The sequence below is a fragment of the Pseudophryne corroboree genome, chromosome 1, assembly GCF_028390025.1.
Source record: "Pseudophryne corroboree isolate aPseCor3 chromosome 1, aPseCor3.hap2, whole genome shotgun sequence".
In the NCBI taxonomy this organism is placed as follows: Eukaryota; Metazoa; Chordata; class Amphibia; order Anura; family Myobatrachidae; genus Pseudophryne; species Pseudophryne corroboree.
The window spans coordinates 1,048,887,044-1,049,031,222 of record NC_086444.1 but is presented as its reverse complement, the minus strand read 5'-3'; the positions used below and the strand labels follow the sequence as shown (position 1 = coordinate 1,049,031,222).

General features: G+C 45.9%; 1 protein-coding gene, 1 long non-coding RNA gene and 2 pseudogenes across 3 annotated transcripts; 1 reads left to right on the top strand and 3 right to left on the bottom strand.

Moving 5' to 3' along the window:
• Nucleotides 1-32,706: 32,706 nt before the first annotated feature.
• LOC134987527 (uncharacterized) lies at nt 32,707-34,399 on the bottom strand. Its single transcript, XM_063950503.1, has 3 exons — nt 34,344-34,399; nt 34,056-34,268; nt 32,707-33,441 (listed from the first exon to the last, which is right to left on the bottom strand). The coding sequence occupies exon 3, from the start codon at nt 33,428-33,430 to the stop codon at nt 32,762-32,764; it is 669 nt and encodes a 222-aa protein (XP_063806573.1). The 5' UTR covers nt 33,431-33,441; nt 34,056-34,268; nt 34,344-34,399; the 3' UTR covers nt 32,707-32,761.
• Nucleotides 34,400-36,687: 2,288 nt separating this feature from the next.
• LOC134933528 (5S ribosomal RNA) lies at nt 36,688-36,806 on the bottom strand (annotated as a pseudogene).
• A 5,878-nt stretch (nt 36,807-42,684) lies between these two features.
• Nucleotides 42,685-139,293, bottom strand: LOC134987365 (uncharacterized). Of its 2 annotated transcripts, XR_010193076.1 has the most exons (6): nt 139,084-139,293; nt 132,291-132,369; nt 114,852-114,918; nt 114,668-114,742; nt 44,422-44,544; nt 42,685-43,175 (listed from the first exon to the last, which is right to left on the bottom strand). It is a non-coding gene; the product is annotated as an uncharacterized LOC134987365 (long non-coding RNA). The 2 variants fall into 2 exon arrangements; XR_010193124.1 differs by lacking the exon at nt 132,291-132,369.
• LOC134953711 (5S ribosomal RNA) lies at nt 121,213-121,330 on the top strand (annotated as a pseudogene).
• Nucleotides 139,294-144,179: the final 4,886 nt, after the last annotated feature.

Genomic DNA, 144,179 nt, shown 5'->3' with positions numbered 1-144,179 from the left:
TAAAAGAGATCAGTTGATGGTTAGAGAGGGGGAATGGGGAGTTGAAGTAATCAGAAATATCACAATGGTGAGAGAAGACAAGATCAAGTGAGTGCCTACTCATATGGCAGGGTGAGGAGGACCACTGGTAGAAACCAAGTAATGTTGTGAGGATTCTGTTGGAATATCAATTGGGATGTTGAAATCACCCAAGATAACGGTTGAAAGATCTGAAGAGAGGGAGTGAGGAAGCCAGGAATGCAAAGGTGGTGAGGAAATTGTTGGGAGTACCAGGTGGACAATAAATGACAGCTAATCAAAGGTGAACAGGTTGGAAGAGGCATATACTGTAGCGTGACCCTCAAATGAAGAGAATGTAAGGGACAGTTCAGAGGGTGTGATTTGGTAGGAGTAACTGGGGGATAAAATATTATTATTATTATTATTATTATTATTAGTAGTAGTAGTAGTAGTAGTAGTAGTAGTAGTAGTAGTAGTAGTAGCAGCATCAGCAATAGTAATACAGTAGTATTAGTATTATATTGTCAGTCTATTTGTAACTGAAAAATTATTCTGCAGTTAGAGACAGTGGGGAAAAAGAGAGCATACTACACATAAAACAGAGACATGCAAGATATAAGGTGCAAATGTGAAAACAAAGGGTACTCTCCATTAAAGATAAGGGGTTCCAATGTATAGACAGACAATGTCTAAGTCGACAGTCAATAGTCCCCATATGGTACACATGCATTAGGATGACACTGACAAAAGGTCGACATAGACAAAAGGTTGACCTAATAAAGATCAACACTGGAAAAGGTCAACATGGACAAAAGGTTAACAGGTTCAAATGGTTGACATGGCAATGGTTAACACGTTTTTTGGTGTTTTTTCATGTTTTTTTACTTTTTCCTTCCTTGACTATCCATGTCACAAATCATAAACTTTATTAACTTTGTGTTGAGTGAAGCAAGACACCATGCCCAAAGCACAGCAAGCAAAGCGAGTCAGCAAAGGGACGTGTTTCTACTATTACTGGTCCCAGATGGAAAACTATCCACACTAATATCAAAAATGCAATAAAAGGGTGTCGACCATATTTTGTGTAGACCAGTGCCATGTTGATCTTTTGATCCTGTAGACCCTTTGTCCATGTTGACCCTTTCCTGTGTCAACCTTTCATAGGTCGACATTTTGCCCATGTTGAACTTTTGTCAGTGTTGACCTAATCCATGTCAACCATATGGGGTCGATCTAATGACTGTCAAACAAGGCATTGTAGATCTCCTATACCACACCAATAGATAAGACTCTAGTGCAAAAAGGGCTGACCTAAGAGGAATGTGTATAGCTCTTTGTAGGGATTGGGACAGCTACCAGGTAGTAACATTGTAAGAATTATTGGTGGCAGAAGGGTAGGCACTAGTAAATAGTTGAGTTTTTAGTAGTGTTTAAGGTTTTGAAGGTTGAAGGGAGATGTGGTAGAGAATTTAATAGGTGGGTAGAATCTTGCAGCTAGCAGTGAGAGATGGTAATCAGGGAGGAGGCAGTCACAGGTGTCAATTATGACCTAATACTAAGGATTATTTATCATGATTTTTTTTATGGTATGTTCTACCACCTATATTCAGCACTACAGAACCTTTATTTAAAAAAAAAGATAATAATTTACTCTTTTTAGGTTTTGCTTCCCCAAACATCCTAACAATTGGTTTCCAGATAAAAGATTGCATACCTGTGTTATATGAATAATACAATATATTACACATTATGACTTTTAAGACTTTCCTAAATATTAATATGGATGATAACCATTTAATCAATGGGTACCTGATAATCAGACAAGAATAAATTACAGCATATAAAAGTCATGCAAAATATAAATTAAACATTATTTAAATTAAACTATTTGCATTCACATTAAGAAACACCCAAGTCTAGAATAATACAGTATCACAGCAGGAATTGAAGGTGGTTAGCTTCACTTGTGCGCTAATTTGTTCTGTGCATTACTAACATAAGTTTTCTATGGCTCTGTTGGATCTCACCACAGGGTATCAAACATTTCCATACACATTGACTTAAAAAGTCTCATTTGCTTGTATATTATGCATGGTGTCAATGTTTATATATTCCCTATATCTTATCCTTAACATATTTTTTGTTAAATAAAGTGAAAATGCAAAATTAGCATATATGTTTTAATATGCAAAAGCACACCTTTAACGAAACAATGTTTAAAACTGCTTTAATATATGTTTATTATGGCCGTTAATTAATATTATTGGGTAGCCCTTTAAATAGTAAAACAGTTCCTTAAGAAATAAAGTTAGATAAAGTAATATAATCAATGCAAACACTGCACAACAAATAAACCTTCTGGGCTTTATACCCACTGTTACCCTGAGCTGTGGGATTCCATCTGCTTTGTTACGTTTCTTTTGAGTTTGTTAACTATTAATTGCAGGTAGACATCTGGAAGTCTGATACAATTTGCCTGAGAATTGTTTGCAGCAAAGATATCACAAGCTTTTATTAATCACAGCGAGATGAACCTCTTAACTAACAATATAAGCTATAAAAAAAGTTAATTATTTTCCATTTTCTATAATTTTTCTATTCTATGTTCCCTGAGAGTCTAATATGAGTAAAATACACAAATTAGCATAATAAATGAACAAACAAACCATAGGAGACCATTTAAAGCACTTTTTAATGTGAATGCTCAATTTGCTTCATATATTATTATGTACATTAAAAAAAAATGCATATTCTGGTATTATCTCTCAACCTTTATTTACATTTATATAGATTGCATACTAATTAAGATACAGTACAGCTACTAGAGTTCCAAATAATGTTTGTATCGGCTAATGGAATGTCACCGTTAATGAGGGGTCAGTAACTGTGGGCGAACAATGTCTGTGCTAATTATATACCAAAGTGTGAAATATGAGCTTTCCATGTAACATTAGATAAGACGGGATGGGAGGAGGGGGCAGGGTAAGGGGGGGACGGGGGTACTATCTTATGTTGCAAAGAAAAAATTAAGAAATATAAAAATGCTCTTTATTTTTTATTTACACACAAACATGTTTCAGAAAAGTAACATAAAATGCATACTAGTTTACAAAGTGTTAATGTTTTTTTTTTTTTAAGTATTATTATTATTATCCTTTATTTATATGATGCCACAATGGATCCACAGCACCCATTACACAGTACATAATCAAATGAGCAAACAAGAAAACAGCACTAACAGTACAGGACAATATAGGACAGGTATAGAAAACCAGGGGTTATGAGCCATCAAAGGGAGTATGAAGTATAAGATACGTTAAGTAAGAAAAGGAAAGGCACATGAGGAAAGAAGTATAGCACTATGTTAAGCATAACATAGTTTAATGAAGTTTCAAGATTACTTACACCCAAGAAAGACTTTGGGGGGAATTAGATGGCCAGAGGCATTACATATAATTTAAGTTTTATATCAGCTTAGTTTAGACTGCCAAATCCACCTCACTTCTAATTTAACATTCATGCAAATGGCAAACATCTATTAACAGAATCTGCTGAGCCCTGCTAATTAAACCTTTTACTCTATTTTATGTTAACTAAATCCACCTAAAATTAGGTGTGTAGCTTTGTGTGAAAATAGGTTTAGATTCATTTTAAAATAATAACTTAATCCATTAGACTCATGAGTTAAACTTCCCTTAACTAGTTATTCTGTACTACAAGTGTTCTTGTCCTGGTGTGCAACACTGGTGTTAATTGTAACTGACTAGCATAATTTGTAAAACTATATTGATATAAAGCATTTAGTAATGTACAGAAATACAAAAAGTTAAGATCATAACTGGTAAACAAACTAAACAAACTATTGTACTACTGGTAATTAAGCACATTGGGCCTGATGTTGGGTTGGTTGTATATTTGACACAATTGTTAAAACCTGGTGGCTCATTAGTATTGAACCACAGCTTGCAAACACTGAGTCCTGGATGATTGCTTAGCAAACGTGATGCTCTTAGTAATAGGCCCTACACATTGGCCGACAATCCTCAAAGATATGAACGATCTCATTCATTATTGAACGAGATAACGTTCATATCTTTGAGTGTGGAGTCACCAGCGATGAACGATACGCGGCCCCGCGCTCGTTCATCGCTGGTGCCCTGTCGGCTGTGCATGCAGGCCTATATGGACGATCTCGTCCATATTTGCCTGCACTTCTATGGAGCCGGGTGACGGGGGAGTGAAGAAAGTTCACTCCCCCGTCACTGTCCCCCCGCCGCCGGGTCGCCCGTCAGCCATATCTGCTGTTGGGCAGCTCGGCGGCGGATCGTTACATGTGTAGGGCCCTTTAGTCTGCATCTGTACAGTTGTACACTAATGCTGATCCTACACTCCTTTGCAATCAGTTTCTAATTAGGTCATGATCTGTTAAACAGGCAATAAGGACATAGGGGGACATGTACTAAGCAGTGATAAAAGTGGAGAAGTGAGCCAGTGGGGATGTTGCCGATGGCAACCAATAAGCATTGAAGTAACATTTAGAATTTGCATACTTTCAAAATATACAGAGCAGCTGATTGGTTGCCATGGGCAACTTCTCCCCTTTTTTACTGCTTAGTACATGTTCCCCATAGCATCTTTGACACTGTTAGTGGCAGCTTAATAATACATCTTCCCTGTTCCAGGATTCACTAGTATTATTTTTCTCTCAGGTTTCTGACCTCTGATCATTTTAACTGATTGTTTACTGCCTGCCCTGACCTCATATCGGTTTGTCTTTGAATTTTGCCTATTCCTTTTGTACCTTGCTATTGGTTGTTCTTTACTAAGTACACTTTAATTGCATTCTCTCTGATGTTATTGGATACAGTCTTAGTGTATACAGTTTTCGCTATTCATTCTCTCCTGTGCCTCCTCCAATCTGCTGCTTTTCAAGACCTGTTGACCTTTTCACCACAAAGTACACTAACTGAAGAGGAAAAGGGGTGTGGTATGTTATGTGGACATGAGAATATCAACATGGTCATAATGTCAACATTGTCCATGTCGACATTCATCATGTAGACAGTTACGAAATGTCGATATGTTAGAATGTCAACATATCATCTTTGGTGGCTCAGCGTCTACTTACCTGCTCCTGCTAGCTGCAGCAGTCCTAGCACAGCTTCCGAGTCCTGCCATAGGACTGTCAGTTCCAGTTCAAACCTTTGATCAACCAGTTTTCCAGTAAGTATTATTCCCCTACACCTAACCCTTCCTCTAGTGCCTAACCTTAACCTTCCCCTCCTGCAGCCTAACCTTAACCTCCTCCTAGTGACTAATCCTAACTCTCCTGCCTGCAGCCTAATTCTAATGTCGACATTCTGAGAATGTTGAGATTTCACTAATTACCCTGGCCCAGGCTGCTAGAGGGGCCCAAGTCCGCTGCCCCCACCTCTCGAGTAAACTTATGCTTGAGGCCGGCACCATCTTCCCAATTACAGCAAGGTAGGAATCGGCTGCCCTCCCCCAGATCCCCACTTAACCCCCTGCATTGGAATGGTAACCCCTGTGGAGCACACACAAGCCTCTTTGATGCCCCACAATTATACATTTCTTACATTATATTATTTTCAGAAGGCATGAACATGCCCCCAGTCATTACCGGGCCCGGTAGGGCTCTCTACACCCCTGAACTTGCATTGTAGTTTTATTCAAATGAGAATGCTTTAAATGCATTTTAGTAAACAAAGATTAGCTCTTGAAATGACTAGACACCAGGTATGCCTAGCACATAAAACTATAATTCCTAAAATAATATCATGTTGTTCTTCCTGCTGTTGCTTATGTTGCTTAAATTTGTGTTTTCGTGATGGCTAAAAGCCACTAGAAGTTAAGGTACATTTCCCAGCATGATCACTGTTTTCTGCACATGTCCTCTTTACAAACTTGTTTATTTTGCAAAATTGTATAGTAATTAGGAATCTTTACGAAACCATAAAATTGTCAAAGAAACATTTTTAAAATAGTAACATTTAAAGACATACTCTGTCTGATAACACAGAATTTAAATAAATATACTGTAATACTTATCCGCTTTTTGTAACATTTCAAATGTTAAAAAGTATTAAAGTAAAACAAAACAAATACTGATAGAATTTAATGGCTAAACATAGTTTAAAGACGACGGAAATTACTGTGACTTACATCACATGACAGAAGATTGTATGTGAGAATTCTCAAGAATTGAGTTAATACACTTTAAAAATAGGAAAGTCAGATTATGTTCTATAATAGTGTATTGGAAACTATTTCTGCAGTACAAAACATCAATAGATACCCAATAAACATAACAAATTAAAAAGTAATAGATCGAGTAGAGTAATTTAACAAAAAAGGGCAATGATTAATTGAATATGAGTCTGGTTAAGTTGACGGCCGTGCACATTACATGCAATTCTAAATGTCTTTCAAACAGTGCTGTGAATGTTTGCCTATGTTTAGATACTGTAATTAGAAAGAAAAATGCATTAGAGAGCAAACAGAAATATAGATTTTGACATTCCAGCTCACGGTCACCTTATTATTGCTTGCCTCTGTCTGACATTTAGAAAAATATGTAATGTTGAATGGAGAATAATAATTACATGTCATATATAATAGAGATGAGCGGGTTCGGTTTCTCTGAATCCGAACCCGCCAGAACTTCATGTTTTTTTTCACGGGTCCGAGCGACTCGGATCTTCCCGCCTTGCTCGGTTAACCCGAGCGCGCCCGAACGTCATCATGACGCTGTCGGATTCTCGCGAGGCTCGGATTCTATCGCGAGACTCGGATTCTATATAAGGAGCCGCGCGTCGCCGCCATTTTCACACGTGCATTGAGATTGATAGGGAGAGGACGTGGCTGGCGTCCTCTCCATTTAGATTATAAGAGACTGAGAGAGATTTACTGGAGCTGACTAGGAGGAGTACTGTTACTGTAGAAGTGTAGAGACTGAGTGGAGAGAGTTTACTAGTGAGGACAGTGCAGTTTACTTTATAATCCGTTCTCTGCCTGAAAAAAGCGATACACAGCACACAGTGACTCAGTCACATACCATATCTGTGTGCACTGCTCAGGCTCAGGCCAGTGTGCTGCATCATCTATTATCTATCTATATATAATATTATATATATCTGTCTGACTGCTCAGCTCACACAGCTTATAATTGTGGGGGAGACTGGGGAGCACTACTGCAGTGCCAGTTATAGGTTATAGCAGGAGCCAGGAGTACATAATATATTATATAGTGAGTGACCACCAGACACATAGTGCAGTTTATTTAATATATCCGTTCTCTGCCTGAAAAAAGCGATACACACAGTGACTCAGTCAGTCACATACCATATCTGTGTGCACTGCTCAGGCTCAGGCCAGTGTGCTGCATCATCTATATTATATATCTGTCTGACTGCTCAGCTCACACAGCTTATAATTGTGGGGGAGACTGGGGAGCACTACTGCAGTGCCAGTTATAGGTTATAGCAGGAGCCAGGAGTACATAATATTATATTAAAATTAAACAGTGCACACTTTTGCTGCAGGAGTGCCACTGCCAGTGTGACTAGTGACCAGTGACCTGACCACCAGTATATATAATATTAGTAGTATACTATCTCTTTATCAACCAGTCTATATTAGCAGCAGACACAGTACAGTGCGGTAGTTCACGGCTGTGGCTACCTCTGTGTCGGCACTCGGCAGCCCGTCCATAATTGTATATACCACCTAACCGTGGTTTTTTTTTCTTTCTTTATAGTCATACTAGTTACGAGTATACTATCTCTTTATCAACCAGTCTATATTAGCAGCAGACACAGTACAGTGCGGTAGTTCACGGCTGTGGCTACCTCTGTGTCGGCACTCGGCAGCCCGTCCATAATTGTATATACCACCTAACCGTGGTTTTTTTTTCTTTCTTTATACATACATACTAGTTACGAGTATACTATCTCTTTATCAACCAGTCTATATATTAGCAGCAGACACAGTACAGTGCGGTAGTTCACGGCTGTGGCTACCTCTGTGTCGGCACTCGGCAGCCCGTCCATAATTGTATATACCACCTAACCGTGGTTTTTTTTTCTTTCTTTATAGTCATACTAGTTACGAGTATACTATCTCTTTATCAACCAGTCTATATTAGCAGCAGACACAGTACAGTGCGGTAGTTCACGGCTGTGGCTACCTCTGTGTCGGCACTCGGCAGCCCGTCCATAATTGTATATACCACCTAACCGTGGTTTTTTTTTCTTTCTTTATACATACATACTAGTTACGAGTATACTATCTCTTTATCAACCAGTCTATATTAGCAGCAGACACAGTACAGTGCGGTAGTTCACGGCTGTGGCTACCTCTGTGTCGGCACTCGGCAGCCCGTCCATAATTGTATATACCACCTAACCGTGTTTTTTTTTTCTTTCTTTATACATACATACTAGTTACGAGTATACTATCTCTTTATCAACCAGTCTATATATTAGCAGCAGACACAGTACAGTGCGGTAGTTCACGGCTGTGGCTACCTCTGTGTCGGCACTCGGCAGCCCGTCCATAATTGTATATACCACCTAACCGTGGTTTTTTTTTCTTTCTTTATACATACATACTAGTTACGAGTATACTATCTCTTTATCAACCAGTCTATACTAGCAGCAGACACAGTACAGTGCGGTAGTTCACGGCTGTGGCTACCTCTGTGTCGGCACTCGGCAGCCCGTCCATAATTGTTTATACCACCTAACCGTGTTTTTTTTTTTCTTTCTTTATACATACATACTAGTTACGAGTATACTATCTCTTTATCAACCAGTCTATATTAGCAGCAGACACAGTACAGTGCGGTAGTTCACGGCTGTGGCTACCTCTGTGTCGGCACTCGGCAGCCCGTCCATAATTGTATATACCACCTAACCGTGGTTTTTTTTTCTTTCTTTATACATACATACTAGTTACGAGTATACTATCTCTTTATCAACCAGTCTATATATTAGCAGCAGACACAGTACAGTGCGGTAGTTCACGGCTGTGGCTACCTCTGTGTCGGCACTCGGCAGCCCGTCCATAATTGTATATACCACCTAACCGTGGGTTTTTTTTCTTTCTTTATAGTCATACTAGTTACGAGTATACTATCTCTTTATCAACCAGTCTATATTAGCAGCAGACACAGTACAGTGCGGTAGTTCACGGCTGTGGCTACCTCTGTGTCGGCACTCGGCAGCCCGTCCATAATTGTATATACCACCTAACCGTGTTTTTTTTTTCTTTCTTTATACATACATACTAGTTACGAGTATACTATCTCTTTATCAACCAGTCTATATTAGCAGCAGACACAGTACAGTGCGGTAGTTCACGGCTGTGGCTACCTCTGTGTCGGCACTCGGCAGCCCGTCCATAATTGTATATACCACCTAACCGTGGTTTTTTTTTCTTTCTTTATACATACATACTAGTTACGAGTATACTATCTCTTTATCAACCAGTCTATATATTAGCAGCAGACACAGTACAGTGCGGTAGTTCACGGCTGTGGCTACCTCTGTGTCGGCACTCGGCAGCCCGTCCATAATTGTATATACCACCTAACCGTGGTTTTTTTTTCTTTCTTTATACATACATACTAGTTACGAGTATACTATCTCTTTATCAACCAGTCTATATATTAGCAGCAGACACAGTACAGTGCGGTAGTTCACGGCTGTGGCTACCTCTGTGTCGGCACTCGGCAGCCCGTCCATAATTGTATATACCACCTAACCGTGGTTTTTTTTTCTTTCTTTATACATACATACTAGTTACGAGTATACTATCTCTTTATCAACCAGTCTATATTAGCAGCAGACACAGTACAGTGCGGTAGTTCACGGCTGTGGCTACCTCTGTGTCGGCACTCGGCAGCCCGTCCATAATTGTATATACCACCTAACCGTGGTTTTTTTTTCTTTCTTTATACATACATACTAGTTACGAGTATACTATCTCTTTATCAACCAGTCTATATATTAGCAGCAGACACAGTACAGTGCGGTAGTTCACGGCTGTGGCTACCTCTGTGTCGGCACTCGGCAGCCCATCCATAATTGTATACTAGTATCCAATCCATCCATCTCCATTGTTTACCTGAGGTGCCTTTTAGTTGTGCCTATTAAAATATGGAGAACAAAAATGTTGAGGTTCCAAAATTAGGGAAAGATCAAGATCCACTTCCACCTCGTGCTGAAGCTGCTGCCACTAGTCATGGCCGAGACGATGAAATGCCAGCAACGTCGTCTGCCAAGGCCGATGCCCAATGTCATAGTACAGAGCATGTCAAATCCAAAACACCAAATATCAGTAAAAAAAGGACTCCAAAACCTAAAATAAAATTGTCGGAGGAGAAGCGTAAACTTGCCAATATGCCATTTACCACACGGAGTGGCAAGGAACGGCTGAGGCCCTGGCCTATGTTCATGGCTAGTGGTTCAGCTTCACATGAGGATGGAAGCACTCAGCCTCTCGCTAGAAAAATGAAAAGACTCAAGCTGGCAAAAGCAGCACAGCAAAGAACTGTGCATTCTTCGAAATCCCAAATCCACAAGGAGAGTCCAATTGTGTCGGTTGCGATGCCTGACCTTCCCAACACTGGACGTGAAGAGCATGCGCCTTCCACCATTTGCACGCCCCCTGCAAGTGCTGGAAGGAGCACCCGCAGTCCAGTTCCTGATAGTCAGATTGAAGATGTCAGTGTTGAAGTACACCAGGATGAGGAGGATATGGGTGTTGCTGGCGCTGGGGAGGAAATTGACCAGGAGGATTCTGATGGTGAGGTGGTTTGTTTAAGTCAGGCACCCGGGGAGACACCTGTTGTCCGTGGGAGGAATATGGCCGTTGACATGCCAGGTGAAAATACCAATAAAATCAGCTCTTCGGTGTGGAGGTATTTCACCAGAAATGCGGACAACAGGTGTCAAGCCGTGTGTTCCCTTTGTCAAGCTGTAATAAGTAGGGGTAAGGACGTTAACCACCTCGGAACATCCTCCCTTATACGTCACCTGCAGCGCATTCATAATAAGTCAGTGACAAGTTCAAAAACTTTGGGTGACAGCGGAAGCAGTCCACTGACCAGTAAATCCCTTCCTCTTGTAACCAAGCTCACGCAAACCACCCCACCAACTCCCTCAGTGTCAATTTCCTCCTTCCCCAGGAATGCCAATAGTCCTGCAGGCCATGTCACTGGCAATTCTGACGAGTCCTCTCCTGCCTGGGATTCCTCCGATGCATCCTTGCGTGTAACGCCTACTGCTGCTGGCGCTGCTGTTGTTGCAGCTGGGAGTCGATGGTCATCCCAGAGGGGAAGTCGTAAGCCCACTTGTACTACTTCCAGTAAGCAATTGACTGTTCAACAGTCCTTTGCGAGGAAGATGAAATATCACAGCAGTCATCCTACTGCAAAGCGGATAACTGAGGCCTTGACAACTATGTTGGTGTTAGACGTGCGTCCGGTATCCGCCGTTAGTTCACAGGGAACTAGACAATTTATTGAGGCAGTGTGCCCCAGTTACCAAATACCATCTAGGTTCCACTTCTCTAGGCAGGCGATACCGAGAATGTACACGGACGTCAGAAAAAGACTCACCAGTGTCCTAAAAAATGCAGTTGTACCCAATGTCCACTTAACCACGGACATGTGGACAAGTGGAGCAGGGCAGGGTCAGGACTATATGACTGTGACAGCCCACTGGGTAGATGTATGGACTCCCGCCGCAAGAACAGCAGCGGCGGCACCAGTAGCAGCATCTCGCAAACGCCAACTCTTTCCTAGGCAGGCTACGCTTTGTATCACCGCTTTCCAGAATACGCACACAGCTGAAAACCTCTTACGGCAACTGAGGAAGATCATCGCGGAATGGCTTACCCCAATTGGACTCTCCTGTGGATTTGTGGCATCGGACAACGCCAGCAATATTGTGTGTGCATTAAATATGGGCAAATTCCAGCACGTCCCATGTTTTGCACATACCTTGAATTTGGTGGTGCAGAATTTTTTAAAAAACGACAGAGGCGTGCAAGAGATGCTGTCGGTGGCCAGAAAAATTGCGGGACACTTTCGGCGTACAGGCACCACGTACAGAAGACTGGAGCACCACCAAAAACTACTGAACCTGCCCTGCCATCATCTGAAGCAAGAAGTGGTAACGAGGTGGAATTCAACCCTCTATATGCTTCAGAGGTTGGAGGAGCAGCAAAAGGCCATTCAAGCCTATACAAGAGTGCTGGGCATTGGTTATCTCAGAAATGGCCATGCAGATGGTGCTGTGAAGGTGGTGAGCATTTATAAAGAGGTCTGCATAGGGAATCTTCAAATATACTGTAGGTCATGTTACATACACTCCATTATCTAACAGGCATATCTCCCAAATCTAACAGGCATATCCAATTGGCCGCAAGGTTTTGACAGTAAAAACTTATGTGAATCATGCAAACATTTTTGGATTACCGTGGGTATGCGCACTCCCAATACCCAATTACAAAAATTGGTTGCAGGTTTTTTGCGGCTAGAATCCCCTGCGTGGTGGGTTGCTGAGGACTGGGGAGTTATCTGTTCTAGCTGCTCCGGTCTCTGCTGTTCCCGGCTGCTGCTTCTCCTCACTCCACACAGAGTGGCAGCGACTGGCTGAGTCATGGACTTCCGCCTAGACTGAGGTAAGTGACTGCACAGCACACTGAGGTCACACACACTCAACGCACACTTGATGGGTTCACAGGGTCACACACACGTCCGGGGGTCATACACATGACAGGGGGCTCACACACAACTGACAGGGGGTCACACACGCACACACACTGACAGGGGGTGACAGAGGTCTCACACACAGAATTTACTCACACACTCTGCAGGCGTCGGAGGGAAGACTTCAGCATGCCGGAGAAGTGGAAGAAGAGAACTTCTAATTAAATAATTAGTCATTAAGCGTGGTGCCACAGGGGTCCTAAAGCAAGTCTCAATAATATTTCCTTAAAATGAGGATTTAGGGAAACATCAGACCTTCTCTGGAGGTGCTAAAAAAAATTTCAAAACATTGCACCCAAATGAATACCAAAAATCTTGCACCTGCAAGAAAAAACCCACATAACTGAATATACCTGTGGCTCTCTCTGCACATTTTGAAGAACATGATCTTCCCCACCTGCAGCACAATATGGTTTTATCAAGGTGCACAGTAAAGCAGGGTACACACCTAGTGATGTATCGCTCTGATCCGCCAAATCAGATGGCTTATCACCAGTGGGACATGAAGGGCCCACAGGGGGAGTACAGTGGTAAGGGCCTTTGCTTAAAGGCTTGGCTAACCATTACTGAGTGGATAGTCTGGCCCCTTTGTTAAATATATTTAGAACATATTGCTAGTACATCATGATAATGCACCAGATTAATAACAGCAATGCACTGTAGAAAATACACCAGTGCAGTATAATGTAACATATGTATAATGTATAATTCAAGTGCACAATCTGGAACCTGATCCCTAGAGGTAGGGAATGTTTTTATTAAAATTGCAACAAATGTTACATATTTACAATGTAACAATAAATAAGTAGAAGTAGGAGTGTGCCCCTATGTACTAGGGCCCAATGGCAGTTCCCCTGTACCCCGTGGGCCAGTCGGACCATGCATATCACTCAGAATGAAGCACATTAGGCCGTGTATGCACGGTCGTGCAGCGGCTAGCAATATCGCTAGCGTCCTTGTTTATGCTAATGAAGGATGCAACAGTGTCGTTCCGTCCTTCATTAACATCACTGCAGTGTATACGTGCAAACTTGGCTGACAGCCATTCGTTCCGATTTCGGAAAAAGGATGCCCATTGTCCCAGTGTGTATCCAACTTTACTGGCTCTTTTTTGCTTTGCTCCAAATACAGAATGAGGCTCCTTATATTAACTTACGGTAAAAATGTGAACAAAATAAAATAAATAAAAAAGGAGAAAAAGTCAAATCGTTTTTCTACCCTCTTCCTAATACAATAAAACCACAGTGGATTTTTTACTAATTGTTATTTAAAGGTTATACATAGTTTGAAGTAGTCCAATAATAAGAATTTACTTACCGATAATTCTATTTCTCGTAGTCCGTAGTGGATGCTGGGACTCCGTCAGGACCATGGGGAATAGCGGCTCCGCAGGAGACAGGGTACAAAAGTAAAAGCTTTAGGATCAGGTGGTGTGCACTGGCTCCTCCCCCTATGACCCTCCTCCAAGCCTCAGTTAGGATACTGTGCCCGGACGAGCGTACACAATAAGGAAGGATTTTGAATCCCGGGTAAGACTCATACCAGCCACACCAATCACACTGTACAACCTGTGATCTGAACCCAGTTAACAGCATGATAACAGCGGAGCCTCTGAAAAGATGGCTCACAACAATAATAACCCGATTTTTGTAACAATAACTATGTACAAGTATTGCAGACAATCCGCACTTGGGATGGGCGCCCAGCATCCACTACGGACTACGAGAAATAGAATTATCGGTAAGTAAATTCTTATTTTCTCTGACGTCCTAGTGGATGCTGGGACTCCGTCAGGACCATGGGGATTATACCAAAGCTCCCAAACGGGCGGGAGAGTGCGGATGACTCTGCAGCACCGAATGAGAGAACTCCAGGTCCTCCTCAGCCAGGGTATCAAATTTTTAGAATTTTGCAAACGTGTTTGCTCCTGACCAAGTAGCAGCTCGGCAAAGTTGTAAAGCCGAGACCCCTCGGGCAGCCGCCCAAGATGAGCCCACCTTCCTTGTGAAATGGGCATTTACATATTTTGGCTGTGGCAGGCCTGCCACAGAATGTGCAAGCTGAATTGTACTACACATCCAACTAGCAATCGTCTGCTTAGAAGCAAGAGCACCCAGTTTGTTGGGTGCATACAGGATAACAGCAAGTCAGTTTTCCTGACTCCAGCCGTCCTGGAAACCTATATTTTCAGGGCCCTGACAACATCTAGCAACTTGGAGTCCTCCAAGTCCCTAATAGCCGCAGGTACCACAATAAACTGGTTCAGGTGAAATGCTGACACCACCTTAGGGAGAAACTGGGGACGAGTCCGCAGCTCTGCCCTGTCCGAATGGACAATCAGATATGGGCTTTTGTGAGACAAAGCCACCAATTCTGACACTCGCCTGGCCGAGGCCAGGGCCAACCGCATGGTCACTTTTCATGTGAGATATTTCAAATCCACAGATTTGAGCGGTTTAAAATGTGATTTGAGGAATCCCAGATTACGTTGAGATCCCACAGTGCCACTGGAGGCACAAAAGGGGGTTGTATATGCAGTACTCCCTTGACAAACTTCTGGACTTCAGGAAGTGAAGCCAATTCTTTCTGGAAGAAAATTGACAGGGCCGAAATTTGAACCTTAAGGACCCCAATTTGAGGCCCATAGACACTCCTGTTTGCAGGAAATGCAGGAATCGACCGAGTTGAAATTTCTTCGTGGGGCCTTCCTGGCCTCACACCACGCAACATATTTTCGCCACATGTGGTGATAATGTTGTGCGGTCACCTCCTTCCTGGCTTTGACTAGGGTAGGAATGACCTCTTCCGGAATGCCTTTTTCCCTTAGGATCCGGCGTTCCACCGCCATGCCGTCAAACGCAGCCGCGGTAAGTCTTGGAACAGACATGGTACTTGCTGAAGCAAGTCCCTTCTTAGCGGCAGAGGCCATGAGTCCTCTGTGAGCATTTCTTGAAGTTCCGGGTACCAAGTCCTTCTTGGGCAATCCGGAGCCACGAGTATAGTTCTTACTCCTCTACGTCTTATAATTCTCAGTACCTTGGGTATGAGAAGCAGAGGAGGGAACACATACACCGACTGGTACACCCACTGTGTTACCAGAACGTCCACAGCTATTGCCTGAGGGTCTCTTGACCTGGCGCAATACCTGTCCAGTTTTTTGTTCAGGCGGGGCGCCATCATGTCCACCTTTGGTCTTTCCCAACGGTTCACAATCATGTGGAAGACTTCCCGATGAAGTCCCCACTCTCCCGGGTGGAGGTCGTGCCTGCTGAGGAAGTCTGCTTCCCAGTTGTCCACTCCCGGAATGAACACTGCTGACAGTGCTATCCCATGATTTTCCGCCCAGCGAAGAATCTTTGCAGTTTCTGCCATTTCCCTCCTGCTTCTTGTGCCGCCCTGTCTGTTTACGTGGGCGACTGCCGTGATGTTGTCCCACTGGATCAATACCGGCTGACCTTGAAGCAGAGGTCTTGCTAAGCTTAGAGCATTGTTTTATGTGGAGAGAAGTCTCCAGACTTGATCACACTCCCTGGAAATTTTTTTCCTGTGTGACTGCTCCCCAGCCTCTCCGGCTGGCATCCGTGGTCACCAGGACCCAGTCCTGAATGCCGAATCTGCGGCCCTTTAGTAGTTGAGCACTTTGCAGCCACCGCAGAAGAAACACCCTTGTCCTTGGAGACAGGGTTATCCGCTGATGCATCTGAAGATGCGATCCGGACCATTTTTCCAGCAGATCCCACTGAAAAGTTCTTGCGTGAAATCTGCCGAATGGAATCGCTTCGTAAGAAGCCACCATTTTTCCCAGGACCCTTGTGCAATGATGCACTGACACTTTTCCTGGTTTTAGGAGGTTCCTGACTAGCTCGGATAACTCCCTTGCTTTCTTCTCCGGGAGAAACACCCTTTTCTGGACTGTGTCCAGAATCATCCCTAGGAACAGCAAATTGTCGTCGGAAACAGCTGCGGTTTTGGAATATTTAGAATCCACCCATGCTGTCGTAGAACTACTTGAGATAGTGCTACTCCGACCTCCAACTGTTCTCTGGACCTTGCCCTTATCAGGATATCGTCCATTTTCTTTGAAGAAGAATCATCATTTCGGCCATTACCTTGGTAAAGACCCGGGGTGCCGTGGACAATCCAACCGGCATCGTCTGAAACTGATAGTGACAGTTCTGTACCACGAACCTGAGGTACCCTTGGTGAGAAGGGCAAATTGGGACATGGAGGAAGCATCCCTGATGTCCCGGGACACCATATAGTCCCCTTCTTCCTGGTTCGCTATCACTGCTCTGAGTGACTCCATCTTGATTTGAACCTTTGTATGTAAATGTTCAAATATTTCAGATTTAGAATAGGTCTCACCGAGCCGTCTGGCTTCAGTACCACAATATAGTGTGGAATAATACCCCTTTCCTTGTTGTAGGAGGAGTACTTTGATTATCACCTGCTGGGAATACAGCTTGTGAATTGTTTCCAATACTGCCTCCCTGTCGGAGGGAGACGTTGGTAAAGCAGACTTCAGGAACCTGCGAGGGGGAGACGTCTCGAATTTCCAATCTGTACCCCTGGGATACTACTTGTAGGATCCAGGGGTCCTGTACGGCCCCAGCGTCATGCTGAGGACTTGGCAGAAGCGGTGGAGGGCTTCTGTTCTTGGGAATGGGCTGCCTGCTGCAGTCTTCTTCCCTTTCCTCTATCCCTGGGCAGATATGACTGGCCTTTTGCCCGCTTGCCCTTATGGGGACGAAAGGACTGAGGCTGAAAAGACGGTGTCTTTTTCTGCTTAGATGTGACTTAGGGTAAAAAAGGTGGATTTTCCAGCTGTTGCCGTGGCCACCAGGTCCGATGGACCGACCCCAAATAACTCCTCCCCTTTATACGGCAATTGCCGTTTGGAATCTGCTAGAGATGAGCGCCGGAAATTTTTCGGGTTTTGTGTTTTGGTTTTGGGTTCGGTTCCGCGGCCGTGTTTTGGGTTCGACCGCGTTTTGGCAAAACCTCACCGAATTTTTTTTGTCGGATTCGGGTGTGTTTTGGATTCGGGTGTTTTTTTAAAAAAACCCTAAAAAACAGCTTAAATCATAGAATTTGGGGGTAATTTTGATCCCAAAGTATTATTAACCTCAAAAAACATAATTTACACTCATTTTCAGCCTATTCTGAACACATCACACCTCACAATATTATTTTTAGTCCTAAAATTTGCACCGAGGTCGCTGTGTGAGTAAGATAAGCGACCCTAGTGGCCGACACAAACACCGGGCCCATCTAGGAGTGGCACTGCAGTGTCACGCAGGATGGCCCTTCCAAAAAACCCTCCCCAAACAGCACATGACGCAAAGAAAAAAAGAGGCGCAATGAGGTAGCTGACTGTGTGAGTAAGATTAGCGACCCTAGTGGCCGACACAAACACCGGGCACATCTAGGAGTGGCACTGCAGTGTCACGCAGGATGTCCCTTCCAAAAAACCCTCCCCAAACAGCACATGACGCAAAGAAAAAAAGAGGCGCAATGAGGTAGCTGTGTGAGTAAGATTAGCGACCCTAGTGGCCGACACAAACACCGGGCCCATCTAGGAGTGGCACTGCAGTGTCACGCAGGATGTCCCTTCCAAAAAACCCTCCCCAATCAGCACATGATGCAAAGAAAAAGAAAAGAAAAAAGAGGTGCAAGATGGAATTATCCTTGGGCCCTCCCACCCACCCTTATGTTGTATAAACAAAACAGGACATGCACACTTTAACCAACCCATCATTTCAGTGACAGGGTCTGCCACACGACTGTGACTGATATGACGGGTTGGTTTGGACCCCCCCCAAAAAAGAAGCAATTAATCTCTCCTTGCACAAACTGGCTCTACAGAGGCAAGATGTCCACCTCATCTTCACCCTCCGATATATCACCGTGTACATCCCCCTCCTCACAGATTATCAATTCGTCCCCACTGGAATCCACCATCTCAGCTCCCTGTGTACTTTGTGGAGGCAATTGCTGCTGGTCAATGTCTCCGCGGAGGAATTGATTATAATTCATTTTAATGAACATCATCTTCTCCACATTTTCTGGATGTAACCTCGTACGCCGATTGCTGACAAGGTGAGCGGCGGCACTAAACACTCTTTCGGAGTACACACTTGTGGGAGGGCAACTTAGGTAGAATAAAGCCAGTTTGTGCAAGGGCCTCCAAATTGCCTCTTTTTCCTGCCAGTATAAGTACGGACTGTGTGACGTGCCTACTTGGATGCGGTCACTCATATAATCCTCCACCATTCTATCAATGTTGAGAGAATCATATGCAGTGACAGTAGACGACATGTCCGTAATCGTTGTCAGGTCCTTCAGTCCGGACCAGATGTCAGCATCAGCAGTCGCTCCAGACTGCCCTGCATCACCGCCAGCGGGTGGGCTCGGAATTCTGAGCCTTTTCCTCGCACCCCCAGTTGCGGGAGAATGTGAAGGAGGAGATGTTGACAGGTCGCGTTCCGCTTGACTTGACAATTTTGTCACCAGCAGGTCTTTCAACCCCAGCAGACCTGTGTCTGCCGGAAAGAGAGATCCAAGGTAGGCTTTAAATCTAGGATCGAGCACGGTGGCCAAAATGTAGTGCTCTGATTTCAACAGATTGACCACCCGTGAATCCTTGTTAAGCGAATTAAGGGCTGCATCCACAAGTCCCACATGCCTAGCGGAATCGCTCCGTGTTAGCTCCTTCTTCAATGCCTCCAGCTTCTTCTGCAAAAGCCTGATGAGGGGAATGACCTGACTCAGGCTGGCAGTGTCTGAACTGACTTCACGTGTGGCAAGTTCAAAGGGCATCAGAACCTTGCACAACGTTGAAATCATTCTCCACTGCACTTGAGACAGGTGCATTCCATCTCCTATATCGTGCTCAATTGTATAGGCTTGAATGGCCTTTTGCTGCTCCTCCAACCTCTGAAGCATATAGAGGGTTGAATTCCACCTCGTTACCACTTCTTGCTTCAGATGATGGCAGGGCAGGTTCAGTAGTTTTTGGTGGTGCTCCAGTTTTCTGTACGTGGTGCCTGTACGCCGAAAGTGTCCCGCAATTTTTCTGGCCACCGACAGCATCTCTTGCACGCCCCTGTCGTTTTTTAAAAAATTCTGCACCACCAAATTCAAGGTATGTGCAAAACATGGGACGTGCTGGAATTTGCCCATATTTAATGCACACACAATATTGCTGGCGTTGTCCGATGCCACAAATCCACAGGAGAGTCCAATTGGGGTAAGCCATTCCGCGATGATCTTCCTCAGTTGCCGTAAGAGGTTTTCAGCTGTGTGCGTATTCTGGAAAGCGGTGATACAAAGCGTAGCCTGCCTAGGAAAGAGTTGGCGTTTGCGAGATGCTGCTACTGGTGCCGCCGCTGCTGTTCTTGCGGCGGGAGTCCATACATCTACCCAGTGGGCTGTCACAGTCATATAGTCCTGACCCTGCCCTGCTCCACTTGTCCACATGTCCGTGGTTAAGTGGACATTGGGTACAACTGCATTTTTTAGGACACTGGTGAGTCTTTTTCTGACGTCCGTGTACATTCTCGGTATCGCCTGCCTAGAGAAGTGGAACCTAGATGGTATTTGGTAACGGGGGCACACTGCCTCAATAAATTGTCTAGTTCCCTGTGAACTAACGGCGGATACCGGACGCACGTCTAACACCAACATAGTTGTCAAGGACTCAGTTATCCGCTTTGCAGTAGGATGACTGCTGTGATATTTCATCTTCCTCGCAAAGGACTGTTGAACAGTCAATTGCTTACTGGAAGTAGTACAAGTGGGCTTACGACTTCCCCTCTGGGATGACCATCGACTCCCAGCGGCAACAACAGCAGCGCCAGCAGCAGTAGGCGTTACACGCAAGGATGCATCGGAGGAATCCCAGGCAGGAGAGGACTCGTCAGACTTGCCAGTGACATGGCCTGCAGGACTATTGGCATTCCTGGGGAAGGAGGAAATTGACACTGAGGGAGTTGGTGGGGTGGTTTGCGTGAGCTTGGTTACAAGAGGAAGGGATTTACTGGTCAGTGGACTGCTTCCGCTGTCACCCAAAGTTTTTGAACTTGTCACTGACTTATTATGAATGCGCTGCAGGTGACGTATAAGGGAGGATGTTCCGAGGTGGTTAACGTCCTTACCCCTACTTATTACAGCTTGACAAAGGGAACACACGGCTTGACACCTGTTGTCCGCATTTCTGGTGAAATACCTCCACACCGAAGAGCTGATTTTTTTGGTATTTTCACCTGGCATGTCAACGGCCATATTCCTCCCACGGACAACAGGTGTCTCCCCGGGTGCCTGACTTAAACAAACCACCTCACCATCAGAATCCTCCTGGTCAATTTCCTCCCCAGCGCCAGCAACACCCATATCCTCCTCATCCTGGTGTACTTCAACACTGACATCTTCAATCTGACTATCAGGAACTGGACTGCGGGTGCTCCTTCCAGCACTTGCAGGGGGCATGCAAATAGTGGAAGGCGCATGCTCTTCACGTCCAGTGTTGGGAAGGTCAGGCATCGCAAACGACACAATTGGACTCTCCTTGTGGATTTGGGATTTCAAAGAACGCACAGTTCTTTGCGGTGCTTTTGCCAGCTTGAGTCTTTTCAGTTTTCTAGCGAGAGGCTGAGTGCTTCCATCCTCATGTGAAGCTGAACCACTAGCCATGAACATAGGCCAGGGCCTCAGCCGTTCCTTGCCACTCCGTGTGGTAAATGGCATATTGGCAAGTTTACGCTTCTCCTCCGACAATTTTATTTTAGGTTTTGGAGTCCTTTTTTTTCTGATATTTGGTGTTTTGGATTTGACATGCTCTGTACTATGACATTGGGCATCGGCCTTGGCAGACGACGTTGCTGGCATTTCATCGTCTCGGCCATGACTAGTGGCAGCAGCTTCAGCACGAGGTGGAAGTGGATCTTGATCTTTCCCTAATTTTGGAACCTCAACTTTTTTGTTCTCCATATTTTATAGGCAGAACTAAAAGGCACCTCAGGTAAACAATGGAGATGGATGGATTGGATACTAGTATACAATTATGGACGGACTGCCACGGTTAGGTGGTATAAAAAAACCACGGTTAGGTGGTATATATTATAATAATAATACAATTATGGATGGACGGACTGCCTGCCGACTGCCGACACAGAGGTAGCCACAGCCGTGAACTACCGCACTGTACACTGGTTGATAAAGAGATAGTAGTATACTCGTAACAACTAGTATGACACTATGACGACGGTATAAAGAATGAAAAAAAAACCACGGTTAGGTGGTATATATTATAATAATAATACAATTATGGATGGACGGACTGCCTGCCGACTGCCGACACAGAGGTAGCCACAGCCGTGAACTACCGCACTGTACACTGGTTGATAAAGAGATAGTAGTATACTCGTAACAACTAGTATGACACTATGACGACGGTATAAAGAATGAAAAAAAAACCACGGTTAGGTGGTATATATTATAATAATAATACAATTATGGATGGACGGACTGCCTGCCGACTGCCGACACAGAGGTAGCCACAGCCGTGAACTACCGCACTGTACACTGGTTGATAAAGAGATAGTAGTATACTCGTAACAACTAGTATGACACTATGACGACGGTATAAAGAATGAAAAAAAAACCACGGTTAGGTGGTATATATTATAATAATAATACAATTATGGATGGACGGACTGCCTGCCGACTGCCGACACAGAGGTAGCCACAGCCGTGAACTACCGCACTGTACACTGGTTGATAAAGAGATAGTAGTATACTCGTAACAACTAGTATGACACTATGACGGTATAAAGAATGAAAAAAAAACCACGGTTAGGTGGTATATATTATAATAATAATACAATTATGGATGGACGGACTGCCTGCCGACTGCCGACACAGAGGTAGCCACAGCCGTGAACTACCGCACTGTACACTGGTTGATAAAGAGATAGTAGTATACTCGTAACAATTAGGATGACACTATGACGGTATAAAGAATGAAAAAAAAACCACGGTTAGGTGGTAGGTATATAATAATAAATAATACAATTCTGGTCGGACGGACTGCCTGCCGTGTGCCGACACAGAGGTAGCCACAGCCGTGAACTACCGCACTGTACACTGGTTGATAAAGAGATAGTAGTATACTCGTAACAATTAGGATGACACTATGACGGTATAAAGAATGAAAAAAAAACCACGGTTAGGTGGTAGGTATATAATAATAAATAATACAATTCTGGTCGGACGGACTGCCTGCCGTGTGCCGACACAGAGGTAGCCACAGCCGTGAACTACCGCACTGTACACTGGTTGATAAAGAGATAGTAGTATACTCGTAACAATTAGGATGACACTATGACGGTATAAAGAATGAAAAAAAAACCACGGTTAGGTGGTAGGTATATAATAATAAATAATACAATTCTGGTCGGACGGACTGCCTGCCGTGTGCCGACACAGAGGTAGCCACAGCCGTGAACTACCGCACTGTACACTGGCTGATAAAGAGATAGTAGTATACTCGTAACAATTAGGATGACACTATGACGGTATAAAGAATGAAAAAAAAACCACGGTTAGGTGGTAGGTATATAATAATAAATAATACAATTCTGGTCGGACGGACTGCCTGCCGTGTGCCGACACAGAGGTAGCCACAGCCGTGAACTACCGCACTGTACACTGGTTGATAAAGAGATAGTAGTATACTCGTAACAATTAGGATGACACTATGACGGTATAAAGAATGAAAAAAAAACCACGGTTAGGTGGTAGGTATATAATAATAAATAATACAATTCTGGTCGGACGGACTGCCTGCCGTGTGCCGACACAGAGGTAGCCACAGCCGTGAACTACCGCACTGTACTGTGTCTGCTGCTAATATAGACTGGTTGATATTTAAAGAGATATTAGTAGTATACAACAATACTATACTGGTGGTCAGGCACTGGTCACCACTCCTGCAGCAAAAGTGTGCACTGTTAATTAATATAATTGTACTCCTGGCTCCTGCTAACAACCTGCAGTGCTCCCCAGTCTCCCCCACAATTAATTATAAGCTTTTAATTTATACATTGATGACTGTGCAGCACACTGGGCTGAGCTGAGTGCACACAGACTGAGTCACACTGTGTGACTGACTGTGCTGTGTATCGTTTTTTTTTTCAGGCAGAGAACGGATATAGCAGAGAGAAGTGAACGGATATATTATATTAAATAAAAGTTAACTAGCAACTGCACTGGTCACTGACTGTGGTAAACTAACTCTGTCTGCGACTCTGCACAATCTCTCTCTATCTAATCTATCTATCTCTATTCTAATGGAGAGGACGCCAGACACGTCCTCTCCCTATCAATCTCAATGCACGAGTGAAAATGGCGGCGACGCGCGGCTCCTTATATAGAATCCGAGTCTCGCGATAGAATCCGAGCCTCGCGAGAATCCGACAGCGTCATGATGACGTTCGGGCGCGCTCGGGTTAACCGAGCAAGGCGGGAAGATCCGAGTCGCTCGGACCCGTGGAAAAAAAAGTGAAGTTCGTGCGGGTTCGGATTCAAAGAAACCGAACCCGCTCATCTCTAGAATCTGCATCACCTGACCACTGTCGTGTCCATAAACATCTTCTGGCAGATATGGACATCGCACTTACTCTTGATGCCAGAGTGCAAATATCTCTCTGTGCTCTATAGTCAATAAAATACTGTCCCTGTCAAGGGTATCAATATTTTCAGTCAGGGAATCCGACCAAGCCACCCCAGCGCTGCACATCCAGGCTGAGGCGATAGCTGGTCGCAGTATAACACCAGTATGTGTGTATATACTTTTTAGGATATTTTCCAGCCTCCTATCAGCTGGTTCCTTGAGGGCGGCCGTATCTGGAGACGGTAACGCCACTTGTTTTGATAAGCGTGTGAGCGCCTTATCCACCCTAAGGGGTGTTTCCCAACGCGCCCTAACTTCTGGCGGGAAAGGGTATACCGCCAATAATTTTCTATCGGGGGAAACCCACGCATCATCACACACTTCATTTAATTTATCTGATTCAGGAAAAACTACATGTAGTTTTTTCACACCCACATAATACCCTTTTTTGTGGTACTTGTAGTATCAGAAATATGTAACACCTCCTTCATTGCCCTTAACATGTAACGTGTGGCCCTAAAGGAAAATACGTTTGTTTCTTCACCGTCGACACTGGAGTCAGTGTCCGTGTCTGCGTCTATGTCGACCGACTGAGGTAAATGGGCGTTTTAAAGCCCCTGACGGTGTTTGAGACGCCTGGACAGGTACTAATTTGTTTGCCGGCCGTCTCATGTCGTCAACCGACCTTGAAGCGTGTTGACAGTATCCCGTAATTCCTTAAATAAGCCATCCATTCCGGTGTCGACTCCCTAGAGAGTGACATCACCATTACAGGCAATTGCTCCGCCTCCTCACCAACATCGTCCTCATACATGTCGACACACACGTACCGACACACAGCACACACACAGGGAATGCTCTGATAGAGGACAGGACCCCACTAGCCCTTTGGGGAGACAGAGGGAGAGTTTGCCAGCACACACCAAAACGCTATAATTATACAGGGACAACCTTTATATAAGTGTTTTCCCTTTTAGCATCTTAATATATAATCATATCGCCAAATAAGTGCCCCCCCTCTCTGTTTTAACCCTGTTTCTGTAGTGCAGTGCAGGGGAGAGCCTGGGAGCCTTCCCACCAGCAGTTCTGTGAGGGAAAATGGCGCTGTGTGCTGAGGAGATAGGCCCCGCCCCCTATTCCGGCGGGCTCTTCTCCCGGTTTTTCTGAGACCTGGCAGGGGTGAAATACATCCATATAGCCTCAGGGACTATATGTGATGTATTCTTTTTAGCCAGAAAGGTAATCTCATTGCTGCCCAGGGCGCCCCCCCCAGCGCCCTGCACCCTCAGTGACCGCTGGTGTGAAGTGTGCCTGAGCGCAATGGCGCACAGCTGCAGTGCTGTGCGCTACCTCATGAAGACTGAAAAGCCTTCAGCCGCCGGTTTCTGGACCTCTTCTTACTTCGGCATCTGCAAGGGGGTCGGCGGCGCGGCTCCGGTGACCCATCCATGCTGTACCTGTGATCGTCCCTCTGGAGCTAGTGTCCAGTAGCCTAAGAAGCAAATCCATCCTGCACGCAGGTGAGTTCACTCCTTCTCCCCTAGGTCCCTCGTTGCAGTGAGCCTGTTGCCAGCAGGACTCACTGAAAATAAGAAACCTATCAAAACTTTTACTCTAAGCAGCTCTTTATGAGAGCCACCTAGATTGCACCCTGCTCGGACGGGCACAAAAACCTAACTGAGGCTTGGAGGAGGGTCATAGGGGGAGGAGCCAGTGCACACCACCTGATCCTAAAGCTTTTACTTTTGTGCCCTGTCTCCTGCGGAGCCGCTATTCCCCATGGTCCTGACGGAGTCCCAGCATCCACTAGGACGTCAGAGAAATATTGTTTAAGACCAACACAATATATTTGTTACATGTGGTCATTACTGGTATCAGAAATTCCAACAATGGACACAAGCAAGGGTGTAGCTTGAATTCTACACACATCTGTGTGAAATCTAAAAGACACATTTTTATTATATTTTATATTTTACATTTTTAATATTTGATAATTTCCAACATAAGACATCTTTAATTCTTAAAATTATGCATGTGTCATGACATCACACTGCACAGAGGAGGTGGTGCAATGTGCGGACCGTACATTACACCACCTCCTCTGTGCAGTGCAGCAGTCATGCAACCTATTCTGATAATGCACAGCCCCTGACCATACGTTGCTGCCGCTCCTCCCGCCTAAGACTGGTGCATCTCATATGTTGTTTGGGACATGCCCCATAACCCCACCCCACCCTCGATTTGGCACCTATGCATGTCATGACATGGAATGCACAACAAACTGAATAGGATAAAGATGAGCTCTAGAGCCAGCACGTAGCAGCTGTCTAGTCACTGACAGCCTGCAGGGAGTATTCAGCTAACCCAGCACATGGACATTTTTGGTGGAGCTTGCAGCCCACTGAAATTCAGAAATGCTTTCTTGGCACCATGATTCAACCTTGTCAGTGCTTAGTGATAAATCCGCTACTGCTCACAAGCGAAGAACTGGGGGTAGTGCATTCACACAGATATGCCCAATTGAGAATACTTTCAGATGTTCACATGGGACTTCTGACCACAGAAAGCAGACAAAATTGCAACCGTATTACGTGAGACAAAGAATCAGAGCCTAGGAGGGAGTTCTATTTAAGATGGAATGTTGCCTATAGCAACCAATCAGATTCCAGGTGTTATCTTCTAGAAGGTGCTATATAAATGAGAAGTAGAATCTGATTGGTTGCTATGGGCAACATCCCGTCCTGAATAGAACTCCCATTTTAGTAAATTTACCCCACAGGGGTATATTTAATTGAAGTCGATAGCTGCAGTCTGTCGAAAAGATGGCAGTTTTCGACTTTTTTAGGTCGGAAGGGGTTCCAACCTATTCAATATAACCCCAAATTGTTTGACAAGTCGAGAAATTCGACTTGTGGAAAAGCACATGGATCAGCGGAATAGCTGCCGATCCGCATGTATCTGTCGAAAACCGGGCCAAATCCGACTTTAAAAACAGATTGAGATGAGGGAGCCGAGAGGAGGAGAGGGGAGAGACCAGCGGGGAGACGGGGGAGAGCCACGGGCAGACGAGGGAGAGCAGCGCTACAGCGCAGCCGGAGGATGTGTCACAGCTGCCGCTCACAGCAGCGTTCACCCGGCTCCAGCAAGCGACACCTGCTGGAGCCGGGTGGACGCTGCTGTGATCGGCAGCTGTGACACATCCTCCGGCTACGCTGCTATAGCCGCTGCTGTAGCGCGGCTCTCCCCCGTCTGCCCGCAGCTTTCCCTTGTCTCAGCTCTCGCATCTCAATTCCACTTTTTTTAAAGTTGAATTGAGATGGCATTGAATAGCCCTTGTCGGATCCATTCCGACAAATGAATGTTGGAATGGATCCGACTTCAATTTTCAATTAAATATACCGCTAAGTATCTTACCTATTCCAATTCCACGAGCTACAGATCTACCTATACTCATCCTTGCTAGAAGGTTCATTTGACAGGGGAAGAGGACTCAGTTTGGCTACTCAGTGTGAATGGAACCATAGGAGCCCCACTTTTCTTGCAAAGCCACCTCTTGCAACAGATTTCTTTATTGACTATTCCATTATTATCAAAGTTTGTGAGCATCCCTTAAATGTGAACTGTGTAATTGGTCTGGCAGCTTTTCTGGATTTTCAGAGACATTTTATATGTTAGTAAACTTAATCTAAAGAACATACCCATGTACCTTAATAGTATTAAAGAATAAGTTCAAAGTAAATCTTTAAATGTTACTCATACCCCTTTACTTAATTGTGAATCCCCTTAGGGATCCACTCCTCTGCACTGTTGACATGGGCATCCATAAAGAAAAACATAATTGTGTACTTAAATATTGATTATGAAGAAATAGGCGCCAATAAATCAATAATTATTATTATTAATGTGTGTTTCTCAAATTTATTTGTGACATAACAAATCACCTACACCTACCAGGTACTTTTAATTACTTTTATATTAATTCTTGTCCCTGATCAGCCAGTGAAAAGATTGTGAGATGTCCTTGACCAAGGTGGTCATTCCGAGTTGTTCGCTCGCTGTTATTTTTAGCAGAATTGCTAATAGGCTAAAATCCGTCAGTTCTGCGCATGCGTATGCACTGCAGGGCGCACGCGCTTAGCAATTTTACACAAAACTATGCTATTTTACTCACGGGCAAACAAAGCTTTTCAATCGTTCTGTTGATCGGAGAATGATTGACAGGAAGTGGGTGTTTCTGGGTGGTAACTGAGTGTTTTCCGGGAGTGTGCTAAAAAAACGCAGGCGTGCCAGCAGAAAACGCAGGAGTGGCTGGAGAAACGGGGGAGTGGCTGGCCGGACGCTGGGCGTGTTTGTGACGTCAAACCAGGAACGAAACGGACTGAGGTGATCTCTAGGAGTAGGTCTGGAGCTACTCAGAAATTGCAAGGAAATACTTAATAGCAGAATTGCTAATCTTTCGTTAGCAATTATGCTATGCTAAGATACACTCCCAGAGGGCGGCGGCTTTGTGTTTGCATTTCTGCTAAAAGTAGCTAGCGAGCGAACAACTCGGAATGACCACCCAAATTCTATGAATTGTGTTTCATAAAATAAAAATAAGAAAGAGGGGAAAAATTGTCATAGGGATTAAGAGAAACAAAGGGAGGAGATAGAAAGAGAATGGCAAGAGAGAAATGGAATAAGAGTGGGAGAGAGAAGGAGAAAAAAGGAGGTGAGTATAGTGTTGAAGACAGAGAGGAAAGAGTGAATAAAAATACCTTGCAGCGTCTGGGACAACAGATGGTATAAAGTAGTCATTAAAGTTAGTGCTGAACCATGGCATGTGGTCCCATTTCTCTATGACTGTTCCCTGCTATATGAACTACATAGCTCACCTCACACCATGTATCAGCTCTTCTGTAGACTAGAATAAACCAACCCTGATTCCCATTAAAATTGCTACATTGCATTCTTACATTGATAATCATTGGCCTCAGAGAATTCCAATGACCTTTCATGACCAAGAAGTCTCCTGTTGGAGCAACTAACTGTCATTCGGAGCATACTGTATGTTGTATTTATCAAACCCTTTGTTTATCCAGCTTTACTAACCTATCTTTTTTTCAATACTCCCTTCAACGGGCACCAAATCCCTGGATTTCTGACGACCTGATATTTATAGAAAAATGTTGTGATTCTGCACCGGCCTATGTAAATTCAGATACAGTATTAGAAGAGACCAAAAAGTGGACAATTTATATTGCTAAATCACTTAGCTTAATTAAGTCCATTTGGCGGTGCACCCTGAGTCAGAAAATGTATATGCACAGAGAAAAAAAAAGTAGACTCTTGTTTGGGCGCACTCTTTGTATTATTAATCAGAAAAATATATATATATATATATATATATATATATATATAAACAGAAGTCCAACAAAGTGGAGGTGCACTCTTCCAGTTCAATGATTTCTCACACGTTCATCTTTCACAATAGCTTTATTGCAGTCAAATCAAGGCTTATTTAATCGACGTTTCGATCCTCACTTTGGGATCTTTATCAAGATAAGCTTCCAGTTTATAAGAGTATCAGATATTGATTATCGGACTAATCAATATGACAAGTTCAAACAATGCTGGGTCTGTAGGGTTAACAAGGCCATGCTCAGGCAGAGTTTACTTAAGTTCATTAAAGTTCACTTCTCATGGGGCGACTGAGACAACCACTGTAATCAAAGCGAAGTTCAGGTCCTCACCACCTCTACAGCCACACTGTGTGTGGCTGTAGAGGTGGTGAGGACCTGAACTTCGCTTTGATTACAGTGGTTGTCTCAGTCGCCCCATGAGAAGTGAACTTTACTTAACTTAAGTCGCCCCATGAGAAGTGAACTTTAATGAACTTAAGTAAACTCTGCCTGAGCATGGCCTTGTTAACCCTACAGACCCAGCATTGTTTGAACTTGTCATATTGATTAGTCCGATAATCAATATCTGATACTCTTATAAACTGGAAGCTTATCTTGATAAAGATCCCAAAGTGAGGATCGAAACGTCGATTAAATAAGCCTTGATTTGACTGCAATAAAGCTATTGTGAAAGATGAACGTGTGAGAAATCATTGAACTGGAAGAGTGCACCTCCACTTTGTTGGACTTCTGTTTAAATAACGTGGGTCTACCATTTGCATGGAGATTTCCACTAGGCGCACCCCACTGTTGTTATAACATTCTGATGTGAGTGCAGGAATAGACTTGCTATATATATATATATATATATATATATATCACAGTGAGTTTAAGACTTAGGGGTAAATTTACTAAGCTCCCGATTTTGACCGAGATGCCGTTTTTTCATCAAAGTGTCATCTCGGTAATTTACTAAACTCAAATCACGGCAGTGATGTGGGCATTCGTAATATTTTGGAAGTTCAAGGTAAAAATCACGAATGAATACACCATCGGTCAAAATACGCCTGTTTAGATATGAATCTCGGTCATTTACTAACCATTCGTAATTGTAATATCTGCCGTGAAAATGCATTTGCGGCCGTGAAAAAATACAATTCGTAAAAAAGTCCTAAAAAAAAACGCGGCTGCTTTTGAAAAGCGTGTTTACATGTGTACTCAATTATCCATTACTCACACCTGAATGTTTGGCCCTATAAAAGTGTTCCAGGCACATTTTGAAATTCTCTCACTCTGAAATGGCGGCTGTGGTGTGTGCCAATGAATTTATGTTTGCTGTGGGATACCTTAGACTGCTCCATGAGGCTTCCAGAAATCAGGCCCAGGTAAGTGAACATGGTCAGCAGGTTGTCCAGGTGCCGCGGAGGCTGCGCCAGCCTCGTTTTTTTAGAGGTCGTTTAAACTTAAACGCATTGTCCGATGATAGGGTCATACAGATGTTCCGCCTAAATAGAACCAACATTTTCCGCCTGTATGACCTTGTCAAACTGGGCCTAGACCCTGAGACAGCACGCTCTCGCTCTGTCTCAGGCCTACACAAACTCCTGGCTGTGTTACACTTTATGGCTACTGGGAGCTTCCAGGCTGTGGCAGGCGACGTGATTGGTATCTCACAGCCCACCTTTTCAAGATATTTGAATCAGGTGAGTCAAAAAATACATAGCCGGTTATGTCTAAGTGTTGCTTCTGTAAGTACAAACCACACAGTATTGTATAGAATACCTAACATGACACTCACCTTAGCTTGTTTAATGTCCACTCAGGTTTTGGATGTCTTGGATCCACATATTAATGCCTCAATCTGCTTCCCTACCCAGGAGTCGGAGTGGCGTGCTGTCAGGGTAGCTTTCTATGAGCTTGCTGGCATGCCCAATGTGCTGGGGGCCATAGATTGCACACACGTTCAGCTGAGATCACCTAGGGGCCGCCAATACATATATACGAATAGACATCTGGCCCAATCAACTAATGTCCAGGTGGTCTGTGATGCAAACTTTAAAATTATGAGTGTTGTTGCAGGTTACCCTGGTGGCTGCCATGACTCCTTCATCCTCAGTCAGTCATCGCTCTTCGATAAATTTGAGGACGGACAAATGCCTGATGGCTGGCTGTTGGGTATGTTTAAAATGTTTTGTGTGTATGTCTTTTAACCACAAACTCGAGTTTTGACTAGGGGAATGAATAATCTAACACATGTACTAATGTTGACTATATCTGTTTTTCAGGTGATGGGGGTTACGGCTGCTACTCTTGGCTCCTTACTCCATTGTCCCAACCTGATTCTCCTGCTGAACACAGTTACAATCATGCACATAAGGCTACGCGGAATGTGATAGAAAGATGTTTTGGTGTGCTGAAGTCACGGTTTCGGTGTCTGGATAAATCTGCAGGCCTTTTGTTGTATAGTCCCTCAAAGGTGACTAGAATTGTGTTCTGCTGCTGTTTTCTCCATAATCTGTGTTTAAGTCAACATCTGGCACATGATGAGGGAGAAAGCAGTCAGCAAGCAGAGGAGTTAGAAACATCTGGTGACAGTGTGAGTACATATGTAGGGAGGCAGGTACGGCAAGAAGTGATCCAGCGGTATTTTTCTGGTAAGTTTTTGTAGGATGTAATTATCCTTGACTAAACACTTTGCAATACAATCAATTGTGTGTTTTGTTACTTACTGTTTGTTGTTTATAGTGGTGTGTACATTGTACTTAGTTTATGTTATCAATACATTTTCAGACATTACCCATGAAAAACATACATACATACATAGCAGCTTCTACAATGTTTGAGACGGACACAGGAAGTTGTGTGTTTGACAAAACTAAATTTTTATTGCGTTACTCAAATTTTTCAAAAGTCTTATTTTTTCCGCTTGTGTGTGCTGGGTGCTGTGCTTTGTGCTGGCTCACTGGCACGTGCTCGGGAGGAACGCCGAACAGGGGAGGTTACTGGCGTTTGGATAGGGGTCGTGGTTCCAGAGCTGGAGGTCACTTGTTGAGCTGCCATCAATGTTATGTTGTTGCTCAAATTATTTATGCTTGCATTCAGTTGTGTGTTGGTTGCAGTGTGGCTGGCTACAATCCGGGATAAAGACTCATTCACAACCTGGTTGTGCTGTATTAGTTGTACGAGTGTTTGTTGGTGGCGCTGTTGCTCATCAATGATGCGCGTTAAATGAGCCAGCATTTGGTTGTTGTCTGCCCGTATTTGCTCCATCGATGTTGCGATTCGGCCTACTTGAACAATCAGTCTGCCCGAGTTGCGACTAATGCGCGGTAGATGATGGGGTAGACTGGCAAGGTGTTGGGTATGTGCGGTCAGGCTGGCATTGCTTTGGGCCTGTTGGCTTGTCCAACTGGACCAAAAGTCATCTGGTATTTGTGGCTGGGGTGGAGCTTGTGCCAGTTGTGGACTCATGGAGGCTTGGGGGATATCCTGCAGCTGTATTGGCTGGCTCGGGTCAACAGGTGTTAGTTGCAGTGTGAAGGTTGCCTGTTGGTCTTGTCCCTGCTGGTCCACGTCGGCCATCAAGCTTGGCTCTGTATGGGGTGGCCAACATGCAATGTTTACTTTTCTAAAAATATATTTGCTAGTTCTAAACATTACTACATTCATAATACTCCATTTCTCAAGTTTTTAGAGTTGTTTTTCTTAACTTATAATTTGTTTGTTCTCAAAAAACATATATACCATCACAGACGTGCACATAGACAGACTTGCGGAATCCTCACCTAACTACCTCCCCTCCACAGCATTACAGTGTTATGTCACCTCCCCTGTCCACGATATAGACTGCTTACCTGGATAGTCCAGAGGAGCGGAGCAAGTAAGCAGTCTACATACCGGACAGGGGAGGTGTGTGAACACTATAATGTTGTGGAGGGTGTTTTGAAAAAAGTCATTTTTTTTTTTTTAATTATTATGTGCACGTGTGTGGTCAAAATATTTACAAATGTATGTTCTTTTTTAAAAATGATGTTGGCGATATCAACCACTAAGACATTGAAAAATTAAGCATTTGCACCTTTAACAATTGAAGACGTAACATCACATTGCTTGTTATGGCAAACATGTAATCTCAACTCCAACTCACAACATAGTAACTGTACTGTGTAGATTATTTGCTATGTGTTTAGTTTCTGTTTTGACTCACCAGATAACTGAGGTGATCGGGGCTCATCACTCTGTGGACTCGCCAATAGTGCCAGTGGTGGCTGGGGTGACACTGCAGAAATGCGCCGCCTGGGTGGGGAAGATGGAGCCGCAGATTCCGTGCCAAGACGCCGTGTCTTACTTGGCCTCCTGGGTAAGTGCCCGGAGCCCTGTGATGGGCGCCTTAGAGGAGGTAGGCTTACAGAAGCAGAACCTATGAGAATATATAAACATTAATATTTTGTACTTCTATGTGTTTGCAGAATATGTGACTACAGTGAATTCTTACCTGCAATCCCAGCATCATCCTGAGTTGTCTGAGGCCTGTCTGGCCGGCTGGTCTGTCGGACTGTTGAAAAAGTGGCGAAAACATTATTACCATACTTTGTGTAAAAATTCTAACTGCAAAGCCTTAGTGTACTGTAACCATCTATTAGGTATTGTAAATTAAACTAATTTCTGCTTAAGATCTTCGTGCTTCCTTAATTTGTGGTGTATATCAAAATGTACATGGTGTTGCACCAAATAAATCTGTTACATTTGAGAATTATGTGTCAGATATTGCATAGATTGAATACTTGCAAATTGAACCAAAATGTTTATTTGAATTTGTAGAAACCTTTAAAAAAAAAAAAAAAAAAAATGCTATTAGATACAACACCGATGTCCAAGCAATATCTCATAATAATTATTGCAAATACACATACCAGCAGGCATTGCACCTGTTTTTGCCAATACAAAATAAAAAGCTACAGCCAAGGCAAGATGGAAAATGCAGTTTCTAAACACAAACACACCTTAAGGGTGCATAGGCCTGCAATACATGACCAACAATTTTTGCATCCTTTAACCTTTAAAAAAAACAACATTATCATTTTGAGGACATTTTACAATATTTAACAAATATCCAACTCACCATCCTGCGTGGGTCGGTCCGAATCCCGGACATGAGTTGCAGACACCACTTCTGCAGGAATCAGTGCCCGCACAGGCTCCTCCCACTCCCGATAGGTTGCCCGGAAAGGGGGGCCACCTCCGGTTTTGCGGGCTGATTTTGCCTCTTTGGCCATCTTGGCCTTGACACGCCGCTTTATGTCATAGAACCTCTTGCGACACGTGTCCTCAGTCCGCCTCACCACACCCTCACTATTGACGGCAACTATTACTTGCCCCCACAGGACAGACTTCCTGCGGGAGGACACCTTGCCAGCATCCTGACCAAACAATTGGCGATGGTGCTTCATCAGCTCACGCACCAACGCCATGTTTTCAGCATAGCTGAACTTAATATTCCTGCCAGTCTTGGTAGTGGTGCGTGGCTGCGGAGCCACAACACCATCACTATCACTGGAGAATGCAGCAACAGGCACCCCCTCCTCCTCCTCCTCCTCACTAACCTCCTCCCTCTCACTAACCCCCTCCACCTCACTAACAGCCTCCACCTCACTAACAGCCTCCACCTCACTACCAGCCTCCACCTCACTAACCTCCGCCACCACACTGACCTCTGAGTCTGACATGAGGACAAACGACACAAAACACAGAAAAATCAATACAAAAAACACACTCCTCCACTACTACTACTACTACACACCACACAGCCAACACACACGCTCACTCACTCACAAACAATGACAAAAGACTATAAAAAAAAAACAAGGACAAAAAAGTTGACAAACTGTGAAAAAACAATACTACAAATATGACAAGACTACTTACACACACAGTACAGCACTCAACAATCACAAAACTCCTCTCCAAATCCACCAAAAACACCACCAAACTCACCAACTCCAAATACACCTTCCTCTCTCCTCTCCACTAACTAAACCCACGAGGTGCGGTGTGTTTGGGGCGGTTTTATAGTAATATGCACAGACACTCCTCCTTCACGAATACAACCAATCACGGACGCGTGACAAAAACGAAACTTAGGACTAAAAACGCGGCCGCAATATCAAAATCACTGCCGTAACAGACATGTGACGCAGTCGTAAAAAAAACCCACAAACACGGCCGCAAAACAACAAAATCGGCCGCATTCTACAGCTGAAAACCACGAATGACATCGACATCGGAACAAAAGAAAAACCCGAATACGACAGCTTAGTAAATTAGTCGTAATCAATTCAAAAAGTTGCAGTTTTACACTTTCGATGTCATTCGTGATTGAACTTTGACCTGAAACGGGAAAATACGAATCTTAGTAAATTTACCCCTTAGCTTTTATTATTTCCTCTCATAAAATAAACTTGACATCCAACATGCTGCAAAACTTTAAAAACAAAATATGTTCTGTTCCATCAACAAATAGGATGATTTGAGGTGGAAAAATAGATAGAGATAATTCTACTACCGTCTGCCTTGGATCAGTACAAAACAAGTTTGTATTTATGGAACCTAAATGAGCCAATTATTGCGAGGGATGACCCACTCACTGGTCTCACAGTGCTATTAATGCTAGTTTGTATTTAAATATGGTACAGCTATATCACATATGTGCATATCAGTTGCTATGTACTGGTATATATAACGTATGCAGAAAGGAAGAAAAGTTTCCTTAGTTGGGAAAGGAAATAGTCAAAGTGGTGATCCTGCTGTTAGTGTTCTTGTCAGGAAAACATGTCATTGCCTTCCTACTCCACTGGGTATTCCCTGGGGGTCTCCCATCCAGGTACTGACCCAGCCCAGCACCGTTTGGCTTCCAAGATCAGATGAGATTGGGCATATGCGTTGGGGTATGGTAGTAGGAAAATATGGGCAATAGCCAGAACTCTTGTTTTGCTTATTAGTTTATGTACTCTGTAGTTGGGCGCTGCGGATCCCTTGTGGCATCATATAAATAAAGGATAATGATAATAATAATGCAAAAAAGTTATGTTGTAGAGCTGCAGGGATATTGTAGAACAGTTGTTCTCAAATTTGTCTTTTGACCTCAGCAAGAGAGTTTGTTCATATGGAATGTGGGGGTGATTCAGACCTGATCGCTAGCTGGCTATTTTTTGCACTGCAGCGATTAGGTAGTCGCTGCCTACAGGGGAGGGGGTAATCGTTGTGCAGTAATACGAACGCTTGTGCAGAGAACTGCACAAACTCTCTGCACAGCTCAGGACTTACTCAGCTGCTGCAATGATCCTGGACAGAGCTAACGTCAGGAACCCTCCCTGGAAACGTCCGGGCACGCCTGCGTTTTCCTGGACACTCCCTGAAAACGGTGAGTTGGCACTCACGAACGCCTTCTTCCTGTCAATCTTCTTGCGATTGCCGCTGCGATCGCTTTTTTTGGTAGAATCCGTCGTTGTCCAGCGACCCCCATCGCCGGCCAGCGACACACCTGCACATTGCGGCCGCACGCATGCGCTGTTCAGACCCGATCGCACGGCTGCAAAAAAAAGGCAGCGTGCGATCGGGTCTGAATGTCCCCCTGTGTCAGGGAAGTACTGTTGGAATAATTAGTGGAACAACAATGTGATTCTTTCACCTGCAGGGGTTAAAGTGGGTCGGAACGGGGCGGAACTGCGTTCCGGCACTTGTAATTGGAGGCGGAACGCAGTTCCGCCGCCGTCCCGCCCACCAACAGTACTAACAGCAGCACTCGTACTGTGTACTGTCTGTCACTGTTCTGCCGCGCGCACGCCCCCCCTCCCCCCGCAAAGTGTACTAAGTGAGCTGCACTGCACTCACAGTCAATCAGGGGCAGGGCTGCTGCTTATGGTCACCATGGATGCGATTCACTGTCCTGGCTGGCGCCCGTCCCCCATCACCGTCTTACTGGCTGACAAAGTTCCCGACTCCGCCCCCTTCTCTCTCTGCTTACTGTTGCTGCGGGCGCTGATAGTAGCCGAAAGGACATAGGATAGTCTCATAAGCAGAGAGAGAAGGGGTCGGAGACGAGCACTTCTGCAGCCAGTAATGCGGGGAGAGGGGACAAAGTAAAACAGGGGCCGGAGTTGGGCACTGTGGCAGCCAGTAACACGGGGAGAGGGGGCGGAGTAATACAAGTGGCGGAGTTGGGCACTTCGGCGCTTCACTACCACGGGGCTGGGGTTGCGGGCGCCAGGGTGATGAGGTGAATCGTGTTCGTGCATGGTGAGCAGCACTGAGTGACTGTGACTGCTCATCTCACTGTCTCAGCCTGAGACAGCAAATGAGCTGTATATAGTGTCTGTGTCATTTTAACTTTGCGCAAGCTAAGGCTGGCTTCTTCTGGGTGGGCTACCATTGATGCTACATTCAAGTGGCCTAAGAGACCTTTTACGCCAGGGGGTGGAGCCACGACACAAGGTTGAGGAGCTAGGCCAGCGGGATAGGTCCTCTACTATCCACGCCACCAACTATTACCTTTAGTAATCAGGTGGCGAGCGAAGCGAGCCTGTGTGGGTACTTTTCAGGGTACCCTGTTCGCCCGTAGCTCCTCCACCTGGTGACTTGTCTCCTCCCCTAGTGACGTCAGAATGTCCCTTCTCCCACTCCGATTTAGAACAAACCTTACCATTATGGCTGTGCTGTGGGTCTGCCCGCTCATGTCACTAGACGTGGGGAGAGGGGGTGGGCGGTACTAAAGATTAACCCGCCCCACCTCTAGTCCCTTTCTGGTGGCGGGAAAGAGACGTGATGTCATCACGTCACCTCCTCCTCACGTATCCTTGTCTCCTGATGTGAGGAGAGAGAAAAGCCACACCACCCTTACTGAGAGTGCCCATGCAGACGCTGAATGAAGGGCGAGAGACTGGTAAAAGTTAAAACCAGGGGTTAAAGCGAGCCGAAATGGGGCGGAACTGCGTTCCGTCAGTTCCACTTGGAGATGGAATGCAGTTCCACCTCCTCCGACTCACCTCACCCGATGTTAGCCCGGCGCTGCAGGAAGATGCCGAGCACCCACTGAGAGTGTTTTACAAGCGGGCGCCCAGCTCCCTCTCCACAGCAGAAGCCAGAGGCAGGAGCTCACTACTGAGTTCCGGCTTCCGGCTCTGTCAGTGTGCGCTATGCGAGAGATGTCATGACGTCTCTCCCATAGCGCTGAAGAGCGGACACCCAGAGGACTGCAGTGGTCGGACGCGGGAGCGGGGCACGGTGAGTATGGTGTGGGGTTGTTTTTTTTGTTCATATGTGTAGCGGCGCGTCTACTGGGGCTAACTACTGGGGGCAAACTACGGGGGGAATTACTACAGGGGCATTACTACTGGGGGCAAAACTATAGGGGCATTACTACAAGGGAGCAAACTACAAGGGGGAAAGCTACTGGGTGGCATTACTACAAGGGGGCTAAACTACAAGGGGGCTAAATTATTGGGGGATTACTACTTGGGGGCATTACCAGTGGGGGCTAAACTACAAGGGGGCATAATTACAGGGGCTAAACTACAAGGGGGCAAACTACTGGGGGCATTACTAATGGGGGCTAAACTACAGGGGCTAAACTACTGGTGGCATAACTGCAGGGGGCATTACCACTGGGGGCTAAACTACATGGGGCAAACTACATGAGGGCTAAACTACGGGGGGTATTACCACTGGGAGGCTAAACTAAAGGGGGGTAAACTACTGGGGTCATAACTGCAGGGGCATTACCACTGGGGGATAATAAAGCCAGCCTAGTCCCAGATCTGCTGCAGCAGCACTCAGCCTCCTTTGCCGTCCTCAGACCTCTGCACGCCCACAGCCTCCTCCTTTGCAGTATCTCCGAGTCCCACAGCCTCCTTCACCCCACGCCTACCACAGCCTTCTCATCCAACGCAGACCACTGCCGCTACTAAACAGGTAATCTTACCCTGCTGCTTTTCTCTCTCCCTAGTCCCTACTGTATGTCCTCGCCCTCTCTCTGTCACTCTCCCTGTCCCTGCTGTCACTTTCCATGTCCCTGCTGTCACTCTCCCTGTCCCTCTGTCACTCTATAATGTGAATTTCGGCTCATACTGTGTGCTATAATGTGAATTTCAGCTCATACCATGTGCTATAATGTGAGTTTCGGCTCATACCGTGTGCTATAATGTGAATTTCGGCTCATTCTGTGTGCTATAATGTGAATTTCGGCACATTCTGTGTGCTATAATGTGAATTTCGGCTCATACCGTGTGGTATAATGTGAATTTCGGCTCATACCGTGTGGTATAATGTGAATTTCAGCTCATACCGTGTGCTATAATGTGAATTTCGGCTCATACTGTTGGGTATAATGTGATTTTCGGCTCATTCTGTGTGCTATAATGTGAATTTCGGTTCATACCGTGTGCTATAATGTGAATTTCGGCTCATACCGTGTGCTATAATGTGAATTTCGGTTCACTCCAAGTGCTATAATGTAAATTTCGGCTCATACTGTGTGCTATAATGTGAATTTAGGCTCATACCGTGTGGTATAATGTGAATTTCGGCTCATACCGTGTGCTATAATGTGAATTTTTGCTCATACTGTTGGGTATAATGTGAATTTCGTCTCATACCGTGTGGTATAATGTGAATTTCGGCTCATACCGTGTGCTATAATGTGAATTTCGGCTCATACTGTTGGGTATAATGTAATTTTCGGCTCATTCTGTGTGCTATAATGTGACTTTCGGCTCATACCGTGTGGTATAATGTGAATTTCGGCTCATACCGTGTGCTATAATGTGAATTTCGGCTCATACCGTGTGCTATAATGTGAATTTCGGCTCATATCGTGTGCTATAATGTGAATTTCGGCTCATTCTGTGTGCTATAATGTGAATTTCGGCTCATTATGTGTGCTATAATGTGAATTTCGGCTCATACCGTGTGGTATAATGTGAATTTCGGCTCATACCGTGTGCTATAATGTGAATTTCGGCTCATACTGTTGGGTATAATGTGATTTTCGGCTCATTCTGTGTGCTATAATGTGAATTTCGGTTCGTACCGTGTGCTATAATGTGAATTTCGGCTCATACCATGTGCTATAATGTGAATTTCGGCTCATACTGTGTGCTATAATGTGAATTTAGGCTCATACCGTGTGGTATAATGTGAATTTCGGCTCATACCGTGTGCTATAATGTGAATTTTTGCTCATACTGTGTGCTATAATGTGAATTTCGGCTCATACCGTGTGGTATAATGTGAATTTCAACTCATACCGTGTGCTATAATGTGAATTTTTGCTCATACTGTTGGGTATAATGTGAATTTCGGCTCATACCGTGTGGTATAATGTGAATTTCGGCTCATACTGTGTGCTATAATGTGAATTTCGGCTCATACTGTTGGGTATAATGTGATTTTCGGCTCATTCTGTGTGCTATAATGTGACTTTCGGCTCATACCGTGTGGTATAATGTGAATTTCGGCTCATACCGTGTGCTATAATGTGAATTTCGGTTCACTCCGTGTGCTATAATGTGAATTTCGGTTCACTCCGTGTGCTATAATGTGAATTTAGGCTCATACTGTTTGGTATAATATGGAACAGGCACCAGTAAGGGGTCCTACTATTGTGGTGCATAATGTGTTTAAGGCGTATATGACGTGGTAAACTACACGGAAGGACACGCCCCCTTCTGAGTGGCCACGCCCCCTTTTCCAGAGCGAGCGCGCCTTCAGCGCGCACATAATTGCAGCCTTCACTTGTCCATACTTGCACTTCAAAATTTCCACCTCAACCACTGGGTGCTACTACTGTGGACATTATTACTATTGTATGACCACCTTACTATTGTGTGACCACTACCTTTATTGCATGGGCGCCGTGGGTGGGGGTGGGGGGGTGAGTTCCACCACCTCTCTATGACCACTTTAAGCACTGTTCACCTGTATTGTTGCACTGTGGTTGCCGCCTAAATACACGTGTGAGAACTCTCTACTTTAGCTTTTTAAATGTTAGCGAAGTCTGTAACAGTTTGGATAATAATGAATTAATCTCCTAATGGAGGTTAGAAAAGACCCACACACACTAAAATGTGCTTCTAGAGGAATCTTATGTGGCTTATATGTGACCATGGTCCAAGATGCCTCCAAAATACCTGTAGGTATTCACTATGTTATTTGTTTCTGGACCATACAGAAACTGATATATACCTTAATATTGCCTGGTGAAAGCAGTGAAATAATACAATTCTAGAGCATATTTCTATGAAGTAAAAAAACAGCAGGTGCCAACTATACTTATGTTTAATGGTCAGTAACCAATGTTTATGGCTGGCATTAGTATTTAGGTAAGCACTCACAGTACAGTGAAGCTAAGTGTTAAATCAGAGGAGCTGATCTCAGTCACCCCCTAGGTACACCAGGAACAACCAAGGTAATCAAAAAGTAAACAAAATGTAACAATGTAAATACCAAGAGAGAAAAACATTATCAATATTAAATGTCTGAAAGCAGATCAGATAGATGATACATGATCTAAATTGCATCCTCCTGAATAAATGCATTAAGGAGAGCACAAATTAAGCAGAGTAAGCCAAGCATGAACTAAGACGCTCTGGTGTCTAAAGGGAAATGAATATATAAATGCAAGTCACTGGAAATCATGGCTTGTAAGGGGATACAGCAATAATAATCTTGGATGACAACCAAACTTTTGTAAGTTTATAATTTTGAGCATTTTGAGAATATGTAATATATAATATCATATGCTGCAAAACACATAGACCAGGAAGTTGCAGATTGCACGAGAAATAAATTAATTCCCCTGCCTTAGGAGGACATATGCCGTTGCATAACAGTCTTTGTGCATTTTGTTTTACTTGATTTTATTTTACCAGCCTATCATAAATAACTAGCGGGAAGTGTCAGCTATATTACACACTCATATATATTCTACATTCTTTTTCTACTTAGCTTGTAAGAAAGACTTCTTGGGTTGTCACTCTCTTTTCTACCTTCACAGTAATATTTTTAATTATTGCAAGTGTTGTTTTATTAATTCAAGATGGCTTGTTCCTTAAAATGACATGCTGTACCAGGTACTTCCTAAAATCAACAATGACCCTAGGACAGACCATGGAAACTGTGGGAGGCAAGGCTTCTCTCTGCAAGTCCTTTGAGGATAATGTCTACTGTGCCAGACAAATTATTCAACCCCAGCCCATCAGTAAGTACAAAGTGCTACAGTAAGTGCTTCTCAGATCCAGGCTAGCATGCCAAACTACTGTAACAGATAGGTAATCTAATAAAGGAAGGAGAACCAGACAGTTAGGTACTTTGTAATTATATGAAGTACAGTATGAGGATGTTTAGGTGATTCTCATTTGGGTTGAGTATGGGATATCTGCAGGCAGGATCCTGGCAGTTAGAATACAGAGACCGGCATCCCGACTGCCTAATATCCTGATAGGGGCGCTCAACTAAACTAACTGTAACCCTCTCCCCATAGCCTAAGCCTAACCCTAACCATCCCCTCCTGCAGCCCAACCCTATCCGCCACCGCCCCCCCCCCCCCCCTACCCCACACACACACACACACACACATCCATGACATAGCCTAACCCTTACCCTCCCCAGCATACTTACGTTCGGGATTCCAGCTGTTGGGAATCTGGCATCGCCATTCTGACATATGTCAGGATTCCAGCGCTAGTATTCTGACCGCTGTCCATTAGGATGCCAAGTACATCCCTCTCATTCATCAGAACAAGTAGTAAATACTTATAAATAATAGCCTCTGAGTTCCGGAGGTGTGAAAGTTTGTGCAAGTCTGCCCATTTTTTTTAAAGCAGCAATCATTTACAAAGCAAAACCAACCTGGTTTTGACTTGCAAATGATTGCTTCTGTAAAAAATTCCTGCTCTTCCGGAACTCAGAGGCTATTATATTTAGCCACTGATATTGCTGGTAGTATTTTATTGAATGCATATGTGTTATGCAAGCAATAAATAAATGAAATTATTTCTACAGTATGTTATATACACATACTGTTTAGTATAGACCAGTGGTTCCCAAACTGGGTGCCTCTGGGGACAGGACCGGTCCTAGACCTTGTGGCACCCATGGCGAAAGTTTCCGCTGGCACCCTCCCCCCCCCCACACACAAATAAAACAGGGTGAGCGTACGACTGCGGTGCACGGCAAAGAATAGGGGCGTGGCCACAGTTATGCCCCCTGTAGCTGTGCCCTCAGTAGTAGTGACCCCAGCAGCTGTGCCCCCAGTGCTGTGCCCTCAGTAGCTGTGCCCCCTGTAGCTGTGCCCCCAGTGCAGTGCCCCCTGTAGCTGTGCCCCCTGTAGCTGTGCCCCCAGTGATTAGAGGGTAGGGGTTTAAGTACCCTAACCCTCCTTCTTGGTGACTAGGGTTAAATTTCAGGGGGTAGTAACTATGGCTAACCACCCCTTAGTGCCTAACCCTAACTACCCCCGATGGCAAACCCAACCCCTACCCCTAGCGGGCCCTAACCCTAATACCCACCCTGATATTTACCGGGCGGGATGTCGGCTGTCGGTGTCCCTACGTTGGTATCCTGATTGGTGTCGGGATTCCAGCATCAGTTACACGACGGCTGGCCTCCCGACTGTCGAGATCTCAAACGCATCCTAACAGAACCTAAGGATTACAGATAAACACAAATTACTTAATTTATTTATCTATTTATGAATTTCTCAATAAGAAACCTTTGGCCTATGGGTGTCCTGAAAAAAATCCTAATTCGCTGGGGTGCCCTGATTCAAAAAAGTTCGTGAACCACTGGTCTAGACAATATAATAACTTTGCTTTTACAGGATACATATATATATATATATATATATATATATATATATATCTAGTGAAGAAAAGGGCGCCTATTTTGTGTTTTTTTTAAAAATTGATATAAAGTGAATTAGGGTGATAATGTATGGACATCACTTATCTGATATATATATTTTCTTCGGTCTCATGACCAATGCACATATGTGAAAAGAAGATAAAACAGAAATAACATAGCGCGTACAGTTTTTTTTTTTTTAAACATTTTTTGTCTGTACAGTTTTTAAGACAAATTTCACCATAAAAATAAAATTAAAAGTAGTTGTATCTAAAAAACCTCCTAAGGATAAGCAAATCCTCAATGATAAAAATCCACCAACAGGGATTATTGGGGTTTTTCACAAATTTTAATACAACATAAAACATAGAAGGTATATAATAGTAAAAATGCAAGCGTACAGAATATAACAAGGTTCGAGCTTATCAATCTATAGTATAGTACCCACTCTAACAATCACCCCATCTCCAGACCATATCTAACCCCCCACCCTTCCCCAGCCCGGCCTGGCCTCCGGAACATACCCTACCTCCAGCCCCAGGGATAAACACTACACACCCTACTTTCCTGACCACAGAGACATACACTACCACTTCTATCCCCAGACCCCAGAGACATAAACTAGCCACCCTATCCCTTGGCCCAAGGGACATACACCCTCTACCCTACCCTCGACCCCTTAGAAATACAGTCACCCTCTCCCCCCTTTCCCACACACACACACTACCACCCCACCCAGGTACGTATCTATGCATTGGACAGGGTGGCACAAACCAGGGGCGCTTGCCGAGGAGGGCTGCCTGGTGGTGCCATCCTGGATGGAACCCTCACTCATCAGCAGCTGCTGTCACACGTGTGGGTGGCTGCGGAGGCAGGGGCTGAAATCTGGAGATGTCTGGTGGGGCCATGCAGCAGCATCAGCGCAAGCCTCTATGGCCACAGCGCATGGTCCCGCCCCCTACCCTTCCTCACTGGCGGCTCCGTTCTCCTCACAAGGTGGGGTGTGGCTGTGCTCGCAGCCTCACACCCAAGGCAGTGGGTGCCGCTGGTCCCAATAATGTTCCTCCGTGGGGCCATGTGGCTGTGAGCCTGTGCTGCCCGCAAACTCAGCCAAACTTACAGCCCTTCACAGGAAAGAAAAAATAAGAATTTACTTACCGATAATTCTATTTCTCGTAGTCCGTAGTGGATGCTGGGAACTCCGTAAGGACCATGGGGAATAGCGGCTCCGCAGGAGACTGGGCACAAAAGTAAAAGCTTTAGGACTACCTGGTGTGCACTGGCTCCTCCCCCTATGACCCTCCTCCAAGCCTCAGTTAGGATACTGTGCCCGGACGAGCGTACACAATAAGGAAGGATATTGAATCCCGGGTAAGACTCATACCAGCCACACCAATCACACCGTACAACCTGTGATCTGAACCCAGTTAACAGCATGATAACAGAGGAGCCTCTGAAAAGATGGCTCACAACAATAATAACCCGATTTAGTTAACAATAACTATGTACACGTATTGCAGACAATCCGCACTTGGGATGGGCGCCCAGCATCCACTACGGACTACGAGAAATAGAATTATCGGTAAGTAAATTCTTATTTTCTCTGACGTCCTAGTGGATGCTGGGAACTCCGTAAGGACCATGGGGATTATACCAAAGCTCCCAAACGGGCGGGAGAGTGCGGATGACTCTGCAGCACCGAATGAGAGAACTCCAGGTCCTCCTCAGCCAGGGTATCAAATTTGTAGAATTTAGCAAACGTGTTTGCCCCTGACCAAGTAGCTGCTCGGCAAAGTTGTAAAGCCGAGACCCCTCGGGCAGCCGCCCAAGATGAGCCCACTTTCCTTGTGGAATGGGCTTTTACAGATTTAGGCTGTGGCAGGCCTGCCACAGAATGTGCAAGCTGAATTGTACTACAAATCCAACGAGCAATAGTCTGCTTAGAAGCAGGAGCACCCAGCTTGTTGGGTGCATACAGGATAAACAGCGAGTCAGATTTTCTGACTCCAGCCGTCCTAGTAGCCGCAGGCACCACAATAGGCTGGTTCAAGTGAAATGCTGAAACCACCTTAGGGAGAAATTGAGGACGAGTCCTCAATTCTGCCCTGTCCGCATGAAAAATTAGGTAAGGGCTTTTATAGGATAAAGCCGCCAATTCTGAGACACGCCTGGCTGAAGCCAGGGCTAACAGCAGAACCACTTTCCATGTGAGATATTTTAAATCCACTGTGGCAAGTGGTTCGAACCAATGTGATTTTAGGAATCCCAAAACCACATTGAGATTCCAGGGTGCCACTGGAGGCACAAAGGGAGGCTGTATATGCAGTACCCCCTTTACAAAAGTCTGGACTTCAGGAACTGAAGCCAATTCTTTCTGGAAGAAAATCGACAAGGCCGAAATTTTGAACCTTAATGGATCCTAATTTTAGGCCCATGGACAGTCCTGTTTGCAGGAAATGCAGGAAACGACCCAGTTGAAATTCCTCTGTCGGGGCCTTCCTGGCCTCGCACCACGCAACATATTTCCTCCAAATACGGTGATAATGTTGTGCAGTTACATCCTTCCTGGCTTTGATCAGGGTAGGGATGACTTCATCTGGAATGCCTTTCTCCTTCAGGATCCGGCGTTCAACCGCCATGCCGTCAAACGCAGCCGCGGTAAGTCTTGGAACAGACAGGGTCCTTGCTGAAGCAGGTCCCTTCTTAGAGGTAGAGGCCACGGATCCTCCGTGAGCATCTCCTGAAGTTCCGGGTACCAAGTCCTTCTTGGCCAATCCGGAGCCACGAGTATAGTTCTTACTCCTCTCCGTCTTATAATCCTCAGTACCTTGGGTATGAGAGGCAGAGGAGGGAACACATACACTGACTGGTACACCCACGGTGTTACCAGAGCGTCCACCGCTATTGCCTGAGGGTCCCTTGACCTGGCGCAATACCTGTTTAGTTTTTTGTTGAGGCGGGACGCCATCATGTCCACCTTTGGTTTTTCCCAACGGTTTACAATCAATTGGAAGACTTCTGGATGAAGTCCCCACTCTCCCGGGTGGAGATCGTGTCTGCTGAGAAAATCTGCTTCCCAGTTGTCCACTCCGGGAATGAACACTGCTGACAGTGCTATCACATGATTTTCCGCCCAGCGAAGAATCCTTGCAGCTTCTGCCATCGCTCTCCTGCTTCTTGTGCCGCCCTGTCTGTTTACGTGGGCGACTGCCGTGATGTTGTCCGACTGGATCAATACCGGCTGACCCTGAAGCAGAGGCCTTGCTTGACTTAGGGCATTGTAAATGGCCCTTAGTTCCAGGATATTTATGTGAAATGACGTTTCCATGCTTGACCACAAGCCCTGGAAATTTCTTCCCTGTGTGACTGCTCCCCAGCCTCTCAGGCTGGCATCCGTGGTCACCAGGACCCAGTCCTGAATGCCGAATCTGCGGCCCTCTAGAAGATGAGCACTCTGCAACCACCACAGGAGAGACACCCTTGTCCTTGGAGACAGGGTTATCCGCTGATGCATCTGAAGATGCGATCCGGACCATTTGTCCAGCAGATCCCACTGAAAGGTTCTTGCGTGGAATCTGCCGAATGGAATCGCTTCGTAAGAAGCCACCATTTTTCCCAGGACCCTTGTGCATTGATGCACTGACACTTGACCTGGTTTTAGGAGGTTCCTGACTAGCTCGGATAACTCCCTGGCTTTCTCCTCCGGGAGAAACACCTTTTTCTGGACTGTGTCCAGAATCATCCCTAGGAACAGCAGACGTGTCGTCGGAATCAGCTGCGATTTTGGAATATTTAGAATCCACCCGTGCTGTCGTAACACTACTTGAGATAGTGCTACTCCGACCTCTAACTGTTCCCTGGACCTTGCCCTTATCAGGAGATCGTCCAAGTAAGGGATAATTAAGACGCCTTTTCTTCGAAGAAGAATCATCATTTCGGCCATTACCTTGGTAAAGACCCGGGGTTCCGTGGACAATCCAAACGGCAGCATCTGAAATTGATAATGACAGTTCTGTACCACAAACCTGAGGTACCCTTGGTGAGAAGGGCAAATTGGGACATGGAGGTAAGCATCCTTGATGTCCAGAGACACCATATAGTCCCCTTCTTCCAGGTTCGCTATCACTGCTCTGAGTGACTCCATCTTGAATTTGAACCTTTGTATGTAAGTGTTCAAGGATTTCAGATTTAAAATAGGTCTCACCGAGCCGTCTGGCTTCGGCACCACAAACAGCGTGGAATAATACCCCTTTCCCTGTTGCAGGAGGGGTACCTTGATTATCACCTGCTGGGAATACAGCTTGTGAATGGCTTCCAATACCGCCTCCCTGTCGGAGGGAGACGTTGGTAAAGCAGACTTCAGGAACCGGCGAGGGGGAGACGTCTCGAATTCCAATTTGTACCCCTGAGATACTACCTGCAGGATCCAGGGGTCCACTTGCGAGTGAGCCCACTGCGCTCTGAAATTCTTGAGACGGCCCCCCACCGTGCCTGAGTCCGCTTGTAAGGCCCCAGGGTCATGCTGAGGACTTGGCAGAAGCGGGGGAGGGCTTCTGTTCCTGGGAAGAGGCTGCCTGATGCAGTCTTTTTCCCCTTCCTCTGCCCCGGGGCATCCATATGCCGTTTGGAATCCGCATCACCTGACCACTGTCGAGTCCATAACCCTCTTCTGGCAGAAATGGACAGCGCACTTACTCTTGATGCCAGAGTGCAAATATCCCTCTGTGCATATATAGAAATGCATCCTTTAAATGCTCTATAGTCAATAATATACTGTCCCTATCCAGGGTATCAATATTTTCAGTCAGGGAATCCGACCAAGCCACCCCAGCACTGCACATCCAGGCTGAGGCGATTGCTGGTCGCAGTATAACACCAGTATGTGTGTATATACTTTTTTGGATATTTTCCAGCTTCCTATCAGCTGGTTCCTTGAGGGCGGCCGTATCAGGAGACGGTAACGCCACTTGTTTTGATAAGCGTGTGAGCGCTTTATCTACCCTAGGGGGTGTTTCCCAACGCGCCCTAACCTCTGGCGGGAAAGGGTATAATGCCAATAATTTTTTAGAAATTATCAGTTTTTTATCGGGGGAAACCCACGCTTCATCACACACCTCATTTAATTCATCTGATTCAGGAAAAACTACGGGTAGTTTTTTCACACCCCACATAATACCCTTTTTTGTGGTACTTGTAGTATCAGAAATGTTCAAAACCTCCTTCATTGCCGTGATCATGTAACGTGTGGCCCTACTGGAAGTCACGTTTGTCTCCTCACTGTCGACACTGGAGTCAGTGTCCGTGTCTGGGTCTGTGTCGACCATCTGAGGTAACGGGCGCTTTAGAGCCCCTGACGGTGTTTGAGACGCCTGGACAGGCACTAGCTGATTTGCCGGCTGTCTCATGTCGTCAACAGTCTTTTGTAAAGTGCTGACGCTATCACGTAATTCCTTCCATAAGACCATCCAGTCAGGTGTCGACTCCCTAGGGGGTGACATCACTATTACAGGCAATTGCTCCGCCTCCACACCATTTTCCACCTCATACATGTCGACACAAACGTACCGACACACAGCACACACACAGGGAATGCTCTGATAGAGGACAGGACCCCACTAGCCCTTTGGGGAGACAGAGGGAGAGTTTGCCAGCACACACCAGAGCGCTATATATAATGTATAGGGACAACCTTATATAAGTGTTTCTCCCTTATATAGCTGCTGTATAGATTCTTATGCCAATTTAGTGCCCCCCCTCTCTTGTTTTACCCTGTTTCTGTAGTGCAGGACTGCAGGGGAGAGTCAGGGAGACGTCCTTCCAGCGGAGCTGTGAGGGAAAATGGCGCTTGTGTGCTGAGGAGATAGGCTCCGCCCCCTTCTCGGCGGCCTTTCTCCCGCTTTTTTAAGGAAAACTGGCAGGGGTTAAATGCATCCATATAGCCCAGGAGCTATATGTGATGCATTTTTCGCCATCCAAGGTGTTTTTATTGCGTCTCAGGGCGCCCCCCCCAGCGCCCTGCACCCTCAGTGACCGGAGTGTGAAGTGTGCTGAGAGCAATGGCGCACAGCTGCGGTGCTGTGCGCTACCTTGTTGAAGACAGGACGTCTTCTGCCGCCGGTTTTCCGGACCTCTTCTGTCTTCTGGCTCTGTAAGGGGGCCGGCGGCGCGGCTCTGGGACCCATCCATGGCTGGGCCTGTGATCGGTCCCTCTGGAGCTAATGTCCAGTAGCCTAAGAAGCCCAATCCACTCTGCACGCAGGTGAGTTCGCTTCTTCTCCCCTTAGTCCCTCGATGCAGTGAGCCTGTTGCCATCAGGACTCACTGAAAATAAAAAACCTAACTTAAACTTTTTCACTAAGCAGCTCAGGAGAGCCACCTAGTGTGCACCCTTCTCGTTCGGGCACAAAAATCTAACTGAGGCTTGGAGGAGGGTCATAGGGGGAGGAGCCAGTGCACACCAGGTAGTCCTAAAGCTTTTACTTTTGTGCACAGTCTCCTGCGGAGCCGCTATTCCCCATGGTCCTTACGGAGTTCCCAGCATCCACTAGGACGTCAGAGAAAAGCCAGGTACCATGGAGGGCACTGTGTTTTGAGGGTAATATAGGGGTGCTATGTGTACTGGAGGGGAATATGGGGGTGCTGAAAGTACTGGGGATGATATAGGGGTGCGCTGTGTTTGGAGGGGCAATATGAGGGTACTGAATGTATTGGGGATAATATGGGGGTGCTGTATATACTAGGAGAAATATGGGTGTGCTGTGTGTATTGGGGATAATATGGGGGTGCTGTATATATGTACTAGGGATTATATAGGGGTGCTATGTGGGGTTGGGTATGAAATTCCAGCTGTCAGGAGGCCGACAGCGGCATCCCGACAGTTGAAATTCCGTCAGGGGTTGGCAACCCTCCCCTAACTCTAATACTTCCTTTTAGGTGCCTAACCGTAACCATCCCCCCCCCCCCCTTCAGCCTTACCATAACCCCCCCGGGGGCACCTAAACCCCCCCCCCCCGCTCCCTAACCATAATAGTCTCCACTCTGCAGCCTAATCCTTATCCCCACCTTCCCCATTGGTGTCTACCCCTAACCTCCCCTCAATGCACCCTAAACCTAACACTCTCCCTCCCACACCCTAAACCCCTAGACCTAAGTCCCCCGTGGTAACCTAAACCTAACACCCTTTCCCCGGTGTAGTACATATCTAAATTGCAGTGTGAAAATAAAGCAGACAGTATATACCCTGCACAGAAACCAAATAACCCACCTAAATCTAACTCTCTCTGCACATGTTATATATGCCCTCCCGCCCATCCTGCAGTGCACATGGTTTTGCCCAATTGCTAACAAATTTTCTGCTGCGATCATCTCTGAATTACCCCCTATGTGCACTGCAGGTGTGGCAGATACAGTATAACATTTGCAGAGAGAGTTAGATTTGGGTGGGTTATTTTGTTTCTGTGCAGGGTGAATACTGGCTGCTTTATTTTTACACTGCAATTTAGATTTCAGTTTGAACACACCCCACGCAAATCTAACTCTCTCTGCACATGTTATATCTGCCCCCCTGCAGTGCGCATGGTTTTGCCCAACTGCTAACAAATTTGCTGCTGCGATCAACTCTGAATTAGGCCCTCTGTACGATCAGGATCCTAAACTGTCGGGATTCTGACATCAGCGTCCCATTTCAGGATTCTGGCGTTGGTCTTCCATTGTGTGTTGGGATTCCAGCTCCGGTATGTCATGTGCCGGGATATTAACCACATCCCACTGTGTACTGGGTGGGAATAAATACCATGGTGGGCACTAGGTGCACTGAGAGGTAATATAATGGAAAGCACTATGTATACTTAAATGTATTATGGGGGTGATGTGTATACTGAAGGGTATTATGGAGGGTGCAGTGCATACTAAGGGGTACTATGGGGGCCTTATGTACACTGTAGGAGGGCAATGTGTATAATTAGGAGATGAGGCTATAAGAGGGCAAAATGAAAGGGTTTCAGTGAGTTTTTTATACCCTTCTTAGACCAAATGAAGTGGGTAGCACCCGGGAGCCTGTGACGGGTGCTTCCCAGCGGCGACCTGCCTTAGGCCCCTCGCCACCGCAGTTTTAAACCCGGCATGTTGCCGGGTTGGTGACATCATCAGTGACGCGGAGGGGGCAGCGCTTGGAGATCACATGACAGAGTGAACGGGAAACGGGTTGCATCGACCCGGCTTCCCATTTGCAAAGCACAGCAAGCCGGGTTGAACCCGTGTTCAACCCTGCAAGCTACCCGAGTTGGAATAACGGGTCACTCGACCCAGATTATTCCAACTGGGCCCTTTTACGCAGCACAGCAACACGGGTTATGCACGCTCATGTGCAATAACCCGTGTTCAAAGCTGGCGGTGTGAAAGGGGAAGCTGTTTAATAATTCGTTATGGGGGAGAAGTGGTATCAGCCCACTTTATATGCACTGATAATACTCACCTCCTCGTGTATTACTGCAGTGGTGTGTGCTGAATGACAAGCTGCTATCTGTAAAAGATAGCACGCCAATGTGTAGGGCAATATAAGAATGGTCAGTGGCACTGATCATTCAGACACCTGCAGCCATCAATTTCGACAGCTGCAGGTGTCATTGCCCCTTTGACAGCCACTGTAGCGGTTACTGCGGCTACCAGCTCTGGAATGCATACGTGAGATCTCGCGATAGTATCGAGTACTATCTCCCAATAGTAAGACACAGCGAATCAGCACTAGACTGATGCGCTGTGGAGGCTGACAGGGATTGCTGGAGTGAGGAGTTTTCACTCCCCCACTCTGGCAAACAAGATGTTCTTACATCTTGTCGCTACTGCTTCCTGCTTAGCCTCGGTAAAGAGGCAAAGCAGGAAGACAAATACCAGCATGATCCGGGCCAGTGTCATACATCTCCCCCAAAGAGGGGCTAGACTGACCACGTGTGAGGGGGAGGTGTGAGTGAGAGTTATACTGTAAGTACACAGTGTAAATATGGGAGGAGGGGGCGCCGATCCCATACTTTACCAGGGGAGCTCAGACCCCTAGATACACCTCTGACCCCACCCACCCCTTTAAAACCTGGACTATAATGGCAGAGTTTAGAAAATCTTGCTGTAAGATATAGCTTCTCAAACACGGTCCTCAGGTCCTCAAATAATTCATGTTTTTCAGGTCTCCTCAAAAAAATCACAAGTGAAATAATTAGCTCCACCTGTGGATCTTTTAAAATGTGTCAGTGAGTAATGAATGCACCTGTGCACCTGCTAGGTTACCTGGAAAACATGAACTCGGAGGTGCTGAGTTTGGGACTAATTGTTGTAGAAAATACAAAGATTTTTAATCAGAAAGTGACTCTCGCAAAACAAAACAGTTTCTAGATCAAAAACATTTAAAGGCTTTCTTTTTTATTCCAACTAATAAGACCTGCTGTATTGAATGCTCGTAAAATATACCAATAAGAGGGTTAACAAGAATGACCTTCTCCTTATCACGGCTGGAATAGTCACAACATCTAAAATTGAAATCTAAATTATATTCTTTCCTTCATTACAAGCAGAGACTTTGAAATTACAATAATTAAGTATCTTACAGTTAAATGCTAGGATAACCACCATTAGCAGCTATATGACGTTGACTATATATAGCAGCAATCTATTTTCAATTATCGGTTTAAAACGTGATGATGACATTAGTTAACAGGATTATTTTTAGCTTTTAATAAAGTTTTATTTTTAAGAAAGAATAAAAGCTATTATTCAGTAAATGTGAATTGACTGAAAGACAAACAGTATAAAAGTTCACACAGCACTTTAAAGTGTGGCCTACACAAAATTTCTAACGTCACAGACATTCAAAAATGTGCCTCCTACCACATAGACTGACATAAAAAAAAAACTATTTTGCGTGTGCTCCCTGTGAGGGGGCGTGGCCTCGCTAAAATGGGCATGGCCCCACAAAAATAGGCGTGGCCTTACAGGAAGACTACCTTACACCCCAGTTTTTGACCCTGCAACAACAGACCTCGGTCGCCACGGAAAAAAAAACAGTCCACCATTTTAAGCCCCACACAGTAATGTGCCTTGCACCATATTATGCCAAAAACCACAATGCCCGTGATACATTATGCACTACAGTAAGGCTTCTAATTACTTTTCAAAAGGGTAGTTTTGCAATTGCGCCTTAACTAACAATGGGGGTAATTCAGAGTTGATCGCAGCAGCAAATTTGTTAGCAGTTGGGCAAAACCATGTGCACTACAGGGGGGGAGGGGTTGATATAACATTTGCAGAGAGAGTTAGATTTGGGTGGGGTGTGTTCAAACTCAAATCTAAATTGCAGTGTAAAAATAAACCAACCAGACTTTACCCCGCACAGAAACAAAATAACCCTACCATATCTAACTCTCTCTGCACATGTTGTATCTGCCCCACCTGCAGTGCACATGGTTTTGCCTAACTGCTAACAAATTTACTGCTGCGATCAACTCTGAATTACCTCCCATACGGTGCTCTGAAGCTGGTGCACTTAAATGCTGTTAATAATTGTGACACAAAAAGTTGTTTTTGGTGAACGTTAGGTGTTCTAATCAGTAAAATGTCTCTTATTTGTGTTCAAACAACAACACATGCATCAATATAAATGAAACATTGGAGCTGAAGAATGAAGAAATAATGAAGAAAATAATATTAACATAAAATGAGAAATGAAGAAATGTGATAAACTGTTGGGTGATGGACTATAGGTTCATACACTTGTGTCACGGAGCGTGGCATCCCACCTCACTGGTGACACTGTAAGTTAAATTAAAAAAGTCCGTTTACAGCAAATATCCAAATGGGTTAACTTTGCAAAGCTCAATTGTTAATACAGGAAAAAAAGACAGACTCCCTGACGAAGGCCTCAATGGGCCAGATAACGTGTAGGAGATATACAAAGACTTAGGGTGCCCATACACTTGTGCGATGCGACGCAACATCGCGGGGCATCGCACCGGCAGTTCAGGTGCGATGAAATCGCACCTGAACTACAAAAGTGATTACCATGCAATCATGCGAGAGATATTAAGTGCAGCACATATCTTGAGAGGCGACATTTGAGCGGTGTGCCCGTGCATCGTGTCTCGAGATGAGCGCCGGAAATTTTTCGGGTTTTGTGTTTTGGTTTTGGGTTCGGTTCCGCGGCCGTGTTTTGGGTTCGACCGCGTTTTGGCAAAACCTCACCGAATTTTTTTTGTCGGATTCGGGTGTGTTTTGGATTCGGGTGTTTTTTTCAAAAAACACTAAAAAACAGCTTAAATCATAGAATTTGGGGGTCATTTTGATCCCAAAGTATTATTAACCTCAAAAACCATAATTTACACTCATTTTCAGTCTATTCTGAATACCTCACACCTCACAATATTATTTTTAGTCCTAAAATTTGCACCTAGGTCGCTGGATGACTAAGCTAAGCGACCCTAGTGGCCGACACAAACACCGGGCCCATCTAGGAGTGTCACTGCAGTGTCACGCAGGATGTCCCTTCCAAAAAACCCTCCCCAAACAGCACATGACGCAAAGAAAAAAAGAGGCGCAATGAGGTAGCTGTGTGAGTAAGATAAGCGACCCTAGTGGCCGACACAAACACCGGGCCCATCTAGGAGTGTCACTGCAGTGTCACGCAGGATGTCCCTTCCAAAAAACCCTCCCCAAACAGCACATGACGCAAAGAAAAAAAGAGGCGCAATGAGGTAGCTGTGTGAGTAAGATAAGCGACCCTAGTGGCCGACACAAACACCGGGCCCATCTAGGAGTGTCACTGCAGTGTCACGCAGGATGTCCCTTCCAAAAAAACCTCCCCAAACAGCACATGACGCAAAGAAAAAAAGAGGCGCAATGAGGTAGCTGTGTGAGTAAGATAAGCGACCCTAGTGGCCGACACAAACACCGGGCACATCTAGGAGTGTCACTGCAGTGTCACGCAGGATGTCCCTTCCAAAAAACCCTCCCCAAACAGCACATGACGCAAAGAAAAAAAGAGGCGCAATGAGGTAGCTGTGTGAGTAAGATAAGCGACCCTAGTGGCCGACACAAACACCGGGCCCATCTAGGAGTGTCACTGCAGTGTCACGCAGGATGTCCCTTCCAAAAAACCCTCCCCAAACAGCACATGACGCAAAGAAAAAAAGAGGCGCAATGAGGTAGCTGTGTGAGTAAGATAAGCGACCCTAGTGGCCGACACAAACACCGGGCCCATCTAGGAGTGTCACTGCAGTGTCACGCAGGATGTCCCTTCCAAAAAACCCTCCCCAAACAGCACATGATGCAAAGAAAAAAAGAGGCGCAATGAGGTAGCTGTGTGAGTAAGATAAGCGACCCTAGTGGCCGACACAAACACCGGGCCCATCTAGGAGTGTCACTGCAGTGTCACGCAGGATGTCCCTTCCAAAAAACCCTCCCCAAACAGCACATGACGCAAAGAAAAAAAGAGGCGCAATGAGGTAGCTGTGTGAGTAAGATAAGCGACCCTAGTGGCCGACACAAACACCGGGCCCATCTAGGAGTGTCACTGCAGTGTCACGCAGGATGTCCCTTCCAAAAAAACCTCCCCAAACAGCACATGACGCAAAGAAAAAAAGAGGCGCAATGAGGTAGCTGTGTGAGTAAGATAAGCGACCTTAGCGGCCGACACAAACACCGGGCCCATCTAGGAGTGGCACTGCAGTGTCACGAAGGATGTCCCTTCCAAAAAACCCTCCCCAAACAGCACATGATGCAAAGAAAAATTAAAGAAAAAAGAGGTGCAAGATGGAATTGTCCTTGGGCCCTCCCACCCACCCTTATGTTGTATAAACAGGACATGCACACTTTAACCAACCCATCATTTCAGTGACAGGGTCTGCCACACGACTGTGACTGAAATGACGGGTTGGTTTGGACCCCCACCAAAAAAGAAGCAATTAATCTCTCCTTGCACAAACTGGCTCTACAGAGGCAAGATGTCCACCTCATCATCATCCTCCGATATATCACCGTGTACATCCCCCTCCTCACAGATTATCAATTCGTCCCCACTGGAATCCACCATCTCAGCTCCCTGTGTACTTTGTGGAGGCAATTGCTGCTGGTCAATGTCTCCACGGAGGAATTGATTATAATTCATTTTAATGAACATCATCTTCTCCACATTTTCTGGATGTAACCTCGTACGCCGATTGCTGACAAGGTGAGCGGCGGCACTAAACACTCTTTCGGAGTACACACTTGTGGGAGGGCAACTTAGGTAGAATAAAGCCAGTTTGTGCAAGGGCCTCCAAATTGCCTCTTTTTCCTGCCAGTATAAGTACGGACTGTGTGACGTGCCTACTTGGATGCGGTCACTCATATAATCCTCCACCATTCTTTCAATGGTGAGAGAATCATATGCAGTGACAGTAGACGACATGTCCGTAATCGTTGTCAGGTCCTTCAGTCCGGACCAGATGTCAGCATCAGCAGTCGCTCCAGACTGCCCTGCATCACCGCCAGCGGGTGGGCTCGGAATTCTGAGCCTTTTCCTCGCACCCCCAGTTGCGGGAGAATGTGAAGGAGGAGATGTTGACAGGTCGCGTTCCGCTTGACTTGACAATTTTCTCACCAGCAGGTCTTTCAACCCCAGCAGACTTGTGTCTGCCGGAAAGAGAGATCCAAGGTAGGCTTTAAATCTAGGATCGAGCACGGTGGCCAAAATGTAGTGCTCTGATTTCAACAGATTGACCACCCGTGAATCCTTGTTAAGCGAATTAAGGGCTCCATCCACAAGTCCCACATGCCTAGCGGAATCGCTCCGTGTTAGCTCCTCCTTCAATGTCTCCAGCTTCTTCTGCAAAAGCCTGATTGAGGGGAATGACCTGACTCAGGCTGGCAGTGTCTGAACTGACTTCACGTGTGGCAAGTTCAAAGGGCATCAGAACCTTGCATCACGTTGAAATCATTCTCCACTGCGCTTGAGACAGGTGCATTTCACCTCCTATATCGTGCTCAATTGTATAGGCTTGAATGGCCTTTTGCTGCTCCTCCAACCTCTGAAGCATATAGAGGGTTGAATTCCACCTCGTTACCACTTCTTGCTTCAGATGATGGCAGGGCAGGTTCAGTAGTTTTTGGCGGTGCTCCAGTCTTCTGTACGTGGTGCCTGTACGCCGAAAGTGTCCCGCAATTCTTCTGGCCACCGACAGCATCTCTTGCACGCCCCTGTCGTTTTTTTAAAAATTCTGCACCACCAAATTCAAGGTATGTGCAAAACATGGGACGTGCTGGAATTTGCCCATATTTAATGCACACATAATATTGCTGGCGTTGTCCGATGCCACAAATCCTCAGGAGAGTCCAATTGGGGTAAGCCATTCCGCGATGATCTTCCTCAGTTGCCGTAAGAGGTTTTCAGCTGTGTGCGTATTCTGGAAAGCGGTGATACAAAGCGTAGCCTGCCTAGGAAAGAGTTGGCGTTTGCGAGATGCTGCTACTGGTGCCGCCGCTGCTGTTCTTGCGGCGGGAGTCCATACATCTACCCAGTGAGCTGTCACAGTCATATAGTCCTGACCCTGCCCTGCTCCACTTGTCCACATGTCCGTGGTTAAGTGGACATTGGGTACAACTGCATTTTTTAGGACACTGGTGAGTCTTTTTCTGACGTCCGTGTAAATTCTCGGTATCGCCTGCCTAGAGAAGTGGAACCTAGATGGTATTTGGTAACGGGGGCACACTGCCTCAATAAATTGTCTAGTTCCCTGTGAACTAACGGCGGATACCGGACGCACGTCTAACACCAACATAGTTGTCAAGGCCTCAGTTATCCGCTTTGCAGCAGGATGACTGCTGTGATATTTCATCTTCCTCGCAAAGGACTGTTGGACAGTCAATTGCTTACTGGAAGTAGTACAAGTGGGCTTACGACTTCCCCTCTGGGATGACCATCGACTCCCAGCAGCAACAACAGCAGCGCCAGCAGCAGTAGGCGTTACACGCAAGGATGCATCGGAGGAATCCCAGGCAGGAGAGGAATCGTCAGAATTGCCAGTGACATGGCCTGCAGGACTATTGGCATTCCTGGGGAAGTAGGAAATTGACACTGAGGGAGTTGGTGGGGTGGTTTGCGTGAGCTTGGTTACAAGAGGAAGGGATTTACTGGTCAGTGGACTGCTTCCGCTGTCGCCCAAAGTTTTTGAACTTGTCACTGACTTATTATGAATGCGCTGCAGGTGACGTATAAGGGAGGATGTTCCGAGGTGGTTAACGTCCTTACCCCTACTTATTACAGCTTGACAAAGGCAACACACGGCTTGACACCTGTTGTCCGCTTTTCTGTTGAAATACTTCCACACTGAAGAGCTGATTTTTTTGGTATTTTCACCAGGCATGTCAACGGCCATATTCCTCCCACGGACAACAGGTGTCTCCCCGGGTGCCTGACTTAAACAAACCACCTCACCATCAGAATCCTCCTGGTCAATTTCCTCCCCAGCGCCAGCAACACCCATATCCTCCTCATCCTGGTGTACTTCAACACTGACATCTTCAATCTGACTATCAGGAACTGGACTGCGGGTGCTCCTTCCAGCACTTGCAGGGGGCGTGCAAATGGTGGAAGGCGCATGCTCTTCACGTCCAGTGTTGGGAAGGTCAGGCATCGCAACCGACACAATTGGACTCTCCTTGTGGATTTGGGATTTCGAAGAACGCACAGTTCTTTGCGGTGCTTTTGCCAGCTTGAGTCTTTTCAGTTTTCTAGCGAGAGGCTGAGTGCTTCCATCCTCATGTGAAGCTGAACCACTAGCCATGAACATAGGCCAGGGCCTCAGCCGTTCCTTGCCACTCCGTGTGGTAAATGGCATATTGGCAAGTTTACGCTTCTCCTCCGACAATTTTATTTTAGGTTTTGGAGTCCTTTTTTTACTGATATTTGGTGTTTTGGATTTGACATGCTCTGTACTATGACATTGGGCATCGGCCTTGGCAGACGACGTTGCTGGCATTTCATCGTCTCGGCCATGACTAGTGGCAGCAGCTTCAGCACGAGGTGGAAGTGGATCTTGATCTTTCCCTAATTTTGGAACCTCAACATTTTTGTTCTCCATATTTTAATAGGCACAACTAAAAGGCACCTCAGGTAAACAATGGAGATGGATGGATACTAGTATACTTATGGATGGACTGCCGAGTGCCGACACAGAGGTAGCTACAGCCGTGGACTAACGTACTGTGTCTGCTGCTAATATAGACTGGATGATTGATAATGAGATGAAATCAATATATATATGTATGTATATATAATATCACTAGTACTGCAGCCGGACAGGTAGATAATATATTTATTAGGTAATGATGACTGATGACGGACCTGCTGGACACTGTCAGCTCAGCAGCACCGCAGACTGCTACAGTAAGCTACTATACTATAGTAGTATGTACAAAGATGAAAGAAAAAAAAAACCACGGGTAGGTGGTATACAATTATGGATGGACTGCCGAGTGCCGACACAGAGGTAGCTACAGCCGTGGACTAACGTACTGTGTCTGCTGCTAATATAGACTGGATGATTGATAATGAGATGAAATCAATATATATATGTATGTATATATAATATCACTAGTACTGCAGCCGGACAGGTAGATAATATATTTATTAGGTAATGATGACTGATGACGGACCTGCTGGACACTGTCAGCTCAGCAGCACCGCAGACTGCTACAGTAAGCTACTATACTATAGTAGTATGTACAAAGAAGAAAGAGAAAAAAAAACCACGGGTAGGTGGTATACAATTATGGATGGACTGCCGAGTGCCGACACAGAGGTAGCTACAGCCGTGGACTAACGTACTGTGTCTGCTGCTAATATAGACTGGATGATTGATAATTAGATGAAATCAATATATATATGTATGTATATATAATATCACTAGTACTGCAGCCGGACAGGTAGATAATATATTTATTAGGTAATGATGACTGATGACGGACCTGCTGGACACTGTCAGCTCAGCAGCACCGCAGACTGCTACAGTAAGCTACTATACTATAGTAGTATGTACAAAGAAGAAAGAAAAAAAAAACCACGGGTAGGTGGTATACAATTATGGATGGACTGCTGAGTGCCGACACAGAGGTAGCTACAGCCGTGGACTAACGTACTGTGTCTGCTGCTAATATAGACTGGATGATTGATAATGAGATGAAATCAATATATATATGTATGTATATATAATATCACTAGTACTGCAGCCGGACAGGTAGATAATATATTTATTAGGTAATGATGACTGATGACGGACCTGCTGGACACTGTCAGCTCAGCAGCACCGCAGACTGCTACAGTAAGCTACTATACTATAGTAGTATGTACAAAGAAGAAAGAAAAAAAAAAAACCACGGGTAGGTGGTATACAATTATGGATGGACTGCTGAGTGCCGACACAGAGGTAGCTACAGCCGTGGACTAACGTACTGTGTCTGCTGCTAATATAGACTGGATGATTGATAATGAGATGAAATCAATATATATATGTATGTATATATAATATCACTAGTACTGCAGCCGGACAGGTAGATAATATATTTATTAGGTAATGATGACTGATGACGGACCTGCTGGACACTGTCAGCTCAGCAGCACCGCAGACTGCTACAGTAAGCTACTATACTCTATAGTAGTATGTACAAAGAAGAAAGAAAAAAAAAAACCACGGGTAGGTGGTATACAATTATGGATGGACTGCTGAGTGCCGACACAGAGGTAGCTACAGCCGTGGACTAACGTACTGTGTCTGCTGCTAATATAGACTGGATGATTGATAATGAGATGAAATCAATATATATATGTATGTATATATAATATCACTAGTACTGCAGCCGGACAGGTAGATAATATATTTATTAGGTAATGATGACTGATGACGGACCTGCTGGACACTGTCAGCTCAGCAGCACCGCAGACTGCTACAGTAAGCTACTATACTATAGTAGTATGTACAAAGAAGAACGGAAAAAAAAAACCACGGGTAGGTGGTATACAATTATGGATGGACTGCTGAGTGCCGACACAGAGGTAGCTACAGCCGTGGACTAACGTACTGTGTCTGCTGCTAATATAGACTGGATGATTGATAATGAGATGAAATCAATATATATATGTATGTATATATAATATCACTAGTACTGCAGCCGGACAGGTAGATAATATATTTATTAGGTAATGATGACTGATGACGGACCTGCTGGACACTGTCAGCTCAGCAGCACCGCAGACTGCTACAGTAAGCTACTATACTCTATAGTAGTATGTACAAAGAAGAAAGAAAAAAAAAAACCACGGGTAGGTGGTATACAATTATGGATGGACTGCCGAGTGCCGACACAGAGGTAGCTACAGCCGTGGACTAACGTACTGTGTCTGCTGCTAATATAGAGTCTAGACTGGATGATAAATTATTGATAATGAGATGAAATCAATATAATATTACTAGTACTGCAGCCGGACAGGTACTATATATATTTATTATGTAATGACTGATGACGGACCTGCTGGACACTGTCAGGTCAGCACAGCACCGCAGACTGCTACAGTAAGCTACTATAGTAGTATGTATAAAGAAGAATAAAAAATAAAAAAACCACGGGTAGGTGGTATACAATATTATATATATATATATTATATACAATTATATATATATATATATATATATATATATATATTAAACTGGTGGTGATTGATTATTAAACTGGTGGTCACTTCAGGACAGGTCACGTTGCAACTTGCAACTAGTACTCCGAGGCCTAAGCAGACAATCACAAAATATATTATTATACTGGTGGTCAGTGTGGTCACAACAATGGCAGTGTGGCACTGACTCTGGCAGCAAAAGTGTGCACTGTACGTTATATGTACTCCTGAGTCCTGCTCTCAGACTCTAACTGCTCCCCACTGTCAGTGTCTCCCCCACAAGTCAGATAATACACTTACAGTCACACTATCTAATCTATAAATATCACTTCAGCAAGTAGTATAGTAGTATACAGTAGTACTCCTCCTAATAATGCTCCCCGAAAATACTGTGTCTCTCTCTTCTCTAAACGGAGAGGACGCCAGCCACGTCCTCTCCCTATGACTCTCAATGCACGTGTGAAAATGGCGGCGACGCGCGGCTCCTTATATAGAATCCGAGTCTCGCGATAGAATCCGAGCCTCGCGAGAATCCGACAGCGTGATGATGACGTTCGGGCGCGCTCGGGTTAGCCGAGCAAGGCGGGAAGATCCGAGCCTGCTCGGACCCGTGTAAAAAACCTGAAGTTCGGGCGGGTTCGGATTCAGAGGAACCGAACCCGCTCATCTCTAGTCTCAAGGTACCTAAAATGTGCATACAATCCTTCAATTTCTCTCACAGATGAGGTCGAAATCGAAGATTAGCACCGATTATCTCACAAGTTTATGGGCACCATTATACAGACCTCTTTAATCTACAATTTATTGCCATTCAGCAAAGCTCCTTTAATATCCTTTTTGAAAATACATGGACAAACAGTGTACAGTGGCCACCAGGCTAACTGCCGCACATAAGAGGCATTTTACTTATTAGAACATGTAAAGTTCACCAAAAACAACTTTTTGTGTCACAATAAACAGCATTTAATTGCACAAGCTTCCGAGCACTATATTATCATTGTTAGTTAAGGTGAAATTGCAAAACTCCACTTTTGATACTTATATTTTTGAGGTCCTCCGTTTAGCCTCTACTGCAATTTGCTGCCAAATATACAAATATCTAGATAAGTGAATGCAGGATTATTTGATTATTTTAATTACTTTGAAATAACCTGCTGGTAGCCAGGGGTTTCATGCTCATTGCCAGGGGTTTCACGTGCTGGGTGTCATGCTCGTTGCCAGGGGTTTTATGCACTGGGTGTCATGCTCATTGCCAGGGGTTTCATGCGCTGGGTGATATGCTCGTTGCCAGGGGTTAATGCTTTGGGATCCATGCTCTTTGCCAAGGATAATGCTCATTGCCAAGGGGGTGTATAAAGTATATTCGCTGGTGGGCCCTAGCACGCCAGCACTGATATCCCACTCCACCTCCTCCCTCTTCCCTAGTACTCTGCTCGGGGGGGGTGGAGTTTCGCAGATTGACAAGGATGCATCGTGATGTCACGATACAACCACATCATTCCATGAAACTTTGCCTCCCGAGCTGAGTACTAGGGAAGAGGGAGGAGCGGAAGCAGAACGGAGACACAAAGTGCCATGGCGACTCGCCCGCTGCAATAAACAGCAATGAGTACAATACAGCTGAGATATCAAAATAAGAGCTCGTAATGAAGTGGTTGGAAAATAGAAATACAATTTTATACTTTTGCTATATGGTCAATTATGTGGGCAGTTGGTCATCCTCATACTGTCACAATTATGAGCCTATGCATATGTAGAGGCCTGGTGCTATAGTCCCATCCTCCCCAATATTAATATGGTCCTGAGTCTCTCACTTCACTACTGTAAATATGAAATACAGATGTAGCCAAGCTCATCCAGCATACGGTATGGCCGCACGGGCACACACGCTGCTCCTAGGCAGGCATGTGCCTTAGTAAGCCTAGCTGAGTTCTAGTACGCCGCCCATCAGGGGTGGTTTTAGGGGCAGCTGCCCCACCAGCACCATCTGCGCCTGCCCGCTGCCATCTTCTGCCCACAAAAGGTCCCAAGGGGTTGTGCTTATTGGCTGGCAGTCTGCGATTGGTGATTGGTGTGCAATTGGCACCAGATTCAAAAAGCGCCACCATCTTTTGAGTGGCAGCCAGTCTGCGTGCCAAGATTGGCTGGCAGCAGATGCCAACTTTAAACTGCACTACGGTTGGGACTCAATTCTTCAAGCTCCGCCTCTGTCCAACTGCCAGTGCAGACAGAAGTGTGGGGAATGACAGTAGCAGGGGGTGAGATGGGGGTGAGAGGTGCAGGGGGTGAGATGGGGGAGTGAGAGGAGCAGGGGGTGAGAGGTGCAGGCGGTGAGACGGGGGAGTAAAAAGCACATGTTAGTAGCAATAATCTGCAAATTGCACATACACAACCAAGATGAAATCCTTACTGCACACACGTTAACCAATGTGTGTGATGGTGAACACAGTTGCGTACTGCATCACTATTACTTGAGACGGCTTCTGCGACCATGGGCAGTTCAGGGTGGAGACAGGGAGGTGAACTAACAGTGTCGGATTTACACCTCATGGGGCTCTAGGCAAGATAACGGTTTGGGGCCCTCATTCCTCAAATAGGTATATATGCAGCTTCCACCCCCATGCTGTCCTCAGCTCTCCATAAACATATAAGAGAAAATGTAATGAACCACAATTTGTTAAGAAATTTTTTTTTTGCAATTTTTAACATGAGATTAAAAGTGGCATTTTTTTGTCCTGTCTCAGTGGTTAATTTACTAAAATGGGAGTTCTATTTAAGATGGGATGTTGCCAGTAGCATCCAATCAGATTCCAGGTATTATCTTCTAGAAGGTGCAAGATAAATGAGAAGTAGAATCTGATTGGTTGCCATGGGCAACATCCCATCTTTAATAGAACTCCCATCTTGGTAAATTTACCCCTAAGTGAGTAACTGGGCATTAGGGGCCTGATTCATATTAGTTCACCAATGCATACAAAGCTGCAATTTTTAGGCCTACAGACTTGCTAAGCATCCCAAGTTAAGCAGCCGCTCAGGGACGTCCACCGGAGTGATCGCAAAGTCCACAGCAACTGTGTACACATGTGCAGAATCTACGCAGAAACAAGGAACATCGCCCGCCCCGTGTGAGTCTATGGTCATGCAGACTGGCCGCAGCAGTAGCAATGCTGGTGCTATGTTTCAACATAAACTAAACACTGTGCTTACTATCTTCTTGCTTATTTTGTCTCCCTACATATTTTGTTGACTGAATAAACCAACCCCGCATTTTAAGTCTCCCGTAATGACCTAAACAGTTCTCCCTCAGGGCTACAGTATATATGTCATAAGTAAAAATGCAGTAAAACCTCCTGAAAACTGCAGTTTTCGGATGTTTATGGCAATATATATGGATCGCCACATGTATTAAAAAAAGTCCATAGAAAATATCTGCTGCAAATCAGCGGCACAGCAGGCACAAATGTGTAGCTCTCTGGGGCTTGTGGTATCAATAGGTAATAACATCTACAGATGACGTTGACTATAGAAGCCTAACGACACCTTTACCGGTTAACATCAGTCACAGTTAAATGCCCTATCCTGCCTCCAGCATCCTGGAGTAACGAGGTGTCCAGATGTTCTTACATAGAGACAAAGAATTTGACAGCAGATAAGAACCACATGGCCCATCTAATCTGCCCTAAACACATGTACATACACAGGGGCGGATTGGCCATAGGGATCACCAAGAAGATTCCTGGTAGGCCGCTGTGTCTGCGGAGCCTGTTTTGTGTGTTGTCAGCCCACTGCCATAGCTACAAGGTATGTTATGGGTTATATTCAATTAAAGTCGAAAGCTGCCGTCTGTCGAAAAGACGTCAGTTTTCGACTTTTTAAGGTCAAACCTTGATTCGACCTATTCAATATATCACAAAATTTTTCGACAAGGCAATGAATTCGACTTGACGAAAAGCACGTGGATCGGCAGAATAGCTGCCGATCCACGTGCTTGTGTTGAAATGTCGGTTTTGGCCCCCTTTTCGACCATCTCAGTCCGACATAAAAAAATGTTGGACTGAGATGAGGGATTAGAGCAGGAGGGGGGTGGGGGGGGGAGCCGCAGGGAGACGGGGGACAGCCGCGGGCATATAGAGGAGATCAGCACTACAGTAGCGCTGCAGCAGGATGTCACACAGCCGCGCCACTCACGGCAGCTTCCACCCGGCTCCAGCAAGTGTGGTCACGCTTGCTGGAGCCAGGTGGACACTGGCGTGAGGTCGGGCGGCTGTGTGACATCCTGCTGCAGCGCTACTGTTAGCGCTGATCTCCTCCATCTGCCGGCTGCTGTCCCCGCTGGTCTCCCCACGGCTCCCCCCCCCCTCCTCCTCCTCCTCTGGGTCACTCTCAATTCGACTTGAAAAAGTCGTTTAGAGATGAAATTTGAATAGGGGTTGTCGGATCCATTCCGACAAATGCATGTCGGAATGGATCCGATGCTAATTGAATATAAACCTATACCTCTTGTGCTGCCCATGTCGGGCCCCTTCTACAAACTTTTACAGGGCCACTTTTAGTTCCCAATCTGCCCCTAGTCTGCAGCAAAAGACACAAGGAAGGCCGCATTTGCATTCCATCAGGCTCTATAAGGAGGGATCCTGTCCCCTTAACAGACCACACACCCTCATTAGGGCTGCTTCCATAAATTTCCTGGGCTGGATTTCCATCCCAATACGCCACTGTACATATACACACAATAATTTTTTTTTTGGCGTCAGCCAATTAACCTAATAGAATATCTTATGGATTGTGGGAAGAAACCCACGCAAGCATGGAGAGAGTAATAATACAAACCCTACAGAGTTATGGTGGGAATAGAACCCATGACCTCAGTGCTGTGAAGCAGTAATGCTAACCATTACACCATCTGTTCTGAAAGCATATGTAGAGGGGGGGAAGCTTTGCAAACTGTCACCCTCTGCAGCATGGTCCCATCTCTACAGCATGGAAACAATACAGAATGAACCTACAGATATTTCAATATACATTGCAGTTATTAGACAAATACTCCATTTACTAGAAATCTCAGCAATTGAACATCATAAATACCAGTGTCCCATAGCAACTCACTGCAACAAACACACAGTGTAAAAATAAGATTTTACTCACCGATAAATCTATTTCTCGTAGTCCGTAGTGGATGCTGGGAACTCCGTAAGGACCATGGGGAATAGACGGGCTCCGCAGGAGACTGGGCACTCTAAAAGAAAGATTAGGTACTATCTGGTGTGCACTGGCTCCTCCCACTATGACCTTCCTCCAGACCTCAGTTAGGATACTGTGCCCGGAAGAGCTGACACAATAAGGAAGGATTTTGAATCCCGGGTAAGACTCATACCAGCCACACCAATCACACCGTATAACTCGTGATACTATACCCAGTTAACAGTATGAAATATAACTGAGCCTCTCAACAGATGGCTCAACAATAACCCTTAGTTAGGCAATAACTACATACAAGTATTGCAGACAATCCGCACTTGGGATGGGCGCCCAGCATCCACTACGGACTACGAGAAATAGATTTACCGGTGAGTAAAATCTTATTTTCTCTGACGTCCTAGTGGATGCTGGGAACTCCGTAAGGACCATGGGGATTATACCAAAGCTCCCAAACGGGCGGGAGAGTGCGGATGACTCTGCAGCACCGAATGAGAGAACTCAAGGTCCTCCTCAGCCAGGGTATCAAATTTGTAGAATTTAGCAAACATGTTTGCCCCTGACCAAGTTGCAGCTCGGCAAAGTTGTAAAGCCGAGACCCCTCGGGCAGCCGCCCAAGATGAGCCCACTTTCCTCGTGGAATGGGCTTTTACTGATTTAGGATACGGCAATCCAGCCGCAGAATGCTCCAGCTGAATTGTGCTACAAATTCAGCGAGCAATAGTCTGCTTAGAAGCAGGAGCACCTATTTTGTTGGGTGCCTACAGGATAAAAAGCGAGTCAGTTTTCCTGACTCCAGCCGTCCTGGAAATATAAATTTTTAAGGCCCTGACTACGTCTAGTAACTTGGAATCTTCCAAGTCCCTAGTAGCCGCAGGCACTACAATAGGTTGGTTCAAGTGAAAAGCTGATACCACCTTAGGGAGAAACTGGGAACGAGTCCTCAATTCTGCCCTATCCATATGGAAAATCAGATAAGGGCTTTTACATGACAAAGCCGCCAATTCTGACACACGCCTGGCCGAAGCCAAGGCCAATAACATGACCACTTTCCACGTGAGATATTTCAAATCCACAGTTTTAAGTGGCTCAAACCAATGTGATTTTAAGAAACTCAACACCACGTTGAGATCCCAAGGTGCCACAGGAGGCACAAAAGGGGGCTGAATATGTAGCACTCCCTTTACAAATGTCTGAACTCCAGGCAGTGAAGCCAGTTCTTTCTGGAAGAAAATCGACAGAGCCGAAATCTGGACCTTAATGGAACCCAAGTTTAGGCCCATATTCACTCCTGACTGTAGGAATTGCAGAAAACGGCCCAGCTGAAATTCCTCTGTTGGGGCCTTCCTGGCCTCACACCACGCAACATATTTTCGCCAAATACGGTGATAATGGTTTGCGGTTACTTCTTTCCTGGCTTTTATCAGCGTAGGAATGACTTCCTCCGGAATGCCCTTTTCCTTTAGGATCCGGAATTCAACCGCCATGCCGTCAAACGCAGCCGCGGTAAGTCTTGGAACAGACAGGGCCCCTGCTGTAGCAGATCCTGTCTGAGCGGTAGAGGCCATGGGTCCTCTGATATCATTTCTTGAAGTTCTGGGTACCAAGCTCTTCTTGGCCCATCCGGAACCACGAGTATCGTTCTTACTCCTCGTTTTCTTATTATTCTCAGTACCTTTGGTATGAGAGGCAGAGGAGGGAATACATAAACCGACTGGTACACCCACGGTGTCACTAGAGCATCCACAGCTATTGCCTGAGGGTCCCTTGACCTGGCGCAATATCTAGTTTTTTGTTTAGGCGGGACGCCATCATGTCCACCTGTGGCCTTTCCCAACGGTTTACCAACAGTTGGAAGACTTCTGGGTGTATGTCGTGTCTGCTGAGGAAGTCTGCTTCCCAGTTGTCCACTCCCGGAATGAACACTGCTGACAGTGCTAAGACGTGATTTTCCGCCCATCGGAGAATCCTTGTGGCTTCTGCCATCGCCATCCTGCTTCTTGTGCCGCCCTGTCGGTTTACATGGGCGACTGCCGTGATGTTGTCTGATTGGATCAGTACCGGCTGGTTTTGAAGCAGAGGCCTTGCCAGACTTAGGGCATTGTAAATGGCCCTCAGTTCCAGAATATTTATGTGTAGGGACGACTCCTGACTTGACCAAAATCCTTGGAAATTTCTTCCCTGTGTGACTGCCCCCCAGCCTCGAAGGCTGGCATCCGTGGTTACCAGGACCCAGTCCTGTATGCCGAATCTGCGGCCCTCTTGAAGATGAGCACTCTGCAGCCACCACAGTAGAGATACCCTGGTCCTTGGAGACAGGGTTATCAGCCGATGCATCTGAAGATGCGATCCAGACCACTTGTCCAAGAGGTCCCACTGAAAGGTTCTTGCATGGAACCTGCCGAATGCAATTTTGCTTCGTAAGAAGCTACCATTTTTCCCAGGACTCGTGTGCAGTGATGCACCGATACCTGTTTTGGTTTCAGGAGGTCTCTGACTAGAGATGACAGCTCCTTGGCTTTCTCCTGCGGGAGAAACAATTTTTTCTGTTCTGTGTCCAGAACCATCCCCAGGAACAGTAGGCGTGTGGTAGGAACCAGCTGTGACTTTGGAATGTATAGAATCCATCCATGCTGTTGTAGCACTTCCCGAGATAGTGCTACTCCGACCAACAACTGCTCCTTGGACCTCGCCTTTATAAGGAGATCGTCCAAGTACGGGATAATTAAAACTCCCTTTTTTCGAAGGAGTATCATCATTTCTGCCATTACCTTGGTAAAGACCCTCGGTGCCGTGGACAGTCCAAACGGCAGTGTTTGGAATTGGTAATGGCAATCCTGTACCACAAATCTGAGGTACTCCTGGTGAGGATGGTAAATGGGGACATGTAGGTAAGCATCCTTGTAATCCCCCTCCTCCAGTCTTGCAATAACCGCCCTGAGCGATTCCATCTTGAACTTGAATTTTTTTATGTATGTGTTCAAGGATTTCAAATTTAAAATGGGTCTCACCGAACCGTCCGGTTTCGGTACCACAAACAGTGTGGAATAGTAACCCCGTCCTTGTTGAAGTAGGGGCACCTTGACTATCACCTGCTGGGAATACAGCTTGTGAATTGCCTCTAGCACAGCCTCCCTGCCTGAGGGAGTTGTCGGCAAGGCAGATTTGAGGAAACGGCGGGGGGAGACGCCTCGAATTCCAGCTTGTACCCCTGAGATACTACTTGAAGGATCCAGGGATCCACCTGTGAGCGAGCCCACTGATCGCTGAAATTTTTGAGGCGGCCCCCCACCGTACCTGGCTACGCCTGTGGAGACCCCGCGTCATGCGGTGGACTCAGATGAAGCGGGGGAAGAATTTTGATTCTGGGAACTGGCTGACTGGTGCAGCTTTTTCCCTCTTCCCTCGTCTCTGTGCAGAAAGGAAGCGCCTTTGACCCGCTTGCTTTTCTGAAGCCGAAAGGACTGTACCTGATAATACAGTGCTTTCTTAGGCTGTGAGGAAACCTGAGGTAAAAATTTTTTTTTTTCCGCAGCTGTTGCTGTGGATACGAGGTCCCAGAGACCATCCCCAAACAATTCCTCACCCTTATAAGGCTCTATGTGCCTTTTAAAGTCAGCATCACCTGTCCAGTGTCGGGTCTCTAATACCCTCCTGACAGAATGGACATTGCATTAATTCTGGATGCCAGCCGGCAAAATATCCCTCTGTGCATCCCTCATATATAAGACGATGTCTTTAATATGCTCTTATGTTCGCAAAATAGTATCCCTGTTTGACAGGGTCACAGACCACGCTGCAGCAGCACTATCTGCAGGTCTCAGTCTAGTACCTGAGTGTGTAAATACAGACTTCAGGATAGCCTCCTGCTTTTTATCAGCAGGTACCTTCAAAGTGGCCCTATCCTAAGACGGCAGTGCCACCTTTTTTGACAAACGTGTGAGCGCCTTATCCACCCTAGGGGATATCTCCCAGCGTAACTTATCCTCTGGCGGGAAAGGGTACGCCATCAGTAACTTTTTAGAAATTTCCAGTTTCTTATCGGGGGAACCCACGCTTTTTCACACTTCATTCACTCATTTGATGGGGGAACAAAACACTGCCTGCTTTTTCTCCCCAAACATAAAACCCTTTTTTAGTGGTACTTGGGTTAATGTCAGAAATGTGTAACACATTTTTTATTGCCGGGATCATGTAACGGATGTTCCTAGTGGATTGTGTATATGTCTCAACCTCGTCGACACTGGAGTCAGACTCCGTGTCGACATCTGTGTCTGCCATCTGAGGGAGCGGGCGTTTTTGAGCCCCTGATGGCCTTTGAGACGCCTGGGCAGGCGCGGGCTGAGAAGCCGGCTGTCCCACAGCTGTTACGTCATCCAGCCTTTTTGTAAGGAGTTGACACTGTCGGTTTATACCTTCCACCTATCCATCCACTCTGGTGTCGGCCCCACAGGGGGCGACATCACATTTATCGGTATCTGCTCTGCCACCACATAAGCCTCCTCATCAAATGTGTCGACACAGTCGTACCGACACACCGCACACACACAGGGAATGCTCTGACTGAGGACAGGACCCCACACAGCCCTTTGGGGAGACAGAGAGAGAGAGTATGCCAGCACACACCAGAGCGCTATATAATTTAGGGATTAACACTATATTGAGTGAATTTTTCCCAATAGCTGCTTGTATATACAATATTGCGCCTAAATTTAGTGCCCCCCCTCTCTTTTTAACCCTTTGAGCCTGCAAACTACAGGGGAGAGCCTGGGGAGCTGTCTTCCAGCTGTACTGTGAAGAGAAAATGGCGCCAGTGTGCTGAGGGAGATAGCTCCGCCCCTTTTTCGCTGACTTTTCTCCCGCTTTTTTATGGATTCTGGCAGGGGTATTTATCACATATATAGCCTCTGGGGCTATATATTGTGATATATTTGCCAGCCAAGGTGTTTTTATTGCTGCTCAGGGCGCCCCCCCCCAGCGCCCTGCACCCTCAGTGACCGGAGTGTGAAGTGTGTATGAGGAGCAATGGCGCACAGCTGCAGTACTGTGCGCTACGTTGGTGAAGACTGATGTCTTCTGCCGCCGATTTTCCGGACCTCTTCTTGCTTCTGGCTCTGTAAGGGGGACGGCGGCGCGGCTCCGGGAACGAACACCAAGGCCAGTTCCATGCGGTCGATCCCTCTGGAGCTAATGGTGTCCAGTAGCCTAAGAAGCCCAAGCTAGCTGCAAGCAGGTAGGTTCGCTTCTTCTCCCCTTAGTCCCTCGATGCAGTGAGCCTGTTGCCAGCAGGTCTCACTGTAAAATAAAAAACCTAAAATAAACTTTCTTTCTAGGAGCTCAGGAGAGCCCCTAGTGTGCATCCAGCTCGGCCGGGCACAGAAATCTAACTGAGGTCTGGAGGAGGGTCATAGTGGGAGGAGCCAGTGCACACCAGATAGTACCTAGTCTTTCTTTTAGAGTGCCCAGTCTCCTGCGGAGCCCGTCTATTCTCCATGGTCCTTACGGAGTTCCCAGCATCCACTAGGACGTCAGAGAAATAGGAAATTCTCACAGAGGCCCTCATTCCGAGTTGTTCGCTCGCTAGCTGCTTTTAGCAGCATTGCACACGCTAAGCCGCCGCCCTCTGGGAGTGTATCTTAGCATAACAGAATTGCGAACGAAAGATTAGCACAATTGCGAATAGAAATTTCTTAGCAGTTTCTGAGTAGCTCCAGACTTACTCAGTCATTGCGATCAGTTCAGTCAGTTTCATTCCTGGTTTGACGTCACAAACACACCCAGAGTTTGCCCAGACACTCCCCCGTTTCTTCAGACACTCCCGCGTTTTTCCCAGAAACTGCAGCGTTTTTTCACACACGCCCAGAAAACTGCCAGTTTCCGCCCAGAAACACCCACTTCCTGTCAATCACACTACAATCACCAGAACAATGAAAATTCCTTGTTATGCCGTGAGTAAAATACCTAACTTTTGTGTAAAATAACTAAGCGCATGCGCTCTGCGAATCTTGCGCATGCGCATTAAACGACTAATTGCAATATAGCGAAAATCGGCAACGAGCGAACAACTCGGAATGACCACCAGAGTTTGCGATCCTGGCTGCCGGAATACCGATACAGGAATCCTGACACAGCTCAGAATGCTGACGCCGGCCTCCCATCATCTATCTGTCTCCCCTCTCTAATAACACCCTGCACTAACACAGTTGTACAAGCAAACAGCAGGCACCTGGCTGATGTAATGTCCGTACTCCCCTGTACTAGTAGACTTATGCAATAATTGTCTTAACCACCATCTCTTTGATCTGCTCCCAGATTAACCTTTCTGGTTGAGGTACTGTAGGTCTTCACCTGACTACAATGGGGGGGAGGTCAGGGGGGGCGCGATCAAGGAAGGAAGATAGAGGGGGCTGTGAAGGAGGAGGGGGTGCCGCGATGGGCGGTGGTGTTGGGAATCCATGGAGTGTCGCTATGAAGGATGGAAGATTGGGGGTGCATGAAGAGGGAGGGGGTGATGCAATGGGCGGTGGTTCTGGGGATCCATGGAATGCCACAATGGAGAAGGGAAGATCGGGGGATGCCAGCCATGAAGGGGTAGGAGGGAGCCGTGATGGGAGTGGTGTTGGGGATCCTGGAGGAACTGTGCACTAGCGTGACAGTGTGACAGTAGCATTATACCATACTTGCAGCAGGCAGGAGGTCAATGAGGGGCCTGGAAGTGGGCGGAGCCTCAGTCGGACTGTCGCTGGGCAGCTGTAACAGGAAAAAAAAATTCCTGTCTACAGGATGGATGCAGGGACGATTTTTGGGGATCTGGCCCTAGGCGGGTGCCTAGGTTGCTTTATGGTAAATCCGGCCCTGAAAGTCATTGCACATTTCAGCATGTAGCTGCAATCACTTTTGCAGCACCACAGCCATTTCGTAAGAAAGCCACAAAGGAGACTCTATGTCAGCAGAGGCAGATAAATGTAGCACATCTACGATCATTTACTCTGATATGCGGGGGGACGCCCAGCACGGGGCTAGTCCGCCCCACATGTCAGGCCCTACCCCCGCACAAGTACAAAAGCATCACACAGTGGCGATGCTTTTGTTCTTGACAAGTAGATCTCCACCTGTGTAGCTCCTGCGCACTGGCAGGAGTTACTTGTCACATTCTGGGTCGCAGCGGCTGCGTGTGACATCACGCAGCCACCATGGCCCGCCCCCCGCATGGTCCGGGCATACCTGCATTGCCTGGGCCCCCAAAACGGCGGCCAAACGACCAATCAGGCAGAGGCGATCGCTGGGCTGAGATGCCGAAAATGCACAGCAGTGATCTGATCTGAATTAGGCCCTATAAGTAACTCTCCCCTTCCCCAGTGGCACACGCAGGGGGGGTTTCAAGCACCCAGAAACCCCCCCACCTCCACCAAATTTTTTTTTTTTTTTTTTTCTGCTGCATTGTGCGAGCCGAGTATTATTAATGGCTGTCTAGTGTCCTCTGCAGCCTACTGTCTTCCTGGTGGCACTTGTAAGTGCTTAATAAAAGTTTACTTTATTTTAATTATAGTACATATATATCCATGTGCATATATATACACATGTATATATACATACATATAAACACACACATATGATATTTATACATGTGTATATATACGTGTACTGTATGCATGTATATATATACATGCATGTTTAACATGCTATGTGTATATATGTGTATATATATATATATGTGTGTGTGTGTAGATATGTATATGTGTGTGTGTGTGTGTGTGTGTATATATATATATATATATATATATATATATATACACACACACACACACACACACACTAGTTTTACAGACCCAGCATATACTGGGTCACCTTAGTCCCCACCCCCGTGCTTGGCTCCACCCAGTTCTAGAAACCCCCCCATGCAAATCCTGCTTTTGCCACTGTTCCCCTTTACATTGGACGACCCTTACTGTTGGTAAACTGTCTTTATCTCTGAACAGTGGTTTACAGTGCATGTTGCTGCACTGCCCATTCCCCGGAGCTGATTCGGATATCATCGGCCATGCACAGATCATTATGCCAAGCAGCATTATTACAGAAACTCTCATATTGGTCCACGTGTGACCAGAATGCACAGCAATGACCATCAGGATGAAACATATATTGTGTGTTTCTTTTCCTGTGGAGGCCAGTATGTTTTAGTTTTTCTTGTGCAATGTTTTTCATCTGTGCATGCATCTGAATTGCACAGCTCATGCGCCCTGATGGTGTTTGTACTGAGTCAGACACACAGATGAAGTAGTGTATTAGACATATGATGAGCATTACTAGGCAGTACAGATGGAACGTAGTATGGGCATGTTGTGACATGGTCATGTGGCATATGGAGAATTACCATTGCTTTTTACCCTCACTCCTAATCCTTCCATTTCTTACAGTCCAAATCAATATCTGTACCCATTTTATCTACGCTTTTGATTCACTTCAAAGTGAATTTACACCCATTGAGCTTCCACTGGTTTTCTCACCTGCATTTCTGCAATTCTTCTGCTCCGATTCCCTTACAGCTTCCACTCCTAGTTCCAGTTTCCCTCCACCTATTTACCTACTCCTCACTATGTCAAGGTTTTCTTCTACTCCCCACGCCACTCAATGTCTACCTAATCATGTATCTTGCCCCCTGTTCACACCTTTATCCTTCCCCCCTAATCTCCTACACATCCTCCTTTCTCCCCTCCTCTGTCTCCCCTCCACCACTCTGTTTCCTAACCCCTCCTTTTCTGTTACCCCACTTTCATTCACCTCTGCCCCATGGTCCTACTACACCACCACTCAGACCTGCTCCCTCCCTCCTCTCCCTGTCATCTCCCCACGCCCCCATCCACATCACACTGAACTCCTTCCCTGCCCACCTCTTGAAGTTTCCTTTCCTAGCTCAGGCACCCACACCATCACTACTCTAGTCTCTTATTATCCCTGCCCTCAAAGTTATTCTCACATCAACGCTACAGCATCCCTGATAATCTCATTCACATCTCTCCCACAAACACATACTCCCTTATCCTGTGCCCTCTGGAATGCCAGCTCTATTTGTAACAAACTGATCCCAACTCATGACCATTTCATCTCCAACTCACAGCATCTACTAGCTACTGTATTACTGAAACCTGGATTACTCCGTCTGATACTACTGCTCCTGCTGCTCTCTCTGCTAGGGCATCACATTCACACCCTCCCCCTCCCCACCCTGACCTGGGGGTCACCATGGAGGTGGTGTTGGGGTTATTTTACCTTCTAGTTACTCCTACCAACTCATACCCCCGGAATCGTCCCTTATATTATTTACATTTGAAGTCCTTGCTATACACTTCTTCCAACCTGTCCATTTTAGAGTAGCTGTTTACCACCACCCCTGGCATTGCCTTCAAATTCCTCGACAACTTTGCTTCCTGGCTTCCTCACTTCCTCTCTTCTGACGTTCCCAACATTATCCTAGGCGATTTGAACATCCAATTCGATATCCCCACAAAATCCCCTGCCTTTAAACTCCTTAACCTCACATCTTCACTTGGTCTCTCCCAGTGGGCCTCCTCATCCTCCCATGTGAACATCCAATTCGATATCCCCACAAAAACCCCTGCCTCTAAACTCCTTAACCTCACATCTTCACTTGGTCACTCCCAGTGGACCTCCTGATCCTCCCATGTGAATGGGAGCTCACTGGATCTGGTCTTCACTCACCATTGTGATATTTCTGATTTCTCCAACTCTCCATTTCACCTCTCTGACCACCACCTGATCTCCTTTAACTTATCTCTCTCTGCTTCCCCATTTCTACCTCCTAAGGCTATCATCACTAAGCGTAATAGTGAGGCTATTGACACCACATTTGTATCCTCCCTGTTTGACTCACTTATCTCTCCTCTTCTCTCTCTCATGCCCTGAACAAGCCACTTCCCTATACAATGCATCCCTTACTTCTGCTCTTGACTTTGTTGCTCCACCAACCACTATTCACCCTCGCAATTTACACCTCAACCCTGGCACACCAAATGCACCAGATATCTGCAAAAATGCTCACATACTGCTGAGCGACACTGGAGGAAATCACACTCTAAGGCAGCCTTTCTTCACTTCAAACTTATGTTCTCGTGCTTCAATGCTGCTCTTTCCCTCGCTAAACAGTCATACTTCAAGAACCTCATCTTCTCACAGTCTTCAAACCCCCGGCGCCTCTTTGCCACTCTCAACTCACTCCTCTGCCCACCTCCACCTCGTCTCCCCTCCTCACTCTCTTTTCTTGACTTTGCCACTACTTCACATGTAAAATGAACTCCATACGTCAGGACATAAAATCACACCAGACCATCAGCAACCAGCCTCCTCCTATCCCTTACCAACCCTCCCCATCCCTCTCACCAGCTCTGACATCTTTCACCCATATACAGTATCTGGTGAGGAAGTCATGGCCCTCATCTGTCCCCCCCCCCCCCTTACCACTTGACCCTATCCCCTCTCGCCTCCTCCACTACCCATCTCCTTCTGGCTGTTCCCATCTTTCCTACCTTCTCAATCTCCCCCTCTCATCAGGAACTGTCCCCTCTGCCTTCAAGCATGTACTCATCTCTCCTATTCTTAAAAAACCTACCCTTGATCCAAACACTTTCTCCAACTACTGGACCCATCTCTCTCCTCCCTTTTACCTCCAAACTCCTTGAGCATATTGTCTACAACCACCCTACTTTCTTTCTTTTCTCATACTCACTGCTTGACTCATTCCAGTCTGGCTTCCATCCTCTCCACTCCACTGAAACTGACCTCACAAAAGCCTGCAATGGCCTCCATGCTGCCAAATCTAATGGCCACTACTCTCTACTTCCAATATAATCTCTATGCTGATGATACTCAAATCTACCTTTCCTCCCCGGACCTCTCCCTCACTCTCCTCACTCGTATCCCCAACTGTCTGCCTGCTATCGCTTCTTGGATGTCCCAGCGCTTTCTTAAAATTAACATGTCTAATATACTGAGCTGATCATCTTCCCACCCTCCCACACAACCTAATCTCCCACAATTGCATTATCTATTTACAGCACAACTATCTCCTCTAGCCCCCAAATGTGCTGTCTTGAAGTAGTCCTTACCCCCGTCATCTCCTTCAAACCACACATTCAGCACCTCTCACATACCTGACGTTTTCATCTCAAAAATATTTCCAGGATCAGACCTTTTCTGAGCCAGGATGCTACTAAGACCCTTATCCACTCACTGGTCATCTCCAGACTGGACTACTGTAATTTCCTCCTGACTGGCATCCCTGACAAATACCTCTCTCCACTCCAGTCTATCCTCAATGCTGCTGCCCGGCTCATCTTCCTCACCAAATGCACTACATCTACCTCCCTTCTCTTACAAGACCTTCACTGGCTCCCCTTCCCTTTCAGAATCCATTTCAAGCTTCTCACGCTCACTTACTAAGCCCTCACCCACTCCTCTCCCATTTACATTTGTGACCTTATCTCCCTTTACACTCCCACCTGTCCTCTTCACTCTGCTAATGCACGCCGCCTATCTTGCCTACTGATTACCTCCTCCCACTCCATTTTCTTTCAGTGTTCTGTAAATGTGTGTTTGTATAATATATATCTATTTTGTCCTGCCACTTTCCTATGAGGCATGTGCCTTATGTCCCTATTGGAAAAATCAGGGGCGGGGTGCCAATTCTCTTTCTGGCACAGGGCTACAAAAAGTCTAGCTATGGCTTTGTCTGGCACTGTTGGGGCATATGTGTATCTGGCACTGTGGGAGCATATGTGTATCTGCCACTGCACTATTGGAGGCATATGTGTATCTGGCACTATTGGGGGCATATGATTATCTGGCACTGCACTATTGGGGTCATATGTGTATCTGCCACTATTGGGGGCATATGTGTATCTGGCACTGCACTATTGGGGTCATACTAAGGGCAACAGACCTTAGTATCAAAAGGGTTAGGGAAAGCATCAGGAAAAGGAAGCCAGTGTGGTTCACAAAAGAAGTATCAACTAGTGTGAAAGCAAAAAAAGATGGCTTTTAGGAAATACAAACAGACTCAAATTAATAATGACAAAGAGGTGTATCTTGACAGACAGAAGGATGCTAAGAAAGTGATCAGACGTGCAAAGGCAGAAGCTGAGGAGAAAATGGCTCAGTCAGTAGATAAAGGGGGCAAAACTTTTTTTAAGTATATAAATGAAAGGAGAAAATCAAATGGAGGAATAATAAGACTTAAGAGAGAGAGTGAGAATTTGGTGGAGGGAGACAAGGCAATAGCAGATCACATAAATAATTATTTTTGCTCAGTATTTACTACAGAAGGAGAAGGGAAGGGGCCACAGTTAAGTTGCAAGGACATTCATAAAAAATAAGGTATATGAAAGTACATTTACAGAGGAGAAGGTCCTAACTGAACTTTCAAAACTAAAAGTGGATAAATCAATGGGGCCAGATGGGATACACCCAAGGATACTAAAATAGCTAAAAGATGTGCTGGTGGCACCATTAACAGAATTATTTAACCAGTCACTAAATACAGGTGCCATTCCAGAGGACTGGAAAAGAGCAAATGTAGTTCCACTGTACAAAAGTGGAAGCAAGGAAGAAGCAAGTAACTACAGACCAGTAAGCCTTACATCAGTAGTAGGGAAAGTAATTGAAAATAAGAATTTACTCACCGGTAATTCTATTTCTCGTAGTCCGTAGTGGATGCTGGGTACTCCGTAAGGACCATGGGGTATAGACGGGCTCCGCAGGAGACTGGGCACTCTTAAAAGAAAGATTAGGTACTATATCTGGTGTGCACTGGCTCCTCCCTCTATGCCCCTCCTCCAGACCTCAGTTAGGGAAACTGTGCCCGGAAGAGCTGACATTACTAGGAAAGGATTTGGAATCCAGGGTAAGACTCATACCAGCCACACCAATCACACTGTACAACTCGTGATAACTATACCCAGTTAACAGTATGAACAATAACTGAGCCTCTCTCAACAGATGGCTCATACAATAACCCTTTAGTTAAGCAATAACTATATACATGTATTGCAGAGAGTCCGCACTTGGGACGGGCTCCCAGCATCCACTACGGACTAAGAGAAATAGAATTACCGGTGAGTAAATTCTTATTTTCTCTGACGTCCTAGTGGATGCTGGGTACTCCGTAAGGACCATGGGGATTATACCAAAGCTCCCAAACGGGCGGGAGAGTGCGGATGACTCTGCAGCACCGAATGAGCAAACTCAAGGTCCTCCTCAGCCAGGGTATCAAACTTGTAGAATTTTGCAAAAGTGTTTGAACCCGACCAAGTAGCAGCTCGGCAAAGTTGTAAAGCCGAGACCCCTCGGGCAGCCGCCCAAGAAGAGCCCACCTTCCTCGTGGAATGGGCTTTTACTGATTTAGGATGCGGCAGTCCAGCAGCAGAATGTGCAAGCTGAATGGTGCTACAGATCCAGCGAGCAATAGTCTGCTTTGAAGCAGGAGCACCCAGCTTGTTGGGTGCATGCAGGATAAATAGCGAGTTAGTTTTTCTGACTCTAGTCGTCCTGGAAACAAAGTTTCAGGGCCCGGACTACGTCCAGCAACTTGGAATCCTCCAAGTCCCTAGTAGCCGCAGGCACCACAATAGGTTGGTTCAAATGAAACGATGATACCACCTTAGGGAGAAATTGGGGACGAGTCCTCCATTCTGCCCTTTCCATATGGAAGATCAGACATGACAAAGCCGCCAATTCTGACACACGCCTAGTCCAAGCTAAGGCCAAAAGCATGACCACTTTCCACGTGAGATATTTTAGCTCCACGGTCTTAAGTGGCTCAAACCAGTGGGATTTTAGGAATCCAACACACGTTAAGATACCAAGGAGCCACTGGAGGCACAAAAGGGGCTGAATATGCAGCACCCCTGTAACAACGTCTGAACTTCAGGCAGTGAAGCCAGTTCTTTTTGAGAGAAAAAGGGATAGGGCCGAAATCTTGGCCTTTATGGATCCTAATTTTAGGCCCATAGTCACTCCTGACTGTAGGAAGTGCAGGAATCGACCCCCCTGGAATTCCTCTGTAGGGCCTTCCCGGCCACACACCAAGCAACCTATTTTCGCCATATACAGTGAAAAACTCTTGCTGTCACGTCTTTCCTAGCCTTTATCAGCGTAGGAATAACTGCATCCGGAATGCCCTTTTCCGCTAGGATCCGGCGTTCAACCGCCATGCCGTCCAACGCAGCCGCAGTAAGTCTTGGATCAGACAGGGTCCCTGTTGCAACATGTCCTGACTGAGAGGCAGAGGCCATGGGTCCTCTGAGAGCATTTCTTGCAGTTCCGGGTACCGAGTCCTTCTTGGCCAATCCGGAGCAAAGAATATTGTTCACACTCCTCCGTTTATTACAATTCTCAGCCCTTGGGTCTGAGAGGAAGAGGAGGGAATATATAGACCGACTGGAACACCCATGGTGTTACTAGTGCGACCACAGCTATCGCCTGAGAGTCCCTTGACCCAGCGTAAAACCTTTTTTATCTTTTTATTGAGGTGGGACGCCATGTAGTCCACATGAGGCAGTTTCCATCAATTTGCAAAACTGCGTGAAGACTTCCTGATGAAGTCACCACTTTCCCGGGTGGAGGTCGTGTCCACTCCCGGAATGAACACTGCTGACAGTGCGCTTACTTGATTCTTCGCCCAGCGAAGAATTCTGGTGGCTTCTACCCTCGCCACCCTGCTCCTTGTGCCGCCCTGGCGGTTTACATGAGCCCCTGCGGTCTGACTGGATCAGAACCGGTTGGTCGCGAAGCAGGAACTCCGCTTGACTTAGGGCGTTGTATATGGCCCTTAGTTCCAGGATATTGATGTGAAGGTAAGTCTGTTGGCTTGACCACAAACCTTGGAATTTTCTTCCCTGTGTAACTGCCCCCCACCCTCGAAGGCTTGCATCCGTGGTCACCAGGACCCAGTCCTGAATGCCGAATCTGCGGCCCTCGAGAAGGTGAGCACTCCGCAGCCACCACAAGAGAGACACCCTGGCCCAGGGGGATAGGGTGATTAACCGATGCATCTGAAGATGTGATCCGGACCACTTGTCCAGTAAGTTCCATTGTCCTTGCATGGAACCAGCCGAAGGGGATGGCCTCGTATGATGCCATCATCCTTCCCAGGACTCGAGTGCAGTGATGCACTGACACCTGTTTTGGTTTTCAATGGATTCCTGGCCAGTGTCATGAGCTCCTGAGCTCTCTCTATCGGGAGATAAACCCTCTTCTGGTCTGTGTCTAGGATCATGCCTAGGCTAGGCAGATGAGCTGTAGGAACCAACTGCGACTTTGGAATATATAGAATCCAGTCGTGTTGCCGTTTCACTTCCAGAGAAGGTGATACGCTGTCCAGCAACTGCTCTCTTGATCTCGCTTTTATGAGGAGATCATCCAAGTATGTGATAATAGTGACACCTTGCTTCCGCAGGAGCACCATCATATCCGCCATTACCTTGGTGAAATTGGTAATGACAATCCCGTACCGCAATTCTGAGGTACGCCTGATGAGGTGGATAAATGGGGACACGAAGGTATGCATCCCTTATGTCCCGATTCATTTCAGGCATGCAATGACCGCTCTTAGCGATTCCATCTTGAACCTGAACCTTTTCAGGTATATGTTCAGGGATTTTAATTCAATATGGGTCTAACCGAACCGTCTGGTTTTCGGGATTATAACATGGTCAAATAATAACACCCTCTTGTTGAAGGAGGGGACCCTTGACCACCGCCTGTTGAAGATACAATTTACGAATTGCAGTTAACACTGGCTCCCTTTCTTGGGGGGAAGCCCGCCGGGTCCTCGGTGAGGGGGCATCTTCTCACAGTCCAGCCTGTATCCCTGCGATACAATTTCTATTGCCCAGGGATCTAACAGGGAGTGAACCCACTTGTGGCTGAATTTACGAAGGCGTGTCCCCACCGGGCCTAGCTCCGCCTGTGGAGCCCCAGCGACATGCGGTGGATTTTTGTAGAGGCCGGGGAGGACTTCTGTTCCTGGGGACTAGCTGTGTTGTACAGCTTCTTTCCTCTGCCCCCGGCTCTGACAAGAAAGGACGCTCCTCAGACTTTCTTGTTTCTTTATTAGAAAAGCTGCATTTAATAATGTCGTGCTTTCCTAGGCTGTGCAGGAATATAAGGCAAAATATCAGAATTACCAGCTATAACTGTGGAGACCAGGCCCGAGAACCTTTCTCCACACAATCCTCAGCCTTCCATATGCCTCTTAAGTCGGCATTATCTGTCCAATGTATATTCTACAGGACACGTCAAGCAGAAATCGACATAGCTTTTGTCTCTAGGACCCAGTATACTCATGTCCCTTTGGACATGCTTTATAATTATATATCTATCACTTAAGACAGCATCTTAAAATATTTATATGCATACTAGGGTCTCAATCTCTGCTGATAAGGTACCTGTCCACGCTGCCACAGCGCTATAAACCCATGCCGACACAATCGCCGGTCTGAGTAGTATACTAGAATGTGCACGCTATCTGCAGGATCCCTGAGAATAGCTAGTGCAAACAGGACACCCAAGGGGAAGATTCTCAACACATCCTGGCCCTAGTGGGGAAAGGATATAGCCTGAGAATTCTCTTGTGGGAAGCTGCCGTCTCTTGTCTGGAGATTCCCGCTCTTTTTCCTCATGAGAGGAGGGAAATTTATTTTGTTATTTTGGATAGTGAACATAGAGAGACTCTGAAGGACTCTGTGACATATGGACAGACCAGGGTAGATTTCCTTTCTGTTCCCTAACCTTTTGTGCAATAATTTTACCTCAGCACTTACACATATCCAAACAGGTGTCGGCGTTGTTGACGGAGACACCCTCCCACACACTTATCCGCTCTATCACCTCCTTAGAGGAGCCTTTTACCTCAGACATGTTGACACACGCGTACCGACACACCACACACACAGGGGATGCTCTATTTGAAGACAATTCCCCCACCAGGCCCTTTGGAGAGACAGAGAGAGAGTATGCCAGCACACACCACAGCGCTATATAATACAGGGATGTACACTATACTGAGTGATTTTTCCCCTATAGCAGCTTATATACACAGTTTTGCGCCTAAATTTATGTGCCCCCCCTCTCTTTTTTACCCTTTGTGTACCAGGATACTGCAGGGGAGAGCCTGGGGAGCTTCCTTCAGCTGAGCTGTGAAAAGAAAATGGCGGCGGTGTGCTGAGGAAGAAGGCCCGGCCCCCTCAGCGGCGGGCTTCTGTCCTTTTATGTACTTTAATGGCGGGGGTTAATGCACATATACAGTTTATCAGACTGTATTATGTGCTTTTCGCCAAGTAAGGTAATCTAATTGCTGCCCAGGGTGCCCCCCCCCCCCCCCCAGCGCCCTGCACCCATCAGTGACAAGAGTGTGTGGTGTGCTAAGGGAGCAATGGCGCACAGCTGCAGTGCTGTGCGCTACCTTAATGAAGACCGGAGTCTTCAGCCGCCGATTTTCAACTTCTCTTCGTTCTTCTGGCTCTGCAAGGGGGACGGCGGCGCGGCTCCGGGACCGGACGACCGAGGACTGGGCCTGTGTTCGATCCCTCTGGAGCTAATGGTGTCCAGTAGCCTTAGAAGCCCAAGCTAGCTGCAAGCAGGTAGGTTCGCTTCTCTCCCCTCAGTCCCACGTAGCAGTGAGTCTGTTGCCAGCAGATCTCACTGAAAATAAAAAACCTAACAAATACTTTCTTTTCTAGGAAGCTCAGGAGAGCCCCTAGGGTGCATCCAGCTCTGGCCGGGCACAGATACTAACTGAGGTCTGGAGGAGGGGCATAGAGGGAGGAGCCAGTGCACACCAGATATAGTACCTAATCTTTCTTTTAAGAGTGCCCAGTCTCCTGCGGAGCCCGTCTATACCCCATGGTCCTTACGGAGTACCCAGCATCCACTAGGACGTCAGAGAAAAACTATTACAAGAAAGAGTTGTGGAATATCTTAAATCAAACAACTTACAGGATCCAAAACAGCATGGATTTACTGGTGGGAGATCATGCTAAACAAATCTTATTGACTTTTTTGACTTTGTGATGAAAATAATAGATCATGGGTAAGCTGTAGATGTAGCATATCTAGACTTTAGTAAGGCATTTGACACTGTCCCACATCGCAGACTGCTAAATAAACTTGAAAGCGTGGGGGTGGATTATAAAATAGTTAAATGGATAAGAACCTTGTTGCAGGATAGGAAACAAACAGTTGTAGTAAATGGAGTGCAATCTATGGAGGTAAATGTTACCAGTGGAGTACCCCAGGGATCTGTACACGGACCAGTTCTTTTTAATATCTTTGTTGGTGACATTGCAAATGGTATTGAAGGGAAAGTATGCCTTTTTGCAGATGATACAAAGATATGCAACAGGGTAGACACACCAGGAGGGATAAAACAAATGATTGATAGCCTAGCTAGGCTTGAAAAATGGTCAAGAACGTGGCAGGTACAGTTTAATGCTAAAAAATTCAAACTCATGCACTTGGGTCTCAAAAACCCAAAGGCTAAATATAGTATCAAGGGTACTATAATGGAAACTACTAAGGAGGAAAGGGATTTAGGAGTCACTATTTCAAGTGACTTAAAGGCAGGAAAGCAATGCAACAAAGCAATGAGAAAAGCAAGTCAGATGCTTGGTTGCATAGGGAGAGGAATCAGTAGCAGGAAAAGCGAAGTAATAATGCCACTGTATAGGTCATTGGTTCGGCCTCATCTGGAATACTGTGTCCAGTTCTGGAGATCATATCTCCAGAAGGATATAAATACATTAGAGAGTGTACAAAGAAGGGCATCTAAAATGGTGCATGGCCTACATGGCCAAAGACTAAAAGATCTTAACACGTATAGTATGGAGGAGAGAAGGGAAATAGGGGACATGATAGAAACTTTCAAATATACCAAAGGTTTTAACAAAGTTCAGGAGGGAAACATTCTTCAAAGGAAGAGAAGTATTAGAAGTCGAGGACATACACTGAAACTGGAGGGAGGCAGGTTCAGGGTAAATTTAAGGAAAAATAATTTCACAGAAAGGGTAGTGGATAAGTGGAATAGCCTCCCATCAGAGGTGGTAGAGGCTAAGACTGTAGAGCAATTTAAACATGCTTGGGATAGGCATATGAATATCCTTAAAAAGAATTAAGGTTCAAAAAGAGTTGAGAGCACCTAAAGGATAAAAAAAAAGGGGTGGGCAGACTAGATGGGTCAAGTGGTTCTTATCTGCCATCAAATTCTATGTTTCTATGTTTCTATATGTGTATCTGGCCCCCCATATGTGTATCACTTCCCCATTTTCATTGGTCAGGCCACATGTGGCATGTGGTCACACCTATTTTGTGACAGTCACGCCGAGTACTACTAAGACATTTGTTATTCTTGCACCATTGGTCAGACACCAAAAATACTTTTGGACTACATGAAAGAAAAATTAAATCAAGGAACAGATATGCCATGGAGAAACAAAGTTTACTTTTCCCTAACAGTCTGTCTCTCAAATGTTTAGAAGAAATAGTAACATAACTCCAGAAATAATAAATCATAAAAGCAGTATTTATGTTCTGGGGCAGTATGTTAATGTAATAAGGAGTCAATACATATTTTGACATTTACCTTATGTTGTAGGTGGAGCCATTTTGTTGTCAGGTGGTCAAAGTGGTATGAAATGGGATAGGCTACTTATGTGTTTGCATGCAAAGGACATGACTACAGCATTTCTGTAGAAACCTAATAATTAGCCACTTTTCTCCCCTTTCAATCACACTGGCAATTCTATGCATGTTGTCGAAGTCAGAAAAATGTCTCCATGCACGATGCCATATTTGCACCGCACACTGGTCCGTGCTGCGCATGCGTACGCTCTCCCGTGGAAGCGCATACCCGCAATAGCGTGCACTCGCACGCGCAGTATGCGCATTTACGGTAGAGTTTATGTGATCGTAGCGTGCGACTCATTCGTTACAAAAGTTCACAATTAATGTCGTTTATAGATCATGTTCCCCTCAATAGTTTCTGTAAGTTTGGTTTAGATAGAATGTCCCTGAGCGGAGGAATCCCTCTTTGTATTGTACGAAGGGTCTAACAGGAGTCATACAGCAGTATTTGGTACCCATCGGAAGAGTATTTAATTAGCAATATTCCGGTGTTGGTTTGGAGCGTATTAATCGCTCGTGCGAATAGTTATGAACATAAGAAATTTATGTCCATTTCTATTATTTACCCATACTCAGGTATGCGGCGGGAAACCCAGTTTCCCACCCACCTGAGCCGTTTAAACTCAGCACAGCCCACCTGTATGAATCAACCTATGACCTTTGGTTACAGTACAGGGCCGAATTCCTGTGTCCAATAAACTGAAGGATTGTAGGACCAGGAGATTGCATTGTGTGTGGGGCATAAATAGGCAGGCCGACCACATCCAGCTCTCACTCTCTCATCAACGGTTATCTGCTGATAATCGGGAGCTGGATATCGAGGCGCAGGCGATCATACCCTTTGTGCGTAAGTTCTCTCCGTAATCATTGTCTTTCTGTGAGCCAATTCCTCTCTCTCCCTCTGTGTCTATTTCTCTCTCTCTATTTTCGCTTTTCTCTCGTAACTCCCCTAGACTAAACTTTATAGTATTGTATTGTATTGTGTTAGGCCAGGATAGTATTGTAGTTTATCCCTTAGTTAGGTGTTTGGTTAGGAAGTCTTTGTTATATTGTAGTGTATCATTTGTACTGTGTTACTCTTTTACAAGTATACTAGATATAATACAGATAATAGGCTTCGGAACCCTAAACCAGTATCAGTGTATTTACTATAGTGTTAAGTGTTCACTTGAGCGTCGGTGACGCTCAAACAGCTTTGTAGATAGTCAGGTTACACAAGGTTGCATTTACACCCTGTACTCACATTAAGGTATTCTGTGTGTTTCATCGGTATAAGGTTTAATATCAAGGTATAGTGTTGTGAGCGTCTGCACCGCTGGTGACCTCCTCGTGGTCTCTAGCGTATGCTACGTTACAGCGAATCTTTCCCCTAGACATAACCAATAACGTGTCCTGTGATCACTGGGCCGTGAGCGAACGTGACGCTTGAGCGTCTCGCCTACGGCTGAGCGATCGTTACGCAAATAGCGTATCATTACGGTATTTCTTAAATAAACAGCGTACAGTGTTCTTAGCTTCATAAGGGTTGTTTACACGACAAGGAATTTAGCATTGTCAATTGCGGGCTCGCCCGGTCCTTTTCACATCTGCACTAGGTAGATCAGCAGACTTTATCCCCCAGCAAAAGGGTGGGAGGTTGTCTCACAGTTGCTGACGGGATAAGCGTCTGCTTCGCTTAGGTAAAGAGTGCTGAAGGAACCCGGTAACCGGAAGTAAGAACAAAACGCTTGTGTCTTTTAAAACTGTTTATTTTTCTTTTGTCTTGCGTACGCACGCATATACCTGCATTTCTTTCCACTTGTATATTTCATTTTTCGTATATCACTATTCCTGTTTGCCAATTTTATAGTTGATAGAAAGTGCAAAAAGAGATTTGCTGTTATTTAATAGTAAAAGTAATAATTAAAGTATAGAACACGGTTTTGTCTTAGAGACGAGGCAGCCAGTGTGCAGTGTGGATTGCGGTGGATGATCAGGGATCATCTACATTGATAAATATTGTGTTACGGTGGATCCTCTGCATTGCGTACACGTGTCGCTAACAAAGACTAGCGTACGCAATCCGAAAGGCAGACGCACGCAGCGTACATTACGCAACGTAGCGTCTGGTTACGTCCACGTAGCTCAAGTTGTGATAAAGTGGATTTTAGCGCAAAGCGATAATTAGCGCAAAGGCGATAAGTAACGCACAGCGGTAGATAACGTGACGCGGTAAATAACGCAAATCAATTTTTGGAAAACCCGAAATTTAGTTTAACAGATCCTGCTCCTAATTAGTAACACACTTGGGCTGAAGACAAATTTCTGCGCAGAAATAGAGGTAGAAACAAAAGTGTACATGTGTTGAGTGAGTGTGTTTATACAATTTTAAAGGGGGAACCAAAAGGAAAGCCGAGTACTCGTCAAGGAACATACGTGTAAGTGACATATACGGTGGCTAGGGAGGCATCTCTGGTTAAATAAATATTTGAGCATTAGAGTATAGCGGACCATAAGGTGTAACAAGACCAGGAGGTCATAAGGTAACAAGACCAGGAGGTCATAAGGTAACAAGACCAGGAGGTCATAAGGTAAAAAGGTCCGCTATAAAAGTCCAGTGGCACAACGCCTGGGGTGTTGGTGCAGAACCCATATAGGCCATTAAGCTCTGGCTGAAGGAATTCGCAGCCGAAATTTTCGATTCCACTGGTCGCTCCGCACATAAGATTAGTTGCTTATGTGCTGAACGATTGTACCGCACGTAATTGTGTGCATTAGTAAACCTGACCGGTACTATTTGTGTACGAAGGTCATAAACGCTATTTGTACATTCTGACGTGATTTGTGTAATTTTTTTATTTTTGGAAGGGAAGTTCGCTGGTCACTCAGGAACTATCTAACAACCCCAACGTTTACTGGAAAGAGTAAGTGTCCTGCGGGTATCCCTCATATGTTCCAGTAAACTGAAGGTTCCATAGGGGCCCTGTATCGAGTACGCCAGCACCATATCGGTGTGATCAGGTCGTATTGGTCGAGGTGGGCGAGTGAGTGGGGTACTCGGTAAACCGCCACCGCCGGCCTACTGTGGAGTAATTTGGTTGTCTGTAAAGGCTTGCTGAAAACCTTGATACAGAAAATCCAAGGAGGACTAAGCAACACCTACAGACGATGGGGGCCAGTTGCTCAGGTAGGGGGCGATCAACCCAGGTTCAGGTTGATTCGGAGAACCGACCAGTTGGGTCGGCAAGATACATTATGTGTGAAAAATACGGTAGTCACACAGAGGTTTTATGTGATGAATGGGAACGAATGACTGTACAAGACAGGGACAAATTCCCAAGAATAGGTAGTTTCAGCCCGGAAGTGTTACAAAATTTAAGGAGGAGGATATGTCTCGTAAAACCAACAAAGAGACGAATTCAGCATTATGATTATTTACAGTTGTGGCACCAGGAAGGTGAGATACAGAGAGGTTTGGCTCTGGCGGCAGGATCTGGGGCAGTAAGGAAACTGATAGCCACAGCTCCTCCTCCACCATATATATCAGGAGAGAAGTTGATTACGGAGAAAGACGCACTGGGTTGTAAAACTAAAACTCTTAGTAACCATGTTAATGTTAATGATGTTAACCAAATAACCCATGCAAGTATTAACCCGTGCAAGTTGTACCCTGTTTTGAACCTTCCCCAGGAGTGTGATCAAGAAGACGATCCATCAACAATTTCAGCTCTCTCTCTTGCAGCCACCATTTCAGAGACTACAGTAGGCACATCAACAGCCACGAGATTAGTGAAGGCCCCTAGCGGAGGGATAGGTGAGGTCGTGTCATCAGGTAAGTACGGCACCATGCATTACACTGAAACACTTACACCCCAAGCTGTAGAATCTACACAGAGTGAAGTTATAAGAGTTAATCCAGTTAAGGTGATAGTAGTTCCCAATGGGAAAACAGATGCATCAGGAGTCACACCCATCAGGAACATCGCCATGTATTGCCCGTTCACTAGAATGGAATTAAGGACCATAGTGTCTGAATTCCCAGACCCCAGAAAGGATTTAGTGGCAAGCCAAAAATATATCAGGGATCTAGGAAACACTTTAGAGCCCAATAATAAGGATTGGCAGGTAGTGCTAAGAGCTTGCTTACCCCCCAGTGTCGACCCAGTTAAATTCTTGGCTGATTGTGGACTAGACAAAGAGGTACCACTTACAGATGTGTACGACCAGGATAATGTAAAAAGGATAAATTTGCAGCTAAAAGAATATTTCCCAGCCGTTGCTAAATGGAATAAACTATTCTCCATTAAACAAAAGGAGTCTGAAACGGCAGCAGAATATTTCCACCGGGCATTATCAGAAATGGCAAAATACACTGGTATAGAAGACATAAAGACCAACCCAAACCATCGAGAAGTAGCAGTATCTGTACTGATGGATGGTTTGAAAGAAACATTAAAGGCTAGGGTACAGACCACGCAGCCATGCTGGCGAGGTCTGTCAGTGTCCACTTTGAGAGAGGCTGCTGTTGATCACGACAAAAACATCACTAGGCACAGGGAGTCGCAAAGTGATAAGTTGATGTCCGTAAGTATACAGGCGCTGACCACAAGGCAGCCTGCGTATGTACCACCGAATCCTGTGGGTAAGGCAAGTGGAATAACATGTTTTTCTTGTAACAGACCAGGACATTTTGCACGAGAATGTAGATCAAAGAATGTACAAAGATCTTTTCAACCCCCCAGACAACAACACCACACACGACATTGGGAGCAGGGTCCACAGAGGCGGAGTTTTGAGCCACATACAGGGGAAACAAAAAGATACCCCCCGAACAGAGATTGGCACGCCTCTGGTAGTTCCCAGCTAACTCCCCCACAAGTAGTTGCTGCCACTGGGATTCAGGGAGGTCACCATACCCAATAGGGGTGTGGCCATACCTGTAATCTGCAACCAGTTAAATTGATTGCCAGTCTTGGAAGCGAACCAGAGATTGCAATCAATGTAGCTGGTAAAACTTTAAATTTTCTTGTAGACACAGGGGCGGCCAAGTCAGTGATAAATTCGACAGTGGGCATGAGAACCACTGGTAGGACAGTTCCAGCCATAGGAGTAACAGGAGTAGTCCAGCATTACCCTGTTAGCAAACCAGCAGAGATTACAATAGGACCTTTGCATACCAAGCATTCCTTTTTGCTGGCTGCATCGGCACCTACCAATCTCCTGGGAAGAGACTTACTATGCAAAATGGGTTGCGTCATCTATTGTACTCCTGAAGGTGTATTCTTGGACATACCTGAGAATCACGCTCAGGAAGTACGAGACATGTTAGACTCCCCATCAAAATTAATGTCACACACCATTATGACAAATAGGAACCCATCCCAGGTAGAAGAGATGACATCTCAGATACCAGAGTCACTTTGGACAAAAGATGGACAAGACACTGGATTAATGGCAAACGTAGCTCCAGTAGTAGTGCAAGTAAAAGATGGTAGGATAGCTCCAAAAATCCCACAGTATCCTCTGAAGCCAGAGGTGGAGTTAGGAGTTTTTCCCGTAATAGAGCGCTTGCTACAACAGGGCATTCTAGTAAGAACGTCCAGCACAGCAAATAGTCCCATCTTCCCTGTTAAAAAGAGTGGGGGGAGGGGTTACAGGCTAGTGCAGGATCTAAGGGGGATTAACAAAATAGTCGAGAGTCAGTTCCCCGTAGTGCCTAATCCAGCTGTCATCCTAATGCAAATTCCTCCCACTGCCAAATTTTTCACTGTTATTGACCTCTGCTCCGCTTTCTTTTCGGTACCTCTGCACCCTGACAGTCAATATTTGTTTGCATTCACATACAGAGGAGTCCAATACACGTGGACTCGATTACCCCAAGGTTTCATAGATAGTCCAAGTATATTTTCTCAGGCTTTGCATGATTGTTTACAGTCTTTTCAACCAGAAAGTGGATCAGTATTGATACAGTATGTGGACGATTTACTACTGTGTTCAGATTCACTGGAAGCCTCTCTGAAAGATACGAAACAACTCCTGTTTCACCTTTCAGACACAGGTCACAAGGTTTCCAAAGACAAGTTGCAATTATGCCAAGCTAAGGTAAAATATTTGGGACACTGTCTAACACAAGGACTGAGACACCTGACCGCGGATAGAATCCAAGCCATTAGAGACATGACACTACCACAAACCCAGCAACAGATCAGAACGTTTTTAGGAATGTGTGGGTATTGCCGTAATTGGATCCCAGGGTTTTCCATATTGGCACTACCTCTGCAGGAAATGGTCTCCTCAAACAAACCTGATCGGATTTCGCATACAGACGAATCTGAAACGGCATTTGAGAGACTCAAACAGTGTCTAACACAGGCACCTGCACTAGGTATGCCAGACTATGGGAAACCCTTTGAACTATACGGAACAGAAAGTGCTGGGTGCGCAGCAGGTGTACTAACACAAAAACACGGTGACGCCAGCAGGCCAGTTGCATACTACAGCGCTCAGCTAGATACGGTAGCGCGGTCCCTCCCCACATGCTTGCGTAGCGTTGCGGCGATAGCATTGCTAGTGACGAAAAGCGAAGATGTCGTGCTAGGCCACAACCTCACAATCCATACACCACATGCAGTATCTGCCTTATTAAATTCTGCCCAAACCAGACATGTCTCATCAGCAAGGTTTACGAGATGGGAATTGGCATTAATGGCCCCAGTAAACATCACCATAAGGAGATGCAGCGCATTAAACCCTGCAACATTTCTCCCAGGTGTGCCTGGACAGGCACAAAGGGTGGGAGGTGAGAGTGATGGGGAAGGAGGATTTTATACAAAGGAGGATGCACATGATTGTATGGAATATTTGACCCAAAATTTTACCGCAAGGCCTGACATCAGTGACAATCCACTAGAAGATGCAGAACTCACGTTCTACACGGACGGTAGTTGTCACAGACAGTCAGACTCGGGAGACTTGTGTACTGGATACGCAGTCGTAGATGACCAAGACACCATAGAAGCGGAACCGCTAGGCCCACCTCACTCAGCCCAGGTTGCTGAACTGGTCGCCCTAACCAGAGCATGTGAATTGGCTAAGGGTAAGTCTGCCAATATCTACACCGATTCTAGATACGCGTTCGGGGTAGTCCATGATTTCGGAGCCCTATGGCGGCTCAGAAATTTCATGACGGCAGCTGGCACACCGATAGCGCATGCAGCGTATATAAAAAGGCTTCTAACAGCGATACAGGAACCCGACAGAGTGGCTGTTATCAAATGTAAAGCACATACGTATAGCCAAGACCCAGTATCCCTTGGTAACAGCCGAGCAGACGAAGCTGCAAAGCTTGCAGCTGCTACCCCCATACGGACAGACACCACACAGTTGATGGTATTTAATACCATCAACACACAGAAGTTGTGTGAGATGCAGAATTTGTGTTCCACTCAAGAGAGAGCAGTCTGGAAGGCAAAGGGATATGGCCAGGAGCCCTCAGGGCTCTGGACGGATGGACATGGTAAACCAGTGGCCCCCAGGGCATACCTTCCATGTCTGGCTGAAGCAGCTCACGGGCTGACTCATCTAGGCAAGGAGGGGATGTGCAAATTGGTAAGAGCATACTGGTGCGCCCCAGGATTCTCCTCTCATGCTGGTAAAAGAGCAATGTCATGCCTTACCTGTCTGAGAAAGAATATTGGAAAGGCAATACCTACAGAACCCTCCCATATCCCACCTGCCGGCGGCCCTTTCCAAGTAATACAAATTGACTTCATCCAATTGCCCCCATGTAGAAACTTAAAGTATGTACTTGTCTGTATAGATGTTTTCTCGAATTGGGTCGAAGCTTTTCCAGCAGCTACAAATACCGCCATGTTTACAGCTAAGAAAATTGTGCAGGAATTTGTATGTAGATATGGTATCCCTAGAATAATTGAAAGTGATAGGGGTACCCATTTTACAGGTGATGTCTTTCAAGGAATGTGTAAGTTGATGGGAATTGATAGCAAGCTGCACACTCCGTACCGTCCACAGGCGAGTGCGAAGGTCGAAAGAGTGAACAGCACTATTAAAAATAAATTGAGTAAAGTAATGGCAGAGACAGGATTGACGTGGCCAGAAGCTTTACCCATTGTTTTGTATAGCATCAGAACCACTCCCAGGTCCCCTCTTAATCTGTCTCCTTTTGAAATTCTGTTTGGTCGACAACCGCATGTCATGATTAACCCTCAGGATGATTTGAAATGTAACAATGAAGTAACTGTAAAGTACTTGATTAACATGAGTAAGCAGTTGAGGAGTCAAAATGATAATCTGAAGTTGGTGATTCCTGATTTACCAGATAGTAATTGTCATGACATTGAACCTGGGGATTATGTAATGATACGAAATTTTCTACGCTCAGGTTGTCTTATTGATAGATGGGAAGGACCATACCAGGTCTTATTGACTAGCACCACAGCATTGAAGGTTGCTGAGAGAGAGACTTGGGTCCATTCATCCCACTGCAAGAAGGTTGCTGACCCAGAGAAGTCCCGTGATAAGGAACAGACGGTAGAGGTTGTATCACTGGAGTGTCTGTTCCAGGAGGACTGAGGCGGCACCTGAGCCTTGAAGATCGAAAGCAGTTGTCGACTCCCTTCTCCCTTTTATTGTTTTTCTCCACTTCCCATCCCTTCTCCCTTGATATTTCTTTTTCCCCTTTCTCATTCTTCTCCATTTCCTCCTCAGAGATGGACTTGCCCAAAGAGACTGTGATCCGGATTTTGATGTTAACCATGATGTTGACCAGAGCAGTCTGTTCCGGCGAGAGTACCATAGAGGTCGAGAGAGGTTCTGGAATGGGTTCCGATTATGATGATGGAGGCGTAGTTTTCCAAGATCAACCAATCCAACAAGCAAAGGCGAGTATCAGAAAACGATCCGATAGAAGAAATTGTGATGGATTGTTAGCTGAGGAAAATTGTATCTGTAGGCTCTGTGGTAATCTGGTTGAAGATGGATGCATAAAGCAATGCCAATCTAGTTTTAATATCCATATGGACCGGCATCCATTGAGTGACTATCACTCTCTAGTGGGTAACGTGTTGAACCAAACAGATTGTTGGGTATGCTCTCAAGTACCTCAGGGTCACAGCAAATCAGGGCTAGTACCATTTCCTTTAACGTTAGGGGAAGTACTTGAGCTAAGTGGTGGGAGACCGGTGGACCGGAGGTTTAACATCTCCAGCCCTCCTAGTTTGAAGCTCCACCAATACCATGTGGATAGGTCCCTCTTATGTTTTAACATCTCCAATCCCAGAAAACCGGGAAATTGGGAAGTGTCATGGAGCAACCTTACCATGACCTTTTCACACAGAGCAGATAGAATGCCTACAGATACAGAGCTTGTACGCCACATAGCCAGTAGAGGAAAATCTTTCCGGTATAGGTATACCTTAGGAAATAGAATTACTAAAGTGGGAGAGGTATCACCAGGATACTGTGCACATATCATACAGACTGATACGTGTATTAGACAGATGGAAGAATTAGGGTCAGGAGATTTCACCTGGAAGGTTTGTAACATGGTCATGTCCTTCTCCGTCCCTTATGTTCTCCCCGATGATGCATATTTCATATGCGGGAGAAAGGCGTACAAGTGGCTTGCCCCAAACTCTGAAGGATTGTGTTATATTGGAAAAGTATTGCCTGAAGTGATGACTGTAACACATGACAAAATGAAGGACATACACCGTGGTGCCCAAGCTCCTTATACTCACACTCACTACGAACACCGAGTTAAAAGACAACTGTCAGAAAGGTTAGAGCATCCGGCCTCTGATCTTATCCATGAATCCACCGGGATTCAGGTTCTGGTAGCGTTAGATTTCACTCGTACCGCTCGAGGAGTGATGAATTATAAATACATTTCCGCACTCGCCAATTTGTTAGATAATATCACTGAAATGTATGATGACACGTTTAGATACACTGGAAGAGAACTTCAAGCTTACAAAACAGAACTAGTTCAGCATAGGATGGTTCTTAATTACCTTACAGCAGTAACAGGCGGATATTGTGTTACATTGGCAACACAGTACGGCATAAAGTGTTGCACGTACATCACAAATAGTACCGAGGATCCGGTAGAGGTCATAGACCAAAAGATGGATGATATTCTGCAATTAAAGTGGGAATTTCGTCGGAAACACAATCTCACCCTTGCTGCTGTAGGTAATGAGCTGACTGGTTGGGTGTCATGGTTGAACCCGCGAAATTGGTTCTCCGGTTTGGGAGAGTGGGCTCAAGGAGTCATAATGGATGTTGGAAAGTTTCTCCTGTGTATCTTAGGTGTCGTTATATCTATTGGATTGATATTTAGATGCGGGCAGGCTTTGATGAGGTGTAAACAAAGTACGAAAGTGATGAGCTTGAGGAGTGAGGAAACTGTAATTAACCTGGATTTGATTTATGACCCAATGCTAGAAACCATGACGTAATGATGTAATGAGTATACGGTCCGTCTTTCACCCATTTCTATGTTTTCCTCCGAGGTACAAAGACCCACGTAGACGAAGGACCTGATGAGCCAAGGGGCCGACAACGGAAAGATGGAAAGAAGAAGAGCAGACGACCTGATATACAAGATTTTATGGACAATGCCATGGGTACCCCAGTTTCCCTAGGAACTTTAAAATCACGCTAGCCCAACATTTTTTGTAAATCCATGGACGTTGTTTGCTTTACTCACGATTTATGAGCAAAAGCACAAAGAAGAAGACTGCAATCAAACGACACCAATCAAGACCTCAATCGACGAACGTACATTAACCTGACATAGAATATCATTGCATTTTTCGTAAGTGTTCTTTATCTTCATCTCTGCAACCCTCAGGTAATAACACACATAGTCGATAGGGAATACAGGCACAGATAGCAGCAACCACATACCCCCCCAATTCATGTATCATCAACTAAAATGTGCATCCCCATTGTGTTACAACCACAGCCGAAATGAGCTCGGTAGAGTTTGACAGCCCATCCACAGACCTGTACCACAGGATAAGAAGGAATTCAAATGTATACTTCGCAATACCTCGAAGCTTGATTTACCACACGTACGGCACGATGATACATGACCCCCCCCAAACATGGACTCATACACACATGCTCCTGCTTTCTCACTAGGTCATACTCTCTTCACACCTACTCCATTCTTCCTCCTTTCCCCACCATGGAAATCAATTAACCCCTGACTTACATTTTTCTCCTTAAAAATTTTGTGGCAGTTATTATTGACTGCCAAAGGGTGGACTGTCGAAGTCAGAAAAATGTCTCCATGCACGATGCCATATTTGCACCGCACACTGGTCCGTGCTGCGCATGCGTACGCTCTCCCGTGGAAGCGCATACCCGCAATAGCGTGCACTCGCACGCGCAGTATGCGCATTTACGGTAGAGTTTATGTGATCGTAGCGTGCGACTCATTCGTTACAAAAGTTCACAATTAATGTCGTTTATAGATCATGTTCCCCTCAATAGTTTCTGTAAGTTTGGTTTAGATAGAATGTCCCTGAGCGGAGGAATCCCTCTTTGTATTGTACGAAGGGTCTAACAGGAGTCATACAGCAGTATTTGGTACCCATCGGAAGAGTATTTAATTAGCAATATTCCGGTGTTGGTTTGGAGCGTATTAATCGCTCGTGCGAATAGTTATGAACATAAGAAATTTATGTCCATTTCTATTATTTACCCATACTCAGGTATGCGGCGGGAAACCCAGTTTCCCACCCACCTGAGCCGTTTAAACTCAGCACAGCCCACCTGTATGAATCAACCTATGACCTTTGGTTACAGTACAGGGCCGAATTCCTGTGTCCAATAAACTGAAGGATTGTAGGACCAGGAGATTGCATTGTGTGTGGGGCATAAATAGGCAGGCCGACCACATCCAGCTCTCACTCTCTCATCAACGGTTATCTGCTGATAATCGGGAGCTGGATATCGAGGCGCAGGCGATCATACCCTTTGTGCGTAAGTTCTCTCCGTAATCATTGTCTTTCTGTGAGCCAATTCCTCTCTCTCCCTCTGTGTCTATTTCTCTCTCTCTATTTTCGCTTTTCTCTCGTAACTCCCCTAGACTAAACTTTATAGTATTGTATTGTATTGTGTTAGGCCAGGATAGTATTGTAGTTTATCCCTTAGTTAGGTGTTTGGTTAGGAAGTCTTTGTTATATTGTAGTGTATCATTTGTACTGTGTTACTCTTTTACAAGTATACTAGATATAATACAGATAATAGGCTTCGGAACCCTAAACCAGTATCAGTGTATTTACTATAGTGTTAAGTGTTCACTTGAGCGTCGGTGACGCTCAAACAGCTTTGTAGATAGTCAGGTTACACAAGGTTGCATTTACACCCTGTACTCACATTAAGGTATTCTGTGTGTTTCATCGGTATAAGGTTTAATATCAAGGTATAGTGTTGTGAGCGTCTGCACCGCTGGTGACCTCCTCGTGGTCTCTAGCGTATGCTACGTTACAGCGAATCTTTCCCCTAGACATAACCAATAACGTGTCCTGTGATCACTGGGCCGTGAGCGAACGTGACGCTTGAGCGTCTCGCCTACGGCTGAGCGATCGTTACGCAAATAGCGTATCATTACGGTATTTCTTAAATAAACAGCGTACAGTGTTCTTAGCTTCATAAGGGTTGTTTACACGACAAGGAATTTAGCATTGTCAATGTCTATTGCCTCTAAAAACCTTTTATAAAGGTCTGAATATCAATAAATGTTTGCATTGGGCCTAATCACAACATTTCGGGGGGGAAAGCAGAGAAATGAGAAAAGAGTAGGGAATGGTTGATATGAGAAAGGTTTGGACATATTGTAACAAAGTATTGGTCGTTTAGTGAATTGAGAAGGTCTGAACTGGTCTGGTATTCCTGCTAAAATGGGGATGTTTGTCATAGTGTTTCTAACTTTCTATTAGTATTTTATGTTTAGTGGCCCTTAAATAAATGTTCATATAAAGGTTATTGCAGTCCTTACTGTTAGATGGCTGAGTGCATTGAATTTTAGCCTCTGGTGAAGTCTGTCTCTTGGCTACTTGACAAATATAGAGTTTGAGCACTATATCAATTGCAAATGTAGAGAAAAGAAGGAGATCAGAAAGAATTGTAAAATGAGAATGAATTGACAGTTGTGACAGAAAATGCATGGAAATGATACAGGATTGAATTACCAGGTCTCAGTGTAGAAATGGCATACAGTATTATGCCTGGATTCCAGCAAAGTACCAAAGAGACATAGCAATCATGTAGTCAGTAGAATACTTATGGCTAATTAGGGGATGTGATGTGGAAAGCACTCATAGATAGAATATTTTTGTACTGCAGGACACCCACCACTATACATAACTGTTAACCTTATTACAGCATATGTTATGCCACTGCAAATGCTTATTTTCTCAGACTTCAGAATTCTGATTCATCCGACTTACAGTATAACAGGGTTATTTATTAAAAAAAAAAGTAATATAATTGTTTTATTGAACAAAAGAAAAAGGTCAGGACACTTCAGACTACTGTACGTCATTGTTCTGTGGGTATGAAGGCTTCCGGGTCATTTCTACATATTGAACTTCTAAGATTGCTAATTAGACACAAGAAAAAAAGTGATCTCATGGAGATTGCTACAGTAACTCAGTGTCTCTGAAAGTACAGGAAACAATGGTGAAGTCATCACAGGTTTCTTTATTGTTTGAGAGAGATGACGAAAGGTTAGTAAGACCCAGATCATCTCTGGCACAGTGTTCCTACTGGTAATGCATGACAATAAAGGCTGTATGATAACCCTGGATTTCTGGTTGGGACCAGGAAGCAGAGCGCGGGGGCATACTAAGGATGCAATCGGTGGATCTTGGGTTGTTCTCTAGGCTGCAGTGTGCTGTTGCAAGCCAAATCCAGGTGCCAATGAAGTAGCGATGGTGTCACAGTACCCTAGGCAACAGCACCACTTATACACTCCTAGCTAAGGCACTTGTGGTATTTTAAGCTCTGGCCCCTTCTCAATTTGATGGTCCACAGTATATGGTAAACCACCAATACAGTATACATATTTGAAAAGAGAGCACATTTAAATTGTTAACGTTTGTGGAAGCAGCGAAGGGAAGTATCACAAAAAGGTGTGTGTGTGTGTGTGTGTGTGTGTGTGTGTGTGTGTGTGTGTGTGTGTGTGTGTGTGTGTGTGTGTGTGTTGGGGGTCCATTGTTATTTTTCCTTTCTTAATTTTAATGTCCAAACCTAATCAGATATATCTATCTTAAAAATGTAACATCTGTAATGTTACAGCAAGAAATAAAAAAAATATTTCTGATTAATGAAAAACCATTTAAAATAAAACCTAATCTGAATATGTGATAGAAAATAAGATTTTACTCACCGGTAAATCTATTTCTCGTAGTCCGTAGTGGATGCTGGGGACTCCGTAAGGACCATGGGGAATAGCGGCTCCTCAGGAGACTGGGCACAGCTAAGAAAGATTTAGGACTACCTGGTGTGCACTGGCTCCTCCCACTATGACCCTCCTCCAGACTTCAGTAAGGATACTGTGCCCGGAAGAGCTGACACAATAAGGAAGGATTTTGAATCCCGGGTAAGACTCATACCAGCCACACCAATCACACCGTATAACTCGTGATAATATACCCAGTTAACAGTATGAACACAACAGAGCCTCTCAAAAGATGGCTCAACAATAACCCTTGTAGTTAACAATAACTATATACAAGTATTGCAGACAGTCCGCACTTGGGACGGGCGCCCAGCATCCACTACGGACTACGAGAAATAGATTTACCGGTGAGTAAAATCTTATTTTCTCTGACGTCCTAGTGGATGCTGGGGACTCCGTAAGGACCATGGGGATTATACCAAAGCTCCCAAACGGGCGGGAGAGTGCGGATGACTCTGCAGCACCGAATGAGAGAACTCAAGGTCCTCCTCAGCCAGGGTATCAAATTTGTAGAATTTTGCAAACGTGTTTGCCCCTGACCAAGTAGCAGCTCGGCAAAGTTGTAAAGCCGAGACCCCTCGGGCAGCCGCCCAAGAAGAGCCCACTTTCCTCGTGGAATGGGCTTTTACAGATTTAGGCTGCGGCAGGCCAGCCACAGAATGCGCAAGCTGAATTGTGCTACAAATCCAGCGAGCAATAGTCTGCTTTGAAGCAGGAGCACCCATCTTGTTTGGTGCATACAGGACAAATAGCGAGACAGTCTTCCTGACTCCAGCCATCCTGGAAACATAAATTTTCAAGGCCCTGACTACGTCCAGTAACTTGGAGTCCTCCAAGTCCCTAGTAGCCGCAGGCACCACGATAGGTTGGTTCAAGTGAAAAGCTGATACTACCTTAGGAAGAAACTGGGGACGAGTCCTCAATTCTGTCCTATCCATATGGAAAATCAAATAGGGGCTTTTACATGACAAAGCCGCCAATTCTGACACACGCCTTGCCGAAGCCAAGGCCAAAAGCATGACCACTTTCCACGTGAGATATTTTAAATCCACGGTTTTGAGTGGCTCAAACCAATGTGACTTTAGGAAACCCAACACCACGTTGAGGTCCCACGGTGCCACTGGAGGCACAAAAGGAGGCTGAATATGCAGCACTCCCTTGACAAATGTCTGAACTTCAGGCAGTGAAGCCAGTTCTTTTTGGAAGAAAATCGACAGAGCCGAAATCTGGACCTTAATGGAACCCAGTTTTAGGTCCATAGTCACCCCTGACTGTAGGAAGTGCAGAAATCGACCTAGCTGGAATTCCTCCATTGGGGCCTTCCTGGCCTCACACCACGCAACATATTTTTGCCATATGCGGTGATAATGTTGTACGGTTACATCTTTTCTAGCTTTAATAAGCGTAGGAATGACTTCCTCAGGAATACCCTTTTCTTTTAGGATCCGGTGTTCAACCGCCATGCCGTCAAACGCAGCCGCGGTAAGTCTTGGAACAGACAGGGCCCCTGCAGCAGCAGGTCCTGTCTGAGCGGCAGAGGCCATGGGTCCTCTGAGATTAATTCTTGAAGTTCCGGGTACCAAGACCTTCTTGGCCAATCTGGAACAATGAGAATAGTTCTTACTCCTTTTTTCTTTATTATCCTCAGTACCTTGGGTATAAGAGGAAGAGGAGGGAACACATAAACCGACCGGTACACCCACGGTGTCACTAGAGCTTCCACAGCTATCGCCTGAGGGTCTCTTGACCTGGCGCAATATTTTTCTAGCTTTTTGTTTAAGCGGGACGCCATCATGTCCACCTGTGGCTTTTCCCAATGGTTTACAATCAGTTGGAAGACTTCTGGATGAAGTCCCCACTCTCCCGGGTGGAGGTCGTGCCTGCTGAGGAAGTCTGCTTCCCAGTTGTCCACTCCCGGAATGAACACTGCTGGCAGTGCTAACACGTGATTTTCCGCCCATCGGAGAATCCCTGTGGCTTCTGCCATCGCCGTCCTGCTTCTTGTGCCGCCCTGTCGATTTACATGGGCGACAGCCGTGATGTTGTCTGACTGGATCAGAACCAGCTGGTTTTGAAGCAGGGGCTTTGCTTGACTTAGGGCATTGTAAATGGCCCTCAGTTCCAGAACATTTATGTGTAGGGAAGTCTCCTGACTTGACCAAAGTCCTTGGAAGTTTCTTCCCCGTGTGACTGCACCCCAGCCCCGAAGGCTGGCCTCCGTGGTCACCAGGACCCAGTCCTGTATGCCGAATCTGCGTCCCTCTCTGAGATGAGCACTCTGCAGCCACCACAGCAGAGACACCCTGGTCCTTGGAGACAGGGTTATCAACCGATGCATTTGAAGATGCGATCCGGACCATTGGTCCAACAGGTCCCACTGAAAGGTTCTGGCATGGAACCTGCCGAATGGAATCGCTTCGTAGGAAGCTACCATCTTTCCCAGGACTCGCGTGCAATGATGCACCGACACCTGTTTTGGTTTCAGGAGGCCTTTCACTAGAGACGACAGCTCCTTAGCTTTCTCCTCTGGGAGAAACACTTTTTTCTGGACTGTGTCCAGAATCATCCCCAGGAACAGTAGACGTGTCGCCGGAACCAGCTGAGACTTTGGAATATTCAGAATCCAACCGTGCTGGTGTAGCACCTCCTGAGATAATGCTACGCCGACCAACAACTGCTCTCTGGACCTCGCCCTTATCAGGAGATCGTCCAAGTATGGGATAATTAAAACTCCCCTTTTCCGAAGGAGTATCATCATTTCGGCCATTACCTTGGTAAATACCCTCGGTGCCGTGGACAGGCCGAACGGCAACGTCTGGAATTGGTAATGACAATCCTGTACCACAAATCTGAGGTACTCGTGGTGAGGATGGTAAATGGGGACATGCAGGTAAGCATCCTTGATGTCCAGAGATACCATGTAATCTCCCTCTTCCAGGCTTGCAATAACCGCCCTGAGCGATTCCATCTTGAACTTGAATTTTCTTAAATATGTGTTCAAGGATTTCAAATTTAAAATGGGTCTCACCGAACCGTCCGGTTTCGGTACCACAAACATTGTGGAATAGTAACCCCGTCCTTGTTGAAGTAGGGGCACCTTGACTATCACCTGCTGGGAATACAGCTTGTGAATTGCCTCTAACACAGCCTCCCTTTCTGAAGGAGTCGTTGGTAAGGCAGATTTGAGGAAACGGCGGGGGGGGGATGTCTCGAATTCCAGCCTGTACCCCTGAGATACCACTTGAAGGATCCAGGGATCTACCTGTGAGCGAGCACACTGATTGCTGAAGTTTTTGAGACGGCCCCCCACCGTACCTGGCTCCGCCTGCTGAGCCCCAGCGTCATGCGGCAGACTTAGCAGAAGAAGCGGGGGAGGACTTTTGTTCCTGGGAAGTGGCTGTATGCTGCAGCTTTTTTCCCCTACCTCTGCCTCTGGGCAGAAAGGACGCGCCTCTACCCCGTCTGCTCTTTTGGGGGCGAAAGGACTGCACCTGATAATACGGTGCTCTCTTTGGTTGTGAGGGGACATGTGGCAAAAATGCTGACTTCCCAGCTGTTGCTGTGGACACTAAGTCTGAAAGACCATCCCCGAACAACTCCTCACCCTTATAAGGCAAAACTTTCATGTGCCTTTTAGAATCTGCATCACCTGTCCACTGCCGGGTCCATAACCCTCTCCTGGCACAAATGGACAGTGCACTTATTTTTGATGCCAGCCGGCAAATATCCCTCTGTGCATCTCTTATGTAAAAGACAGCGTCTTTAATATGCTCTACGTTTAGCAATATAGTGTCCCTGTCTAGGGTGTCAATGTTTTCTGACAGGGAGTCTGACCATGCAGCTGCAGCACTGCACATCCATGCTGAGGCAATAGCTGGTCTCAGTATAATACCAGTGTGTGTATATATAGCTTTTTGGAGAGCCTCCTGCTTTCTGTCAGCAGGTTCCTTTAGGTATCCTGGGACGGCAGTGCCACCTTTTTTGATAAGCGCGTAAGTGCTTTATCCACCCTAGGGGGTGTTTCCCAACGTGACCTATCCTCTGGCGGGAAAGGGTACGCCATTAGTAATTTTTTTGAAATTACCAATTTTTTATCGGGGGAAGCCCACGCTAGTTCACACACTTCATTCAATTCTTCAGAAGGGGGAAAAACTACTGGTAGTTTTTTCTCCCCAAACATAATACCCTTTTTTGTGGTACCTGGGGTCACCTCAGAAATGTGTAAAACATTTTTCATTGCCTCAATCATATAACGAGTGGCCCTATTGGACATTACATTAGTCTCTTCGTCGTCGACACTGGTATCAGTATCCGTGTCGACATCTGTGTCTGCCATCTGAGGTAGCGGGCGTTTTAGAGCCCCTGATGACTTTTGAGACGTCTGGGCAGGCACGGGCTGAGAAGCCGGCTGCCCTGCATTTGGCATGTCGTCAAATTTTTTATGTAAGGAGTCGACACTTTCGCGTAATTCCTTCCACAAGTCCATCCACTCCGGTGTCTGCCCCGCAGGGGGTGACAACACATTTATAGGCACCTGCTCCTCCTCCACATAAGTCTCCTCATCAAACATGTCGACACAGCCGTACCGACACACCACACACACACAGGGAATGCTCTGACAGAAGACAGGACCCCACAAAGCCCTTTGGGGAGACAGAGAGAGAGTATGCCACTACACACCAGAGCGCTATATAAATCAGGGATTAACTAAATTATATCCCCTTATAGCTGCTATATGTATATTGCGCCTAAATTTAGTGCCCCCCCTCTCTTTTTTACCCTTTTCTGTAGTGTAGACTGCAGGGGAGAGCCAGGGAGCTTCCTTCCAGCGGAGCTGTGAGGGAGAAATGGCGCCAGTGTGCTGAGGGAGATAGCTCCGCCCCTTTTTCGGCTGACTTTTCTCCCGCTTTTTTATGGATTCTGGCAGGGGTATTTATCACATATATAGCCTCTGGGGCTATATATTGTGATATATTTGCCAGCCAAGGTGTATTTATTGCTTCTCAGGGCGCCCCCCCCCAGCGCCCTGCACCCTCAGTGACCGGAGTGTGAAGTGTGTATGAGGAGCAATGGCGCACAGCTGCAGTGCTGTGCGCTACCTTGGTGAAGACTGATGTCTTCTGCCGCCGATTTTCCGGATTCTGCTTGCTTCTGGCTCCGTAAGGGGGCCGGCGGCGCGGCTCCGGGACCGAACACCAATGGCCGGTTCCATGCGGTCGATCCCTCTGGAGCTAATGGTGTCCAGTAGCCTAAGAAGCCCAAGCTACCACCAGTTAGGTAGGTTCGCTTCTTCTCCCCTTAGTCCCTCGCTGCAGTGAGTCTGTTGCCAGCAGATCTCACTGTAAAATAAAAAACCTAAAATATACTTTCTCTCTAGGAGCTCAGGAGAGCCCCTAGTGTGCATCCAGCTCAGCCGGGCACAGGATTCCAACAGAGGTCTGGAGGAGGGTCATAGTGGGAGGAGCCAGTGCACACCAGGTAGTCCTAAATCTTTCTTAGCTGTGCCCAGTCTCCTGCGGAGCTGCTATTCACCATGGTCCTTACGGAGTCCCCAGCATCCACTAGGACGTCAGAGAAATGTGTGATTGATTTTAATTGTTTGCATTTGGGGGTTTTTAAGCAGATATCAAGATGTGACCCCATTAATTTGCATGTTTTATAGCACTAGATTAGGAATCTCATGGGAAAGTCCACATTGGCATCATTAAGGAGATTTTGCTTTTTTGCCCCCAAACACCTCAAGTTGAGCTTTATGAAGCCAAATTTCACTCTATGAAATGCTTCATGTGTATAAATTAAATAGACGTATTCTACGAGGAATTAAATGTATTATTCACTTTTATGTTGACAGTAGAGATTAGTAAAATTACAGCAAACCTTCAAACAAATTGAGTTTTTTAGTGAAACAGAACATTTCTCTAACGTCCTAGTGGATGCTGGGGACTCCGTCAGGACCATGGGGATTAGCGGCTCCGCAGGAGACAGGGCACAAAAATAAAGCTTTAGGATCAGGTGGTGTGCACTGGCTCCTCCCCCCATGACCCTCCTCCAAGCCTCAGTTAGGTTTTTGTGCCCGTCCGAGCAGGGTGCAATCTAGGTGGCTCTCCTAAAGAGCTGCTTAGAAAAAGTTTTTAGGTTTTTTATTTTCAGTGAGTCCTGCTGACAACAGGCTCACTGCAACGAGGGACTTAGGGGAGAAGAAGTGAACTCACCTGCGTGCAGGATGGATTGGCTTCTTAGGCTACTGGACACCATTAGCTCCAGAGGGATCGAACACAGGCCCAGCCATGGAGTCCGGTCCCGGAGCCGCGCCGCCGACCCCCTTACAGATGCCGAAAAGCGAAGAGGTCCAGAAACCGGCGGCAGAAGACTTTTCAGTCTTCATGAGGTAGCGCACAGCACTGCAGCTGTGCGCCATTGTTGTCACACACTTCACACCAGCGGTCACGGAGGGTGCAGGGCGCTGCAGGGGGCGCCCTGGGCAGCAATGAGAATACCTTATTCTGGCTAAAAAATACATCACATATAGCCCTTGGGGCTATATGGATGTATTTAACCCCTGCCAGGTCTCACAAACTCCGGAGAAGAGCCCGCCGAAATAGGGGGCGGGGCCTATCTCCTCAGCACACAGCGCCATTTTCCTGCTCAGCTCCGCTGCGAGGAAGGCTCCCAGGACTCTCCCCTGCACTGCACTACAGAAACAGGGTAAAAAAGAGAGGGGGGGGGCACTTTTTTTGGCGTTTTTTGATATATATTAAGCTGCTATAAGGGAGACAACACTTCTATAGGGTTGTTCCTATATATTTATAGCGCTTGGGTGTGTGCTGGCAAACTCTCCCTCTGTCTCCCCAAAGGGCTAGTGGGGTCCTGTCTTCGATAAGAGCATTCCCTGTGTGTCTGCTGTGTGTCGGTACGTGTGTGTCGACATGTATGAGGACGATGTTGGTGTGGAGGCGGAGCAATTGCCGGTAATGGTGATGTCACCCCCTAGGGAGTCGACACCGGAATGGATGGCTTTATTTATGGAATTACGTGATAATGTCAGCACATTACAAAAATCAGTTGACGAAATGAGACGGCCGGAAAACCAGTTAGTACCTGTACAGGCGTCTCAGACACCGTCAGGGGCTGTAAAACGCCCTTTACCTCAGTCGGTCGACACAGACCCAGACACGGACACCGAATCTAGTGTCGACGGTGAAGAAACAAACGTATTTTCCAGTAGGGCCACACGTTATATGATCACGGCAATGAAGGAGGCTTTACATATCTCTGATACTGCATGTACCACAAAAAGGGGTATTATGTGGGGTCTGAAAAAACTACCTGTAGTTTTTCCTGAATCAGACGAATTGAATGAAGTGTGTGATGAAGCGTGGGTTAACCCCGATAGAAAACTGCTAATTTCAAAGAAGTTATTGGCATTATATCCTTTCCCGCCAGAGGTTAGGGCGCGCTGGGAAACACCCCCTAGGGTGGATAAGGCGCTCACACGCTTATCAAAACAAGTGGCGTTACCGTCTCCTGAAACGGCCGCCCTCAAGGATCCAGCAGATAGGAGGCTGGAAACTACCCTGAAAAGTATATACACTCATACAGGTGTTATACTGCGACCAGCCATCGCCTCTGCATGGATGTGCAGTGCTGGGGTGGTTTGGTCGGATTCCCTGACTGAAAATATTGATACCCTGGATAGGGACAGTATTTTACTGACTATAGAGCATTTAAAGGATGCATTTCTATATATGCGAGATGCACAGAGGGATATTTGCACTCTGGCATCGAGAGTAAGTGCGATGTCCATATCTGCCAGAAGAAGTTTATGGACGCGACAATGGTCAGGTGATGCGGATTCCAAACGGCATATGGAAGTATTGCCGTATAAGGGGGAGGAATTATTTGGGGTCGGTCTATCGGATTTGGTGGCCACGGCAACAGCCGGGAAATCCACCTTTTTACCTCAGGTCCCCTCCCAACAGAAAAAGACACCGTCTTTTCAGCCGCAGTCCTTTCGTTCCTATAGGAACAAGCGGGCGAAAGGACAGTCATATTTGCCCCGAGGCAAAGGAAAGGGTAAGAGAGTGCACCAAGCAGCTTCTTCCCAGGAGCAGAAGCCCCCCCCCGGCTTCTGCAAAGCCCTCAGCATGACGTTGGGGCTTTACAAGCGGACTCAGGGGCGGTGGGGGGTCGACTCAAGAATTTCAGCGCACAGTGGGCTCACTCACAGGTGGACCCCTGGATCCTGCAGATAATATCTCAGGGTTACAGGTTGGAATTCGAGAAGTCTCCCCCTCGCCGGTTCCTAAAGTCTGCTCTGCCAACGTCTCCCTCAGACAGGGCGACGGTATTGGAAGCCATTCACAAGCTGTATTCTCAGCAGGTGATAGTCAAGGTACCCCTCCTACAACAGGGAAAGGGGTATTATTCCACACTATTTGTGGTACCGAAGCCGGACGGCTCGGTAAGACCTATTCTAAATCTGAAATCTTTGAACCTGTACATACAAAAATTCAAGTTCAAGATGGAGTCACTCAGAGCAGTGATAGCGAATCTGGAAGAAGGGGACTTTATGGTGTCCCTGGACATCAAGGATGCTTACCTGCATGTCCCAATTTGCCCTTCACATCAAGGGTACCTCAGGTTCGTGGTGCAAAACTGTCATTATCAGTTTCAGACGCTGCCGTTTGGATTGTCCACGGCACCTCGGGTCTTTACCAAGGTAATGGCCGAAATGATGTTTCTTCTACGAAGAAAAGGCGTATTAATTATCCCTTACTTGGACGATCTCCTGATAAGGGCAAGGTCCAGGGAACAGCTGGGGGACGTAGTAGCACTAACCCAAATAGTGCTGCAACAGCACGGGTGGATTCTGAATTTTCCAAAATCTCAATTGACCCCGACGACACGTCTGCTGTTCCTGGGAATGATTCTGGACACGGTTCAGAAAAAGGTGTTTTCTTCCGGAGGAGAAAGCCAAGGAGTTATCCGAACTTGTCAGGAACCTCCTAAAACCAGGGAAAGTGTCTGTGCATCAATGCACAAGAGTCCTGGGAAAGATGGTGGCTTCTTACGAAGCGATTCCATTCGGCAGATTCCACGCACGAACTTTTCAGTGGGATCTGCTGGACAAATGGTCCGGATCGCATCTGCAGATGCATCAGCGGATAACCTTGTCGCCACGGACAAGGGTGTCTCTTCTGTGGTGGTTGCAGAGTGCTCATCTGTTAGAGGGCCGCAGATTCGGCATACAGGACTGGGTCCTGGTGACCACGGATGCCAGTCTGAGAGGCTGGGGAGCGGTCACACAGGGAAGAAACTTCCAGGGAGTATGGTCAAACCTGGAGATGTCTCTTCACATAAATATACTGGAGCTAAGAGCGATTTACAGTGCTCTAAGCCTGGCAAAACCCCTGCTTCAGGGTCAGCCGGTGTTGATCCAGTCGGACAACATCACGGCAGTCGCCCACGTAAACAGACAGGGCGGCACAAGAAGCAGGAGAGCAATGGCAGAAGCTGCAAGGATTCTTCGCTGGGCGGAAGATCATGTGATAGCACTGTCAGCAGTGTTCATTCCGGGAGTGGACAACTGGGAAGCAGACTTCCTCAGCAGACACGATCTACGCCCGGGAGAGTGGGGACTTCATCCAGAAGTCTTCCACATGATTGTGAACCGTTGGGAAAAACCAAAGGTGGACATGATGGCGTCTCGCCTCAACAAAAAACTGGACAGGTATTGCGCCAGGTCAAGAGACCCTCAGGCAATAGCTGTGGACGCTCTGGTAACGCCGTGGGTGTTCCAGTCAGTGTATGTGTTTCCTCCTCTGCCTCTCATACCAAAAGTACTGAGAATTATACGGCAAAGGGGAGTAAGAACGATACTCGTGGCTCCGGATTGGCCAAGAAGAACTTGGTACCCGGAACTTCAGGAGATGCTCACGGAAGATCCGTGGCCTCTACCTCTAAGACGGGACCTGCTTCAGCAGGGACCGTGTCTATTCCAAGACTTACCGCGGCTGCGTTTGACGGCATGGCGGTTGAACGCCGAATTCTAAGGGAAAAAGGCATTCCGGAAGAGGTCATTCCTACACTGGTAAAAGCCAGGAAGGAGGTGACTGCACAACATTATCACCGCATTTGGAGAAAATATGTTGCGTGGTGTGAGGCCAGGAAGGCCCCCACGGAGGAATTTCAATTGGGTCGATTCCTACATTTCCTGCAAACAGGATTGTCTATGGGCCTCAAGTTGGGGTCCATTAAGGTTCAAATTTCGGCCCTGTCGATTTTCTTCCAGAAAGAATTGGCTTCAGTTCCTGAAGTCCAGACTTTTGTAAAAGGAGTACTACATATACAGCCCCCGGTTGTGCCCCCAGTGGCTCCGTGGGACCTTAATGTAGTTTTGGATTTTCTCAAATCCCATTGGTTTGAGCCACTCAAATCGGCGGATTTGAATTATCTTACATGGAAAGTAACCATGCTACTGGCCCTGGCTTCAGCCAGGAGAGTGTCAGAATTGGCGGCTTTATCGTATAAAAGCCCATATCTGATTTTCCATTCGGACAGGGCAGAACTGCGGACGCGTCCTCATTTTCTGCCTAAGGTGGTGTCAGCGTTTCACCTGAACCAGCCTATTGTGGTGCCTGCGGCTACTAGCGATTTGGAGGATTCCAAGTTGCTGGACGTTGTCAGGGCATTGAAAATATATATTTCAAGGACGGCTGGAGTCAGAAAATCTGACTCGCTGTTTATACTGTATGCACCCAACAAGCTGGGTGCTCCTGCTTCTAAGCAGACGATTGCTCGTTGGATTTGTAGCACAATTCAACTTGCACATTCTGTGGCAGGCCTGCCACAGCCTAAATCTGTCAAGGCCCATTCCACAAGGAAGGTGGGCTCATCCTGGGCGGCTGCCCGAGGGGTCTCGGCATTACAACTCTGCCGAGCAGCTACGTGGTCGGGGGAGAACGCGTTTGTAAAATTCTACAAATTTGATACCCTGGCTAAAGAGGACCTGGAGTTCTCTCATTCGGTGCTGCAGAGTCATCCGCACTCTCCCGCCCGTTTGGGAGCTTTGGTATAATCCCCATGGTCCTGACGGAGTCCCCAGCATCCACTAGGACGTTAGAGAAAATAAGATTTTACTTACCGATAAATCTATTTCTCGTAGTCCGTAGTGGATGCTGGGCGCCCATCCCAAGTGCGGATTGTCTGCAATACTTGTACATAGTTATTGTTACAAAGAAATCGGGTTGTTATTGTTGTGAGCCGTCTGTTCAGAGGCTCCTACGTTGTCATACTGTTAACTGGGTTCAGATCACAAGTTGTACGGTGTGATTGGTGTGGCTGGTATGAGTCTTTCCCGGGATTCAAAATCCTTCCTTATTGTGTACGCTCGTCCGGGCACAGTATCCTAACTGAGGCTTGGAGGAGGGTCATGGGGGGAGGAGCCAGTGCACACCACCTGATCCTAAAGCTTTATTTTTGTGCCCTGTCTCCTGCGGAGCCGCTAATCCCCATGGTCCTGACGGAGTCCCCAGCATCCACTACGGACTACGAGAAATAGATTTATCGGTAAGTAAAATCTTATTTTCTAGTGCTGTTCTGCATGGGCAACATCATATAAAAGGGAGAAAATATCCAGTGCTTCCCCCAAATCCTTAACCAGTGTGGCTACCCTTCCAACAGTAAAATTCAATCCCAGGTGGGTCAGTGCTATGCCTCAAAGACTAACCACCATGAACTGAAAGTTTGCAGCACTTCCTGACTACCCTGTGTTGTGGGGCTAGGGTAATAATAAAAAAAAGTGTGACCCCTGGAGTTGCCATGCCAGTTATCCCATCATAAACATTTTAAATAAAGTTTATTTAAATAAATGACTCACCAAACTTTACTTCATAAATGTATCTTTTGTTTTTCATCATCAATCAAGTGGGAAATACAATGCTATTTTTATATTCTAGATATATGACAGTCCAAATGGGGAAATAAAAATAACATCAAATTAATTAAAAAATTCATCCAATCACACACTAGCACTGATCACAGCTGTGACTTCTCGGGCTTACCTTCACAGGGGCGGGTCCATTGATGTCACAGCAATATGCAGCTTTTTGGCCTGTATCAGACACCATCCTAAACATATGGAAAATACATGTAATGGAGTAAAGAGTTAATAGTTTACTTTTTACCAGAGCTGAAGTGAGATGTCAGGTTTACACTGAGCAGTGTATTTTACCTTCATGGTTCATATCTGGGAAAGGAGAGTTATGGTAGACTTACCATGGTTAACTCTCTTTATGAGAGGTACACTGGGTTCCACAGGGAAAACATTGGGTGTAGAGTGGATCTTGATCCAGAGGCACCAACAGGCTAAAGCTTTAGGCTGTCCCAGGATGCATTGGGGCCTCCTCTGTAACCCCACCTCCAGGCACTGTGAGCTCAGTTTCGTTAACCAATACAATGTAGGACCAGGTAAGAGAGAAGGCAGATGTTAGTCACGTAGAACCACATTCTCATGACAGGAGAAGGTACCAGCAGCTAATGGCATACAAACCCATAGAAGCTAGGTGCGTCAGGGTGGGCGCCCTGTGAAACCCAGTGTACCTCGCAGAAAGAGAGTTAACCATGGTATCTCTACCTTAACTCTCCTTTTCTGCAGCAGGGTACACTGTGTTCCACAGGGAAAACATTGGGTGATGTCCTAAAGCAGTTCCTCAAGGGAGGACGCGCCTTAGCGGGTATGAGAACCCTGCGTCCAAAGGAAGCATCCTGGGAGGAGGAAGTATCAAAGGCATAGAACCTAATGAATGTGTTCACTGAGAACCACGTAGCTGCCTTGCACATTTGAGCTACGGATGCGCCACGGCGGGCCGCCCAAGAAGGTCCAACAGACCAAGTAGAATGGGATTTAATAGCAGCAGGAGCTGGGAGTCCAGCCTGCACATAAACTTGTGCAATCTCATTCTAATCCATCTGGCCAAGGTTTTCTTTCTCAGGCCAGCCACGTTTGTGGAAACCAAACAGTACAAAAAGGGTATCTGACCTCCTGATAGAGGCAGTACTCTCCACATATATACAGAGAGCCCTTACCACATCCAAAGACCGTTCTTTGGGGGACAAGTCAGAAGAGATAAAGGCCGGAACCACAATCTCTTGGTTAAGGTGAAAAGATGACACCACTTTAGGCAAGAAACCTGGGCAAGTTCTCAGAACTACCCGGTCACGATGGAATATTAGAAAGGGTGGATGACAGGACAAAGCGCCTAAGTCCGATACCCTTCTAGCAGAGGCAATAGCCAGTAGAAACAGGACCTTGGCTGTAAGCCATTTAAGGTCCACTGATTCAAGAGTGTCACGATCCGGGTATCTGGACGCCATTTCTTACCCATCAGATGCCTCCTAAGGCTGGCTCAGCGCTCCAGGACCGGATCCCATCTGTTATCCTGATGTGTACATTCCTGTATCCTCTCCTGTCACTCTGGGACGCTGTCACAGTAAACGCCATATTACACCTGGCATGGCGTCTCCCGCGGCCTCCGCCGCCGTCCCTGAACTTCTGCATGCAGAGTGTCTGAGTGGCGATTACGTCAGCCGCGGCCTCCGCTGTGTCCGCGTGGTTGGATGTGCATCTGTCAGCCTGGCGCCTCCTTGTCCGGTGGCCGGCGCCGCCATTACTGTTTTCATTACCACATGGATTACAAACCAAACTTCCCTCCAAGTGTCTGCATGGGCGCAGCCATCTTGGATTCTGTCAGCTGATCATTTCCACCAATCTGTTCTCAGTATTGATAATCTGCATAATTGCCTAGCCAATCCCTTCCTTGCTGCAGGTATAAATACACTGTGCCTGAGCAAGGAAGGCGTCAGTGCTTTGGTTGTCAAACCTAGTTCCTGTTTGTCTCTCTCCTGTGATTGTCTTCCAGGTTCCAGCTCCTGTCTCAAGACTTCCACCATAGAGACCCGCACCAGCATTCCACCTGCGGTGTAGCCTGACTCTCCAATCCATTGTGGATTCATCTGTTTCCAGCTACAACATTACCTGCTTCCAGCTCAGCTTCCAGCAGAGTACAGCTTCCCTTAAAGGGCCGGTGTCCTTTCTACACTTTACCACTCTCCACCGGTATTATTATTTCTCCGCTCTCAAGTTCTACATTTCAGTTCATATTTCATCGCTCCCAAGTTCATTTATTATTTAACTGGTTCCAGCCAGTATCCACTCCGTGCTAACAACAGTCTGGTTCCAGCCAGTATCCACAGCAGCTGTTTTATCTTCAGCAACCCAGCTTTTCCTGGAACACCAGCTGGCACAATCCTGGGTTATCTCCATTGCTACAGTCGGGCCTGGTAAGGACTTTCCATCTAGAAGATCATAAGAACTATCTCACACTACCAGTGCCCTGTGGCTCCTGCCATCCTGTAGTACCCAGGAACTGTATTTATTCTTTGCTGACTTTTACGTTTTCTTTTACTGCTGCTGTGTTGCGGAGTTGTCATAATAAACATCATTGACTTTTATCCAAGTTGTCGTGGTCACGCCTTCGGGCAGTTATTATTCATGTTACTTACATGTCCAGGGGTCTGATACAACCTAAAGAACAAAGTTGTGGATCTGCGCCAGCTTTACAATTAAGTGTTTGAGATTGTACGAAAAAATGAATTTATGTACCAAAATACTGACTATTATTTTACATTGTAAATAGTACTAAACTTTGGCGGTGCTCCCATGGATTTTGTAGTTAACCTACAGACAACAAACAAGAGAAAGACAAAATAACCTTGTGTGGAAGCACTCATTAATTGGATATAGAAAAGAATGTGAAAGGAGTATATGGTTGAGGAGGTGACCCCTTAGAGTCCTACCTAACTAGCTACGCGACCCCCGGCCTTAGATTAAAACGTAACTGCTCGGAGGAGTCTACCTTCAAGTCCAAAAGCCTTGAACTTTCTGAGAGACTAAAAGATAGGGGTTATAGCAATCGCTTAATCAAAAAATCAAGATCTGAAGTTGAAAAAGTGTCACGTGACTCATTGGTATTTCAAGAAAAAAAGTCCAAGGATGATAAATCTACACTGAGATTCATAGGTGATTTTTGCAACCACTGGAAAGAAGCCAGAAGAATCTTACAATCCCATTGGCATATTTTGAAAATGGACGAAGACCTTGCCAAACACATTGGAGATAACGTTAGCATGAGTTGGCGAAGGGCACCCAATCTAAAAGATAAATTGGTCAGAAGTCACTTCTCATATCCATCAAAGTCTAAAACAACCCTAAAGGGCAGCTACCCATGTGGTGACTGCCGAGCGTGTCCACATGTTAAGAATCAAACGAACATAACAGATAAATTTAATCAAGTGATCAAGATTGATGAGTTTTTCAACTGCAAAACAGTAAATGTCATTTACTGCATTACATGCCCATGTAAACTCAAATATGTGGGCATGACATCTCGTATGCTTAAGGTGAGAACTTTAGAACATATAGGGAATGTACGAAATGCAAAATCGGACACAGCTAGATTCAGGAAACTCACTACTGTTGCAAGGCATTTTCTTCACCATCACAACAGTAAGACTGATGACCTTAGTGTCTTTTGCTTGGAACATGTTAAATTGGGACTAAGAGGAGGTGATATCAATGAAGCTCTACAAAAGAAAGAATCAGAATGGATCTTCCGACTGGACACCCTCATGCCTAAGGGCCTCAACGAATACATCAACTACAGTGTCTTTCTCTAATTCTAAATAACAGGGCACAATTCACCCTGTACAAACCTCTCAACTTCTCTCCCTCACATTCCACTATCTTTGTCTCTTCCTTCTTTCTTCCTTTCTTTCTTCCCTCACTTCACCAATCATAGACCTTCAGCTATTTAGACATTTCATTTTCCCTTGTTTTTCTCCTTTCTCCTTTCTCTCTTCTCTCTTTTTCTCTTCATTCTTCTTACTGTCTCTCCCTTGTAATTTTCTCCTCCTCTTTCCTTTCTCCTGTTTTCCTTTCCCCCTCTTCCACCTTTTCTCCCTTTCTATCGTCCCTCCAATATTCCCCCCCCCTCCCCCCCCTTTTTTCACCACAATCCCCCAACCCCTTCCTCCCCTCTTCCCCACGCTTATTTCCTTCCTTTACATCCCTTTCCTCTCTTTCCCCCTCTTCTCCCCCCCCCCCCTTTTCCCTCTCTCACTCCAGGTTTCCGCAGCACAGAGTCACCTTCCTTAGCTATCACCCATGGTACGTCCTTTCATCACCCACAATATAATCATCATCCCCTAATTCTCATAAAATGTTTCCTCCCTCTTTCTTTCCCCTTTTTTTCTCTTTTTTCCAACATCCATTCTTTTGCAACCAATCATCTCTCACCCAAATCACTCTCTCTTTCTTCTTCTTCTTTTTCTTTCTCTTTTTCACACCAATCTCCATTTTACTCAAATTTACTTCATCTCATTTTCATTTCTCTTCCTTTCCTCCTCATCTTCCACACTCACAAAAAATATTTCCTTCCCCAGACAGCCACACATTCACCTCCCTACCTTACACCACAACACCCTTTCACTTCACTCTGGCACCCCCCCACATCCATTTCCCCTCTCCCTCTCTCTCCCTGCCACCCCACCCTAATCTCCAACCAATCATTATTTTTCCCTTCCTCACAACCACACCTATACCCTTCACTCCTCATCATCTACAAAATCTGCACTTCACCAACGGTCACACAACTGAGCATCACTCCTACCACTTTATTTTCACAACTTTATTTTCACAAATCTATATAACTTTCACAATATTATATATTTTTACCATCATCATTATCATACATCAATTCCCACTAATTCATAAATCCCAATACTGTCAAAGGTCCAGAACAAAATCATACACTCAATCTCATATCCATATACATTTTTATTTTTATTTTTATTATTTATTTTTTATTTTTATTTTTATTTTTATATTTATATTTATTTTTATATTTATTTTTTTATTTATACATTCATATACATTCAATTCTTCATTTTATATTTATATTTATTTTCATTATCATTCTAATCATATGTTTATATCAATATATGATTTTCTCAGTCAATCATTCATATTTAATTTAGATTCCAAGTTTACCTCTATTCTTATTCCTAATTTCATTTTATCTTTCTCATTCCAATTGCTCAGGACACCTAATATACTGGCATGTCCGCAATACCACATTCTTTCCTTATATTGCTAGTGAATCCATTCATTATTTATTCATTATCTATTCATCATCTTTATTAAACAAATTTCTGTTATCAATCCCGTTAATGATTCCAGTCCAGCTGAGCAACATTTACTGATCATCAATTCCCAAGCAGTCTATTGGTCCGCATATTCAACATAAAGGAAACCAGGGCTACGGACCACACAGGGCTTCTGTGAACAAGCCTGTTCCACAGGTGAAACGTACGTCAGAACAAGGACGTCCAGACAGTGACGTCTCTGCGGCTTCGCCCTCTCCGGAACGGGCGGCCGCACGGTCTCAGACCTCGGAGCACGGTCAGCTTCGTTTAGCAGGTTACACCGATCGGCTGCCGGGACACTCACATCTCCGGAAGCGGTAACTGTATATGCTACATTTGTACTTCAGTAGCGCTACAGACTTTCAATTTGGTCTAATTACTCTAATGCCTGCTCCATATGTACTGTATATGCTACATCTGTACTTCAGTAGCGCTAAAGACCTTTAATTTGGGTCTAATTACTCTAAATGCCTGCTCCACATGTATATTTAGGAATGAACCTATTAATTTCTAATTAAGGAATAACATTGTAAGCACATGGAAAAATAAGACTTTCATTTATACCTTCTAATTTTTTCCATCTTTTTCAATTCTTTTTCATTATTATTTTTTAATTTTTTTCATTTTTTACGTATTTTTTCATAAGGATTTAAATTGTAAGTTGCCAATACCAACATTGCAATCATTATTCCCACATGGGGACAAAGGCAACAATTTTTGCTGTTCGCATTTAATGTTTGCCACTTTGTATTTATTTCAGCAAGCTTACAGGATGCAAAACTCACACAGGAGGTAGAAATTTTATTAACCGTGTCAGTATTAAAAAAGGACACTTATACCTTTATGTTGTGGGACTTGACAAATCCAGTACCCACGGTTACCACCAATTAGGAATTGCATGATCATTTGTAATTATCTCTAATTAGAGAAAAGAGAATGTTTGTCATCAAGTTTGTGCAACCCAATCAAAGTTCATTGCCTATTTACAGTGGACACTCTCAAAGTGGCAACCCCCAACCCTTCAGGTTTCAATTTATTTATTTATTTATTTATCCACAGTCATTAAGCAATTATCACACCAGTCCTATTGATTGGAACTCCTTAGTGGATTATTTAATTTTCAAAGTAACCCAACAAATACTTAAATTCCTGATACAATTGGCCCACGGCCATACTATCCTGAATGCGCCCGATCACGTCCGATCTTGGAAGCTAAGCAGGTTTGGCCTGGTCAGTACGTGGATGGGAGACCTCCAGGGAATACTAGGTGCTGTGGGCCTTTTTCCTATCAGGAAAATCCTATCTTATCCTCTCTTCTTGTTTTCTCAAAGCTTACTAGATATTCCGATTGGTCTGTGACCCATATATACTGTTTCTTTCAAATAATTATACCATAATTATATCTACATCTACATTTTCACCTGTTATATCTAGAACCATATTTGGTACAACGGCAATCTAGATAAAATCAATTGTTATACTATTATTCACTTTTTGTTCACCCAAGCGAATTTTAATAAGATAATCAATAAAAGCTAATTTTTAATCCTTTTTGAGGTAGGACTCTAAGGGGTCACCTCCTCAACCATATACTCCTTTCACATTCTTTTCTATATCCAATTAATGAGTGCTTCCACACAAGGTTATTTTGTCTTTCTCTTGTTTGTTGTCTGTCTGATACAACCTCCCAGGTTCCGGTACATCTCAGCCCCTACAACTGAGGCTGCCTCCCGTCAGCTCAGGCCCTCAGTTGTGACAAAGAGGTTCAAATTGAGATTTTTGCAGGGCATTCAGGACAACAGACAGATCCCATGGAGCCACAGGAGGGACATAGGGAGGCTGAATCCATAACACACCCTGAGTGAGTGAATGTATGAATGTCAGGTATAGACGCAATTTTCTCTGAAACCACGACAAGTCAGATATGAGAAACTTGCGGGAGGCCAGACTAAGGCCTAAGTCCAGGTATTGTTGCAGGAAAGCCAGGATTCTGTATGTTATGAATCTGTATGCATCATAGTGAAGTAAGAATTCCAGACCCTATAATAGATCCGAGCAGATGTCGGATTACGGGCTTTCAACATAGTTTGAATAACTGCCTCAGAGAATCCTTTGGCCCTCAGGAGTGATGCTTCAAGAATCACGCTGTCAAAGCCAGGATAGAGACAAGGGCCCTGTATGAGGAGGTCTGGTCATTGAGGAAGTAGAAGAGGATGCTCTGACCCTGCAAGTCGGAGAACCAATGCCGTCTGGCCCACGCCGGAGGTACTAGAAGTAGTAGTGGTCACAAGCTTTTTCATGCAACCCTATGTAAACTCAATTGTCCTAAACCTGTGTCAGCTGTTCCTTAGTAATTTATCAGCCAGTGTCAGGTGACTAGTGTACCTTTAAAAGCCATAAGGTATGTGGCAGGTGCACATTAAACCAAGTAGGCATATTTGCAGTTATATTATGTGTGATACAGTTGCCAGGTTTTAAATTTTAAGACTCTGTGATAGTGTAGGACCTGCATGAGGGTGGGGTACCTTGGCGATCGGTTTGCAGGCTTCCGTGCTTTGGACAATTCACTTACCAAACCCCCATCATTTATTTATTGATGTTGTGAGGATAAGTGAGCTTGCTATGGTGACTGCTGAATTTTCTGTTTGTGTATATATATATATATATATATATATATATATATATAAAACACAGCGCGGTCCTAGACCGGAGGTATATTTCAGAATACTCATACAATATATTCTGTAATCGGCACACTTTTTCTTAACTAACGCTGTCTATATTGAGACATGTAGAATACTCAAGTGTGTGTAAAGTCACAGCACTGTATACAGACGGCTTTACAAGGGAGACCTTGCCTGCAGTTCCGGAGACTAGCCGAAGCTATACCTAAGAATAAGATGGCGCACAGCGTCTCAGTCAGGCAGTGAGGGAGAGTGTGAGGAAGCTCCAGGGCGGGAAAAATAAGATTTTACTCACCGGTAAATCAATTTTCGTAGTCCGTAGTGGATGCTGGGAACTCCGTAAGGACCATGGGGAATAGACGGGCTCCGCAGGAGACTGGGCACTCTAAAAGAAAGATTAGGTACTATCTGGTGTGCACTGGCTCCTCCCACTATGACCCTCCTCCAGACCTCAGTTAGGATACTGTGCCCGGAAGAGCTGACACAATAAGGAAGGATTTTGAATCCTGGGTAAGACTCATACCAGCCACACCAATCACACCGTATAACTCGTGATACTATACCCAGTTAACAGTATGAAATATAACTGAGCCTCTCAACAGATGGCTCAACAATAACCCTTAGTTAGGCAATAACTACATACAAGTATTGCAGACAATCCGCACTTGGGATGGGCGCCCAGCATCCACTACGGACTACGAGAAATAGATTTACCGGTGAGTAAAATCTTATTTTCTCTGACGTCCTAGTGGATGCTGGGAACTCCGTAAGGACCATGGGGATTATACCAAAGCTCCCAAACGGGCGGGAGAGTGCGGATGACTCTGCAGCACCGAATGAGAGAACTCAAGGTCCTCCTCAGCCAGGGTATCAAATTTGTAGAATTTAGCAAACGTGTTTGCCCCTGACCAAGTTGCAGCTTGGCAAAGTTGTAAAGCCGAGACCCCTCGGGCAGCCGCCCAAGATGAGCCCACTTTCCTCGTGGAATGGGCTTTTACTGATTTAGGATGCGGCAATCCAGCCGCAGAATGCTCCAGCTGAATTGTGCTACAAATTCAGCGAGCAATAGTCTGCTTAGAAGCAGGAGCACCTATTTTGTTGGGTGCCTACAGGATAAAAAGTGAGTCAGTTTTCCTGACTCCAGCCGTCCTGGAAATATAAATTTTTAAGGCCCTGACAACGTCCAGTAACTTGGAATCTTCCAAGTCCCTAGTAGCCGCAGGCACTACAATAGGTTGGTTCAAGTGAAAAGCTGATACCACCTTTGGGAGAAACTGGGGACGAGTCCTCAATTCTGCCCTATCCATATGGAAAATCAGATAAGGGCTTTTACATGACAAAGCCGCCAATTCTGACACACGCCTGGCCGAAGCCAAGGCCAATAACATGACCACTTTCCACGTGAGATATTTCAAATCCACAGTTTTAAGTGGCTCAAACCAATGTGATTTTAGGAAACTCAACACCACGTTGAGATCCCAAGGTGCCACAGGAGGCACAAAAGGGGGCTGAATATGTAGCACTCCCTTTACAAATGTCTGAACTCCAGGCAGTGAAGCCAGTTCTTTCTGGAAGAAAATCGACAGAGCCGAAATCTGGACCTTAATGGAACCCAAGTTTAGGCCCATAGTCACTCCTGACTGTAGGAAGTGTAGAAAACGACCCAGCTGAAATTTCTCTGTTGGGGCCTTCCTGGCCTCACACCACGCAACATATTTTCGCCAAATACGGTGATAATGGTTTGCGGTTACTTCTTTCCTGGCTTTTATCAGCGTAGGAATGACTTCCTCCGGAATGCCCTTTTCCTTTAGGATCCGGAATTCAACCGCCATGCCATCAAACGCAGCCGCGGTAAGTCTTGGAACAGACAGGGCCCCTGCTGTAGCAGATCCTGTCTGAGCGGTAGAGGCCATGGGTCCTCTGATATCATTTCTTGAAGTTCTGGGTACCAAGCTCTTCTTGGCCCATCTGGAACCACGAGTATCGTTCTTACTCCTCGTTTTCTTATTATTCTCAGTACCTTTGGTATGAGAGGCAGAGGAGGGAATACATAAACCGACTGGTACACCCACGGTGTCACTAGAGCGTCCACAGCTATTGCCTGAGGGTCCCTTGACCTGGCGCAATATCTAGTTTTTTGTTTAGGCGGGACGCCATCATGTCCACCTGTGGCCTTTCCCAACGGTTTACCAACAGTTGGAAGACTTCTGGATGAAGTCCTCACTCTCCCGGGTGTAGGTCGTGTCTGCTGAGGAAGTCTGCTTCCCAGTTGTCCACTCCCGGAATGAACACTGCTGACAGTGCTAAGACGTGATTTTCCGCCCATCGGAGAATCCTTGTGGCTTCTGCCATCGCCATCCTGCTTCTTGTGCCGCCCTGTCGGTTTACATGGGCGACTGCCATGATGTTGTCTGATTGGATCAGTACCGGCTGGTTTTGAAGCAGAGGCCTTGCCAGACTTAGGGCATTGTAAATGGCCCTCAGTTCCAGAATATTTATGTGTAGGGACGACTCCTGACTTGACCAAAGTCCTTGGAAATTTCTTCCCTGTGTGACTGCCCCCCAGCCTCGAAGGCTGGCATCCGTGGTTACCAGGACCCAGTCCTGTATGCCGAATCTGCGGCCCTCTTGAAGATGAGCACTCTGCAGCCACCACAGTAGAGATACCCTGGTCCTTGGAGACAGGGTTATCAGCCGATGCATCTGAAGATGCGATCCCGACCACTTGTCCAAGAGGTCCCACTGAAAGGTTCTTGCATGGAACCTGCCGAATGGAATTCTGCTTCGTAAGAAGCTACCATTTTTCCCAGGACTCGTGTGCAGTGATGCACCGATACCTGTTTTGGTTTCAGGAGGTCTCTGACTAGAGATGACAGCTCCTTGGCTTTCTCCTGCGGGAGAAACACTTTTTTCTGTTCTGTGTCCAGAACCATCCCCAGGAACAGTAGGCGTGTGGTAGGAACCAGCTGTGACTTTGGAATGTATAGAATCCATCCGTGCTGTTGTAGCACTTCCCGAGATAGTGCTACTCCAACCAACAACTGCTCCTTGGACCTCGCCTTTATAAGGAGATCGTCCAAGTACGGGATAATTAAAAGCTCCCTTTTTTCGAAGGAGTATCATCATTTCTGCCATTACCTTGGTAAAGACCCTCGGTGCCGTGGACAGTCCAAACGGCAGTGTTTGGAATTGGTAATGGCAATCCTGTACCACAAATCTGAGGTACTCCTGGTGAGGATGGTAAATGGGGACATGTAGGTAAGCATCCTTGATGTCCAGGGATACCATGTAATCCCCCTCCTCCAGGCTTGCAATAACCACCCTGAGCGATTCCATCTTGAACTTGAATTTTTTTATGTATGTGTTCAAGGATTTCAAATTTAAAATGGGTCTCACCGAACCGTCCGGTTTCGGTACCACAAACAGTGTGGAATAGTAACCCCGTCCTTGTTGAAGTAGGGGCACCTTGACTATCACCTGCTGGGAATACAGCTTGTGAATTGCCTCTAGCACAGCCTCCCTGCCTGAGGGAGTTGTCGGCAAGGCAGATTTGAGGAAACGGCGGGGGGGAGACGCCTCGAATTCCAGCTTGTACCCCTGAGATACTACTTGAAGGATCCAGGGATCCACCTGTGAGCGAGCCCACTGATCGCTGAAATTTTTGAGGCGGCCCCCCACTGTAACTGGCTACACCTGTGGAGCCCCCGCGTCATGCGGTGGACTCAGAGGAAGCGGGGGAAGAATTTTGATTCTGGGAACTGGCTGACTGGTGCAGCTTTTTCCCTCTTCCCTCGTCTCTGTGCAGAAAGGAAGCGCCTTTGACCCGCTTGCTTTTCTGAAGCCGAAAGGACTGTACCTGATAATACAGTGCTTTCTTAGGCTGTGAGGAAACCTGAGGTAAAAAATTTTCTTCCCAGCTGTTGCTGTGGATACAAGGTCCCAGAGACCATCCCCAAACAATTCCTCACCCTTATAAGGCTCTATGTGCCTTTTAAAGTCAGCATCACTTGTCCAGTGTCGGGTCTCTAATACCCTCCTGACAGAATGGACATTGCATTAATTCTGGATGCCAGCCGGCAAAATATCCCTCTGTGCATCCCTCATATATAAGATGACGTCTTTAATATGCTCTTATGTTAGCAAAATAGTATCCCTGTTTGACAGGGTCACAGACCACGCTGCAGCAGCACTATCTGCAGGTTTCAGTCTAGTACCTGAGTGTGTAAATACAGACTTCAGGATAGCCTCCTGCTTTTTATCAGCAGGTACCTTCAAAGTGGCCGTATCCTAAGACGGCAGTGCCACCTTTTTTGACAAACGTGTGAGCGCCTTATCCACCCTAGGGGATATCTCCCAGCGTAACTTATCCTCTGGCGGGAAAGGGTACGCCATCAGTAACTTTTTAGAAATTACCAGTTTCTTATCGGGGGAACCCACGCTTTTTCACACTTCATTCACTCATTTGATGGGGGAACAAAACACTGCCTGCTTTTTCTCCCCAAACATAAAACCCTTTTTTAGTGGTACTTGGGTTAATGTCAGAAATGTGTAACACATTTTTTATTGCCGTGATCATGTAACGGATGTTCCTAGTGGATTCTGTATATGTCTCAACCTCGTCGACACTGGAGTCAGACTCCGTGTCGACATCTGTGTCTGCCATCTGAGGGAGCGGGCGTTTTTGAGCCCCTGATGGCCTTTGAGACGCCTGGGCAGGCGCGGGCTGAGAAGCCGGCTGTCCCACAGCTGTTACGTCATCCAGCCTTTTATGTAAGGAGTTGACACTGTCGGTTTATACCTTCCACCTATCCATCCACTCTGGTGTCGGCCCCACAGGGGGCGACATCACAGTTATCGGCATCTGCTATGCCACCACATAAGCCTCCTCATCAAACGTGTCGACACAGCCGTACCGACACACCGCACACACACAGGGAATGCTCTGACTGAGGACAGGACCCCACACAGCCCTTTGGGGAGACAGAGAGAGAGTATGCCAGCACACACCAGAGCGCTATATAATTTAGGGATTAACACTATATTGAGTGAATTTTTCCCAATAGCTGCTTGTATATACAATATTGCGCCTAAATTTAGTGCCCCCCCCCCTCTCTTTTTAACCCTTTGAGCCTGCAAACTACAGGGGAGAGCCTGGGGAGCTGTCTTCCAGCTGCACTGTGAAGAGAAAATGGCGCCAGTGTGCTGAGGGAGATAGCTCCGCCCCTTTTTTGCGGACTTTTCTCCCGCTTTTTTATGGATTCTGGCAGGGGTATTTATCACATATATAGCCTCTGGGGCTATATATTGTGATATATTTGCCAGCCAAGGTGTTTTTATTGCTGCTCAGGGCGCCCCCCCCCCAGCGCCCTGCACCCTCAGTGACCGGAGTGTGAAGTGTGTATGAGGAGCAATGGCGCACAGCTGCAGTGCTGTGCGCTACCTTGGTGAAGACTGATGTCTTCTGCCGCCGATTTTCCGGACCTCTTCTTGCTTCTGGCTCTGTAAGGGGGACGGCGGCGCGGCTCCGGGAACGAACACCAAGGCCAGTTCCATGCGGTCGATCCCTCTGGAGCTAATGGTGTCCAGTAGCCTAAGAAGCCCAAGCTAGCTGCAAGCAGGTAGGTTCGCTTCTTCTCCCCTTAGTCCCTCGATGCAGTGAGCCTGTTGCCAGCAGGTCTCACTGTAAAATAAAAAACCTAAAATAAACTTTCTTTCTAGGAGCTCAGGAGAGCCCCTAGTGTGCATCCAGCTCGGCCGGGCACAGAAATCTAACTGAGGTCTGAAGGAGGGTCATAGTGGGAGGAGCCAGTGCACACCAGATAGTACCTAATCTTTCTTTTAGAGTTCCCAGTCTCCTGCGGAGCCCGTCTATTCCCCATGGTCCTTACGGAGTTCCCAGCATCCACTAGGACGTCAGAGAAATTTGCAATAGATGTCACCCTGGGCTGGGAAAGAGATACAGGTCAAGCGCCCACTCCCTTAAGCTGGGCCTCACCGCCTGTACTACGGAGCCTTATTAACAGGGGCGTTAGTACACCCGACCTGTACTCATATGCCCTGGCGGATATAGTGGGGTCCGTGCTCGGTGACAGTGTCCACGCCAGCATCGCAGTCCGCCTTCCTAGACATGCAATCAGAACGCGATTTAATGGTGGGTCCCACCTGGGGGACCCTCTTACCTCCTCCCCGTAGAAGCCACGCGAACCAGGAGAGCGTCTGTGACCGTGTGCCTAAAGTCGGAGAGTCTCCACCGCAAGTACCCAGGAACAGGCCGCGGAAGTATGCGACGCCGCTTGGGAGGTGATGAAGCTGCAGCGCTGAAGTGTCACCATGGGCACTGCTATTAAGTAGTTAGGACTGCTGTATCAGAGAAGCCGTGAAGTGGCCAGCAGCTTAAACATGTGTTTGCAAACATTTGTGACAAATTCTCTGAATTTTATTACCAGATAGATTCAGGGATGGTTACAGGTAATTTTCAGTGTGCGGAAGGGAATTTGGGGGTGGGGATTTGCACCCCCCTTCCTCCTCTTTGTTTGTCTGTCTATGACCCCTCCCCCTTCCAGCACCTGATATATAATTATCTCCAGGTATGATTGAGCAGCTTCCAAATTGTTTGTCTGCTTGTGAGCATGAGGCATTGAATGGGAGCAGCATTTGGAAGGCATGCTGTTCCTTGTAGTGCCAATGGGAGATCCTGGGGGTGGCTCCCTGGTAAGTTAGCTCTCTGTCTGGAAATGTTTTAGTATTGACCTTTATCATGAGGCGTACTGTGACAAATTACATGGCCCAATGTGGGCACTGCTATTAAGTAGTTAGGACTGCTGTATCAGAGAAGCCGTGAAGTGGCCAGCAGCTTAAACATGTGTTTGCAAACATTTGTGACAAATTCTCTGAATTTTATTACCAGATAGATTCAGGGATGGTTACAGGTAATTTTCAGTGTGCGGAAGGGAATTTGGGGGTGGGGATTTGCACCCCCCTTCCTCCTCTTTGTTTGTCTGTCTATGACCCCTCCCCCTTCCAGCACCTGATATATAATTATCTCCAGGTATGATTGAGCAGCTTCCAAATTGTTTGTCTGCTTGTGAGCATGAGGCATTGAATGGGAGCAGCATTTGGAAGGCATGCTGTTCCTTGTAGTGCCAATGGGAGATCCTGGGAGTGGCTCCCTGGTAAGTTAGCTCTCTGTCTGGAAATGTTTAGTATTGACCTTTATCATGAGGCGTACTGTGACAAATTACATGGCCCAATGTGGGCACTGCTATTAAGTAGTTAGGACTGCTGTATCAGAGAAGCCGTGAAGTGGCCAGCAGCTTAAACATGTGTTTGCAAACATTTGTGACAAATTCTCTGAATTTTATTACCAGATAGATTCAGGGATGGTTACAGGTAATTTTCAGTGTGCGGAAGGGAATTTGGGGGTGGGGATTTGCACCCCCCTTCCTCCTCTTTGTTTGTCTGTCTATGACCCCTCCCCCTTCCAGCACCTGATATATAATTATCTCCAGGTATGATTGAGCAGCTTCCAAATTGTTTGTCTGCTTGTGAGCATGAGGCATTGAATGGGAGCAGCATTTGGAAGGCATGCTGTTCCTTGTAGTGCCAATGGGAGATCCTGGGGGTGGCTCCCTGGTAAGTTAGCTCTCTGTCTGGAAATGTTTTAGTATTGACCTTTATCATGAGGCGTACTGTGACAAATTACATGGCCCAATGTGGGCACTGCTATTAAGTAGTTAGGACTGCTGTATCAGAGAAGCCGTGAAGTGGCCAGCAGCTTAAACATGTGTTTGCAAACATTTGTGACAAATTCTCTGAATTTTATTACCAGATAGATTCAGGGATGGTTACAGGTAATTTTCAGTGTGCGGAAGGGAATTTGGGGGTGGGGATTTGCACCCCCCTTCCTCCTCTTTGTTTGTGTGTCACCATGACATACAGCGCTGACAGCCCAGTTTTGAAGAAATTTTCTGTCAGAAAAAGTTTTTTCATGGCTGCCCAGTGCAGCCCTCCTGTTATGGTGACCTGCTACTGCAGCACCAACTGAAAAACTGAGCTCACAGTGCCTGGAGGCGGGGTTACAGAGGAGGCCCCAATGCATCCTGGGACAGCCTAAAGCTTTAGCCTGTTGGTGCCTCTGGATCAAGATCCACTCTGCACCCAATGTTTTCCCTGCAGAAATTTAAATTTTTGGGTTTAGTGGTCCTATAAACAATTCCATTTTCCAACAAACTGCTACATTAATTCCCCTCACCAGCATCTTTCTGGCAACGTATAGATATTTTCTCCCAAACAGTAAGCTCATTTCCTTGGGGAGGCAGTCTGACCTCTTTGTGCCTCTTATAATGCAATATCGCTCAATCTTTTCATTTATTTTTGTGTTTATGTCTTGAATTTATACTTTGAAAACAGCAGTTCTACCAATGCCTTTAATAACCCAGCCTAGGTCATAGATTACTGATAATTACTGTTTTATGTTATATTTTTTGGTGGTTGTCAACATCGAATACCTAAGAGTCAATTCATTTGAAACGTATGAATTTGCTGCCATAGTATGAAATGTATGTACATTACTCAGCCTACACTTTCATTGCCGAAACACTAGGAACAAAGCAGAGAATAAAAGTGCTGCAACCCATAACAGCCAATCAGATTCTCATTGTCTCATTGCCATTTTCTTGGTACAAATTACAAAATGAAAGTAAATATGGTAATCATTCACGTATTTATACTGTTTTAAAGTTTGTACCAATTTCCCTAAGTGTCACAGATTGGACTAAGGAAAACATCCTAAACAGTTTTATAAAATACAATTATTTTCATTTTTGTTTAAAATAAATGTGCATATATTTTTCCCTATTATTATAATCTAGACCTAATTAATTACTACAGTTAGTGTCCCTCTTTTCAAGCAGCAGCAGAACTGCCTGCATCACTGTGTAATTATATGTTTACTGTTTTGCACAACATTACAATAAACATGAAGATCTCCAATCCCAGTCTTCCTCAGTACAGCTTTTCTAATCACTCTATGGTCACCTTGTAGCTGTCACATATGTCAAATGTAATTGTGGCCTACAGCACCTCACATGCAGTAGCTATATAATTCTGTATTATTAATACACACACATCCTTCAGTCATTCCATCATTCTTGCAAGTCATTTCTTACCTGACAGCTTATACTCATTAAAATTATTTTCCAACTACTTCGCATACTCTGGCCCCAAGCATCCATGTGACCTCCGAAAGCACCTGTGCCCGCCATTTCTGCACCATCTATCTTCTCACCGAACATTCTAACATTTAGGTGATCAGCAGTAGATGTATGGTTACAAATCTACTTAAAAAGTTTTTGATTTAGCACCTACCTCTGCATACTCTGATTCTACTCTAGCCATTTCCCCATGTGTCTTATTTGTAGCTTTGATCAAAGTGTGTGTTGCCGATGCCAATTCATGTCCCTAATGGTCCCTTGGGCTAACTCTGATATGAAACAACACCTTTAAAATGCTGCAACTTTCAGGAATGAAGGAACAGAGTTCAAATTGTTTACTCACTGAGTTTTTGGGTTCAATTCCCACCAAGGCCCTATCTGTGTGGACTTTATCTGTTCTTTCTCCGATTCCACCAGGTTTCCTCCCACAATTCAAAAACATAGAGGTAGGTTAATTGCCTTCTGACAAAAATAATAAGAATTTACTTACCGATAATTCTATTTCTCATAGTCCGTAGTGGATGCTGGGACTCCGTCAGGACCATGGGGAATAGCGGGCTCCGCAGGAGACAGGGCACATCTAAATAAAGCTTTTAGGATCACATGGTGCGTACTGGCTCCTCCCCCTATGACCCTCCTCCAAGCCTCAGTTAGGTACTGTGCCCGGACGAGCGTACACAATAAGGAAGGATCTTGAATCCCGGGTAAGACTCATACCAGCCACACCAATCACACCGTACAACTTGTGATCTGAACCCAGTTAACAGTATGATAACAAAAAACGAAGTAGCCTCTGAAAAGATGGCTCACAACAATAGTAATAACCCGATCTTTGTAACAATAACTATGTACAAGTATTGCAGACAATCCGCACTTGGGATGGGCGCCCAGCATCCACTACGGACTATGAGAAATAGAATTATCGGTAAGTAAATTCTTATTTTCTCTAACGTCCTAGTGGATGCTGGGACTCCGTCAGGACCATGGGGATTATACCAAAGCTCCCAAACGGGCGGGAGAGTGCGGATGACTCTGCAGCACCGAATGAGAGAACTCCAGGTCCTCCTTAGCCAGAGTATCAAATTTGTAAAATTTTACAAACGTGTTCTCCCCTGACCACGTAGCTGCTCGGCAAAGTTGTAATGCCGAGACCCCTCGGGCAGCCGCCCAAGATGAGCCCACTTTCCTTGTGGAGTGGGCCTTTACAGATTTAGGCTGTGGCAGGCCTGCCACAGAATGTGCAAGTTGGATTGTGCTACAGATCCAACGTGCAATCGTCTGTTTAGACGCAGGAGCACCCATCTTGTTGGGTGCATACAATATAAACAACGAGTCAGATTTTCTGACTCCAGCTGTCCTTGAAATATATATTTTTAATGCTCTGACAACGTCCAGTAACTTGGAGTCCTCCAAGTCGCTAGTAGCCGCAGGCACCACAATAGGCTGGTTCAAGTGAAAAGCCGAAACCACCTTAGGGAGAAAATGAGGACGTGTCCGCAGTTCTGCCCTGTCCGAATGGAAAATCAGATATGGGCTTTTGTATGATAAAGCTGCCAACTCTGAAACTCTCCTGGCTGAAGCCAGGGCCAATAGCATGGTTACCTTCCATGTAAGGTATTTTAAATCTACCGATTTTAGAGGCTCAAACCAATGAGATTTGAGAAAATTCAAAACTACGTTCAAATCCCACGGTGCCACTGGAGGCACTATTGGGGGTTGTATATGTAGTACACCTTTGACAAAAGTTTGTACTTCAGGCACTGATGCCAATTCCTTCTGGAAGAAGATTGATAAGGCCGAAATTTGAACTTTAATGGACCCCAATTTTAGGCCCATAGACAATCCTGCTTGCAGGAAATGTAAGAATCGACCCAATTGAAATTCTTCCGTTGGAGCCTTCTTGGCCTCACACCACGCAACATATTTTCGCCAAATGCGGTGATAATGTTGTACAGTCACTTCCTTTCTAGCCTTAATCAAGGTAGGAATAACTTCCTCTGGAATGCCCTTTTCTTTTAGAATCCGGCGTTCAACCGCCATGCCGTCAAACGCAGACGCGGTAAGTCTTGGAACATACAAGGTCCCTGCTGAAGCAGATCCCTTCTTAGAGGTAGAGGCCATGGATCCTCCGTGAGCATCTCTTGAAGTTCCGGATACCAAGTTCTTCTTGGCCAGTCCGGAGCCACCAGTATTGTTCTTACTCCTCTTTTCCGTATAATTCTCAGTACCTTTGGTATGAGAGGCAGAGGAGGGAACACATACACTGACTGGTACACCCACGGTGTTACCAGAGCGTCCACAGCTATTGCCTGAGGGTCTCTTGACCTGGCGCAATATCTGTCCAATTTTTTGTTGAGGCGAGACGCCATCATGTCCACCTTTGGTCTTTCCCAACGGTTCACAATCATGTGGAAGACTTCTGGATGAAGTCCCCACTCTCCCGGGTGAAGGTCGTGTCTGCTGAGGAAGTCTGCTTCCCAGTTGTCCACTCCCGGGATGAACACTGCTGACAGTGCTATGACATGATTCTCCGCCCAGCGCAGAATCCTTGCAGCTTCTGTCATTGCTCTTCTGCTTCTCGTGCCGCCTTGTCGGTTTACGTGGGCGACTGCCGTGATGTTGTCCGACTGGATCAACACCGGCTGACCCTGAAGCAGCGATTTTGCCAGGCTTAGAGCATTGTAGATCGCTCTTAGCTCCAGTATATTTATGTGAAGGGACGTCTCCAGGTTTGACCACACGCCCTGGAAGTTTCTTCCCTGTGTGACTGCTCCCCAGCCTCGTAGGCTGGCATCCGTAGTCAACAGGACCCAGTCCTGTATGCCGAATCTGCGGCCCTCTAACAGATGGGCACTCTGCAACCACCACAGGAGAGACAACCTTGTTCTTGGTGACAGTGTTATCCGCTGATGCATGTGCAGATGCGATCCGGACCATTTGTCCAGCAGATCCCACTGAAATGTCCGTGCATGGAATCTGCCGAATGGAATCGCTTCGTAAGAAGCCACCATCTTTCCCAGGACTCTTGTGCATTGATGTACTGACACAGTTCCTGGTTTTAGGAGGTTCCTGACAAGTTCGGATAACTCCCTTGCTTTCTCCTCCGGGAGAAACACCTTTTTCTGAACCGTGTCCAGAATCATTCCCAGGAACAGCAGACGAGTTGTCGGGGTCAATTGAGATTTTGGAAGATTCAGAATCCACCCGTGTTGCTGAAGCACTACCTGGGTTAGTGCTACACCGACTTCCAGCTGTTCTCTGGACTTTGCCCTTATCAGGAGATCGTCCAAGTAAGGGATAATTAATACGCCTTTTCTTCGTAGAAGAACCATCATTTCGGTCATTACCTTGGTAAAGACCCGAGGGGCCGTGGACAAACCAAACGGCAGCGTTTGAAACTGATAATGACAGTCTTGTATCACGAACCTGAGATACCCTTGGTGTGAGGGGTAAATTGGGACATGCAGATAAGCATCTTTTATGTCCAGGGACACCATGAAGTCCCCTTCTTCCAGATTCGCTATCACTGCTCTGAGTGACTCCATCTTGAACTTGAATTTCTGTATGTACCGGTTCAAGGATTTCAGGTTTAGAATAGGTCTTACCGAACCGTCCGGCTTCGGTACCACAAATAGTGTGGAATAATACCCCTTTCCCTGTTGTAGGAGGGGTACCTTGACTATCACCTGCTGAGAATACAGCTTGTGAATGGCTTCCAAAACCGACGTCCTTTCTGAGGGAGACGTTGGTAAAGCAGACTTTAGGAACCGGCGAGGGGGAGACCTTTCGAACTCCAACATGTAACCCTGAGATATTATCTGCAGGATCCACGGGTCCACTTGTGAGCGAGCCCACTGATTGCTGAAAATCTTGAGTCGACCCCCCACCGCTCCTGAGTCCGCTTGTAAAGCCCCAGCGTCATGCTGATGGCTTTGTAGAACCCGGGGCGGGCTTCTGGTCCTGGGCAGGGGCTGCTTGCTGCCCTCTCTTACCCTTTCCTCTGCCTCGCGGCAGATAAGACTGTCCTTTTGGTCGCTTGTTTTTATAGGAGCGAAAGGACTGCGGCTGAAAAGACGGTGTCTTTTTCTGTTGGGAGGGGGTCTGAGGTAAAAAAGTGGATTTGCCGGCAGTTGCCGTGGCCACCAGGTCCGAAAGACCGACCCCAAATAATTCCTCTCCTTTATATGGCAATACTTCCATATGCCTTTTGGAATCCGCATCACCTGACCACTGTCGCGTCCATAAACTTCTTCTGGCAGATATGGACATCGCGCTTACTCTTGATGCTAGAGTACAAATATCCCTCTGAGCATCTCGCATATAAAGAAAAGCATCCTTTAATTGCTCTAGAGTCAATAAAATACTGTCCCTATCCAGGGTATCAATATTTTCAGTCAGAGAATCCAACCACACTACCCCAGCACTGCACATCCAGGCTGAGGCTACTGCCGGTCGCAGTATAACACCAGTATGTGTGTATATACTCTTCAGTGTAGTTTCCAGCCTCCTATCTGCTGGATCCTTGAGGGCGGCCGTATCAGGAGACGGCAACGCCACTTGCTTTGATAAACGTGTGAGCGCCTTATCCACCCTAGGGGGTGTTTCCCAGCGCGCCCTAACCTCTGGTGGGAAAGGGTATAATGCCAATAACTTCTTGGAAATTAGCAGTTTTCTATCTGGGTTAACCCACGCTTCGTCACACACGTCATTCAATTCCTCTGATTCTGGAAAAGCTACAGGTAGTTTTTTCACCCCCCACATAATACCCCTTTTTGAGGTACCAGCAGTATCAGAGATCTGCAAAGCCTCCTTCATTGCCGTGATCATATAACGTGTGGCCCTATTGGAAAATACGTTTGTTTCTTCACCGTCGACACTAGATTCATCTGTGTCGGTACCCGTGTCGACTGACTGAGGTAAGGGACGTTTTACAGCCCCTGACGGTGTCTGAGACGCCTGAGCCGGTACTAACTGGTTTTCCGGCCGTCTCATTTCGTCAACTGACTTTTGTAATGTGCTAACATTATCACGTAATTCCATAACTAAAGCCATCCATTCCGGTGTCGACTCCCTAGGGGGTGACATCACCATTACCGGCAATTGCTCTGCCTCCACACCAACATCGTCCTCATACATGTCGACACACACGTACCGACACACAGCAGCCACACAGGGAATGCTCTAATCGAAGACAGGACCCTCTTAGCCCTTTGGGAAGACAGAGGGAGAGTTTGCCAGCACACACCAAAAACGCTATAAATGTATATAAACAACCCTAGAAGGTGTTGTTTTTGATATAAGCGCTTTTAATATATCAATATCGCCAAATTATGCCCCCCTTCTCTTTGTTACCCTGTTTCTGTAGTGCAGTGCAGGGGAGAGTCCTGGGAGCCTTCCTCACCAGCGGAGCTGAGCAGGAAAATGGCGCTGAGTGCTGAGGAGAATAAGCTCCGCCCCTTTTTCGGCGGGCTTTCTCCCGGGTTTTAAGAAAACTGGCCTGGGTTAAATACATACATATAGCCTTAATGGCTATATGTGATGTATTTATTTTGCCACTAAAGGTATTTAATATTGCTGCCCAGGGCGCCCCCAGCAGCGCCCTGCACCCTCCGTGACTGAATCAGTGAGACGTGTAGCAACAATGGCGCACAGCTGCAGTGCTGTGCGCTACCTTCATGAAGACTGAGGAGTCTACTGCCGCCTGCTTTCCGGACCTCCGTCTTCAGCGTCTGTAAGGGGGATCGGCGGCGCGGCTCCGGGACGAACCCCAGGAGGACCTGTGTTCCGACTCCCTCTGGAGCTAAGTGTCCAGTAGCCTAAGACTCCAATCCATCCTGCACGCAGGTGAGTTGGAAATCTCTCCCCTAAGTCCCTCGATGCAGTGATCCTGTTGCCAGCAGGATTCACTGAGATTTAAACCTAAAAAAACTTTTTCTAAGCAGCTCTTTAGGAGAGCCACCTAGATTGCACCCTTCTCGGACGGGCACAAAAACCTAACTGAGGCTTGGAGGAGGGTCATAGGGGGAGGAGCCAGTACGCACCATGTGATCCTAAAAGCTTTATTTAGATGTGCCCTGTCTCCTGCGGAGCCCGCTATTCCCCATGGTCCTGACGGAGTCCCAGCATCCTCTAGGACGTTAGAGAAATAATATTCTTTATGTAACACACTCTTCATATAACCAGGCTATTGGTTATATATATCATATATATATATCATGGGGCCTACTTGGGAAAACCCACCGATGAATATTGTTTATCTTAATGCCAAGATACTATGTATATTACATTTAATATATATTGTTAGTTACACATATAACCACTTGCAATATCTCTTGTATTTTCATGAATAGATTTATTAATGTCCTTTGGGTAAGACTCCCGTTTCACCATACCCACATGAAACACTCAGTAAGTGAAAGATAGATACAACTGTAGTTAGTAGATCATATATATGTAATATATATTATTTGTATGTTTAATGAGCGCTCCACTCCCTTTCCTGACTGAAATAGGTTCCTCATTAGATGGACTGTCGTCATATGCACCTGATGTAGTTTAATGTAGTCCCAAGGATTTGTCTTTGGAAATAAGATGTATCTAATGAAGTTGCTGTGCTGTTATATTGGAGAAAGTAATTTAGCTCTATATACTGTAGGTTCTTTGCTTCACTTCAGGTGATAACTAGATCAGCTGTTTCCCCTTCTTTTTCATATTACTGTAAGGTGCAGCTCTGTCTATGCCTAAGTGTGCAGAGCCCTCTGTCCTGTGTTACAGGTGGCTAGAAGCCCTTTCACTCAGTCAGTGGTGGGCTACATTACATGCAGGTTTTACAGCAGAGTAGTGTATAAACATGTCACAATGTGCTGGCTCAGTCACAAGTTATACGCCTACTGAATTCTGCTGGTAAAGACAGGTAACCGCTGGCCACCACGTTACTATCTGGCCCCTGATGTGTGAGATGTGCAGTGAGTTCGTACAGATCTCTCCTTTATGCAGCACTGGTCATTTCCATTAAGCAGCTGTGTAGCTCCCACAACTACTGTATATCCTCCTCTAGAAGGGAAATGCAGGCACTTGAACACTGATGCCTCTCCACACCCTTATCCTCTGAGCACTGTTCTGGCTGTCAGTGATACCTGTCAGTGCTGCCGCCTATACTGCTGCTCCTTCTCCCGCTGCCTTAAGCTGCAAGGGTCCTGTCTCTTTACATACAGGACCTGTCTCCTCTCCTAAGAGCACGAACTCTGTCTCTCACATGAGGTAAAATCCTCTCCTCAGCTCCTGAGGTACCGCTCTCCTCAGGTACCTCTACAATCTCCTCAACTGCTGCCTGTTGCAGGCTCCTCCCCCTGCTCAGGGCTCATGGCAGTTATTTCTAACTGCACAGGGAGTTTCTAGAAAAGTCTCTGGCACTTTCTCTGCTCATGTACATTTCTTATGTATATTTGAACAATAATACATTCAAAATACATCTTTTAATAATAAACAGTACTTTATATTATACAGTACATACTGTGTATGTACTCTGCCTCTTTCCTGTAACTCCCATTATGTGGATGGAGGTTACATTTGTAAAGTGCTGCAGAATATGTGTGAGCTATATAAATAACTGTTAATAACTAAAGAACTGAGTAGAGAAATGGTGGGTGTGAAATTTAATAATATGCCTTGTGATATTGTGAAATCTATAGCAAAATCAAACATATAAAATGTTGGGTTTTTTTTAGACTATTTTAAATTTTTTAAATGTTCTGCCTAATGTATCCAGTATCTTATGGTCTGGATTAAGCAGCCTGATATACTTCTGGGGTTGCATTGGGTGGCCTTCTAACCTTCAAAAGGGCTACACATTACCCTTAATCTCAAAAATAAATGAAATTAGCACATTTAATCAAAGAAAGACTGTAATAACATATCAGCAGCAATTTTAAACACGTATTACAAGTTATAACAATTAAATCTGACAGCAAAGCAGAGTGGAGCTGGGGGGCCTGTTGTCATACACTTTATTTTCTGTTTTTAAAGGTGAAACCAAAATGTTTTCGTCAAAAACAAAATTGGTACTTTAAATCTTGGTGTTAAATTCCAGAAATCTCAGCACTTGCCGCAACTTGTGGGCTATTACATTTACCCTGAGATCAGACTGCTGATAAGACACAGCTGATCACAGACAAAAGGGGGATATGAAAATATACACCAAACACAAGCTTATTGGTCTAACAGTATTATATTAAAATATAACTTTTAATGATTCTGTATATAAGAGTACATTTGTACTCAAGCATCATTTAAAAAAGGCGAAATATGGACAAAACAACATATAACAAGACATATAATAAAAAACACACAGGTTCAGCAATAATATCCTTTGCAAGGCATATATTATTTAGAATCTTAATATTCACACCATTTGGTGCTGGCATTTCTAGGAAAAAAGGATAGGCATGGCTGTTAGTGGTATTTTCAAAATTCTGCCGCCCCGTATTTGCTTTCACATTGGATACGGGTTTGACATCTATATTCGTACCAGCCAATGGAAAAGCAAAGCGATCACCAGGGTTCAAGTGTGTGGGTTCATTTCTGCTGTCAGTTGATGGCATATAACCAGCGTAGCCGATGAGAGAATTACTGGCACAACACTACTCCCGATGTTGGAAACAAGATTTAGAGTTGCAGGCATGTGATGGAAAATGTACATTAAATAGCATGTGGCAGAGGGGTGTAGTATGTCTGACCGGCGGTCAGGAGACCGCCGGTCAGCATACAGACGCCGGGATCCCGGCAGGGAGGGACGAGTGCAGCAAGCCCCTTGCGAGCTCGCTGTGCTCGCCACGCTGTGGACACCCACGAGTGGAAATAGTCCCTGTTGGTCGGCATGCCGACCATCGGAATAGTGAGGGGGCGGGATGTTGGTGGAGGTCATGTGACCGTCGGTCTCCCGACCACCAGTCACATGAATACCACCCGTGGCAGAGTTGTGTAAACATTAATATTATAATGGGCTAGTCTGCAATAATAATTCTAGCCATTAATAAGCTTGCATAGATTCTCTGCTAAAGCATCTACTTCCTTGAGAATAACTTTCTAAGTTGAAAATTGAAACCAACTTTGTTACATAATAACCTGCAACACTCAAAATAGATTGATACGTGTATCCATAAAGTAACTGATGCTATTCTTATAGCAAATTGCCCCACAGATATATACCAGAGCTGTGATATTTGAGCCAGCGGTATTGAACATATAGAAATAGCAGCTGAGATTTGCTTGTTAAATCTTGCTCTGAAAATTATGTAACGGAGCTAATCTGCAGAATATCTCTCTGACACCAGTCAACAGACATATAGAAGGTAACCCATTGAGGTGGAGCTAAAAGGCATATTATGGGTTATAACCCCTTAAGCAACAGACACACTGCATTCGACAGGCTATCATTCCACTACTAAAAATTACATCTGACCATCAGAAAATAGCATATAGAACCTGTGTGTTGGGCGTCCCGCTCTGCGCAGATATCGGAGACACCTGGGGACAATTCCTGATGTATGTTTAGCCATGGGGGACTTTTTCAGAAGGAAATCGCTCACGCTACACCCTCAGAGAAGAGGGTATTTATAGTGCTACTTCCGGTCTACTGCGAATCGGAAGAGAGCCACTAGTGACACATGTGTAGGCATATTTGCTTATCTTAATTATGGAGGAGGGGAGGGCTCAACGAGATCGTGAAGGTGGTCACATGACTCATGGACGGGACACTGCTGTAAATGCAGTGCACATTGTAAAACTAAAAGTGTTACAATAATAAGAAAAGTATGCCTTCATACTTTTGAATAAAGTCTCACGCAGCCGCTGTGTCCAGTGCCAGCGGCATTCAGCTCCCGGCCAGCCACAGGAGCTGCGCTGGCCGGGAGTTACTCCACAAATACAAAAGCATCACCGCTGTGTGATGCTTTTGTATTTGTGCGGGGGAAGCCGGACTGACATGCGGGGTGGACTAGCCCTGTGCTGGGCGTCCCCCCGCATGTCAGTGAAGATGATCGTAGCTGTGCTAAATTTAGCAGTGGCGTGCGGTGAGGTCAGTGGCTGGTGAGGCACTACAGCCATAATGTCCGCTGGATTCCTGCCGATGACCCCTACCGCCGCTGAGCCAATACCCGCTACTGCCTCTGAGCCGATGTCCGCTGCCACCGCCAATGGCTTACAAACTCGCCCACCATCAACTGACCCAGCCTTCTGCCACTAATTTGTATCTCAGTCCGATGCCGCCAATGCCCGCTGCCTGCCTGCTCATCCTACTTGTGATATATTGTACATTTTTATAGAAAAAATAATAATAATTAATGTTTGGGACTGGGAAGAGAGTGGGAGGAGGACATGAATGCAATTTTGTTGTCCAGGGCTTCCATTAACTTAATGGAGAAGTGTCTGAATGGGTTAAAAAAATGCGTAGGGTCCCCCCTCCTAAGTATAACCAGCCTTGGGCTCTTTGAGCCGGTCCTGGTTGTTTAAATACTGGAAAAAAATTGGACAGGGGTTCCCCGTATTTACACAACCAGCACCGGACTCTTAGTCATGTCCTGGTTCCAAAAATATGGGGGACAAAAGATGTAGGGGTCCCCCGTATTTTTAAAACCAGCATCGGGCTCCACTAGCCAGAGAGATAATGACACAGCCGGGGGACACTTTTATGTAGGTCCCTGCGGCCGTGGCATTACCCCCCCCAACTAGTCACCTCTGGCCGGGGTTTCCTGGATGAGTGGGGACCCCTTAAATCAAGGAGTCCCCCCCTCCAGGCACCCAAGGGCCAGGGGTGAAGCCCGAGGCTGTCCCCAGCACCCCTGGGCGGTGGGTGCCAGGCTGATAGCCATGTGTGTGAAAAAAGAATATTGTTTTTTGTTGTGGAACAACAAGGCCCAGCAAGCCTCCCCCGCTTGCTGGTACTTGGAGAACCTCAAGTACCAGCATGCGGGGAAATAACGGGCTCGCTGGTACCTGTAGTTCTACAACAACAAAAATACCCAAATAAAAACACAACACACACACCGTGAAAGTAAAATTTTATTATAACACACTTACACACTCACACATACTTACCTACATCCCACGCCGCTCACGTCCACTTGTCCAGTAGAATCCAATAGGGTTTCCTGTAAAAATGAGAGAGAGATTACTTACCTACATCCCACGCCGGTCACGTCCACTTGTCCAGTAGAATCCAATAGGGTAGGGTGACCTGTAAAAATGAACATTATACTTACAGATCCACAGGGGAGAGAGAGAGAGAGAGAGAGACATCTGAGACAGCATAGATCAGATCACAGAAGACGAATTACATCAGAGGAGGGAGAGAAGATGAATGACATCAGAGGAGGCAGACAGAGAAGACGAATGACATCAGAGGAGGAACACGGGAGGGACGGGGAGAGGAGAGAGAGAGAGAGCATGTGATATGTTGATGTAAAATGTATACATCAAATACCGCTAAAAATTAATCAATGCAGCATAACCCAGTAATTAGTCCAACATGATGCACAGTCAGAAAACTAGTTTTAGAAAGGAATAAATAGCCTTAACTAATCATTTACCTCCCTTCACATAAAAGCCACTGCTCAAGAAAATAAACACTGTGTTAATCTAACCTGCTGCTGCTGGAGAACGGAGCCGCGGAGAAGGACGGTGGGAGAGCCTCACGGATTGCAGCGGCTGTCAGGTGAGCAGGAGGACGGGAGGACACCGCTGCTGACTGTGTGGGAGCCGGCGGAGGAGGACGGTGGGAGAGCCGCACACACTGCAGGCCCACCGCTGCTCCCAGCTACGTCCAAGGCACTCACCGCCGGGACCCGCCGCCTCCAGCGCCGCATGTGGGTGATTGGACAAGCGGATCCAGCCCTGGATCCGCTGTCCAATCACAGGTGCCTCGCTGACATGGGGGTGGTGTCCCTGTCAGCGAGGCACTTGTTTAAGTGCCGCTTTCCATATATTTTTTAATGGGCTTTTACAGCCCTGTGCTTGGCCCCGCCCCCCGCTCTGTCCCGTTCCCATTATCCACGGGAGGCACTGCTATCAGTGCCTCCCAAAGTACTTGAAGGACCTACAATTATTAGAATAAAATAAAGCTGAAACTTATGACACAGAATATGCGTCATAAGTATCTTCTTTTTATTATTTTAATAATTAATCAGAGGGGAGGAACTGCCTCCCCTGCCTCCCCTGACTGCACGTCCCTGAAATT

Excerpts from the sequence above, each read along its gene's own strand:
- LOC134987527 (XM_063950503.1), bottom strand. The coding sequence starts at position 33,430 with ATGGCCGACGTGGACCAGCAGGGACAAGACCAACAGGCAACCTTCACA.